Consider the following 129353-nt stretch of genomic DNA (forward strand, 5'->3'; position numbering starts at 1 on the left):
ACCAATTATAAAGTGCCTACAGCCAGCCCATTTTATTATGTTAGGCCTTCGAAGCCTGTCTGCGGTCCCTCCTTCCACTAGGCCTCCACTGACCAGACCACTGCTGCCCGTGTACCCCTGGAACCAATTATAAAGTGCCTACAGCCAGCCCATTTTATTATGTTAGGCCTTCGAAGCCTGTCTGCGGTCCCTCCTTCCACTAGGCCTCCACTGACCTGACCACTGCTGCCCGTGTACCCCTGGAACCAATTATAAAGTGCCTACAGCCAGCCCATTTTATAATGTTAGGCCTTTGAAGCCTGTCTGCGGTCCCTCCTTCCACTAGGCCTCCACTGACCTGACCACTGCTGCCCGTGTACCCCTGGAACCAATTATAAAGTGCCTACAGCCAGCCCATTTTATTATGTTAGGCCTTCGAAGCCTGTCTGCGGTCCCTCCTTCCACTAGGCCTCCACTGACCAGACCACTGCTGCCCGTGTACCCCTGGAACCTATTTTACAGTGCATAGAGCCTATTTCTTTATTTTATTTAATATTAATAAAGCCATGATGGACTACGCTGTACCACGCTATGAGCTACCCAGTTGACAATTCTTTTGCGAGAAAAGCCATCCCACCCCTCCACCAGCATGTTAAAGACCACATTGTCCTTTCATTCTGTCAATCTGTGAGTCCAAAGGTACACCTGACAACAGACACATGGAGCGGTAGGCATGGCCACGGAAGGTTACGTGTCCTTTTTGGCGCAATGGGTTAATGTATTGGATGCATGGTCCACACAGGGGACAGCCTGGTAAGTCTGTCTGCAGTCCCTAATTCAAGTTGTCCTCAAATGAATAAATCTGAGCTTCCACCTTCTGGCTCTCATTAACTGCTGTTTTTTAAAAAATTGGTGGTTCCGGCCTACTAACGGTGTCTGCCCCTGCCTGGTGTTGTCCTCAACTGAATAAAGCTGAGCTTCTACCTTCTGGCTCTGATTAACTGCTGTTTTTTAAAAAATTGGTGGTTCCGGCCTACTAACGGTGTCTGCCCCTGCCTGGTGTTGTCCTCAAATGAATAAATCTGAGCTTCCACCTTCTGGCTCTCATTAACTGCTGTTTTTTAAAAAATTGGTGGTTCCGGCCTACTAACGGTGTCTGCCCCTGCCTGGTGTTGTCCTCAACTGAATAAAGCTGAGCTTCTACCTTCTGGCTCTGATTAACTGCTGTTTTTTAAAAAATTGGTGGTTCCGGCCTACTAACGGTGTCTGCCCCTGCCTGGTGTTGTCCTCAACTGAATAAAGCTGAGCTTCTACCTTCTGGCTCTGATTAACTGTTGTTTTTTAAAAAATTGGTGGTTCCGGCCTACTAACGGTGTCTGCCCCTGCCTGGTGTTGTCCTCAACTGAATAAAGCTGAGCTTCTACCTTCTGGCTCTGATTAACTGTTGTTTTTTAAAAAATTGGTGGTTCCGGCCTACTAACGGTGTCTGCCCCTGCCTGGTGTTGTCCTCAACTGAATAAAGCTGAGCTTCTACCTTCTGGCTCTGATTAACTGCTGTTTTTTAAAAAATTGGTGGTTCCGGCCTACTAACGGTGTCTGCCCCTGCCTGGTGTTGTCCTCAACTGAATAAAGCTGAGCTTCTACCTTCTGGCTCTGATTAACTGCTGTTTTTTAAAAAATTGGTGGTTCCGGCCTACTAACGGTGTCTGCCCCTGCCTGGTGTTGTCCTCAACTGAATAAAGCTGAGCTTCTACCTTCTGGCTCTGATTAACTGCTGTTTTTTAAAAAATTGGTGGTTCCGGCCTACTAACGGTGTCTGCCCCTGCCTGGTGTTGTCCTCAACTGAATAAAGCTGAGCTTCTACCTTCTGGCTCTGATTAACTGTTGTTTTTTAAAAAATTGGTGGTTCCGGCCTACTAACGGTGTCTGCCCCTGCCTGGTGTTGTCCTCAACTGAATAAAGCTGAGCTTCTACCTTCTGGCTCTGATTAACTGTTGTTTTTAAAAAAATTGGTGGTTCCGGCCTACTAACGGTGTCTGCCCCTGCCTGGTGTTGTCCTCAACTGAATAAAGCTGAGCTTCTACCTTCTGGCTCTGATTAACTGTTGTTTTTTAAAAAATTGGTGGTTCCGGCCTACTAACGGTGTCTGCCCCTGCCTGGTGTTGTCTTCAACTGAATAAAGCTGAGCTTCTACCTTCTGGCTCTGATTAACTGCTGTTTTTTTAAAAAATTGGTGGTTCCGGCCTACTAACGGTGTCTGCCCCTCCCTGGTGTTGTCCTCAACTGAACAAAGCTGAGCTTCCACCTTCTGGCTTTCGGCCTATACTATCAGATATTAAACTGCATTTGGCCTACTAGTGTGGTTGGGCCCTTGAAACAGTGTCTGCTGCTCTTGGGTTTGCTACTCCACTGAACAAAGCAATGCCGCCTGTTTAGTCCTGTTACCAATTTTGAACTGCATTTAGCCTACTTTATTCTTTGGCCCTATATCTGTTTCCTCCTCATCCTGCCCATTGCCCAGCCACTGCTAGATGAGTCTGCTGGTACATTGACCTAGACCACTACATTCCCCTTGCACTCTACACAGCCAGAATCTGACCCTGCTGAAAGTAAGGTTCCCCTTCCCGCATGTTATACCACCTTACACAGGGACAAAGAGGAAGGTGCAGATGAAAGTGCAGGTTCCTTCATCAGGTGGGGGGGGGGGCATACTCGTTGGCGACGTCACTGGCACAGGGCCCCTCAGAGTACGCAAAAGTGTCGCTGCTGGTGGGAGGCGCCCCCGCCATGCAAACACACCGCCGTACTTTGAGGGGCCCTGTGCCAGTGCCAATGCGAACGAGTGGGCCCCCCCTGCTTGCTCAGGATCACAGCACTTGCAACGTTGAAATACTTACCTCTCCCTGCTCCACCGCCGTGACGTAGTCCGCGTTTCCTGGGCCCACGAAAAACTTGAGCCAGCCCTACTCCCCCCACAACTTTTGCCAAATGACCCCCAATTTCCTATGCCCAACTATTATTATAAAGTTAATTAAGATTGACAAGCTTCAGAAACAAGAATGGATGTTTTTGGCATTAAAATGGGCACTGTAGGTGTTTTCCTGGCCTCCACTCACTGCCGACTATGCTTCCCCATTGACTTGCATTGGGTTTCGTGTTTCGGTCGATCCCCGACTTTTAGCGACAATCGGCCGACTGCACTCGACTCGACTCTGGACAAAATCGGGTTTCCCAAAACCCGACTCGATCTTAAAAAAATGAAAGTCGCTCAACCCTACTCGCCACCTCTCGTGGCAGCCTGTTCCACTCATTGATCACCCTAACTGTCAGAAAGTTTTTTCTAATATCTAATGTGTCTCCTACCATTCAGTTTCATCCCATTGCTTCTAGTCTTTCCTTGTGCAAATGAGAATAAAGATGATCCTTCTACAATATGACAGCCCTTGAGATATTTGTAGACAGCTATTAAGTCTCCTCTCAGTCTTCTTTTTTGCAAGCTAAACAATCTCAAATCCTGTAAATGTTCCTCATAGGACATGGTTTGCAGACCAGTCACCATTCTGGTCGCTCTTCTCTGAACTTGCTCCAGTTTGTTGGTCTTTTTTAAAATGTGGTGCCCAAAACTGAACACAGTATTCCAGATGAGGTCTGACCAAAAGAGGAGTAGAGGGCAATAATGACTTTGCGTGATCTAGACTGTATGCTTCTGTTAATACATCCCAGAATTGAATTTGCCTTTTTTGCTGCTGCATCACACTGTTGACTCATGTTCAGTCTGTGATCAATTAGTATACCCAAGTCTTTTTCACATGTGCTGTTTCTTAGCCCTATTCCTCCCATTCTGTATATGCTTTTTTCATTTTTATTGCCCAGATGTAGTACTTTGCATTTTTCCTTGTTAAAAACTATTCTGTTAGTTGCTGCCCACTGCTCCAGTTTATTTATATCTTTTTGAATCCTCTCTCTTCTCTAGTATTAGCTATCCCTCCTAGATCTGTGTCATCAACAAATTTAATCAGTTATCCTCAATTCCTTCATCTAAATCATTGATAAAGATGTTGAACAATACAGGGCCCAGGACAGAGCCTTGTGGTACCCCACTTGAGATATTCTTCCAACTGGATGTGCAGCCATTTACGACCACTCTTTGGGTCCGATCACTAAGCCAGTTAGAAATCCACCTAACAGTTGCCTTGTCCATTTCATACTAAGTCATTTTTTCAATAAGGATTGTGTGAGATACTTTGTCAAATGCTTTGCTGAAGTCAAGATATACTATATCTACAGCATTTCCCTGATCCACCCAGTCAGTGATTCTGTCATAGAAGGAAATTAAGTTAGTCTGACATAACTTATTAGTTACAAACCCATGCTGACTCTGTTTAATCACTTCATTCTTATCCAGATACTTACATACATGTTGTTTAATAATTTGTTCAAAGTTCTTTCCTGGTATAGAAATCAGACTCACCGGCCTATAGTTCCCTGGGTCCACCTTCTTCCCCTTTTTGAAGGTAGGAACAACATTTGCTCTTCTCCAGTCTTCTGGGACTTCTCCTGTTCTCCAAGAATTTTCAAAGATTATGGAGAGTGGTTCAAAAATTTCTTCTACGATCTCCTTCAGTACTCTTGGGTGTAATTCATCTGGACCTGGAGACTTGAATTAATTTATGTTAGCTGTTTCCTCACTATCTTTCTGATAATATATATCCGGGATTCTTCTATTCCCTTAATAGGACCGTGAAAATCAGTTGACATTACATTTCCTTTCTGAGAGAAAACAGATGCAAAATAGGAATTTAAAAGTTTGGCCTTCTCAACATCCTTTCTTACCATTTTATCATTTCCATCCTGTAAACATCCTATAGCATCTTTGACTTTTCTTTTACTTTTGACATATCCCCAAAATCCTTTTTTATTGTTTTTGACGTCTTTTGCAAGCTTTAATTCATTGTCAGCTTTAGAAAATCTGATTCGTGCCCTGCAGGTTCTGCAAAGGTACAGATGATTGACCTCGTGGAGACCAAAACATCCAACACCGCGGAGACACTATCACGTGTTTCTCAACGCAGTGATCCAGAACACTGCCCCAATATGCAAATGCATGTAGAGTAGCTGCGGAGACACCATCACGTGTTTCTCAACGCAAGCAGTGAATAGGCAGGCCTTTCCCTGGGAAGGAACAACCCCAATCCGCGGTGTTGGATGTTTTGGTCTCCACGAGGTCAATCATCTGTACCTTTATAGCCTTTTTACTAGGCACTGCTCCTAATAGCCAGTTTCCTACTCCACACTGATGAGGGGCAAAAACCCCAAAACAGCTGTCTGTGGATGGATACCATGCTTGGCATAGGTGGTTTTCCTTTATTGGATGTTTTCCTTTATCGGATGCTGCCCTTCCCGTGGTTGTTCCTTCCCAGGGAAAGGCCTGGCTATTCACTGCTTGCTTTGAGAAACACGTGATGGTGTCTCCGCAGCTACTCTACATCCATTTGCATATTGGGGCAGTTTTCGGATCACTGCGTTGAGAAACACGTGATGGTGTCTCCGCGGTGTTGGATGTTTTGGTCTCCACAAGGTCAATCATCTGTACCTTTATAGCCTTTTTACTAGGCACTGCTCCTAATAGCCAGTTTCCTACTCCACACTGATGAGGGGCAAAACCCCCAAAACAGCTGTCTGTGGATGGATACTATGCTTGGCATAGGTGGTTTTCCTTTATTGGATGTTTTCCTTTATCGGATGCTGCCCTTCCCGTGGTTGTTCCTTCCCGGGGAAAGGCCTGGCTATTCACTGCTTGCGTTGAGAAACACGTGATGGTGTTTCCGCAGCTACTCTGCAGGTTCTGCAGACAGCATTATATTCTTCTTTAGATATGCCTCCCTCTTTCCTTTTGATAAACATTTCTTTCTTCCTTTTTAGCATGTGTTTAAGTTCTGTATTCATCCATCCTGGTTTCCTTAAATGCTTCCTATTCTTCCCTCTTTTCGGAATTGTTAACGATTGTGCTTTAAGAATCTCGTTTTTCAAGATTTCCCATCCTTCCTGGACATGTTTGCCCTTAAGGATATCCAGCCATTGGATCCCTCTGATTCTCTTTCAGAGTCCCTTAAAATCTGCCTTTCTGAAATCTAACTTTGATGTCTGAGTCTTCACCGGTCTTCTTCTTCTAGTTATCCAAAATTCTAAAATAACATGGTCGCTGCCTCCAAGGGTCCCAGCCACTCTTAGCTCCTCAACCATTTCCTCCCTGTTTATAAGGATTAGATCCAAGGTAGCAGATCCCCTTATTTTCTCTCCTACCTTTTGGAAGATAAAATTGTCAGCAAGAGAGGTTAAGAATTTGCTTGACTTGTTAGTTTTGCCTGAGAGAGATTCCCAACAAATGTCTGGATAGTTGAAATCTCCCATGACAACTATGTCATGTTTTTTGGAGAACTTGGCCATTTGATGCATAAAGAGTTCATCCATATCCTCAGCTTGCACAGGGGGCCTGTAGTAAATGCCTACAATCGTGTCCTTTCCATTGCTCTGTCCTAGTGTTCTTACCCAAACAGTTTCCACAAAATTCCCAGTCTCTGAAGCTTCAATCTCTGTGTAGATATACGCTTTTCTAACATACAATGCGACACCTCCTCCTCCTCGTTTATCAAGTCTGTTTCTTGCAAATAAGTTTTATTCTTCTAGCCTTGTATTCCAATCATGTGTATCGTCGCACCAAGTTTCAGTAATTCCAATGACGTCATATTTCTTTTCCTGCGTTAGTAGTTCCAATTCTCCTGGCTTGTTGCCCATGCTTTGTGCATTCGTATAGAAACATTTTAGTTTGTGATTGGTTTCTCTTCCTCCAATATTTTTATTATTTCGATTTTTTTTGTCTTTGTTCTTCCTTTCCACTTCTAGTAGCAGAGTTCTCAATAGTATTTGTCAGGTGTATGGCTTTTTCTGGCCTTTAGCTTCCCTTCCCACATTGTTCTAGCTTATAAAATATGATAGTCCCAATAATACAATAATGCACAACTTTGGTAATTTAGTTATTGTATAGCATTGTGAGCTGTCCAGTGTCATCAGGTCTTGATTCATTATAATATTTAGCCTCAATGTTCTATTTCTATATTAACTGTTACCTAATATCAGTGAAATGTTATAAATAGTGTTGAGCGATACCGTCCGATACTTGAAAGTATCGGTATCGGAAAGTATCGGCCGATACCGGCAAAGTATCGGATCTAATCCGATACCGATACCCGATACCAATACAAGTCAATGGGACTCAAGTATCGGACGGTATCCCTGATGGTTCCCAGGGTCTGAAGGAGAGGAAACTCTCCTTCAGGCCCTGGGATCCATATTAATGTGTAAAAGAAAGAATTAAAATAAAAAATATTGCTATACTCACCTCTCCGACGCAGCCTGGACCTCACCGAGGGAACCGGCAGCCTTCTTTGCTTAAAATGCGCGCGTTTACTTCCTTCCGTGACGTCACAGCTTGTGATTGGTCGCGTGCCGCCCATGTGGCCGCGACGCGACCAATCACAGCAAGCCGTGACGTAATTTTCAGGTCCTGAATGCCTAATTCTAGGCATTCAGGATTTTAAAATTACGTTCCGGCTTGTGATTGGTCGCGTCGCGGTCAAATGGGCGACGCGATCAATCACAAGCCGTGACATCACGGGAGGCAGGAAACGCGCGCATTTTAAAATTACGTCACGGCTTGTGATTGGTTGCGTGCCGCCCATGTGACCGCGACGCGACCAATCACAGCAAGCCGTGACGTAATTTTCAGGTCCTGAATGCAGAATTAGGCATTCAGGACCTGAAATTACGTCACGGCTTGCTGTGATTGGTCGCGTTGCGGTCACATGGGCGGCACGCAACCAATCAGAAGCCGTGACATCGGAAAACTGCATTTAATACGCCTGAAGGCCATTTTGAGTACTTGGTGATGCCTTTTGGACTTTCTAATGCTCCTTCAGTCTTTCAGTCCTTTATGCACGACATCTTCCGTAAATATCTGGATAAATTTATGATTGTGTATCTGGATGATATTCAGGTTTTTTCGGATGATTGGGAGTCTCATGTTAAGCAGGTCAGGATGGTCTTTCAGGTCCTGCGTGCCAATGCTTTATTTGTGAAGGGCTCAAAATGTCTTTTTGGAGTCCAGAAGATTTCTTTTTTGGGTTTCATTTTTTCTCCTTCTACTATTGAGATGGACCCAGTCAAGGTTCAGGCTATTCATGACTGGACGCAGCCTACATCTGTTAAGAGTCTTCAGAAGTTCTTGGGTTTTGCTAACTTTTACCGTCGCTTCATAGCTAATTTTTCTGGTGTTGTTAAGCCTTTGACGGATTTGATCAAGAAAGGTTCTGATATGACTAATTGGTCTTCTGTGGCTGTGGAGGCCTTTTGGGAGCTTAAGCATCGGTTTTCTTCGGCTCCGGTCTTATGTCAGCCAGATGTCTCACTTCCCTTCCAGGTTGAGGTTGATGCTTCCGAGATTGGAGCGGGGGCTGTTTTGTCGCAGAGAAGCTCCGATGGCTCTGTGATGAAGCCATGTGCTTTCTTTTCAAGAAAGTTTTCGCCTGCCGAGCGGAATTATGATGTCGGTAATCGGGAGCTGTTGGCTATGAAGTGGGCATTTGAGGAGTGGCGACATTGGCTCGAGGGAGCTAAGCATCGTGTGGTGGTCTTGACTGATCACAAGAATTTGATTTATCTCGAGTCGGCCAAGCGGCTGAATCCCAGACAGGCTCGTTGGTTGTTGTTTTTCTCTCGTTTTGATTTCGTGGTCTCGTACCTGCCTGGTTCGAAGAATGTGAAGGCTGATGCTCTTTCTAGGAGTTTTGTGCCTGACTCGCCTGGAGATTCAGAGCCGGCTGGTATCCTTAGAGAAGGGGTGATTTTGTCTGCCATCTCCCCAGATTTGCGACGAGTGCTGCAGGAGTTTCAGGCGGATAGACCTGACCGTTGTCCACCGGAGAGACTGTTTGTCCCAGATAGATGGACCAACAGAGTCATCTCCAAGGTTCATTCTTCGGTGTTGACAGGCCATCCTGGAATATTTGGTACCAGAGACTTGGTGGCCAGGTCTTTTTGGTGGCCTTCCTTGTCGCGGGATGTGCTTTCCTTTGTGCAGTCTTGTGGAATTTGTGCTCGGGCTAAGCCTTGCTGTTCTCGTGCCAGTGGTTTGCTGTTACCTTTGCCTGTCCCGAAGAGGCCTTGGACGCACATTTCCATGAATTTTATTTCAGATCTCCCTGTCTCTCAGAGAATGTCTGTCATCTGGGTGGTGTGTGATCGTTTTTCTAAGATGGTCCATTTAGCGCCCTTGCCTAAGTTGCCTTCCTCCTCCGAGTTGGTTCCACTGTTTTTTCAAAATGTGGTTCGTTTGCACGGGATTCCTGAGAACATTGTTTCTGACAGAGGATCCCAGTTTGTGTCTAGATTTTGGCAGACCTTTTGTGCTAAGATGGGCATTAATTTTTCTTTTTCGTCGGCCTTCCATCCTCAGACGAATGGCCAAACCGAGCGAACTAATCAGACCTTGGAGACTTATTTAAGATGTTTTGTTTCTGCTGATCAGTACGACTGGGTTACTTTTTTGCCGTTGGCCGAGTTTGCCCTTAATAATCGGGCTAGTTCTGCTACTTTGGTTTCTCCTTTTTTTTGTAATTCGGGGTTTCATCCTCGTTTTTCTTCAGGTCAGGTGGAGCCTTCTGACTGTCCTGGAGTGGATGTTGTGGTGGATAGGTTGCATCAGATTTGGAATCATGTGGTTGACAATTTGAAGCTGTCACAAGAGAAGGCTCAGCTCTTTGCCAACCGCCGTCGCTGTGTGGGTCCCCGACTTCGCGTTGGGGACTTGGTGTGGTTGTCTTCTCGCTTCGTTCCTATGAAGGTCTCCTCTCCTAAGTTCAAGCCTCGGTTTATCGGTCCTTATAAGATTCTGGAAGTCCTTGGCCCTGTGTCATTTCGTCTGGACCTCCCGGCATCATTTGCTATTCATAATGTGTTCCATCGGTCGTTGTTGCGGAGGTATGTGGTGCCTGTGGTTCCTCCGGTTGAGCCTCCTGCCCCGGTGCTGGTTGAGGGAGAATTGGAATACGTGGTGAAGATCTTGGATTCTCGTATTTCTAGACGGAGGCTCCAGTATTTGGTTAAGTGGAAGGGCTATGGTCAGGAGGATAATTCCTGGGTTGTCGCCTCTGATGTTCACGCGGCCGATTTGGTCGTGCCTTCCATGTGGCTCATCCTGATCGCCCTGGGGGTTTTCATGAGGGTTCGGTGACCCCTCCTCAAGCGGGGGGTACTGTTGTGAACTCTGTTTTCAGGCTCCCTCTTGTGGTCACAGGTGGTATGGTGTGACTTTTGCTTTGGGCTCCCCCTGGTGGCTTTATTTGTTATCCTGCTGGTCTCTGGCTTCAGCTGTCTCATTATCCTCTGGGAGGTTCCTATATAGCTCTGTTTCACTTCCACTTGTTGCCGGCTGTCGATGTAATCAGTGCTACTCAGATTCCTTCTGACTACCTTGCTCCCAGTCCCTCCAAGACAAGCTAAGTTTTGTTTGCTCATTTTTTGATCATCAGTGTTTATCATGTTTTCTTGTCCAGCTTGCTAAAATGTGATTCCCTCGCTTGCTGGTTGCTCTAGTGGACTGAGTTTCTCCCCACACACCGTTAGTTGGTGCGTGGGTTCTTGAAATCTCAGGATGGATATTTTGTAAGGGTTTTTTATTGATCGCATAGACCCCTGCTCTATTTTCTGCTTTCTAGTACTAGTGGGCCTCTTTTGCTGAATCTGATTTCATCCCTATGTATGTGCCTTCCTCTTACTTCACCGTTAATATTTGTTGGGGGCTTCTATATCTTTGGGGATTATTTCTCTGGAGGCAAGCGAGGTCTTTCTTTCTCTTTAGGGGTAGCTAGTTTCTCAGGCTGGCTCGAGATGTCTAGGAATTTTTTAGGCACGTTCACCGGCTACCTCTAGTTGTGTTGGATAGGTCCAGATTTGCGATCAGTCCAGTTACATCTCCCTAGAGCTTGTTCTAAGTTTTATCACTTGCTTGTCTATGTGTGATCCTCAGCCACTAAGGATCATAACAGGCAACACAGGCAGTGTGAGCTATTGTGGTCAAGAAGATAAGAAGATGTGCCTATGAAATAGATATATTTGATATTATATATATTCACTAAATATATATATATATATATATATATATATATATATATATACATACATACACAGTACAGACCGTGGAATTATATACTTAACAAAAAAGTGTGAAACAAATGAAAATATGTCTTATATTCTAATTTCTTCCAAGTAGCCACCTTTTGCTTTGATGACTGCTTTGCACACTCTTGGCATTCTCTTGATGAGCTTCAAGAGGTAGTCACCGGGAATTGTTTTCACTTCACAGGTGTGCCCTGTCAGGTTTAATAAGTGGGTTTTCTTGCCTTATAAATGGGGTTGGGACCATCAGTTGTGTGGAACAGAAGTCTGGTGGATACTCAGCTGATAGTCCTACTGAATAGACTGTTAGAATTTGTATTCTGGCAAGAAAAAAGCAGCTAAGTAAAGAAAAACGAGTGGCCACCATTACTTTAAGAAATGAAGGTCAGTCCGAAAAATTGGGAAAACTTTGAAAGTGTCTCCGAGTGCAGATGCAAAAACCATCAAGCGCTACAAAGAAACTGGCTCACATGAGGACCGCCCCAAGAAAGGAAGACCAATAGTCACCTCTGCTCTTAGGATAAGTTTATCCGAGTCACCAGCCTCAGAAATCGCAGGTTAACAGCAGCTCAGATTAGAGACCAGGTCAATGCCACACAGAGTTCTAGCAGCAGACACATCTCTACTGTTAAGAGGAGACTTTGAGCAGCAGGCCTTCATGGTAAAATAGCTGCTAGGAGACCACTGCTAAGGACAGGCAACAAGCAGAAGAGACTTGTTTGGGCTAAAGAACACAAGGAATGGACATTAGACCAGTTGAAATCTGTGCTTTGGTCTGAGGAGTCCAAATTTGAGATCTTTGGTTCCAACCACCGTGTCTTTGTGCGACGCAGAAAAGGTGAATGGATGGACTCTACATGCCTGGTTCCCACAGTGTAGCATGGAGGAGGAGGTGTGGGGGTGCTTTGCTGGTGACACTGTTGGGGATTTATTCAAAATTGAAGGCATACTGAACCAGCATGGCTACCACAGCATTTTGCCGCGGCATGCTATTCCATCCGGTTTGCGTTTAGTTGGACCATCATTTATTTTTCAACGGGACAATGACCCCAAACACATCTCCAGGCTGTGTAAGGACTATTTGACCAAGTAGAGTGATGGGGTGCTACGCCAGATGACCTGGCCTCCACAGTCACCAGACCTGAACCGAATTGAGATGGTTTGGGGTGAGCTGGACCACAGAATGAAGGCAAAAGGGCCAACAAGTGCTAAACATCTTTGGGAACTCCTTCAAGACTGTTGGAAGACCATTTCCGGTGACTACCTCTTGAAGCTCATCAAGAGAATGCCAAAAGTGTGCAAAGCAGTCATCAAAGCAAAAGGTGGCTACTTTGAAGAACCTAGAATATAAGACATAATTTCAGTTGTTTCACACTTTTTTTGTTAAGTATATAATTCCACGTGTTAATTCATAGTTTTGATGCCTTCAGTGTGAATGTACAATTTTCAGTCATGAAAATACAGAAAAATCTTTAAATGAGGTGTCCAAACTTTTGGTCTGTACTGTATGTATGCGTGTGTGTGAAGCCATGCCCACTCCACATAGCCACACTCTCTCCACACGCCAAGCCCCGTATAATAAATATATACACTGCTCAAAAAAATAAAGGGAATGCTACAATCACACATCCTAGATATCACTGAATGAAATATCTTTATTCTTTATATAGTGGAATTGTGAAGGGACAAATTAAAAGATTGTCCATTTTGTGCTTTTCGACTCCATTTTGCTGTTATAATATAAATTTTGTTACACAGGATTTTTCCTGTGTGGGATTTTTGATGTTTAAAAAGGTTGACAACTAGTTGGACAAGCCCTTCTCATTCCTCATGTTCGGTCCTGTTAAAATAAAAATCCTCATACAAACCTCCCATGGTGGCGCCGATTCACTGGTGCAGGCGCTTGGGGCTCTGCTGAGGTTTTTAATCATGTGATCCCTGTGTCCAATCAGCGCTGACGTCACTGTCCCCACCTTCGGACAAATCAAGCACCATGAGGCAGTCAGAGAGCAGGCGCGGCCCTGGCTTCCTGTTCATGTTCAATACGTCTGAAGGAAGGAGCAGTGAAGCTGCCGCTGATCGGGTGCAGGGCTCGTGTGATGTAACAACCTCACATAAGCCCCGGGACAGTGAGTCTCGACACCGCTGAAGTTGAGCCGACCGCCAGCGGAGTATCAGTTTTTATTTTAATGAGGCATGTCATGAAAAGGGGGTGACCTTTGGCCAGCACACGGCTATCACATGTGCAGGGGGGCTTATGTTATCCCACCACTGCTGTAATGTGATGAAAACACAAACAAGGTTATAGGTCATATCAATTTACCGCTTAGGGGCTTATTTTAGATATCCCACTGCTGCTACAATATGCCACAAACTGCAGGAATTTACGTATATCCCGCTTTCCAGTTCTGCTTCGGAACTTGCAGCTCTCCGGCGCCCCCTTACCCTCAGGTCAGTCAGGGAACTACACCTAGGATAATTAGTTGCCGGATGGGCCGCTTCACTGTGGACTGGCTAGCAGGCATGCTGCAGCGAGGGAATTATAACTGCTCAGGCCGCAGCCAGACAATAGCTTATAAAATACTGTTCCATCGCTGCAAGCTTTACCCACCTAGCCCAGAACACACTTCGCTGCCACCAGCTCAGATTCCTCAATAGAGGGGTTCGAAGCCAACCCAAATTAGTAACGTAATTAACTTCAGGCATGTGAAAATTAGCTATAGAACATGGAGAAGACAAAACTAATAGATTTTATATTTTACTCCGAAAAGGTAGGCAGTGTTTACAAAAGGTATATAAAGATTTTGCAATATGAGACAATGAAGGTATATACAAGCAATTACAAAAAAAACAGGGATTAAAGAAGATAAACACTCACATGTTACTTAGGACATTCCAGGCTAACCATGCTAGTGGGAGGAGCCAGACATCCCAATGCATCAGAGGGTCTTGGTGCAACAGCTTCTCAGGTAAGACTGAAGGCTGGGCTGACTGGCAGTAACTTATACTTGTAGGCTGTGACATCACTAAAGGGGGTTGAGTTACCGTCACCCTCCCCTTTCCTCAGAGTTAAGGTACCGTTACACTAAACGACTTACCAACGATCACGACCAGCGATACGACCTGGCCGTGATCATTGGTAAGTCGTTGTGTGGTCGCTGGGGAGCCGTCACACAGACAGCTCTCTCCAGCGCCCAACGATCAGGGGAACGACTTCGGCATCGTTGAAACTGTCTTCAACGATGCCGAAGTCCTCCTGCAGCACCCGGGTTACTAAGTGCAGGGCCGTGCTTAGTAACCCGATATTTACCCTGGTTACCATTGTAAAAGTAAAAAAACCCCAAAACACTACATACTCACATTCTGATGTCTGTCACGTCACCCGCTGGCGTCCACAGGGTTGAAACTGCTTTCGGCAAGAGCGCTGCTAATATGCACGCTCTGCTGCCGAGAGCTTCCCTGCACTGAATGTGTCAGCACCGGCAGTAACAGAGGTGATGTCACCGCTGTGCTTTGCTTTACGGCCGGCGCTGACACAGTCAGTGCAGGGAAGCTCTCGGCAGCAGCGCGTGCATATTAGCAGCACTCCTGCCGAAAGCAGTTTTAACCCTGTGGACGCCGGGGGACGTGACAGACATCAGAATGTGAGTATGTACTGTTTTTTTTTTTTAACTGTTACAATGGTAACCAGGGTAAATATCGGGTTACTAAGCGCGGCCCTGCGCTTAGTAACCCGATATTTACCCTGGTTACAAGTGAACACATCGCTGGATCGGCGTCACACACGCCGATCCAGCGATGACAGCGGGTGATCAGCGACCAAAAAAAGGTCCTGATCATTCCCATCGACCAACGATCTCCCAGCAGGGGCCTGATCGTTTGTCGCTGTCACACATAACGAGATCGTTAGCGGGATCGTTGCTACGTCACCAAAAGCGTGACGTTGCAACGATATCGTTAACGATATCGTTATGTGTGACTCAGCCTTTACAGATTTGCTAGCAAAAGTTATCATTATCATGACTTGCCTGGAGAACCTAGCAGAGTAGCGGCACATCAGTCATCTTATATGGAAATTAGCTTTCTAATGCTTCTGAACTCGGACTAGCTATTCCACTCTGTTCAGGAGAAATCCATTTCTCGGGTTCCTTGGGAGCTAGAATTCAGAAAGAGGCGCTGTAGCGAAGCTCTATCGAAGCATTTTCAAATATGTAACTGTCATATTTCTATCACACACTGGCGTGGCATTAAGGCTTCTGTAATATCTCCGCCACATACAGCAAGCCCATGTGTTTGGAGACAAAGACATTCCAAGAGGAAAGGGGGAAAGTAAGGAGTGAGGAGAGAGTGTTACAGGAGCCAGAGACAGATATCCCCTAGTGCAGGGGCTGCGAGGGGGGCCACATGCAGCGTGTGTGATAACAAGGGAAAATCATACGCCATTTTATACATTATCGTGACAAGGCCAACATGAGCAATGAGTTCACTGCGAAAAAAAAAATATATACCATATTTTTTGGCCTATAAGATGCACCTAGGTTTTAGAGGAGGAAGTTAGGCAAAAAAATAGGGGCAAAAAATGTGGTCAATTCTGTACTTAAGATCCCCTATCCTGGTATATATGGTCTCCTCATCCTGATGCACATGGCTCCCTCACCCTTATCCTGGTATACATGGATCCCTTATCCATATCCTGATACACATGGCCCCCTCGTCCCTACCTGGCAGGAATGATCACCCTTATCCCTATCCTAGTATGCATGGCCCCATCCCTATCCTGGTATGCAGGGCCCTTCCCTATTCTGGTATGATTGGCCCCCATACCGGTCCTGGTCTGCATGGCCCCAACAGAAAACATAAAAAAAAAAATTACACTTACCTACCCGGAGCTCCCTCATAGCGTCCTGCTCTGATGCCAGCAGCTGCTTTATGCTCGAAAGCAGCACATGACAGGGACGTCACAAGCAGAGCACAGCTGCCGGAGTACTCGCTGGGACTGTGCGCACAGAGAGCAGCGAGTATTCATTTCTCTTCAGTAGTGCGCAGTGTCAGCCACCAGCTTCCTGCTGCTGCCGGCAGTCACGTGTGCCGCTACTTGAGAGAAATGAATATTCATTGGATTTATTCATGAAGAGACTATTTAATACTGAACTATATTCAAGCGGGACTAGACGAAGAAAACCCTAAAATCAAGTATCATGTTATCCGAAATAGTCAGAAAACCAGCCACATATTGGCAGACCCCAGACCTCACACTATATACTTCGTAAGTTTATATACGACTCCAGTGTCAGGAATAGATAGTATGTGAAAATACAGTATATACCGCTCAGGGAACACTTAACTTTCAGAGATAATCTCCATATTCATACTAAATAATGGCACAGATCTTCCAGACATTATGGTTGCACACATCCCTAGTCTTTATTACGATATTGCACTCATTCCTTGACAGACCGCAGCATGGCCATTAGTTAGAAGCTGCTATTGATCTTTGGAGCAGGTAAGTTTTCCCTGAGTGGTACATATTGGGCCGTCTGAAAACTGGGTTTAGTCTAGGAAAATTTGTCTGCACTACTAATTAACAGCTGTTACAATACCAAACTAGGGCAGTCCCTATAGGAGGAAAACACAAGAATTATACTGTATTGTCACATACTATCTATTCCTGACACTGGAGTGGCTTATAAACTTACGAAGTATATAGTTTGTGGTCTGGGATCTGCCAATATGTGGCTGGTTTTCTGACTGTTTCGGATAACATGATATATGATATTAGTTTTTTATTGTCTAGTCTCGCTTGAATATAGGTCAATATTAAATTGTCTCCTGATGAGTCTCCTTTGGTGAGGATGATGAAACCCATAGAAATGAGAGGCTTGGAGAGTGAGTGTGTATATGTCACCTCACCCTATATACTCAACTGTGGGGTACATGTTTTTTCTATTAGTCACTGACTGAATAACCTTCAGGGGGTGAATTATGGGTATAGTTTTACATTTGGAAGAAATAAAGTTTCGTTTTATGCTTTGTCAGCAAACATAAGAAATGACAAGAGACAACCCATTTAAGAAGATTCAATTTTGGTTAAAACTATTCCAACATTGTGAACATAAAAAAGGCTTCTTCCCTATGTGATGTCTCTGATGTTTATTAACAATTGATTTCCAAGTAAAATATTTTCCACATTAAGAAAATGTAAAAGGCTTCTCCTCTGTGTGACTGCTCTGATGTCTAACAAGAAGCACTTTCCATTTAAAACATTTCCCACATTCTGAACATGAAAAAGGCTTCTCCCCTGTGTGAGTTCTTTGGTGTTTAACAAGACTCCATTTGTGGGCAAAACATTTCCCACATTCTGAACAAGAAAAAGGCTTCTCCCCTGTGTGAGTTCTTTGGTGTCTAACAAGATTCACTTTTCTTTTAAAACATTTCCCACATTCTGAACAGGAAAAAGGCTTCTCCCCTGTGTGAGTTCTTTGGTGTTTAACCAAATCTGATTTAAAAAATTTCCCACATTCTGAACAGGAAAAAGGCTTCTCCCCTGTGTGAGTTCTTTGGTGTTTAACCAAATCTGATTTTTGGTTAAAACATTTCCCACATTCTGAACAGGAAAAAGGCTTCTCTCCTGTGTGAGTTCTTTGGTGATTAACCAAATATGATTTTTGGTTAAAACATTTCCCACATTCTGAACAGGAAAAAGGCTTCTCCCCTGTGTGAGTTCTTTGGTGTTTAACAAGACTCTCTTTGTGGGCAAAACATTTCCCACATTCTGAACAAGAAAAAGGCTTCTCCCCTGTGTGAGTACTTTGGTGTTTAACAAGACTCCCTTTGTGGGCAAAACATTTCCCACATTCTGAACAGGAAAAAGGCTTCTCCCCTGTGTGAGTTATTTGGTGTGTAACAAGACTCCCTTTCTGGGTAAAACGTTTCCCACATTCTGAACATGAAAAAGGCTTCTCCCCTGTGTGAGATATTTGGTGTCTAACAAGATTCTCTTTGAGGGTAAAACATTTCCCACATTCTGAACAGGAAAAAGGCTTCTCCCCTGAGTGAGTTTTCTGGTGACTAACAAGATGCACTTTTCTTTTAAAACATTTCCCACATTCTGAACAGGAAAAAGGCTTCTCCCCTGTGTGAATTCTATGGTGATTAACCAAATCTGATTTCCATTTAAAACATTTCCCACATTCTGAACATGAAAATGACTTCTTTGCTTTAGGAGCAGTTTGTTTTTGAATGCCTCTTTTGTGACTTTGATTTTCCTTAGTAGTCAGTAATGAATCAGAAGATGGGACCTGTTTCATAGGATCAGATGACAGATCTTTGCTGTGAATGGATGATGATATATCTGGAGTAATGGCGTTCACTTCAGTTGTATCTTGTAGGATCTCAAGATCATCAGATTTAAAAATTGAAGAGGTCAGCTGTCCCTCTGATCTCCTGGTACAGTCATCTGCTAAGATAAAAAACAATTATTTTTAATAAAATATCCTTGAGTTTTATATTTTTGAACATTTCTACTTAAACTGTCCATTAAAATGGCAAGCTATGTAAAAAACTTTAATTATTTACCAAGACAATGACTGTTCACAGTCTAATAGAAAACCTTGTTGGATGAGCCAGTAGTGCGTGGTGTTCAGCTGTTTGTTTATTCTGCCTCCCAAATATTGAATAAAAAGAAACTAATCAATGTTTTGTAGGCGAAAATAATACCAATTCTCATCTCACAAAAAACAAGTCCCCACTTAGGTCCATCATTTGTCAATGGAAAAACAGAGGTTCCCACACTATTAGTGGCTCAAAGGCTGTTGAAAAGCAACAGAGTTTCTATAAACCAATCCAGCAAAATCTGCTCTCACTTCTGAGTATTGCAGTGTGCTCAAACAACATTTAGGATCCCTGTATTTACCAATATTATAGTGAGAAGAATACACTTAATTTACGGTGTGTGTCTCCTGGAGCACAATCTGGGCATTATGTGCTGGGCAGTGATGAGCGAGTATAGTCATTGCTCAGGTTTTCCAGAGCCCGCTCGGGTGGTCTCTGATTATTTGTTAGTGCTCGGAGATTTAGTTTCATCACCTGCAACTGAATGATTTACAGCTACTAGACAGCTTGATTACATGTGGGGATTCCCTAGCAACCAGGCAACCCCCACATGTACTCAGGCTGGATAGCAGCCATAAATCATTCTCCTGCGTCAACAAAAACAAAATCTCTGAACACTAACAAATACTGGGAGACCACCAGAGCGTGCTCTGGAAAACCCGTGCAACGAGTATAATCTCTCATCACTAGTGCTGGGTAATAAAATGGCAAATGTGTAATTTTCACTCTCCAACATCCACTTTGTGCTAATTTCCAGAAAGTGGCTGTGGAGTTAAAATATTCATTCCATCTACATACGTGGTCAAAATTGTTGGTACCCCTCATTTAATGACAGAAAAACCCACAATGGTCACAGAAATAACTTGAATCTGACAAAAGTAATAATAAATAAAAAATCTATGAAAATAAACAAATGAAAGTCAGACATTGCTTTGCAACCATGCCTCCACAGAATTTAAAAAAAATAAAACTCATGAAATAGGCCTGGACAGAAATGATGGTACCCTTAACTTAACCACTTTATGACTGCCAACAGTAGATAAACGTCAGTGCTAGCAGGGCTTTGTGCAGCGCCGACATTTGTCTATGGACGGCGGTTTTGTGCTCATCGGGACCCCCACGTACCTTATAACAAGGGTATTCCGGCGCAAAACACTTCCTGTGACCACTGACCTCATCGAGACCTGATTAGTTCAGGTCCTGATGATGTCAGCGTCACACCAGCCAACGAGACAAATCACTAGGAAAGTGTGCTGTAGCAACGAACTTTCCCGGGCGATCTGCCTCATAAAAACGTTGTTTCTCCTCAGATCTCTTGTCAGTGAGAGATTAGAGGAGAAACAGTGTTACAAGTGCTGCTGGCAAAAGCTGTGTCAGTCAGCGATCTTGGTATAAAAGTAAAAAGAAAAACAGATAAGGTTAGTTAGTGCTTTAGTTAGGGTTAGTGTTGAGGCTAAAGTTAGGGTTACTGTTAGGCTAAAGTTAGGGTTACTGTTAGGCTAAAGTTAGAGTTTATTCTAAAGTTAGGGTTAGGATAGAGAATTAGGCTTTTCTCAATTGTCTCCCCAATAATTTGGTCACCACATTCACGTCACGTTAGTCAGTCACGTCAGTGTTTTCTATTTCCTGAAAAAATAAAAACGAGTAAAATGGCCCATCAGTATTATAGTGCAGAGGAGGTTTATGCACTTTTATGTTCCGACAGTGAAGAATGTGCAGTGCCAGATGACGATGTGGATTTCGTGGGCTTTAGTAGCAGCGACAGTGATAGCTCAGAAATGAGCAGTGATTCTGGTCCATCCTCGCACACAAGGACCAGTACAACAAGAAGGACAAATAGCGCTTCTGGAGAAATGTCTCCATCTCAGGGAACAATGCCCAGTACTAGCGCTGTCCCTAGTGCTCGTGAGTTGGCACACACCAATGTCCAAGGGGCTTTGCCTCTTCATGTAGCATTTCCCAGATGGGAGGCTCCAGATTCGGCTACTCCATTCATCCCTAACTTTAATGCCATTCCTGGTATAAATGTGGAGGTGGAAAATTTTGGACCAGCTAATTTTTTTAAATTTGTTTCTGACAGATAGCTTGCTAGAACATATTATCCTACAAACAAATTTATATATGTCCCAATTCATCAGCCAGAATCCACGATCCTATTATGCTAGGTCAAATTTATGGACACCAACTATTGTCCTAGAAATGAAAAAAAGACTTACATTAGCTATGGGGCTTGTTAACAAAAATTCGGTCCTATTGGTCCAACCGCCCTGATCCAGCCACCCCAATGTTTTCTGACATTCTTCCTAGGACCCATTATGAAATGCACATGAGATTTTGGCATTTTAACGACAAAAGTCGATGCCTGCCCAGAGATGCCCCAGAACATGACAGAATATTCAAAATCAGACCCATCATCGAAGACTTAACAGAAAAGTTCTTAAAGCTCTACACCCCAACAGAAAACATTTCCATTGATGAATCCCTTGTAAAATTCAAAGGAAGACTGCACCTCAAGCAATTTATTCCTTCTAAGAAGGCAATGTTCAGAATAAAGCTCTATAAAATGTGCGAGAGTTCAACAGGATACACATCAGCTTTTCGCAATTATGGAGGGAAAGATAGCCAACTAAACCCACCAGGATGCCCTACTTATCTGGGGACATCTGGAAAAATTGTTTGGAAGCCGATAACTCCATTTTTACAAAAAGTCTACAATCTGTATGTTGACAACTACTACACCAGCAAACCCCTATTTAAAAGTCTGGTTGAACATAACATGGGGGCTTGTGGGACCATTCGCAAAAACCGTCAGGGGTTTCCACAAACATTGGTCAATGAAAAGTTCTGAAAGGGACAGTCAGGGGCTTTACGCAATGGAGAGATAATTGCCCTTAAGTACAAGGATAAAAAATATATTTTTATCCTGAGCTCGATCTACACAGATGCCACAAGGGCCACTGCAGACCGACAGGGATCCACTACTCCAAAACCTGTGTCTGTCATTGACTACTACAAATATATGGGGGGGGTGGACCTTGCAGATCAGGTTCTACAGCCATACCAGATATAAAGAAAATCATATACCTGGTATAAAAAGTTAGTCATTTATTTGGTGGCCAAATATAATTCTTTTGTGTTATACAAAAAAGCTGGAAATACAGATACTTTCCTTGATTATCAGGAAAAGGTCATTGAAAAAATTGTTTTTAAAAATTTTGTCCCCGCCAATCCTTTAGAATCTGAAGATGTCAGAAGACTCACTGAGCGACATTTTATTGCACTCATTCCAGCAACTGAAACAAGAAAGAACCTCCAGAGAAGATGTGTATGTTCCAAGAGAGGAATGAGGCATGATACCCCCTATGTAATTTCCAAAATGGGGTCACTTCAGGGGAGATTCTGTTGTTCTGGCACTTAGCAGCTCTCCAAAGTGCCATAACAGCAGAATCTTCCCTGAAGTGACCCCATTTTGGAAATTACACCCCTCTGGGAATTGGAAATGATTCCCCTCTGTGGGTTCATCTATGGGTGTAGTGACCATTTACCTATCTACCAATTTTCCAATGTAAAATCTGGGGTTAAAACAACATTTCAGTGGTAAAAATGTAATTATTTTGCTTCACTGTCCAATGGTATAATTTTCTGTGGAACAGCTGTGGTGTCAGTATGCTCACTGCACCACTAGAATAATTCATTCAAGTATTTTGTAAAATGCAATCACTTTTGGGGGCTTATACTGTTCTGCCACCTCAGGGGCTCTGACAATGTGACATGCCACCCACAAACAATTCCAGCAAAATCTGCTCTCCAATAGGGCGCTCCTTCCCTTCTTAGCTCTGCCATGCGCCCAAACAGTGGTTTACCCCCACATATGGGGTGTCAGCATACTCAGGACAAATTGAACAACAACTTTTGGGGTCCAATTTCTCCTGCTAGCTATTGGAAAAAAATTGGGGGAGAAAAGATCATTTCTTGTGGAAAAAACATGATTATTTCTTTTCACAGCTGTACGTAATTAACTTCTGTGAAGCATTTGAGGGTTCAAAGTGCCCACCACACATCTAGCTAAGTTCCTTGGGGGGGGGGGTTAGTTTCCAAAATGGGGTCACTTGTTGGGTTTCCACTGTTTAGACACGTCGGGGGCTCTGACAATGTGACGTCACCCACAAACAATTCCAACAAAATCTGCTCTCCAATATGGCGCGCCTTCCCTTCTGAGCTTTGCCATGCGCCCAAACAGTAGTATTTTCCCACATATGGCATATTGGCATGCGCAGGAGAAATTGCAAAACACAATATATATAGTCCATTCTCTCCTGTTACCCTTGTGAAAGTAAAAGAAAATTAGGTCTAAAGGAACATTTTTGTGAAAGAAAAGTAAATGTTTATTTTTTTCTTCCACATTTCATTCACTCCTGTGAAGCACCTGAAGGGTTAATACACTTCTTGAATGAGGCTTTGAGCACCTTGAGGGGTGGTGCAGTTTTTAGAATGGTGTCACTTTTAGGCATTTTCTGTGATATTGACCCCCCAAACTCACTTCAAATGAGATGTGGTCCCTAAACAAAATGGTTTTGCAAATTTTGTTGTAAAAATAAGAAATCGCTGGTCAAATATTTGTTTCCAAAATTGTGCTGATGTAAAGAAGACATGTGGGAAACGTTATTTATTAGCTATTTTGTGTGTTATGATTGATTTAAAGCATACAAATTAAAATTTTGAAAATTGCTAAATTTTCGCCAAATTTTCATTTTTTATCCACTTCATGACCTTGGGATTTTTTGTTTTTCCGTGTTCGTTTTTCACTCCCCTCCTTCCCAGAGCCATAACTTTTTTATTTTTCCGTCAATTTGGCCATGTGAGGGCTTATTTTTTGAGGGACGAGTTGTACTTTTGAACAACATCATTGGTTTTAGCATGTCGTGTACTAGAAAGCGGGAAAAAAAATTCCAAGTGCGGTGAAATTGCAAAAAAAGTGCAGTCCCACACTTGTTTTTTGTTTGGCTTTTTTGCTAGGTCTCAAGGACCTCTATGGTTACAATACTGAAGCATCACCGACCTCCGATCATGTGACGGGGGTCGGCGATGCCATAATTTCCGGCCACCCGGCCGGATGCGGTAGTTAAATGCCGCTGTCCGCGTTTGACAGCGTCATTTAACTAGTTAATAGGCGCGGGCAGATCGCGATTCTGCCCGCGCCTATTACAGGCACATGTCAGCTGTTCAAAACAGCTGACATGTCCCGGCTTTGATGCGGGCTCACCGCCAGAACCCGCATCAAAGCGGGGCTTCTGACCTCGGACGTCCTATCCCGTCCGAGGTCAGAAAGGGGTTAAAGAAATAAACGCAAGTTATATCAGAGAAACTTTACCACTATCATAAAGAAAAATATGTCAAAAGAAAACTGTCTCAGAATCACCAGGATTCGTTGAAGCGTTAGAGTTATGACCTCATAAAGTGACACTGGTCAGAATTGAAAAAAATTGGCTCGTCACGAAGGCAAAAACAGGCTCTGGCGCGAAAGGGTTAGTATTTTGCTGCACAACCTTTTGAGGCAATCACAGCAATCAAATGATTCCTGTAACTGTCAATGAGACTTCTGCACCTCTCGACAGGTATTTTGGCCCACTACTCAAGAGCAAACTGCTCCAGTTGTCTCGTGTTTGGAGGTTGCCTTTTCCAGGCGGCATGTTTCAGCTCTTTCCAAAGATGCTCAACAGGATTTATATCAGGGCTCAAAGATGGCCACTTCAGATTAGTCCAATGTTTTCGTCTTAGCCATTCTTGGGTGATTTTAGCTGTTTGCTTTGGGTCATTATCCTGTTGTAAGACCCATGACCTGTGACTGAGACCAAGCTTTCTGACACTAGGCAGCACATTTCTCTCTAGAATCCCTTGATAGTCTTGAGATTTCATTGTACCCTGCACAGATTCTAGACACCCTGTGCCAGATGCAGCAAAACAGCCCCAGAACAAAACAGAGCCTCCTCCATGTTTCACAGTAGGGAGAGTGTTATTTTCTTGATATGCTTCATTTTTCCATCTGTGAACATAGAGCTGATGTGCCTTGCCAAAAAGTTCCATTTTTGTCTCATCTGTCCATAGGACATTCTCCCAGAAGTTTTATGGCTTGTCAACATGTAGTTTGGCAAATTCCAGTCAGGCTTTTTTATGATTTTTTTTTTTTTAAACAAGGTTGTCCTCCTTGATTGCCTCTCCCATGAAGGCCACTTTAGCTCATACAACGACGGTTGGTGCAATCTGACAATGATGTTCCTTGAGCATGAAGTTCACCTTTAATCTGTTTAGATGTTTTTCTGGGCTCTTTTGTTACCATTTGTACTATCCATCTCTTTGATTTGTCATCAATTTACTCCTGTGGCCACGTCCAGGGAGGTTGGTTACAGTTCCATGGATCTTACATTTCTGAATAAATATGTGCAACTGTAGTCACAGGCCTTCTCAGAGACCAATGAGGAGTTCCTAGCTTCCATCGACCTCTGGGTCAGATATATAGACATCTTTATATTGTGGAGGGGCACAAAGAAAGCTTTTAGAAGATTTATCTCCTCATTGAACCATAATGTGGTTGGTTTAAAGTTCACCTCCGATATACAAGAGGTGGAACTACCTTTTCTAGATGTCCTGATTATGAGGTCTGAGGATGGAGGGAGCCTACAAACCACCATCTACAGAAAACCCACAGCAACCAACTCTTTGCTTAGGTGGGACAGCCAGCATCCGTATCCCCTGAGGAAGGGCATTCCGAAGGGGCAGTACCTGAGACTTAGAAGAAATTGCTCCAGTCTGGGGGACTTTAAAAGAAAGGCGGATGACCTCAGACAGAGATTTCGAAGTAAGGGGTATCCGAACTGGGTTCTAAGGAGAGCATTTCAATTTGCTAACAAACAGTGCCGCGTATCTCTTCTTACGCCATCCACCAGGGAGGAAGAGATGGATAAGAAGGTCAGATTGATTTGCACCTATAACAATGGCGCACACCTCTGTGAAGAAAATTCTCAGACGCCATTGGGGAATTCTAAAAATGGATGAGGATCTCAGGGATGAGGTGGGGGAGGAACCACTGATCACCTACCGTAGATGCAGAACCTTGGGTGACAGATTGATGCATAGCCATTTCAGCACTCCCAGAAAAGAGACTTGGCTCCCCAAAAAACCTGTGGGGTGTTTTAAATGTGGCACATGCACTGCATGTGCATTTATCCAAGAGGGGAAAGAATTTTTCAATGAGAACACACAGGAAATGTTCCCATTAAGGGAATTTTTTAACTGCAAAACGAGGGGCATCATCTACAGGGCCATATGTACATGTGGGGCTACCTATGTCGGGAAGACAATTAGGGAGTTTCGAAAACGTATATTAGAACATGTGGGTGACATACGGAACAAAAGGGACACCCCCATTTCCCGACATGTCAATGACATACATGGGGGGGACACGAAGGTGATAAGTTTTATGGGAATAGACAAAGTCAACACGCCTCCCAGGGGAGGGGACCTGGATAGACTACTCCTACAGAGAGGCAAAATGGATTTTTACCCTGGACTCGTGTCACCCCCGGGGCCTAAATGACCAGTTGAACTATGCATGTTTTTTGTGACCCTAATGAATTCCATGTCCCCCCTTTTCTCTTCCCCGCCATTTTCCACTGGACATGGACCTTTTCTCTCCCACCTCGCTAATCTATCCCTTGTGGGATACTCTCCCACACATAATGATTTGTCACGCATATTGGTATCAGCTTCTTCAGCGGGTTTGGACCGATCTAGCAAGAGACCGTCAAAGGAAACAAAGTATTTTAAATCGATTGTGACATTCAGGAGAGACTCACCTGTCTCTCTTCTGGTATACTGCCCCATTTTCTGACTCCATTAACCCATTTGGGTTTTCGAAATAATGAGAGCATAGGGACAATTACTTGTCAATAACTCAACTCAGCCTTGTTTTTAAGATGCCTCTTTCAATGCCTCTTCCACTGTGGGTCCCCATCTTCTAAAAGTACGTTTCCTAAAAGGACTGTTTATCGTATCTCTATTGGACTATTGGCCAGCTTCCACTGGCATATCCACTCCCCTGATGAGTGTCCTCTACTGGATATGAAACGCGTTGGAAGAATTCATTACTGTCCGTGATTTGGTGGAGTCCATAGTTAGAAATCAGTTGGGGCTTGTCTTTGTGAGGAGAGGAGCTTCAACAGGGTTTACAGGGAAGTCAGCAAGTACCCCACACCTACCCCCTTTTCCTACATGTGGACGACGGACCTCTGATTAAGGACACTGGGAGGTCTTTTATGGTGACCATACGTTTACCATTATAGGAGAGGCATTCCGCTCTACTACCATTGGTGAGATCCAACCGATTTTTATTGTTTGGGCACTGTTTCACATGAGCACTTTTTTGTTTTGCGTCGGCTGAGTTGTTTATTTTATGTGTTATTTATTAAAGGTTACGTTTTATACATAGGGTTTTCCTCCTAGCTAGTTTACATTTTGATCCTGAGGATTTATGAATAGTGGTGGTTACTTCACACTATAGCTTAGTATAGTCACAGGAACAACAAGGTGCTTGGAGATGGTCTTATAACTTTTACCTTTAACATGTTTGTCTACAATTTTCTTTCTTATCTGCTGAGACAACTCTTTCCATCGCTTCCTCTGGTCCATGTTGAGTGTGATACACACCATGTCTGTTGTGAATTTGGTTTTGGGCTCCCCCGGTGGTCACTGGTGGTACTGGACTTGTCTTCTCTTTCTCTGTTCACCTGTTTCCTCCAGGATATGGGAGTTTCCTATTTAGCCTTGCTGCTCAGTCATTGCCTTGCCGGTCATCAATGTAACCAGAGCTTTCTGTTGCATGTTCCTGCTCCTAGTCTTCTGATCAGCTAAGTTGGACTTTTGTCCTGAGTATTATTTTGCATTTTTGTTCCAGTTCACAGTTATGGTATATTTCTGTAGCTGGAAGCTCTTGTGAGCTGAAATTACCACTCCAGTCTCATGAGTTGAGACTTGAGTTTAAAGTAATTTCAGGATGGTTTTGTAAATAGGGTTTTCAGCTGACCGTGAAGTTCCCTTTCTTATTTTTCTACTATCTAGTAAGTGGACCTCGCTTTGCTGAACCTGCCTTCATACTACGTATGTCTTTTCCCTCTGAACTCACCGTCAATACATGTGGGGGGCTTCTGTCACCTTTTTGGGGAATTTCCACTAGAGGTAAGCCAGGCCTGTTTTTCCTCTGCCAGGGTTAGTTAGTCCTCCGGCTGGTGCTGGGCGTCTAGGCATATACGTAGGCACGCTACCCGGCCATTGTTAGTTGTGCGGTAGGTTTAGCTCACGGTCAGCTCTAGATTCCATCATCCAAGAGCTAGTCCTGATTTATGCTTTTCTGAAGTTCTCTTGCCATTGAGAACCATGACACATGTCACCAAACAGCACAGTGAGTATCTGTAGCCCTATATACTGGCCACTCATGGATTCCAAGATTGTAGACACCTGTGATGCTAGTTAGTGGACACACCGCGATTTAACATGTCCCTTTTGTCACATTGTTTCCAGGGGTACCATCATTTCTGTCCAGGTCTATTTCATGAGTTTTATTTTTTTTTAAATTCTGTGGAAGCATGGCTGAAAAGCAATGTCTGACTTTCATTTGTTCATTTTTATAGATCTTTTATTTCTTATTACTTTTGTCAGATTCAAGTTATTTCTGTCACAATTGTGGGTTTTTCTGTCATTAAACGAGGGGTACCAACAATTTTGATCACATATGTATAGATTATAACCCTCAGTGAATTAAATTATAAAATGGAATCACTTTATGGGGATTTCGCCTCTTCTGGTTTTCTGTCATTTAGTCGTATTAGGGCTTCTGCATATGGTGTGTCCAATCTCATCTGGGATCTGTTCCTGCTGTCCAGCTGGAGTTATCTGCTCCCTACTTCAGCCAATTGGAAAGTACCACACCCTACTAATGCTCAAAGCACATGGCCGGAATCTGCCAGAAACAGCGTTGTTCTCCTCTGGTTCAGTCCTCTGTGCTCAGCTTGCGGTTTGTGTATTTGTTTCCTGTTGTGACCGTGGCCCGTTTACTGACTACTCTTGTGTCTTCTGATTCTGTATTCCGTCCTTACGGTTCTGACCCAGCTACCTGACTATTCTTCTTACCATCTAACACCACAGAATAGCAAGTAACACCACGGTCCTAGCCTAGGGGTCCCAGTGTAAGTCCAGATCCATGTAATGGTTTTAAAGGGCGAAGAGCAAGGCAATCCTTGGGATATGGAGAGCAGAGAAGATAGTGCCAAGCATGTTCATGGTGGAGATCTTTTGAGCTGCCGGTTGACCACGAACAGTGCTCCCAATACATTGTGTCTGCAAACTATTCCAGCTATATCTGCATTCAAACAGCTAAATGGCGCTCCTTCCCTCCTGAACACTGCCATGTGCCCAGAGAGTAGTGTACAATCGTATGTAGGGTATTGTGAGAAGCTGGAAAATAATTTGTAAGATCCATTTGTTTTCTATTATCCTTTGTGAATAATTCCCAAATTCTCACCACATAAAGTGACACACGTCAGATTGTAAAAATGGGTCCTGATTAAGAACACAAAACTGGCTGCAGGAAGAGGATAAATCAGAGTATTGTGGACACTACTGTAATCAAAAACTGACTATAGACAATAACATCTACTGAAATGCTCAAACTGAACAGTCTCCATCAGTAATAAATGAGGAGCTAGTGGTGAAACCTCTCTGGGGTAATTAGAGCACGGGGCTCGGTGACTTCACAATCTAAACTATCGGAAGCTCCAAGATTTTCTGTCAGATGAGTTTCAAGAAGAAATATTACAGATTTAAAGAGAACTGTGTATAATAGTGCAGAGCGGAGATGTCTTAAAGGGAACCTGTCAGCAGGATTGTGCTCAGTGACTACAGACACTGTCAGGTCGGTGCCGTTATACTGATTACACTGATACGTGGTGATGAAATCCGTCTTGTGGTTGTTGTTTAATCTGTATTTGTAGATTTCAGTTAATGAGATTCTTGTGCTCTGGGGCGGGGCTTTGTGGTGCTCTGGGTGGGGCTTTATGTGGTGCTCTGGGGCGGGGCTGTGGGCGGGGCTTTATGTGCTGCTCTGATTACATATTCATCTGTATTCGCCTATGAGAGGTTGCTGATCCCTCACTGGCCTGCCCCCATTTTTACATAATGTATATAATAGTGTTGATATTATTGGTGATAATGCCTATAATATTTTGGTTATTGGGAGGCTTAGAAAAAAAATTACATCCAGCAAAATGTCACTGGTGATGGCGGCGCCTGCGCAGTAGCTTCTATAAGTAAGAGATAGATGATACTAGACAGGCGCCGCTGGTGTCATTTTGCTGGATGTAATTTTTTTTCTAAGCCTCCCAATAGCCACAATATTATAGGCATTATCACCAATAATATCAACACTATTATATGCATTATGTAACATGGGGGCAGGTCAGTGAGGGATCAGCGACCTGTCATAAGCCAATACAGATGAATATGTAATCAGAGCACCACATAAAGCCCCGCCCCAGAGCACCACATAAAGCCCCGCCCACAGCCCCGCCCCAGAGCACGAGAATCTCATTAGCTGAAAACTACAAATACAGATTACACAACAGTAAACCAGAGCTGCATTCATTTATGGTGGACCATTGGAGCTACTATGAATCCTGACCAGAAGATTACAGAAAATAATGTTGCTCCCCATTTCAGGAGAGATTGTGCAGTAATCTGAATTTCTTAGGATCAAAAACAATGTAATTTATGAGGTGGAGCCAACACATCTCCTGCAGGCGGGAATAAATGTATATTACAGCCATCAGCCACGCACAGCTCAGAGATATATCATGGCACCGGTGTGATGGTTTTATGTAGATTATCACAATCCTCCTGGAAGTTAGTCGGCTTTAATACAAAGTGAAAAGTCCGGATAAAGGGAAACTCTGTTATTGTCCAGAAATTCACACTTGGCCTCACTGCACATTTAATGTTGTCGATCATAAAAGTGAAGTTTGGCCAGAAAGACTGGACCTGGTCTTGTAGGGACCATATGATCACATTCAGCAGCACAGAAGGGAGAGAAGGGAGATTCATCCGATAAGATCTCAGGGTTCTAGGAAGCCAACAGCATCATTACCCTCCGCTTTCTCTTACAGGCCCATCAGGATATTTTTCTTCATGTGATTTTCTATCTTGTCAGCACATTCTACGTATACGCTGTCATTTGGCTTTATGGTTCACAGATCTGGGCAAATAACAGCGTCTCCTAAACCCAGGGGGTAGGTGGATCTACCAGGTTGTAAGTTCTATAGAAAAGGGCTTTCACTGCCCAAAGTCATTTGAACAGTTTTGGGTGGAGGAGAATGTTGTGGTCTGGAGGCAAAATGGTGATCATGGTAATACGGCCGGACTAAACCACCGATAAAGCAGCCACAGCCGGTGACTGAGAAGAATCTGTGACTTCTCTGCATTTAGTGGTTACTACTCACCTGGGTAGCCATATGTAGGAATCTCCTCTTTACACCGCTCATCACCCCTCACATATGCCTCTGTAGTATTAATATGGGTCAGATCTTCACCCTGAAACAAATATTATAACAGTCACGGACAGATGGAGAAGTCACATCTATGATCAGCTCTAATCCTGCCATCTCCACCGTTCTCATTACACAAGTATAAAACATATAATACTGGTGGATAAAACAAGACTGAGCACAAGACCTTCACCAGCGTCTACACATCATAGGGGAGATCTCCTGACACCTTCTCTCCATCTACCTGATCATCCTGAGGAGCATTGGGATCTTCTTGGTTACAGTCCTGTGGAAGAAGAGGACGGGGACATCTCTCTGGTGTTGTCCTCTTACTGCATAGATCTGGAGGAAACACATACAGGGAGTGAATTCATTCTTTACATACAGATAATTATAGGCCGTGTGTATTTAGTCCTGTCTATTACCTGGAGATGTGAGGGGCTGGGGAACCTCCATTATGACGTTCTTGTACAGATCTCTGTGTCCTTCTAAATACTCCCACTCCTCCATGGAGAAATAGACAGCGACATCCTGACACCTTATAGGAACCTGACACATACAATAATACCGTCATCCCCCGATCCCTTCATAGCGTTACTGTATAATGTCCCAGCATTCCCAGCAGTGTCACCTCTCCAGTCAGCAGCTCAATCATCTTGTAGGTGAGTTCTAGGATCTTCTGGTCATTAATGTCCTCATGGATCAGGGGGTGAGGTGGAGGCCCCGTGATTGGGCTCAGGGGTCTTCCCCATCCCTCAGACACAGGGTCCTGACAGCGATCACTAGAGGTCTTCTTCACCACTGTGTAATCCTGGTAATGGAGAGACACAATAATAAATCTCACTACAGACATTTCCAGAGTCCTCACCTCTCCAGTTCTGTCCATCTGTTATTCCCATAGATAAGAATGATGTAATGTGACGTCATCAGAATCTCTCACCTCTCCAGTAAGCCGGAAGAGGATCTCTAGGGTGAGGTGTAATATCCTCTCCGCCATCTTGTCTCTGTCCATATCCATCTTTGGGTAAATCAGGAAAATGTTCTTTTGTAGAAGATCTTCACTGAGAGGATCCGATATTGTAGAGACCTGAATGAGAAGATGAGCCGATGTAACACCATAAGAATCCTGTAATAATACAATTACTGGAGATAATAAGGGAAACATATGAGGAGATTTATTATTTTACGGTATTTCGTTTCCTTCTTTACATCTACTAATAAAACCTATATATTTAGGCCACAGACAACAAGCAGTTTCTCCCTCGGAGTCGGCAGCTGAATACGTTTCTCATAGACTCATCTTCCATAACGCTAATTCTCGTCTCATTTACCGACCCTGGAATCGGCATTAGCAATACTGAAGGAGATATTCATTACATGCGACATGAGAAATAACTACTTCATGATGAGGACGACATCTTCATCTTCTACTACGGCTCTAGAGACATATTTGGCCAGAGTCGGTCACTGACTCCATCCCCACCGGCCGTCTATATGAAGGTTTCCCGTCTTCCCCGCACTGTAATCTTCTATCACGTTAGATCTCAGCTCTGATTCACACACAGAAGTTTGAGGCTTTTAGAAAAGATTTTTTGTTTCCACAATCAACACGGACAGAAATGATCTGATCCCAAAGTCTCCATGTACAGTGATTTATGGGGTTTATTTCTGGCCTTAGGCTTTCCTATATTATAGGAAAAACACCAGAAAAAAAAACAGATATTGAAATGTTTCTAAAGAAAATTGTCTCCAACAATTCTTGTAAAAAGAAAAAAACATGGAAAAAGCAGAAGACACATTTTATAATTTTTAACATGTTAAACCTTTACTAAAAAAAATTAATCTTTTTGTGCCCCAGAACATAGATGTGCACCGCAGGGACGGCACAGATGAGGCTTCAACAAAACCCTGGCAGTTTAACCGCTTGCTGCTGTGAAAAGCAAACATGGCATCTAAAGGCCCCGTCTCACATAGCGAGATCGCTAGCGAGATCGCTGCTGAGTCACAAGTTTTGTGACGCAACAGCGACCTCAGTAGCGATCTCGCTATGTGTGACACGTACCAGCGACCCGGCCCCTGCTGTGAGATCGCTGGTCGTGTCGGAATGGCCTGGACCTTTTTTTGGTCGTTGAGGTCCCGCTGACATCGCTGAATCGGTGTGTGTGACACCGATCCAGCGATGTCTTCACTGGTAACCAGGGTAAACATCGGGTTTCTAAGCGCAGGGCCGCGCTTAGTAACCCGATGTTTACCCTGGTTACCAGCGTAAATGTAAAAACAAACAGTACATACTCACCATCTGATGTCCGTCAGGTCCCTTGCCGTCTGCTTCCTGCTCTGACTGAGTGCCGCCGTACAGTGAGAGCACAGCACAGCAGTGACGTCACCGCTGCGCTCTGCTCTCACTGTACGGCGGCACTCAGTCAGAGCAGGAAGCAGACGGCAAGGGACCTGACGGACACCGAAAGGCGAGTATGCACTGTTTGTTTTTTTTGGTAACCAGGGTAAACATTGGGTTACTAAGCGCGGCCCTGCGCTTAGTAACCCGATGTTTACCCTGGTTACCCGGGTCCTGCAGGGGGACTTCGGCATCGTTGAAGACAGTTTCAACGATGCCGAAGTCGTTCCCCTGATCGTTGGTCGCTGGAGAGAGCTGTCTGTGTGACAGCTCCCCAGCGACCACACAACGACTTACCAACGATCACGGCCAGGTCGTATCGCTGGTCGTGATCGTTGGTAAATCGCTATGTGAGACGGGGCCTTAAGAAGGTGACAGAGTTTGGCTGAATGCCCCCCGCCCCCAAGTACTGGATAGTATGGGGCGGCCTAGTTATTACGGTACTTACATGCCTAATAATGGTGTCTGGGCTGTAATGTATGAAGGTCTATTAGGCCGGGCCAGAGGCAGCGTCCAATAAGTTACCTTTTACCGCCCCCATACACATTAGACTAAAGTTCCATGAAATCACTGATTTCGGGGGTTTGGGCGACTATATAATGTATTTGGGGCCTCCCGACAGATGATGTCAGGGCAGAGAAGGATCTGACATCCTGAATTTCAGAGGATAATCCGTTTGTTCTTCCTGTAGATAATCCTCCGCTAGAGGAGTCTGGAGGCGACTCTCTCATACAGACCCCAGGAAAGCTGGAATATTTGTGTGTATGGGGGAGTCGGGAGAGATGGCCGTCTGCCAAATGACTGTTCAGCCAACTCTTATCTCATGTGTATGGGGCCGTTAGTATTACACTGACCGCAGTGATGATACACGGCACTACAGTAGTACAGGGCATCACCGGAGCCATCAGAGGCCTGTATGTTGTGTGATCGCACTGATCAGAGGGGGTTAACAAAGGGTTAAAGCGAAAAACATCAGTTATAGCAACAAGAAATATCCATCACTATATGGAAAGCAGAGTCACTGCACAATGTTAGTTACGTCTCGTCCATAACTACTTTATTATACTCTATTATCCTGTACACAGTGGAGGAGATAGAAATCACAGGTCCGACAGCAACAGCTGGAATTGGGCCCTCCAACGTAAAGAAAAAAAATCTATATATATAAAGCTGAGTGTATGTATGTATGTATGTATGTGTGTGTGTGTGTGTGTGTGTGTGTGTGTGTGTGTGTGTGTGTGTGTGTGTGTGTGTGTGTGTGTGTGTGTGTCTAACCACACCCATTCCACATAGCAACCAATCACTAAGCATCTTTCATTTCACCAGAGCTGTTTAAAAGAAGCTGAGCTGTGATTGGTTGCTATGAGCAGCAGTTTTCCCGCTCCACAACACCTCAGCAGACACTGACCGGGTGGGAGAAATCTCGCATCCCTGGGAACATAAGCTCCAGCCATTGTCTGCCCCCCAGAAAGGAGCAGAGAGCACATGACAGAAATTAATCCCCCTCCTCTATTACTGCCGCGCTCTATTGTTACCGCCGTAGAAAATCGCATCATCAGCGGCCGCACACAGAGCCGCACTGCCAGGTTACATAACAGCACATCTCCAGGAACTCCCTGCTCAGCGCCACCCAGCTCGGGACTATGGGATGGAGGATGTGTGATGGGTATATGGGCACTGGACTATGGGATGGAGGATGTGTGATGGGTATATGGGCACTGGACTATGTGATGGAGGATGTGTGATGGGTATATGGGCACTGGACTATGGGATGGAGGATGTGTGATGGGTATATGGGCACTGGACTATGGGATGGAGGGGGTGTGATGGGTATATGAGCACGGGACTATGGGATGGTGGATGTGTGATGGGTATATGGGCACGGGGCTATGGGATGGAGGATGTGTGATGGGTATATGGGCACGGGACTATGGGATGGAGGATGTATGATGGGTATATGGGCACTGGACTATGGGAAGGAGGATGTGTGATGGGTATATGGGCACGGGACTATGGGATGGAGGATATGTATGATGGGTATATGGGCACGGGACTATGGGATGCAGGATGTATGATGGGTATATGGGCACTGGGCTATGGGATGGAGAATGTGTGATGGGTATATGGGCACTGGACTATGGGATGGAGGATGTGTGATGGGTATATGAGCACGGGACTATGGGATGGAAAATATGTATGATGGGTATATGTGCACTGGACTATGGGATGGAGGATGTGTGATGTGTATATGGGCACGGGACTATGGGATGGAGGATGTGTGATGGGTATATGGGCATGGGACTATGGGATGGAGGATGTGTGATGGGTATATGGACACGGGACTATGGGATGGAGGATGTGTGATGGGTATATGGGCACTGGACTATGGGATGGAGGATGTGTGATGGGTATACGGGCACTGGACTATGGGATGGAGGATGTGTGATGGGTATACGGGCACTGGACTATGGGATGGAGGATGTGTGATGGGTATACGGGCACGGGACTATGGGATGGAGGATGTGTGATGGGTATATGGGCACGGGACTATGGGATGGAGGATGTGTGATGGGTATATGGGCACTGGACTATGAGATGGAAGATGTGTGATGGGTATATGGGCACAGGACTATGGGATGGAGGATGTGTGATGAGTATATGGGCACTGGACTATGGGATGGAGGATGTGTGATGGGTATATGGGCACTGGACTATGGGATGGAGGATGTGTGATGGGTATATGGGCTCGGGACTATGGGATGGAGGATGTGTGATGGGTATATGGGCACGGGTCTATGGGATAGAGGATGTGTGATGGGTATATGGGCACTGGACTATGGGATGGAGGATGTGTGAGGAGTATATGGGCACAGGACTATGGGATGGAGGATGTGTGATGAGTATATGGGCACGGGACTATGGGATGGAGGATGTGTGATGGGTATATGGGCACTGGACTATGCGATGGAGGATATGTATGATTGGTATATGGGCACGGGACTATGGGATGGAGGATGTGTGATGGGTATATGGGCACGGGACTATGGGATAGAGGATATGTGATGGGTATATGGGCACGAAACTATGGGATGGAGGATGTGTGATGGTATATGGGCACGGGACTATGGGATGGAGGATGTGTATGATGGGTATATGGGCACTGGACTATGGGATGGAGGATGTGTGATGGGTATATGGGCACGGGACTATGGGATGGAGGATGTGTGATGGGTATATGGGCACTGGACTATGGGACAGAGGATGTGTGATGGGTATATGGGCATGGGACTATGGGATGGAGGATGTTTATGATGGGTATATGGGCACTGGACTATGGGATGGAGGAAATGTATGATGGGTATATGGGCACTGGACTATGGAATGGAGGATGTGTGATAAGTATATGGGCACTGGACTATGGGATGCTGGATGTGTGATGGGTATATAGGCACTGGACTATGAGATGGAGGATGTATGATGGGTATATGGGCACGGCACTATGGGATGGAGGATGTGTGATGGGTATATGGGTACGGGACTATGGGATGGAGGATATGTGATGGGTATATGGGCACAAGACTATGGGATGGAGGATGTTTGATGGGTATATGGGCACTGGTCTATGGGATGCAGTATGTGTGATCTCCCCCTTCAACTAATTCAACAACCTTTTCTGTGGCCTCCCTGATAAAACCCTTGCACCTCTCCAGTCCATCCTTAACTCTGCTGCCCGACTAATTCATCTCTCTCCTCGCTACTCCTCTGCTTCTCCCCTCTGCAAATCTCTTCACTGGTCCCATTCCCTCTTGCCTTGTCCATGTGTGGTTTGGTCCAGTAGCCCATTTATCATCAGATTGTCCTGGTTCCTCGACATCTGACGCGGACCTTGTTAATCCAGGTGATGTCCGAGCCGGCATGACTCTCTTTGCTCGTGACACTCTCATGTTTATTGAGGTAGGCACCATAGTGTTATGGACCACTACTGGTATATTATGTCCAACAGGGCAGAGCCAAGCCAGGATTTGAACCCCAGTCTCCCACATTGGTGGCTGTGAGTTTACTATTGTGCACTGTGTACTATTGGCAGAGACGTCTGCCTGCAATCTCTCTGCTCTTCACGAGTCACTTCCGGTTCCGGCCCTCTGCATACCTCACGCGCGTATCTGACCATGCTTAAAGGTATTTAAACTGACATTGAGTGCTTTCTCTGCACCTTCCCCTGACGAAGCCGTCCATGTAACAGCGACACGCGTAGGGTTCGTCCCCACGCTGATCCCTGCCTGTTTTTTCTTCCCCCGGTGGTAGCCCTCAGTCTATCTGGGTTTTGACACATGGCTGCACCTAGGTCTTTATCGGTACCGTATTGAAGTCAGTTCACGCTTACAGACCATGGTGCAACGTTCTTTTGCACATGATTGGGCATATGGTCTTGGCTGACATTGCTGCGTCCATTGTCAATTTGTGGCATAACGTTGTTTTGCGCCATTGTTTTTGATTCTTATGCACATCAGAATTTCTCTGGCACAGGTCCAGATTACATATAACATTGTACTGTGTACTCAGTTACCCAGAGGGGTCTTCTGTTCATCTCTGGTGCATACATATGGCTTTATATCTTCAACCCCGGGGGCTTATCAGCTATTTGTGTCATAAGAGGACACGTGATATATGGTTATTGTATTTTATATCAGATTTTGTCATATTATAAAAAGCCTATAACAGATATGCATTTTCTGACCTCTGTCATGTTTGGCGGGATCATCTTGGGGATTGTGGGAATTTTTAGATGTTGTTAATTGTTTCATCAATAAAAGTTTGCCCTTTTATATTTATATTTAATAGTGCTGTGCGGTATTTTGGAGTGCTCTTTTTCTCTTTTTGCTTTGTCATGTTACATTACCACTCTTCTGCACCCCTTCATTTTGGATCTGTGCAATAGTAGTGCGCCAGTGTCTGCTTTATGGTGCTGTGATTTTACTAAATGCGGCACATGTATTGCCGGCTTCTATTATATCTTTTACCGAATGTTACCGACTTTTTCCGATCTTAAGAAAAATGCTCATCTTACCGATCATGAATCCGAAGGTACCATATTCCTGCCGAATTTATGTTTGGCGATCGTTTTCCAAATATCCTTAAGCGCGGCATCAGATCTTTTATAGTACTTTTTGTCCACAATACATCACAGCCTTGGCACCTGGCTGTTCTGATCCCAGCGGCTAAGGACACTATTTAGTTTGTGAGCGCTGGTGTTTTTCCCTTCATATAGCCCCGTTTTCCAAACATATTCGCTCATCTCTAATTATGACCACCACAATCTGCTACACAAAATAAACCCCCACTCAGTATGGAGGCATTTACAGTCCACCACAACCCCAGTATAATGGCCCCTACCAGCCACACATTCAGATGAGAGTCCCAACAGCTCTTCTCTTAATATGATGCCCCCACAATTCCTGATATAAAACCACACACAGTACTCACCCAACCCGGTTCCTGAGGAGCGCTGCTCTGGTCTGTGCGGTGTGAGTACTGAGGCTCCGTACTACAGGAGTGATGTAGTGACGTCATTGTGCCTGCAGTGCACGGAGTCTCAGACTCAGAAGTGAAGGCTGAATGGTGGATCAGGAGCTTTCCACTCCCTGATTCACTAATCTATTCAGCGGTATCACCGTCATGGGAATGTGGATATCACTGAAATTGTGATGATGGGAAGGAGAGGGTGACCAATACCGCACCCCACCGAGCCCTGTCACTTCATAGGCATCATAGCAACCGAGTGGGCTACCTTTATGGACGATACACTCCTGCCTATCCAACTATCGTATGGTAAATATCTCATAGATCCGGGGTTCATTAGTATCTGCACCAAGAATGAGGCTAAGCGAGTATTTATTAATTGTCGGTGGTCGGAGGTAGTCAGTGAGGTGGATGGTACCATATTGTGCATGTAGGGGGCAGTACTGTGGGAACATTAGAAAGTGGGGGGATGGCAGTACTGTGGGGACATTATACTGTGTGTGAGGGGGATGCCAGTCCTGTGGAAACATTATCCTGTGTCTGTGGGAAGCCACTATTGTGGGAACAAAATACTGTGTGTGGGGGTATGGCGGTACTATGAGAACATTATACTGTGTGGGGGTATGGCGGTACTATGAGAACATTATACTGTGTGGGGGTATGGCGGTACTATGAGAACATTAAGAACATTATACTGTGTGTGGGGGTATGGCGGTACTATGAGAAGATTATACTGTGTGTGGGGGTATGGCGGTACTATGAGAACATTAAGAACATTATACTGTGTGTGGCGGTATGGCGGTACTATGAGAAGATTATACTGTGTGTGGGGGTATGGCGGTACTATGAGAACATTAAGAACATTATACTGTGTGTGGCGGTATGGCGGTACTGTAGAAACATTATACTGTGTGTCTGGGTATGGGGGTACTATGAGAACATTATACTGTTTGTGGGGGTATGGCGGTACTATGAGAACATTAAGAACATTATACTGTGTGTGGGGGTATGGCGTGAGAACATTATACTGTGTGTGGGGGTATGACGGTACTATGAGAACATTAAGAACATTATACTGTGTGTGGCGGTATGGCGGTACTGTAGGAACATTATACTGTGTGTCTGGGTATGGCGGTACTATGAGAACATTATACTGTTTGTGGGGGTATGGAGGTACTGTCATGTCGGACAATATTCACACTAGGGTGTCCGACAGACAGCGGTAATTCCATTTACGGCCACTATATGCTTAGTGGTGTCGGCTAGACTTGTTTTAGGTTGTCCCGGGTTAATCTAGGTGGTACTCGGGTTGGAGGCTGGGTCACACCCACGGCCTTTTAGGGTATGTGCACACGTCAGGATTTTGTCAGGATTTTTCATCAGGATTTGTAGCCAAAACCAGGAGTGGAACAATTAGAGGAAAAGTATAATAGAAACATATGCACCACTTCTGCATTTATCACCCACTCCTGGTTTTGGCTACAAAACCTGATGAAAAATCCTGACAAAATCGTGACAAAATCCTTACGTGTGCACATACCCTAAATAGTCGTGCTGGACTTTGGGCGTCACCGATTATAGCTTGTGCCTAGTGATTCCGGTCTGGAGTGGTGATCTTGGAGAAGAAATATTATCTGGTGGTGTATAATCCTTTGTTTATATTTCTCCTTCTTATTTGTATTTTGGTTTTGCCCTGCGCACATTATTGTGTTTTCCTGTGCGTCTGCAGTGTGGTGCGTTTTAAGTTTTCACTGTCTGTTTTGTCTCTGAAGTTTGGTGTTAGGTCTTTTCATTGGGTGGCGGGTGGTGGTTCCAGCATAGGGCTGAAACAGGAGTCAGGGCCAGGCCTGGTGGCCCAGACAAGCACACCATTAGTGTAAATTCTGGGAGAGGGACAGACAGGGTTTGTCCCTAGTCTGAGGGATATTGCAGGGGCCCGGGAAATTTGTCTTAGCCTTCTAGGCTCCCCGTAACATTATAATCGGCCCAAATTTTGTTTTTCAATGGATCCCATGACTTCCATAACCCGCCAGTTTGAGGCACTGTCCTTACAGGTCACCGAGTTGAAGGGGGCGGTTCAGCAACAGGGCCTAGTTGTATCTAACTGAAACTGCAGGTAGAGTTGAGGAGCCAAAGATCCCTTTTAAGTTTGCTGGGGAACGCAGTAAATTTGTTATTTTTCGTGAAGCTTGTAAATTATATTTTCGTATGCGTCCTATCTCCTCAGGTAATGAGGCTCAGCGTGTGGGCCTGGTGTTGTCATTACTGAGCGGGGATCCCCAAGCATGGGCATTTTCATTACCATCTGATTCAGCTGCATTTAACTTAGTGGAGGTTTTTTTTTCTGCTCTTGGGCTCATTTATGATGATCCTGACAGAATGGCTCTAGCATAATCTAAAATACGCGCTCTCCGCCAGGGAGAGCGAATGGCAGAGGATTACTGTTCTGAATTTTGCCGCTGGGCAGTGGACACACAATGGAATGACCCCGCGTTGCGGAGTCCAGTTCGTTCATGGGGTTTCAGGAAGGGTTAATTAACCCCTCCTGATGTATGAGACTCCTACTTCTCTAGAGTCTGCTATGAGTCTTGTTGTCCGCATTGATCGCCGTTTGCGTCAGGGGACGCAAGAGACGCCGCTTTTTGGGGAGGGCGTAGGTGCACGTGAGGTTGCTGCAGGTGAGCCCACGGAGCCTATGCAAATCGCAGGGGTGTCACATTATCGAGCCCCCTCGCTCAGGAAGCAGGGAGCCTGTTTTTGCTGTGGTAAAGTTGGTCATTATGTTAACGTTTGTCCTCTGCTATCTAAGCGAAGCGTAACGGCGGAAAACTACTAAGCTCAGAGGGTCTGGAGGAGGCCAATCTGAGCTTATGCATATCCTCCATGGTGGTTTCTCAATGTATGCTTCCTGCCAAAGTAATGGTCGCTGGCAGAGAGCTGCCAATCACAGTTTTTGTGGTTAGTGGTTCCGCCACTAATCTCATTGATGAGGAGTTTGCGCGCACAGCCGTTTTCAGGATCGAAAAACTGCCTCATCCTATCCGGGTGGTCACCATCAATGCCGCTCCTCTCCCACAGGGGGAGATTACAGAGTTTGTAGCTGAGGTTAAACTTCACATTGGGGTTCTACATTTTGAACTGGTTACGTGTAGGGTGCTCAGTAACCTTCCTGCACAAAGGGTTCTGGGTTTTCCATGGTTGTCTATGCACAACCCGGTGATTGATTGGAAAACCCAGGACATAATTCAGTGGAGTAGATTCTGCCAGGAGAATTGCCTGGCCACTTGTGTGTCCGCTGTGACTCCTAGCATTCCGGAGTCACTGCTGGATTTCACGGATGTGTTCTCTGAGAAAGGTTGCTCAGAATTGCCACCACATCGACCTTATGACTGTTCTATTAGGTTGAAACCAGGGGCCAAATTGCCGAAAGCTAGGATGTTTAACATTTCTGGTACTGAAAGGCAAGCCCTAAAAGATTACATTGCTGAGAGTCTGAGCAAAGGGCACATCAGGCCTTCGTCCTCACCGGTGGCAGCGGGGTTTTTCTTCGTTAAGAAGAAAGATGGCGGATTACGCCCGTGTCTGGATTTCAGGGAGTTAAACCAGATTACCATTCGTGATCCATACCCGATGCCACTGATACCTGATTTGTTGAACCAGGTGGCTGGTGCTAATTGGTTCTCTAAGCTTGACCTCAGGGGGGCGTACAACCTCATAAGAGTCCGTCAAGGTGATGAGTGGAAGACGGCTTTTAATACTCCTGAGGGTCATTTTGAAAATCTGGTGATGTCTTTTGGTTTGACAAACGCGCCTGCTGTATTTCAACATTTCATAAATTATGTATTCTCGCATGTCCTAGGGAAATTCGTTATTGTATACCTAGATGACATTCTCATTTATTCATGCGACCGTGATTCTCATTTAGAGCATGTTAGGCAGGTGTTACAGCTACTCAGAGAGAATAAGCTGTATGCTAAACTTGAGAAATGTGTATTTATGGTTCAGGAGTTGCTTTTCTTGGGTTATATTGTGTCCGCTTCAGGGTTTAAAATGGATGCCGCTAAGGTGCAAGCAGTGCTGCGTTGGGAACGGCCTGATAACCTAAAAGAGCTCCAGCGGTTCCTTGGGTTTTCTAACTATTATAGAAAGTTTATCAAGAATTTCTCTATCATTGCTAAACCGCTCACTGACATGACAAAAAAAGGTACCAATTTCTCCGTCTGGCCTGAGGCTGCTGTGCGCGCATTCGAGTTCCTGAAGAACAGTTTTGCCTCGGGCCCCCATTCTGGTACAACCAGACGTTTTGAAACCATTTACTGTGGAAGTTGATGTGTCTGAGGTTGGAGTGGGGGCGGTGCTGTCACAAGGCTCATCCTTGGGCAAGTTGCGTCCGTGCGCCTTCTTCTCCAAGAAGCTGTCGCCCGCCGAACGTAATTACGATATTGGCAATAGGGAGTTGTTGGCTATCAAGTTGGCTTTTGAGGAATGGCGACACTTTTTGGAGGGGTCGGTACATCAGGTAACGGTTATCACCGACCATAAGAATCTGCTGTATTTGGAGTCAGCCAAGCGTCTGTCCCCTAGGCAGGCTCACTGGGCATTTTTTTTCACGCGATTCAACCTTTTTGTTACTTACTGACCTGGGTCTAAGAACACTAAGGCGGACGCTTTGTCTAGGTGTTTTCCGGGGGGAGAACCTCGGGAAGATCCGGTACCCATCCTCCAAAAGGGTGTAGTGGTCTCGGCTCTCACGACTGAGGTTGAGGCTGAGATTGCCGAGGCACAGGAGGAGGTACCATCTGAGCTTCCCATCAACAAATCGTTTGTACCGCTCCATCTTCGCCTAAAGGTGTTGGGTGAGCATCATGATGCTGTCCTGGCTGGTCACCCAGGGGTCAGGGGTACCTTGGATTTGGTGTTGCGTCGATTTTGGTGGCCCAAAATCCGACAGGACATGGTCTCGTACGTATCAGCATGCACCACGTGCGCCAGGGCTAAAACGTCCCGCTCTTGTCCTGCTGGCACACTACATCCTCTCGGAGTACCCATGGACGGAGATCTCCATGGATTTTATCACAGACTTGCCTTCCTCAGCTGGGAACACGGTCATTTTGGTGGTTGTCGATCGGTTCTCAAAGATGTCACATTTTGTATCCTTGCCTTCGTTGTCTAACGCGAACACTCTGGCTCAGGTATTTGTGCAGGAGGTGGTCAGACTTCACGGGGTTCCGTCTGACATCGTGTCTGATAGGGGTACTCAGTTTGTGGCTAAATTTTGAAAAGCTTTTTGCTCACGGATAGGGATTAAGTTGTCGCATTCATCGGCATTTCATCCTCAGTCTAATGGTCAGGCCGAGCGGATGAACCAGAATTTGGAGCAGTACTTACGCTGCTTTGTTTCTGACAACCAGGAGGAATGGTCGACGTTCCTTCCGTTGGCTGAGTTTGCTATAAATAATCACCGCCAGGAATCGTCTGGGGAGTCCCCGTTCTTTTGTGTTTACGGGCACCATCCTCAATTTTCTACTCTACATCAGGGGGGCTCTGCTGGAGTCCCGGAGGAGGACCAACTAGGAGCACAACTGTCATCCGTTTGGAGGAGAGTGAAACAGCGCTTGTTGAGCGTGGGTGCAAGGTACAAACGAGTGGCTGACAGTAGACGTGTGCCAGGTCCGGACCTGAGTGTGGGTGATTGGGTGTGGTTGTCCACTAAAAACATAAGACTCAAAATTCCATCCCTGAAATTGGGTCCAAGATTTATTGGTCCGTTTAGGATCGCTGCCATCATTAACCCAGTAGCCTTCCGATTGGAGCTTCCTACAGTATATAAGATACACAATGTGTTCCACAGATCTTTATTAAAAAAGGTGGTGAGTTCCGTGGATGTGGCGCTGAGGCCTTTTCCAGTCTTGGTGGATGGTAATTTGGAGTTTGAAGTCTTCAAGGTGGTTGACTCTCATGTAGTGCGCCGCACATTACAGTACCTGGTACACTGGCGTGGTTATGGGCCGGAAGAGAGGTCTTGAGTACCAGCCTTGGACATTCATGCGGACCGGCTGGTCAGTATGTTTCACCGCCGCCATCCGGACAAGCCGGGTCCTGGAAATCGTTAGGGTCCTGGGGTCCCTAGTAGAAAGCGGGGTACTGTCATGACGGACGATATTCACACCAGGGCGTCCGACAGAAAGCGGTAATTCCATTTACGGCCACTATATGCTCAGTGGCGTTGGCTAGACTTGTTTTAGGTTGTCCGGGGTTAATCTAGCTGGTACTCGGGTTGGAGGCTGAGTCACACCCACGGCCTATAAATAGTCATTCTGGACGTTGGGCGTCGCCGATTATAGCTTGTGCCTCGTGAATCCGGTCTGGAGTGGTGATCTTGGAGAAGAAATATTATCTGGTGGTGTATTATCCTTTGTTTAAATTTCTCCTTCTTATTTGTATTTTGGTTTTGCCCTGCGCACATTATTGTGTTTTACTGTGCGTCTGCAGTGTGGTGCGTTTTAAGTTTTCACTGTCTGTTTTGTCTCTGGAGTTTGGTGTTAGGTCTTTTCATTGGGTGGCGGGTGGTGGTTCCAGGATAGGGCTGAAACAGGAGTCCGGGTCAGGCCTGGTGGCCCAGACAAGCACACCATTAGTGTAAATTCTGGGAGAGGGACAGACAGGGTTTTTCCCTAGTCTGAGGGATATTGCAGGGGCCCGGGAAATTTGCCTTAGCTTACCTAGTCTCCCCGTAACAGGTACTATGAGAACATTATACTGTGTGTGGGGGTATGGCGGTACTATGAGAAGATTATACTGTGTGTGGTGGGATGGAGGTACTGTAGGAACATTATACTGTGTGGGGTGGTATGGCGGTACTATGAGAACATTATACTGTGTGGGGGTATGGCGGTACTATGAGAACATTATACTGTGTGGGGGTATGGCGGTACTATGAGAACATTATACTGTGTGGGGGTATGGCGGTACTATGAGAACATTATACTGTGTGGGGGTATGGCGGTACTATGAGAACATTATACTGTGTAGGGGGTATGGCGGTACTATGAGAACATTATACTGTGTAGGGGGTATGGCGGTACTATGAGAACATTATACTGTGTGGGGGTATGGCGGTACTGTGAGAACATTATACTGTGTAGGGGGTATGGCGGTACTATGAGAACATTATACTGTATAGGGGGTATGGCGGTACTATGAGAACATTATACTGTGTGGGGGTATGGCGGTACTATGAGAACATTATACTGTGTGTGGGGGATGGCGGTAGTGTGAAAATACCTTTTTTACGAGAGATGCCAGTACTGTGGAAACATTATACTGTGTGAGCGGCATCATATATATTACATAAGGGGTGTAAAAAGGAGAGTCATAAAAAGACTCCTCAGGGCTGTGCTGCATTTGTACAGACTGCTATCTGCCGTCCAGACGGGACCATGTGACACCAATGGGAAGAGGGAGGTTTCCGGAGGGAAGAGTCTAGAGGGTGCACCTGGTCAGGAGACCTTGATGGCGCAGTTACTGATATTATAAAGGCCGGAGCCCCAAAGGCAGAACAGATTTGGCGCCAACAAAGGAAAGGGGTGCGGGGAAGAATCTGAGGTACCAGCTCCTGGTAAAGTGCCCGAGGCAGCTGGGTGTGGGGCAGAACCTGCTTACAGGGCATAATGGGGGCATTACACTGTGTGGGGCCAAGAAAGGGGCCCTGTACTAGGAGAACACTCCGCTCCCTCACGTCCTGTCCTCCATAGTTGGCTCGTATGTATCTATTACAGGAAACAGAACAACAACGTTATGGTTCTTATAAAGGGGCAACAACAACCCCAAAAGAGTCTCCTCCGTGCAGAAGGGGTTAATGTCCCCGGCTGCGCTCAGTACTGGGGAATCTCCACATACCTCCACCTGCAGAGCCGCACTCCACAGATATGGCTGCTCTCACATGTAGCGTCTTCACTGCGGATCACGTGACCCCTGACTCCTCCCCTGTGACCTCATCACAGGTCCTGTGCGCACAGAGCAGCCATATCTGTGGAGTGCGGCTCTGCAGGTGGAGGTATGTGGAGATTCGGTTGAGCCTAGAGTGTATGGGCTCCTTCCTGGTATATAGTATTGTAGATACAGACTGTACGGGCTCCTGTCAGGTATATATTATTGTAGATATAGACTGTACGGACTCCTGTCAGGTATATATTATTGTAGATACAGACTGTACAGGCTCCTGTCAGGTATATATTATTGTAGATATAGACTGTACAGGCTCCTGTCAGGTATATATTATTGTAGATATAGACTGTACGGGCTCCTGTCAGGTATATATTATTGTAGATACAGACTGTACGGGCTCCTGTCAGGTATATATTATTGTAGATACAGACTGTACGGACTCCTGTCAGATATATATTATTGTAGATACAGACTGTACGGGCTCCTGTCAGGTATATATTATTGTAGATACAGACTGTACGGGCTCCTGTCAGGTATATATTATTGTAGATATAGACTGTACGGGCTCCTGTCAGGTATATATTATTGTAGATACAGACTGTACGGGCTCCTGTCAGGTATATATTATTGTAGATATAGACTGTACGGACTCCTGTCAGGTATATATTATTGTAGATATAGAATGTATGGGCCCCTGTCAGGTATATATTATTGTAGATACAGACTGTACGGACTCCTGTCAGGTATATATTATTGTAGATACAGACTGTACGGGCTCCTGTCAGGTATATATTATTGTAGATATAGACTGTATGGGCTCCTGTCAGGTATATATTATTGTAGATACAGACTGTACAGGCTCCTGTCAGGTATATATTATTGTAGATATAGACTGTACGGACTCCTGTCAGGTATATATTATTGTAGATACAGACTGTACGGGCTCCTGTCAGGTATATATTATTGTAGATATAGACTGTACAGGCTCCTGTCAGGTATATATTATTGTAGATATAGACTGTACGGGCTCCTGTCAGGTATATATTATTGTAGATATAGACTGTACGGGCTCCTGTCAGGTATATATTATTGTAGATACAGACTGTACGGGCTCCTGTCAGATATATATTATTGTAGATATAGACTGTACGGGCTCCTGTCAGGTATATATTATTGTAGATATAGACTGTACAGACTCCTGTCAGGTATATATTATTGTAGATACAGACTGTACGGGCCCCTGTCAGGTATATATTATTGTAGATATAGACTGTACGGGCTCCTGTCAGGTATATATTATTGTAGATATAGACTGTACGGACTCCTGTCAGGTATATATTATTGTAGATATAGACTGTACGGGCTACTGTCAGGTATATATTATTGTAGATACAGACTGTACGGGCTCCTGTCAGGTATATATTATTGTAGATATAGACTGTACGGACTCCTGTCAGGTATATATTATTGTAGATATAGACTGTACGGGCTACTGTCAGGTATATATTATTGTAGATACAGACTGTACAGGCTCCTGTCAGGTATATATTATTGTAGATACAGACTGTACGGGCTCCTGTCAGGTATATATTATTGTAGATATAGACTGTACGGGCTCCTGTCAGATATATATTATTGTAGATATAGACTGTACAGGCTCCTGTCAGGTATATATTATTGTAGATACAGACTGTACGGGCTCCTGTCAGGTATATATTATTGTAGATATAGACTGTACGGGCTCCTGTCAGGTATATATTATTGTAGATATAGACTGTACGGGCTCCTGTCAGGTATATATTATTGTAGATATAGACTGTACGGACTCCTGTCAGGTATATATTATTGTAGATATAGACTGTACGGGCTACTGTCAGGTATATATTATTGTAGATACAGACTGTACAGGCTCCTGTCAGGTATATATTATTGTAGATACAGACTGTACGGGCTCCTGTCAGGTATATATTATTGTAGATATAGACTGTACGGGCTCCTTCCTGGTTCCCTGACTGCAGCCCATACACTCTAGCCGGCTCACTACTGAAGATGCTAGAGTGTATGGGCTCCTTCCTGGTATATATTATTGTAGATATAGACTGTACGGGCTCCTGTCAGGTATATATTATTGTAGATATAGACTGTATGGGCTCCTTCCTGGTTCCCTGACTGCAGCCCATACACTCTAGCCGGCTCACTACTGAAGATGCTAGAGTGTATGGGCTCCTTCCTGGTATATATTATTGTAGATATAGACTGTACAGACTCCTTTCAGGCATATATTATTGTAGATATAGACTGTACGGGCTCCTGTCAGGTATATATTACTGTAGATATACTGTAGACTGTACGGGCTCCTGTCAGGTATATATTACTGTAGATATACTGTAGACTGTACGGGCTCCTGTCAGGTATATATTAGTGATGATATCAGAATGTGTGGGCTCCTGTCAGGTGTATATTAGTGATAATATCAGAATGTATGGGCCTCTGTGAGGTATATATTACAGTAGTGATGATATCAGAATGTGTGGGCTCCTGTCAGGTATATATTACTGATAATATCAGAATGTATGGGCCCTGTCAGGTATATATTAGTGATATCAGAATGTATGGGCCCCTGTCAGGTATATATTAGTGATGATATCAGAATGTATGGGCCCCTGTCAGGTATATATATTAGTGATGATATCAGAATGTATGGGCCCATGTCAGGTATATATTAGTGATGGTATCAGAATGTATGGGCCCTGTCAGGTATATATTAGTGATATCAGAATGTATGGGCCCTGTCAGGTATATATATTAGTGATGATATCAGAATGTATGGGCTCCTGTCAGGTATATATTAGTGATGATATCAGAATGTATGGGCCCCTGTCAGGTATATATTACTGATGATATCAGAATATATGGGCTCCTGTCAGGTATATATATTAGTGATGATATCAGAATGTACGGGCTCCTGTCAGGTATATATTAGTGATATCAGAATGTATGGGCCCCTGTCAGGTATATATTAGTGATGATATCAGAATGTATGGGCCCCTGTCAGGTATATATATTAGTGATGATATCAGAATGTATGGGCCCCTGTCAGGTATATATTAGTGATGGTATCAGAATGCATGGGCCCCTGTCAGGTATATATTACTGATAATATCAGAATGTATGGGCCCTGTCAGGTATATATTAGTGATATCAGAATGTATGGGCCCCGTCAGGTATATATATTAGTGATATCAGAATGTATGGGCCCTGTCAGGTATATATATTAGTGATATCAGAATGTATGGGCCCCGTCAGGTATATATATTAGTGATGATATCAGAATGTATGGGCCCCGTCAGGTATATATTAGTGATGATATCAGAATGTATGGGCTCCTGTCAGGCATATATTATTGTAGATACAGACTGTACGGGCTCCTGTCAGGTATATATTATTGTAGATATAGACTGTACGGGCTCCTGTCAGGTATATATTATTGTAGATATAGACTGTACGGGCTCCTGTCAGGTATATATTATTGTAGATATAGACTGTACGGGCTCCTGTCAGGTATATATTATTGTAGATATAGACTGTATGGGCTCCTGTCAGGTATATATTATTGTAGATATAGACTGTATGGGCTCCTGTCAGGTATATATTAGTGATGATATCAGAATGTATGGGCCCCTGTCAGGTATATATTAGTGATGATATCAGAATGTATGGGCCCCTGTCAGGTATATATTAGTGATGATATCAGAATGTATGGGCCCCTGTCAGGTATATATTAGTGATGATATCAGAATGTATGGGCCCCTGTCAGGTATATATTAGTGATGATATCAGAATGTATGGGCTCCTGTCAGGTATATATTATTGTAGATACAGACTGTACAGGCTCCTGTCAGGTATATATTATTGTAGATATAGACTGTATGGGCTCCTGTCAGGTATATATTATTGTAGATATAGACTGTACGGGCTCCTGTCAGGTATATATTATTGTAGATATAGACTGTACGGGCTCCTGTCAGGTATATATTAGTGATGATATCAGAATGTATGGGCTCCTGTCAGGTATATATTATTGTAGATATAGACTGTATGGGCTCCTGTCAGGTATATATTATTGTAGATATAGACTGTATGGGCTCCTGTCAGGTATATATTAGTGATGATATCAGAATGTATGGGCCCCTGTCAGGTATATATTAGTGATGATATCAGAATGTATGGGCCCCTGTCAGGTATATATTATTGTAGATATAGACTGTATGGGCCCCTGTCAGGTATATATATTAGTGATGATATCAGAATGTATGGGCCCCTGTCAGGTATATATTATTGTAGATATAGACTGTATGGGCCCCTGTCAGGTATATATGCTGCGATTGTTCTCGTATGCTGATTTGGCATGAAAAAATAATCACAGATGTGATCTGCCCCATAGATTAACACTGGTCCGAGTGCCATGCGATGCTTTCTCACATAGCGCTCGTCCGTATTCTACGCTAGTGTGACCCCGGCCTTAAACTTATGAAGCGACACAGACCACCTGCAGTTCAGCCACCATCAATATTTAAATTACAAGTTTTTCACCATCCAAAAAAATGCTAATTTTAACCTAGTTCCATAGGTTTCTTAAAGGGAACCTGTCACCAGGTTTTCCCCATATATAGTACCACCAGCACCTATATGGCCTTATACACACCCTTCTAGAGTGCTGTACCGTATATACTTGCGTATAAGCCGAAATTTTTTGGGGCAGAAAGAGACCCTCTCGGCTTATACTCGAGTCATTGTCGGCGGGGAAGCGGCGGCTGTCACATACTCACCTGCTCCTGCTGCGGTCCCTGCATGTCCGATGGTCTCCGGGCAGCTCTTCCTGTGTTCAGCGGTCACGTGGTTCTGCTCATTAATGAATATGGACGCATAATGGTTAAGGCTATGTGCGCACGTTGCAGATTTGCTTGAGGAAATGTCTGCATGGTTAGTGCGTCTCTTAGCAGAAAACGCAGTGGAAATTCTGTACTTTTTTATGCGGATTTGATGCGTTTCTGTAAATCGTGAGCGCTAAATAAAGATATATTAAAAAATAAATAAAGGAATTTGATGCATTTCCTTATTCAAACTCTTCACGAGATACCCTCATTAATATTAACTAAAGACACACACACACCCATGTAGGAGCATTAACATAATTAACCTACATATGCTGTAAAAAAAAACAACTAAGAAACCTGCGTGAAATGCAAAATGTTTATTTTTCAAAAAATAAAGCCTGCATGGGCTCCCGCATAATTTTCATAACCAGCAGTGGGAAAGCTGACAGCTGATGTTACTATTCTGGAAAGGAGCCAATAACCATAAAGGTTCCCAGGCTATTAATATCAGCTCACAGCTGTTTGCTTAGCCTTTACTGGCTATTTTACAGGGGGACACAAAATATTGACATAAAATCCAACCAGCAAATGCTAGGCAGACAGCTGTAGGCTGATATTTATAGCCTGTGAAGAGGCCATGGATATTGGCAGCCCCACAGGCTAAAAACCATCAGCTCTCAGCCGTCGCAGAAATGGCGCATCTTATAGATGTGCCAATTCTGGCACTTAGCCTCGCTCTTCCCACTTGCCCTGTAGCAGAGGGGTTCATAATTGTGCGGTTGATGTCACCTTTTTATTGTCAAGTAACATCAAGCCCACAGGTTAGTAATGGAGAGGCATCTATCAGACATCTCTCCATTACTAAGCTGGCCTAATGTCACCTTACAATACAAAGGTGAAATTAACCCCTTATTACCCCATATGCCACCGCTACAGGGCAGTGAGAAGACAGAGGCTGAGTGCCAGAATTGGCGCATCTTACAGATGCACCTTTTCTGGGGTGGCAATAACCATGGTCCCTCTCTAGGCTATAATATCTGTCCTCAGTCACTGGCTTTCCCTCTGTGGCACAGAAAAATGTGCGGGAGCCCACGCCAGTTTTTTCAGTGAAAACATTATTAAATACATACAGGCCCCAAATTTTACACACACACACACACACTACTAACCGTATTAGTCACTGACCTATATAAGTCTAACTGTTCTGCAATGGTTTACTGTATGTAAACCATGTCTCCTATCCTGTCAGCCTCTGCAATGATTTAACAGAAGCCGACAAATTAACTATCAGCTATTCCGCTGTCCGTGTGATATATTATATACAGGTCCTTCTCAAAAAATTAGCATATAGTGTTAAATTTCATTATTTACCATAATGTAATGATTACAATTAAACTTTCATATATTATAGATTCATTATCCACCAACTGAAATTTGTCAGGTCTTTTATTGTTTTAATACTGATGATTTTGGCATACAACTCCTGATAACCCAAAAAACCTGTCTCAATAAATTAGCATATTTCACCCGGCCAATCAAATAAGTGTTTTTTAATAACAAACAAAAAAAACATCAAATAATAATGTTCAGTTATGCACTCAATACTTGGTCGGGAATCCTTTGGCAGAAATGACTGCTTCAATGCGGCGTGGCATGGAGGCAATCAGCCTGTGACACTGCTGAGATGTTATGGAGGCCCAGGATGCTTCAATAGCGGCCTTAAGCTCATCCAGAGTGTTGGGTCTTGCGTCTCTCAACTTTCTCTTCACAATATCCCACAGATTCTCTATGGGGTTCAGGTCAGGAGAGTTGGCAGGCCAATTGAGCACAGTAATACCATGGTCAGTAAACCATTTACCAGTGGTTTTGGCACTGTGAGCAGGTGCCAGGTCGTGCTGAAAAATGAAATCTTCATCTCCATAAAGCATTTCAGCCGATGGAAGCATGAAGTGCTCCAAAATCTCCTGATAGCTAGCTGCATTGACCCTGCCCTTGATGAAACACAGTGGACCAACACCAGCAGCTGACATGGCACCCCACCCCACACCATCACTGACTGTGGGTACTTGACACTGGACTTCAGGCATTTTGGCATTTCCTTCTCCCCAGTCTTCCTCCACACTCTGGCACCTTGATTTCCGAATGACATGCAAAATTTGCTTTCATCAGAAAAAAGTACTTGGGACCACTTAGCAACAGTCCAGTGCTGCTGTTTATGGTTCAAAAGTGGCTTTACCTGGGGAATGCGGCACCTGTAGCCCATTTCCTGCACACGCCTGTGCACGGTGGCTCTGGATGTTTCCACACCAGACTCAGTCCACTGCTTCCTCAGGTTCCCCAAGGTCTGGAATCGGTCCTTCTCCACAATCTTCCTCAGGGTCTGGTCAACTCTTCTCGTTGTACAGCGTTTTCTGCCACATTGTTTCCTTCCAACAGACTTACCATTGAGGTGCCTTGATACAGCACTCTGGGAACAGCCTATTTGTTGAGAAATTTCTTTCTGGGTCTTACCCTCTTGCTTGAGGGTGTCAATGATGGCCTTCTTGACATCTGTCAGGTCGCTAGTCTTACCCATGATGGGGGTTTTGAGTAATGAACCAGGCAGGGAGTTTTTAAAAGCCTCAGGTATCTTTTGCATGTGTTTAGAGTTAATTAGTTGATTCATAAGATTAGGGTAATAGGTCGTTTAGAGAACCTTTTCTTGATATGCTAATTTATTGAGACAGGTTTTTTGGGTTATCAGGAGTTGTATGCCAAAATCATCAGTATTAAAACAATAAAAGACCTGACAAATTTCAGTTGGGGGATAATGAATCTATAATATATGAAAGTTTAATTGTAATCATTACATTATGGTAAATAATGAAATTTAACACTATATGCTAATTTTTTGAGAAGGACCTGTATATACACATATACATATACACACACACACATACATACACACACAGACAGTATAGACCAAATGTTTAGACACACCTCATTTAAAGATTTTTATGTATTTTCATGACTATGAAAACTGTACATTCACACTGAAGGCATCAAAACTATGTGGAATTATATACTTAATAAAAGTGTAAGGCAACTGAAAATGTCTTATATTCTAGGTTTTTCAAAGTAGCCACCTTTTGCTTTGATGACGGCTTTGCACACTCTTGGCAGTCTCTTGATGAGCTTCAAGAGGTAGTCACTGGGAATGGTCTTCCAACAATCTTGAAGGAGTTCCCAGAGATGCTTAGCACTTGTTGGCCCTTTTGCCTTCACTCTGTGGTCCAGATCACCCCAAACCATCTCGATTGGGTTCAGGTCTGGTGACTGTGGTGGCCAGGTCATCTGGCGTAGCACCCCATCACTCTCCTTCTTGGTCAAATAGCCCTTACACAGCCTGGAGGTGTGTTTGGGGTCATTGTCCTGTTGAAAAATAAATGATGGTCCAACTAAAAGCAAACCGGATGGTATAGCATGTCGCTGCAAGATGCTGTGGTAGCCATGCTGGTTCAGTATGCCTTCAATTTTGAATAAATCCCCAACAGTGTCACCAGCAAAGCCCCCCACACCATCACACCTCCTCCTCCATGCTTCACGGTGGAAACCAGGCATTTAGAGTCCATCCGTTCACCTTTTCTGTGTACAAAGACACGGTGGTTGGAACCAAAGATCTAAAATTCGGACTCATCTGACCAAAGCACAGGTTTCCACTGGTCTAATGTCCATTCCTTGCGTTATTTAGCCCAAACAAGTCTCTTCTGCTTGTTGCCTGTCCTTAGCAGTGGTTTCCTAGCAGCTATTTTACCATGAAGGCCTGCTGCACAAAGTCTCCTCTTAAGGGCTTGTTTCCATTTGCGAGAAACACGTCCGTATCTTGCATGTGGAAACCAAGCTGTAGCACCGGCACTCCAGAGCGGAGCATGCAGCCGCATAGGAACACATGGAGCTGCACGCTTTGCTCCAAAGTGCCGGCGCCACAGCTTGGTTTCCACATGCGAGATACGGATGTGTTTCTCGCAAATGGAAACAAGCCCTAACAGTTGTTGTAGAGATGTGTCTGCTGCTAGAACTCTGTGTGGCATTGACCTGGTCTCTAATCTGAGCTGCTGTTAACCTGCGATTTCTGAGGCTGGTGACTCGGATAAACTTATCCTCAGAAGCAGAGGTGACTCTTGGTATTCCTTTCCTGGGGCGGTCCTCATGTGAGCCAGTTTCTTAGTAGCGCTTGGTGGTTTTTGCCACTGCACTTGGGGACACTTTCAGTTTTCCCAATTTTTCGGACTGACTGATCTTCATTTCTTAAAGTAATGATGGCCACTCGTTTTTCTTTACTTAGAATTTGTATTATGGCAGGAAAAAAGCAGCTAACAGTCTATTCAGTAGGACTATCAGCTGTGTATCCACCAGACTTCTGCACAACACAACTGATGGTCCCAAACCCATTTATAAGGCAAGAAATCCCACTTATTAAACCTGACAGGGCACACCTGTGAAGTGAAAATCATTCCAAGTGACTACCTCTTGCAGCTCATAAAGAGAATGCCAAGAGTGTGCAAAGCAGTCATCAAAGAAAAAGGTGGCTACTTTGAAGAACCTAGAATATAAGACATAACAAAAAAGTGTGAAACTGAAATTAAGTATATAATTCCACATGTGTTAATTCATAGTTTTGATGCCTTCAGTGTGAATATACAATTTTCAGTCATGAAATACAGAAAAATCTTTAAATGAGGTGTGTCCAAACTTTTGGTCTGTAGTGTATCTCTTTAGATTTTATATACACCTATACTGTGTGTATATGTCTATTCTATTGTAACCTGTCAGTGTGATTTTACTGTACACTGCACCTGAATTGTCGGCCTTTCAAAGGACACCGTTGCGTATTTCTCGCAAGTCACACTGATGGCCCGTGTGGTGTGAGTTTTTCTTGCACAAATAGACTTTCATTGGCGAGTCTCGGCTGATATACGGTGCAAATCACAGCATACTGCAATTTCACTCGCACATATACGGCCGTGAAAAAAAAAGTGATGGGAGATTAACATTGGTTCGAGTGCTATGCGATTTTTTTCTCTCATAGCACTCGTCCGTATTCCTCTCTAGTGTGACTCCGGCCTTAAAGGGAAAATCATTAAAAATTTATATTTTTTAAAATTAGTAAAATTTCTGATTTTTTACAAAATAAATCAAAACATATCAACTCAAGTTTACCATTATCATAAAGTCTAATATAACATGAAAAAAAAAATTAATCTCAAAATCAATGGGATGTTGAAGCATTCCAGAGTTATTACTATATAAAGTGACACTGGTCAGATTTTAAAAAATTGGCCCCGCCACAAAGGGGCTAAGAGCTTGTACATGTGAACATTGTTTCAAAGGTGGCTTACCTGTCTCAGGCAGGTTTCACACCAGCGTTCGGCAGCCTTCTTCCTCCATTAAGCCCCGCCCACTGCTGCGCCTCTTCCTTCAGCTCCGCCTAAGTCTGCATGCGTCCCCTATCTAACATTGAGTACGCAGGCATGCCTCATTTTGAAGATGCGCTGAACTGCGTCGAACGCAACATGTTGCATTTTATTGCAGTCGGCGCAGCGTTAAAACAACGCATGCGGAGGCATCCGCTTGGCCTGCGTACCCAATATTAAAGATAGGGTATGCAGGACGCATGCAGACGTAGGCGGAACTGAATGAAGAGTTGTGGCAGTGAGCAGGGCTAAGGCTACTTTCACACTAGTCAGTCGGTACGGGCCGTCGCAAACCGTCGGCCCGACGGACAGTATGTTTTATGTAGAACAACGTGGGCAGCGGAGGCAGTTGTACAACGCATCCGGGGCCTATTGTGAGTTCCGGGGAGGAGGGGGCGGAGTTTCGGCCACGCATGCGCGGTCAAAAATGGCGGACTCGACGCACAAAAAAGTTACATGGAACTTTTTTTGTGCCGACGGTCCGCCAAAACACGACGCATCTGTCGCATGATGGATGCGACGTGTGGCAATCCGTCCCAATGTGTTGCTAATGAAAGTCTATGGAGAAAAAACGCATCATGCAGGCAACTTTGCAGGATGCGTTTTTTCTCCAAAATGACGCATTGAGACGTACAGCAAGCGACGTTAGTGTGAAAGTAGCCTTAACGGAGGAAGAAGGCTGCCATCCGCAGCCCTGCCGAACGCTGGTGTGAAACCAGCCTACGGCTGTTATTATAGCACCTTCCATGTGTTACACAGATACATCATGGGCTTGTCCTGCCCTGCGCATGAAATGAAAGGCGAAAATACAATGTGGAGACTTCATCAGAGTAATGTTTTATTTACATTCAGAACTGGTTTAAGAGGAACAAATTACCATTTCCCACAGAAATCTCAGACTTTTACTTATAGAAATACTGGATAAATATCATTTTACCATTAGATATAGAAACATTTCCAATTTTATAAAACTGCATTTTTTTGCATTGAATAACTTTATGCCTTTGCTTGTTTCATTTTATGCATTTCTAAAGTATTGTAAAACTGTAGTATGCTGTTGGTGCATGTGGGTTGGACTGTCGGTTTGGTATGTGGCTCTGTTCCCCCCAGGCCTGCCTCCGATGTCTGAGGTTTCGGTGTCCCAGACCAGAGATCGTAATACCGGCCTTGAATTGTGAAGGACACGGCAGCCGACCCTGAGAAACATCCAAGGTGGGAACGCCCCATCATGTCGAAGAGAGTCTGCTAGATCCAGGCCTAGCAGACCAGTGCTGGTGGGTTCATGGATGCCAGGAGGGGGTTGGCCTAAAGGAAGGTCTCATCTTTTCCTGGCGGGTCGGAGAGTTGTCCCGTCGTTTTTTTGGACAGAACATTTCCAAAACAACCAAAATTGAACAGCAGATCTCTTGGGAGGCAGACTTTAGTCCTCTGTTGCAGAAGCGAAGTACTCTTAAACTGATAGGTGCAGAGTAGGACACACTAGAAAGTTGGCGTGCATGATTGTTCAGGGCACTGGCGGTGTGGACCGGCCACCAGAGAAGGCCTAGACCGAAGCCTGGATATTTTAAGAGCAGGGTCACAGGAGCCTCTGGAAAACATGGAGGCTGCATGAATAGGAAGGTTTCCCCAGAAGATGTCCATATTGCTCAGGGGCAAACTAGGACATACTTGTCCTGTCCTTTCCATTTTTTTTTTTTTTTTTAAAGTAGCCCCCTCACTGCCTGGTAGGATATACCTGTCCTGAAGGTCACACATCATTCTTCACAGACCGATGATGAAGATGGGCATGGAATAACCTGGACGCAGACCTTTCGGCGGCTGGCACATAACGGATTAGTCTTCCCTCCCTACTCTATCTGGCTCTGGGGGGGGCCAGAGGGTAGGGGGATTCGTGGCATGGACCGTCCTCTGGGGAACCACAAACACTTTTGATGTGTTAGGGCCTTGCCTCGTAGACCACAGATGATATGGTAGTGACAATTCTAGGTGGGAGATTAGAGTGACAATTCCACTGTCGCCCTCAAAAGCCGTATCTGAAAAAAGAAAAAAAAAAAGAAAAAGGAAAATCGTTAATAAAAAAAAACCCCCAAAACCTAAGTCAGAACTGAGCTGGGTGGTCCAGACCCATGTCTGCCTCCTACTGACATTAAGCTAAAAAGGATTAGCTTCGTGCCAGTTGGTGGTGTGGCCTACTCTACAGGGAAATACCTTTTTTTTTTGCATAGCATAAGCAGCATACACTCATATTTTTTTTGTGTACCCCAATGAAGCATTAGCCCCCCCCCCCCCCCACATCAACCAGATGGCCACACAGCATAACCTCGCTCCCCCAGTCAGGAACATCCACCTCACATTAACCAGCGGACCCCACAGGATAAATCCAAAGCCCACCAGACATTCCCTCCCCTCAAGCGTAAATCCAAATATGGCGCCCCCTGCCCCAACCATAAATCCCATCAGACACCCCTCCAATCGAACGCCACCCCAGCTTAAACTCTCATCGGACGTCCAACCCCCACAAACCCCCATCGGACGTCCAACCCCCATCGGACGTCCAACCCCCATCGGACGTCCAACCCCCACAAACCACCATCGGACGTCCAACCCCCACCGGACGCGGAACCCCCCACCCAGCAAACCCCCAGATGCAGACCCCCCACCCCGCACAAACCCCCATCACACGTAGACCCCCCCTCCCGAGCACAAACCCCCATCGGACGTGGACCCCCCCACCCAGCACACACCCCCTTCGGATGTCCAACCCCCACAAACCCCCATCGGACATCCAACACCCATCGGACGTGGACCCCCCCACCCAGCACACACCCCCTTCGATGTCCACCCCCCACCCAGCTTAAACCCTCTTCAGCCCCCCCCCAAACCCAACCCATAAGCAGGTCGCCCCCAATAAAAGGGATCCCCCAGTAAGCAGCAGGTCACCCCCCAATAAAAGGGTTCCATCTATAAGCAGCAGGTCATCCCCAAATCCCACCAAGGGATCCCCCCAATAGCCAGCAGCAGGTCGCCTCCCCACATTCCACGACAAGCAGGTCGCCTCCCCACATTCAACGACAAGCAGGTCGCCTCCCCACATTCAACGACAAGCAGGTCGCCTCCCCACATTCAACGACAAGCAGGTCGCCTCCCCACATTCAACGACAAGCAGGTCGCCTCCCCACATTCAACGACAAGCAGGTCGCCTCCCCACATTCAACGACAAGCAGGTCGCCTCCCCACATTCAACGACAAGCAGGTCGCCTCCCCACATTCAACGACAAGCAGGTCGCCTCCCCACATTCAACGACAAGCAGGTCGCCTCCCCACATTCAACAACAAGCAGGTCGCCCTCAAATCTCACCACAGGGGTCCCCCAAATAGCCTGCAGCAGGTCACCCCTCACATGCAGGTCGCCTCCCCACATCCCACCACAAGCAGGTCACCCCCGCATCCTACCACAGGGGTCCCCCAATAGCTTGCAGCAGGTCTCCCCCCACATCCACCACAAGGGTCCCCCCCAATAGACAGCAGGTCACGCCCTCCCAAAACCCGACCACAAGCATGTCGCCCTCATACCCCATCACCAGGGTCTCCCCAATAGCCAGCAGCAGGTCGCCCCCACTAAAAGGGGTCCACCCCGTAAGCAGCACGTCACCTCCAAACCCCACCACAGGGGTCCCCAACAATAGCCAGCAGGTCACCCCCAAACCCCACCACAGGGGCCCATCAATAGCCATCAGCAGGTCACCCCTCCACAAGCAGGTCGCCCCCACTAAAAGGGGTCCCGCAACAAGCAGGTCGCCTCCCCAAACCCAACCATAAGCAGGTCACCCTCACTAAAAGGGGTCCCCCGCATGCAGGTCGCCCCCAAATCACACCACAGGGGTCACCCCAATAGCCAGCAGCAGGTCTCCCACCCCAAACAAGTCTCCCCATAAGCAGGTCACCCCTAAATCCCACCACAGGGGTCCCCCCAATTGCCAGCAGCAGGTCCCCCCCCACAAGCAGGTCACCCCCCCACTAAAATGGGTCACCCCCAATTGCATGCAGCAGGTCGCCCCCCCCACACAAGCAGGTCAGGGGTCCCCCAATAGCCTGCAGCCCCCCTCACAAAAGCAGGTTGCCTACCACAGAAGTCCACCACAACAGCCAGCAGCAGTCCCCCCCCACAAAATCCCACAATAGCAAGCAGCAGCAGGTCCCCCCAAAAGCCCACCACAGGGGTCCCCCACAATAGCCAGCAGCAGCGGAGCCCCCCAAAATCCCACCGCAGGAGTCCCCCACAATAGCCAGCAGCAGCAGAGCCCCCCAAAATCCCACCACAGGGGTCCCCCACAATAGCCAGCAGCAGCGGAGCCCACCAAAACCCCACCACAGGGGTCCCCCACAATAGCCAGCAGCAGCGGAGCCCACCAAAACCCCACCACAGGGGTCCCCCACAATAGCCAGCAGCAGCGGAGCCCACCAAAACCCCACCACAGGGGTCCCCCACAATAGCCAGCAGCAGCGGAGCCCACCAAAACCACACCACAGGGGTCCCCCACAATAGCCAGCAGCGGAACCCCCCAAAACCACACCACAGGGGTCCCCCACAATAGCCAGCAGCAGCGGAGCCCACCAAAATCCCACCGCAGGGGTCCCCCACAATAGCCAGCAGCAGCGGAGCCCACCAAAACCCCACCACAGGGGTCCCCCCACAAAGGCCAGCAGCAGCGGAGCCCCCCAAAACCACACCGCAGCGGTCCCCCACAATAGCCAGCAGCAGCAGAGCCCACCAAAATCCCACCGCAGGGGTCCCCCACAATAGCCAGCAGCAGCGGAGCCCACCAAAATCCCACCACAGGGGTCCCCCACAATAGCCAGCATCAGTGGAGCCCACCAAAACTGCAGCGGTCCCCCACAATAGCCAGCAGCAGCGGAGCCCCCCAAAACCACACCGCAGCGGTCCCCCACAATAGCCAGCAGCAGCAGAGCCCCCCAAAATCCCACCACAGGGGTCCCCCACAATAGCCAGCAGCAGCGGAGCCCACCAAAACCCCACCACAGGGGTCCCCCACAATAGCCAGCAGCAGCGGAGCCCACCAAAACCCCACCACAGGGGTCCCCCACAATAGCCAGCAGCAGCGGAGCCCACCAAAACCCCACCACAGGGGTCCCCCACAATAGCCAGCAGCAGCGGAGCCCACCAAAACCACACCACAGGGGTCCCCCACAATAGCCAGCAGCGGAACCCCCCAAAACCACACCACAGGGGTCCCCCACAATAGCCAGCAGCAGCGGAGCCCCCCAAAATCCCACCGCAGGAGTCCCCCACAATAGCCAGCAGCAGCAGAGCCCCCCAAAATCCCACCACAGGGGTCCCCCACAATAGCCAGCAGCAGCGGAGCCCACCAAAACCCCACCACAGGGGTCCCCCACAATAGCCAGCAGCAGCGGAGCCCACCAAAACCCCACCACAGGGGTCCCCCACAATAGCCAGCAGCAGCGGAGCCCACCAAAACCCCACCACAGGGGTCCCCCACAATAGCCAGCAGCAGCGGAGCCCACCAAAACCACACCACAGGGGTCCCCCACAATAGCCAGCAGCGGAACCCCCCAAAACCACACCACAGGGGTCCCCCACAATAGCCAGCAGCAGCGGAGCCCACCAAAATCCCACCGCAGGGGTCCCCCACAATAGCCAGCAGCAGCGGAGCCCACCAAAACCCCACCACAGGGGTCCCCCCACAAAGGCCAGCAGCAGCGGAGCCCCCCAAAACCACACCGCAGCGGTCCCCCACAATAGCCAGCAGCAGCAGAGCCCACCAAAATCCCACCGCAGGGGTCCCCCACAATAGCCAGCAGCAGCGGAGCCCACCAAAATCCCACCACAGGGGTCCCCCACAATAGCCAGCATCAGTGGAGCCCACCAAAACTGCAGCGGTCCCCCACAATAGCCAGCAGCAGCGGAGCCCCCCAAAACCACACCGCAGCGGTCCCCCACAATAGCCAGCAGCAGCGGAGCCCACCAAAACCCCACCACAGGGGTCCCCCACAATAGCCAGCAGCAGCGGAGCCCACCAAAACCCCACCACAGGGGTCCCTCACAATAGCCAGCAGCAGCGGAGCCCCCAAAATGCCACCGCAGGGGTCCCCCACAATAGCCAGCAGCAGCGGAGCCCCCCAAAATCCCACAGCAGGGATCCCCCACAATAGCCAGTAGCAGCGGAGCCCACCAAAATCCCACCACAGGGGTCCCCCACAATAGCCAGCAGCAGCGGAGCCCACCAAAACCCCACCACAGGGGTCCCCACAATAGCCAGCAGCAGCGGAGCCCACCAAAACCACACCACAGGGGTCCCCCACAATAGCCAGCAGCGGAGCCCACCAAAACCGCAGCGGTCCCCCACAATAGCCAGCAGCAGCGGAGCCCACCAAAACCCCACCACAGGGGTCCCCCACAATAGCCAGCAGCAGCGGAGCCCACCAAAACCCCACCACAGGGGTCCCCCACAATAGCCAGCAGCGGAACCCCCCCAAAACCACACCGCAGGGGTCCCCCACAATAGCCAGCAGCAGCGGAGCCCCCCAAAATCCCACAGCAGGGATCCCCCACAATAGCCAGCAGCAGCGGAGCCCCCCAAAACCCCACCACAGGGGTCCCCCCACAATAGCCAGCAGCAGCGGAGCCCCCCAAAACCACACCGCAGCAGTCCCCCACAATAGCCAACAGCAGCAGAGCCCACCAAAATCCCACCGCAGGGGTCCCCCACAATAGCCAGCAGCAGCGGAGCCCACCAAAATCCCACCACAGGGGTCCCCCACAATAGCCAGCATCAGCGGAGCCCACCAAAACTGCAGCTGTCCCCCACAATAGCCAGCAGCAGCGGAGCCCCCCAAAACCACACCGCAGCGGTCCCCCACAATAGCCAGCAGCAGCGGAGCCCCCCAAAACCACACCGCAGCGGTCCCCCACAATAGCCAGCAGCAGCGGAGCCCCCAAAATGCCACCGCAGGGATCCCCCACAATAGCCAGCAGCAGCAGAGCCCCCCAAAATCCCACCACAGGGGTCCCCCACAATAGCCAGCAGCAGCGGAGCCCACCAAAACCCCACCACAGGGGTCCCCCCACAATAGCCAGCATCAGTGGAGCCCACCAAAACTGCAGCGGTCCCCCACAATAGCCAGCAGCGGAGCCCCCCAAAACCACAAAGCAGCGGTCCCCCACAATAGCCAGCAGCAGCGGAGCCCACCAAAACTGCAGCGGTCCCCCACAATAGCCAGCAGCAGCGGAGCCCCCCAAAACCACACCGCAGCGGTCCCCCACAATAGCCAGCAGCAGCGGAGCCCACCAAAATCCCACCACAGGGGTCCCCCACAATAGCCAGCAGCAGCGGAGCCCACCAAAACTGCAGCGGTCCCCCACAATAGCCAGCAGCAGCGGAGCCCCCCAAAACCACACCGCAGCGGTCCCCCACAATAGCAGCAGCAGCGGAGCCCCCCAAAATCCCACCGCAGGGATTCCCCACAATAGCCAGCAGCAGAGCCCCCCAAAATCCCACCACAGGGGTCCCCCACAATAGCCAGCAGCAGCGGAGCCCCCCAAAATCCCACCGCAGGGATCCCCCACAATAGGTAGCAGCAGCGGAGGCCCCCCACAATAGCCAGCAGCAGCGGAGCCCCCAAAATCCCACCGCAGGGAACCCCCACAATAGCCAGCAGCGGAGCCCCCCAAAATCCTACCACAGCGGTCCCCCACAATAGCCAGCAACACCCCCCAAAATCCCACCACGGGTCACTCCCCACACAGACAAGTAGGTCGACCACCACAGGGCCTCCCCCAATAGCGAATAGCGGTCGGCAAGTAGCATTTTTCACCCTGAAACCACTGACCTCCATGGCGTCCACAAGCTGTCATGCTGCTTTCCTTTGCCGCCTTGGAGAACACGCCCCCTCCCGGTAGGACACGCCCCCGGAAATGACGTCACACCTGGAAGGAGCCCATACACTCTAGCATCTACCGTGGAGATTCCCCAGTACTGAGCGCAGCCGGGGACATTAACCCCTTCTGCACGGAGGAGACTCTTTTGGGGTTGTTGTTGCCCCTTTATAAGAACCATAACGTTGTTGTTCTGTTTCCTGTAATAGATACATACGAGCCAACTATGGAGGACAGGAAGTGAGGAGCGGAGTGTTCTCCTAGTACAGGGCCCCTTTCTTGGCCCCACACAGTGTAATGCCCCCATTATGCCCTGTAAGCAGGTTCTGCCCCACACCCAGCTGCCTCGGGCACTTTACCAGGAGCTGGTACCTCAGATTCTTCCCCGCACCCCTTTCCTTTGTTGGCGCCAAATCTGTTCTGCCTTTGGGGCTCCGGCCTTTATAATATCAGTAACTGCGCCATCAAGGTCTCCTGACCAGGTGCACCCTCTAGACTCTTCCCTCCGGAAACCCTCCCTCTTCCCATTGGTGTCACATGGTCCCGTCTGGACGGCAGATAGCAGTCTGTACAAATGCAGCACAGCCCTGAGGAGTCTTTTTTATGACTCTCCTTTTTACACCCCTTATGTAATATATATGATGGCGCTCACACAGTATAATGTTTCCACAGTACTGGCATCTCTCGTAAAAAAGGGATTTTCACACTACCGCCATACCCCCCACACACAGTATAATGTTCTCATAGTACTGCCATACCCCCACACACAGTATAATGTTCTCATAGTACCGCCATACCCCCACACAGTATAATGTTCTCATAGTACCACCATACCCCACACACAGTATAATGTTCTCATAGTACCACCATACCCCCACACACAGTATAAAGTTCTCATAGTACCGCCATACCCCCACACACAGTATAATGTTCTCATAGTACCGCCATACCCCCACACACAGTATAATGTTCTCATAGTACCACCATACCCCACACACAGTATAATGTTCTCATAGTACCACCATACCCCACACACAGTATAATGTTCTCATAGTACCGCCATACCCCCACACACAGTATAATGTTCTCATAGTACCGCCATACCCCCACACACAGTATAATGTTCTCATAGTACCACCATACCCCACACACAGTATAATGTTCTCATAGTACCGCCATACCCCCACACACAGTATAATGTTCTCATAGTACCGCCATACCCCCACACACAGTATAATGTTCTCATAGTACCGCCATACCCCCACACACAGTATAATGTTCTCATAGTACCGCCATACCCCCACACACAGTATAATGTTCTCATAGTACCGCCATACCCCCACACACAGTATAATGTTCTCATAGTACCACCATACCGCCACACAGTATAATGTTCTCATAGTACCGCCATACCCCCACACAGTATAAGCTTCTCATACTACCACCATACTCCCATATGATGCCTATGAATTGACAGGGCTCGGTGGGGTGCGGTATTGGTCACCCTCTCCTTCCCATCATCACAATTTCAGCGATATCCACACTCCCATGACGGTGATACCGCTGAATAGATTAGTGAATCAGGGAGTGGAAAGCTCCTGATCCACCATTCAGCCTTCACTTCTGAGTCTGAGACTCCGTGCACTGCAGGCACAATGACGTCACTACATCACACCTGTATTACGGAGCCTCATTACTCACCGCACAGACCAGAGCAGCGCACCTCAGGAACCGGGTTGGCTGAGTAGTGTGTGGTTTTTTTCAAATATCAGGAATTGTGGGGGCATCATATTAAGAGAAGAGCTGTTGGGACTCTCATACTGAATGTGTGGCTGGTAGGGGCCATTATACTGGGGTTGTGGTGGACTGTAAATGCCTCCATACTGAGTGGGGTTTTATTTTGTGTAGCAGGTTGTGGTGGCCATAATTAGAGATGAGCGAATATGTTCAGAAAACGATCGCCAAACATAAATTCAGCACGAATACGGTACATTCGGATTCATGATCGGTAACACGAGCATTTTTCTTAAGATCGGAGAAAGTCAGTAACATTCGGTAATAGACATAATAGAAGCCGGCAATACATGTGACACGTTTAGTAAAATCACAGCCAACACTGGGCGTTTTTGCTGCTTTTTTATGTATGAATTTTCAGCTGCTTTTTCCATTACCAGCAAAGTCTATGAGATTTCAGAAATCTCATACACACATTGTTTTTTTTTGTGCCATCAGGATTTTGTGCTTTGCTGCGTTTTTTTGACATAGAGCATGTCACTGCTTTCGGAGGGTTTGCATCATTTTTCACCCATTGACTTGGATGGATGATAAAAAAAATGCTGCAGATACGCAGGTTGACCTTTTTTTGCAGCTTATTTGCTGCAGAAAAGTCAAGAACGGACGGATGTGACCTCACACTCGGCTCTGCTACCTCTAGATGGCAGGCTGCATGATGCGTCCATACAGCCTGTCATTGAGCAGAGTGGATCCAAACCCCATTCACTTGAATGGGGGGGCCCAACAATACAGTGTTGGACACGCTGTCATATGCATGTCAGCACGGCAAACACCGCTTCTGAACGGCAGTGAAACCATCCCTGACTGTCAGAGAGCCGCAGTTCCCCCACTGTCAAAAGACAACGGGAGCTCTCAGCTGTGTATACTGGTTACCTCCGGTCACTGGTATCAGCTGATGGGACAACTGCTCCCATCATCCGACACCTGCTAATAACAGTGAGAGCAGGAGCGGATGATATGAGTATTCATCAGCTGCTGTGCGGTAAATACATAATTAAAAGGGAACCCACGCAGGTTTGCCTTACTTTTCATAACAAGCCAGGCAAAACTCACAGCTGGGGGCTGCAACCCTCAACTGTCATCTTCAGCAAGGCTAGTTATCAATAATAGAGGGATCCTCACACTGTATTTTTTAATAATTCTAACGGTAAACTCACCTCTGTACCGTGCGACTTTCTTACGGTGCTAGCGTGTTTCTCACTGAGGTCACCGCAGTTCAGCCTGGCTGGGAACGGAGCATCAGTGATGTCACCGCTAGATACTGAGGCTGCGCTCGCAGCAGCTCATTCACCAGTGGTTCTCAGCCTCTACGGTCACATCTTGGCTCCGTCCAGGTTGGAAACTATTTCTCCCCCAGATATGGATCACGGCGTGGGGCAGAACGATGCAGAGGTTAGGAATATTGTCGGTTTATTACAGGAGATTTCGGGCTTCGGTGAAATTAGGCGAGGTCGTAAGTATGGTTTAATTGAGATTAGTAAAGGAGTCTGTCATTCTTTCAATTAAAGGACTTTTTTCTGGGTGCCTTATGTTTTCTTACAATGTGACTATGGGGTTAGCAATGGGGGCATCTTATTGACGCCTCTTCATTACTAACCTCGGGGCTTGATGTCACCCGACAATACAAAGGTGACACCAATCCCCCCAACTTTAACCCCACTTGCCACCGCTAAAGGGCAAGTGGGAAGAGAGAGGCTAAGTGCCAGAATTGGTGCATCTTAGAGATGTGCCTTTTCTGGGGTGGATGAGAGCTGATGTTTTTAGCCTGGGGGGCCAGTATTCATGGCCCCTTCCTAGGCTATTAATAGCGACCCGCAGCTGTCTCCATAGCCTTTGCTGGTTATTAAATATAGGGGGACCCGAACCACCGCAAGAGCAGGTCGCATGGTGGAAGAGCTCCATGAAACGAGCGGAGTTTATAGACTTTTCCAGGCACCCACCTTTTACCCAGTGCTCCTACTGCACCAAGGGGGATCCGGGAAGGAGGAGACTAACGATGGGACTCCCGAGACCGGAGGAACAGGTGCCGACAGTCCGGCACGCGGCTACAACAGAGACCGCGGCCTCGACGGCCTGCAAACAAGAGACCGCGGAAGCACAGGCGGGCCGACTGTGAGTGCCACAGGTGACACAACAGGAGGGAGGACGAGTCGCGCCGCCTGCAGCACCGTAAAGGAGACTTCAGCCAAGGATACTCACTCATATCGCACAGAGCGTGGAGCGGAGGTAAGGGGGGTTCCCGCCCGCTCCTGAACACTGACCGCGTGACGCGGTCCACGACCTCGGCGCTCTGTGGTCCATTTGCTGGGGGTTGCACGGGCGACCTTACCCCTGAAGCCGGCCGCAGTCCTGGGCCTGGTGGAGATTTCTGGGAGGAACCAGAGGGAGTGCGGCTGGTTCCCGAGATCGCTCCCGCCCTGGCGGGCGCCATAGCCTGGAGACTCTTTCCCACCAAAACTAAGCACCTCCATTTTGAGAGACTGACTATTGCAGGGGCAAAACCACTGAACCCATAACTACTCTCACGGCACAAAAAACTGTATATAATATAAACCACAAAAAAGAAAAACAGTATATAGTACCAATATATCAAAATTTTATTAAATCTATTAAAATCGCACAAACCTATACAAGGTAGCTACTTTAGAAAGCAGAGACAGCCACTGCCGGTGTATTATACCGGTTATTCAATCATGGTAATGCCTGCATAATATAGTAAATCACACTTGCAATTTACATGCACATCAACTATCCAGTGTAGGGGCATACCGCCCAATCAAAATCACTGATGGCAATGCAAAAAAACATAAACAATAATAAGCAGCACTTACATGAAAAAGATGTCTCTATAATGTGGCGTCCCCGCCGCCCCAACGCACGTTTCGCTTCTTCGTCAGGAGGCGTGTGTTGGGGAGGGGTGAGGCTGTATTTAAAGTATGGCTGGCCAATCAGTTGTGTATAGTACGGAGGCGCGTCACAGCGCATCAGGTGGCACAAGGCAACTAGTGAATTAGTTCCGGAATCATATTGCGAAGGCGCGGCCGACATCACTCTTCATTGAAACGCATAGACCCGCGGCCGTGAAGCGCAAGCTTACATGGGCCGTCATGGAGACGGCGCATGCGCAAGTCTTCTAATGGCCACTCGTGTAAGCGTCAAAGAGCGAGGCAGCCGGGCCCGCGCTGATTGTTCCGTTCCTTTCTCTTTCATAGTTACCGCAATGTGTCAAACCTGGAAAATGTGTAAAATGTGTAAATTACTTATATAGGCTAACATATACTATGTGAGCAGAGTACCAATAGATATATAACTATAAAGTGAAAGTGCTAAGTGCCTAGATACAAGAGCATATGAATATATCAACATAAAACCTGAAAAAGTTTATGGCCCAAATTTATCACCTATAAATACATATACAAACAACATATTATATAGAGAGATTATAAATATTAGACTAAAAAGTGCAAAGTGCGAATAAATAACAACATAAGGCAGTATAACCATCTGGGTCACAAAAGATAATAATAAGTGATACCGGAAATACGATAACATATTATATATATATGTTGTGAAATTGGATTTTGGGCTCCCCCGGTGGCCACTGGTGGAATTGAACTGGTGTGCATCATCCCCTCTGTTCACCTGTTCCCATCAGGATGTGGGAGTCGCTATTTAGCCTTGCTCCTCTGTCACTTCCATGCCGGTCAACATTGTAATCAGAAGCCTTCTGTGCATGTTCCTGCTGCTAGACAACTTCCAGCTAAGTTGGACTTTAGTCCTCGTTTGTTTTTGCATTTTGTTCCAGTTCACAGCTGTTGTTTCGTTTCTGTGTCTGGAAAGCTCTTGTGATCTGAAATTGCCACTCTGATGTTATGAGTTAATACTAGAGTCTTAAAGTAATTTCAGGATGGTATTTTGATAGTGTTTTCAGCTGACCAGGAAAGTGCCCTTTCTGTCTTCCTGCTATCTAGTAAGCGGACCTCAATTTTGCTAAACCTATTTTCATACTACGTTTGTCATTTCATCTATAATCACCGCCAATATATGTGGGGGCCTCTGTCTGCTTTTCGGGGAAATTTCTCTAGAGGTGAGCCAGGACTATATTTTCCTCTGCCAGGATTAGTTAGTCCTCCGGCCGGCGCTGGGCGTCTAGGGATAAAAAACGTAGGCAACGCTACCCGGCTACTGTTAGTTGTGCGGCAGGTTTAGTTCATGGTCAGTTTAGTTTCCATCCTTCCAAGAGCTAGTACTTATGTTTTCTGGGCTATGTTCTCTTGCCATTGAGAACCATAACAGTTTGACCGGCCAAAAAGGGTTAATTAATTGGCAGAGAAAGGAGAGAAAAGAGAAGTCTGCTGAAGATTTTTTTTTTTTTTTTTTTTTTTTTCCTTCAGTTCTGAGTGTGCTTATAATTGAATCTCTTGCAAGTCTGCCTATATTGCAGCCTTTCTCTCTCTCTCTCCTTCTAATCCTGGAATGGCTCTGTGTCCACCTGTTTAAAATGGATATTCAGAGTTTAGCTGCAGGTTTGAATAATCTCACCACGAAAGTTCAAAATTTGCAAGATTTTGTTGTTCATGTTCCTATATCTGAACCTAGAATTCCTTTGCCTGAATTTTTCTCCGGGGATAGATCTTGCTTTCAAAATTTCAAAAATAATTGCAAGTTGTTTTTGTCCCTGAAATCTCGCTCTGCTGGAGATCCTGCTCAGCAGGTCAGGATTGTGATTTCCTTGCTCCGGGGCGACCCTCAGGATTGGGCTTTTGCATTGGCTCCAGGGGATCCTGCGTTGCTCAATGTGGATGCGTTTTTTCTGGCCTTGGGGTTGCTTTATGAGGAACCTCAGTTAGAGCTTCAGGCGGAAAAGGCCTTGATGTCCCTATCTCAGGGGCAAGACGAAGCTGAAATATACTGCCAGAAATTCCGTAAATGGGCTGTGCTTACTCAGTGGAATGAGTGCGCCCTGGCGGCGAATTTCAGAGAGGGTCTCTCTGATGCCATTAAGGATGTTATGGTGGGGTTCCCTGTGCCTGCGGGTCTGAATGAGTCCATGACAATGGCTATCCAGATCGATAGGCGTTTGCGGGAGCGCAAACATGTGCACCATTTGGCGGTGTCTACTGAGAAGACGCCAGAGAATATGCAATGTGATAGAATTCTGTCCAGAGGTGAACGGCAGAATTTTAGACGAAAAAATGGGTTGTGCTTCTATTGCGGTGATTCTACTCATGTTATTTCAGCATGCTCTAAGCGTACTAGGAGGCTTGATAAGTCTGTTTCAATTGGCACTTTACAGTCTAAGTTTATTCTATCTGTGACCCTGATTTGTTCTTTATCATCTATTACCGCGGACGCCTATGTCGACTCTGGCGCCGCTTTGAGTCTTATGGATTGGTCCTTTGCCAAACGCTGTGGGTATGATTTAGAGCCTCTTGAAACTCCTATACCCCTGAAGGGGATTGACTCCACCCCATTGGCTAGTAATAAACCACAATACTGGACACAAGTAACTATGCGGATTAATCCGGATCACCAGGAGATTATTCGCTTTCTTGTGCTGTATAACCTACATGATGTGTTGGTGCTTGGATTGCCATGGCTGCAATCTCATAACCCAGTCCTCGACTGGAAACCTATGTCTGTGTTAAGTTGGGGATGTAAGGGGACGCATGGGGACGTACCTTTGGTTTCCATTTCATCATCTATTCCCTCTGAAATTCCTGAATTCTTGTCTGAATATCGTGACGTTTTTGAAGAACCTAAACTTGGTTCATTACCTCCGCACCGGGAGTGCGATTGTGCCATAGATTTGATTCCGGGTAGTAAATACCCTAAGGGTCGTTTATTTAATCTGTCTGTGCCTGAACATGCTGCCATGCGAGAATATATAAAGGAGTCCTTGGAAAAGGGACATATTCGTCCTTCGTCATCTCCCTTAGGAGCCGGTTTTTTCTTTGTGGCTAAGAAAGATGGCTCTTTGAGGCCGTGTATTGATTATCGGTTTTTGAATAAAATCACGGTTAAATATCAATATCCGTTGCCACTGCTGACTGATTTGTTTGCTCGCATAAAGGGGGCCAAGTGGTTCTCTAAGATAGATCTCCGTGGGGCGTATAATTTGGTGCGAATTAAGCAGGGGGATGAGTGGAAAACCGCATTTAATACGCCCGAGGGCCACTTTGAGTATTTGGTGATGCCTTTTGGTCTTTCAAATGCCCCTTCAGTCTTTCAGTCCTTTATGCATGACATTTTCCGTGATTATTTGGATAAATTTATGATTGTGTATCTGGACGATATTTTGATTTTTTTCGGATGACTGGGACTCTCATGTCCAGCAGGTCAGGAGGGTTTTTCAGGTTTTGCGGTCTAATTCCTTGTGTGTGAAGGGTTCTAAGTGTGTTTTTGGGGTTCAAAAGATTTCCTTCTTGGGATATATTTTTTCTCCCTCTTCCATCGAGATGGATCCTGTCAAGGTTCAGGCTATTTGTGATTGGACGCAACCCTCTTCTCTTAAGAGTCTTCAGAAATTTTTGGGCTTTGCTAACTTTTATCGTCGATTTATTGCTGGTTTTTCTGATGTTGTTAAACCATTGACTGATTTGACTAAGAAGGGTGCTGATGTTGCTGATTGGTCCCCTGCTGCTGTGGAGGCCTTTCGGGAGCTTAAGCGCCGCTTTTCTTCCGCCCCTGTGTTGCGTCAGCCTGATGTTGCTCTTCCTTTTCAGGTTGAGGTCGACGCTTCTGAAATCGGAGCTGGGGCGGTTTTGTCGCAGAGAAGTTCCGATTGCTCCGTGATGAGGCCTTGTGCCTTTTTTCGCGTAAATTTTCGCCCGCCGAGCGGAATTATGATATTGGGAATCGGGAGCTTTTGGCCATGAAGTGGGCTTTTGAGGAGTGGCGTCATTGGCTTGAGGGGGCTAGACATCAGGTGGTGGTATTGACTGACCACAAAAATCTAATTTATCTTAAGTCCGCCAGACGCCTGAATCCTAGACAGGCGCGCTGGTCGTTGTTTTTCTCTCGGTTTAATTTTGTGGTGTCCTACCTGCCGGGTTCTAAGAATGTTAAGGCGGATGCCCTCTCTAGGAGTTTTGAGCCTGACTCCCCTGGTAATTCTGAGCCTACAGGTATCCTTAAGGATGGAGTGATATTGTCTGCCGTTTCTCCAGACCTGCGGCGGGCCTTGCAGGAGTTTCAGGCGGATAGACCTGATCGTTGCCCACCTGGTAGACTGTTTGTTCCTGATGATTGGACCAGTAAAGTCATTTCTGAGGTTCATTCTTCTGCATTGGCAGGTCATCCTGGAATCTTTGGTACCAGGGATTTGGTGGCAAGGTCCTTCTGGTGGCCTTCCCTGTCACGAGATGTGCGAGGCTTTGTGCAGTCTTGTGACGTTTGTGCTCGGGCCAAGCCTTGTTGTTCTCGGGCTAGTGGATTGTTGTTGCCCTTGCCTATTCCGAAGAGGCCTTGGACGCACATCTCGATGGATTTTATTTCAGATCTTCCTGTTTCTCAGAAGATGTCTGTCATCTGGGTGGTGTGTGACCGTTTCTCTAAGATGGTCCATTTGGTTCCCCTGCCTAAGTTGCCTTCTTCTTCCGAGTTGGTTCCTCTGTTTTTTCAAAATGTGGTCCGTTTGCATGGTATCCCGGAGAATATCGTTTCTGACAGAGGAACCCAATTCGTGTCTAGATTTTGGCGAGCATTCTGTGCTAGGATGGGCATAGATTTGTCTTTCTCGTCTGCTTTCCATCCTCACACTAATGGCCAGACCGAGCGGACGAATCAGACCTTGGAGACATATTTGAGGTGTTTTGTGTCTGCAGATCAGGATGATTGGGTTGCTTTTTTGCCTTTAGCGGAGTTTGCCCTCAATAATCGGGCCAGCTCTGCCACCTTGGTGTCTCCTTTTTTCTGTAATTCGGGGTTTCATCCTCGATTTTCTTCTGGTCAGGTGGAATCTTCGGATTGTCCTGGAGTGGATGCTGTGGTGGAGAGGTTGCATCAGATTTGGGGGCAGGTAGTGGACAATTTGAAGTTGTCCCAGGAGAAGACTCAGCTTTTTGCCAACCGCCGGCGTCGGGTTGGTCCTCGGCTTTGTGTTGGGGACTTGGTGTGGTTGTCTTCTCGTTTTGTCCCTATGAGGGTTTCTTCTCCTAAATTTAATCATCGGTTCATCGGCCCGTAAAAGATATTGGAGATCCTTAACCCTGTGTCCTTCCGTTTGGACCTCCCTGCATCTTTTTCTATTCATAATGTTTTTCATCGGTCATTATTGCGCAGGTATGAGGTACCGGTTGTGCCGTCCGTTGAGCCTCCTGCTCCGGTGTTGGTTGAGGGCGAGTTGGAGTACGTTGTGGAAAAAATCTTGGACTCCCGTGTTTCCAGACGGAAACTCCAGTATCTGGTCAAATGGAAGGGATACGGTCAGGAGGATAATTCTTGGGTGACTGCCTCTGATGTTCATGCCTCCGATCTGGTCCGTGCCTTTCATAGGGCTCATCCTGATCGCCCTGGTGGTTCTGGTGAGGGTTCGGTGCCCCCTCCTTGAGGGGGGGTACTGTTGTGAAATTGGATTTTGGGCTCCCCCGGTGGCCACTGGTGGAATTGAACTGGTGTGCATCATCCCCTCTGTTCACCTGTTCCCATCAGGATGTGGGAGTCGCTATTTAGCCTTGCTCCTCTGTCACTTCCATGCCGGTCAACATTGTAATCAGAAGCCTTCTGTGCATGTTCCTGCTGCTAGACAACTTCCAGCTAAGTTGGACTTTAGTCCTCGTTTGTTTTTGCATTTTGTTCCAGTTCACAGCTGTTGTTTCGTTTCTGTGTCTGGAAAGCTCTTGTGATCTGAAATTGCCACTCTGATGTTATGAGTTAATACTAGAGTCTTAAAGTAATTTCAGGATGGTATTTTGATAGTGTTTTCAGCTGACCAGGAAAGTGCCCTTTCTGTCTTCCTGCTATCTAGTAAGCGGACCTCAATTTTGCTAAACCTATTTTCATACTACGTTTGTCATTTCATCTATAATCACCGCCAATATATGTGGGGGCCTCTGTCTGCTTTTCGGGGAAATTTCTCTAGAGGTGAGCCAGGACTATATTTATTCGGACTCCCATGACAGCACCACGAGAGAGGGGATCCGCCCCTTTAGGAACAGGAAACCCACAGATACAAAAGGGCGGCACCTCTCCCATGCATCAGTTGGTTTCCTGTTCCTAACGGGACGGGATCCTGCAGATTTCAAAAGGATCCCAGGCCGGCCGGCCGACTCAGGTAGCGAGGGGGTCTCCTACCTCGGCCGGTGCGGGGTTCCTGGTAGATGTCGCAATGGTCCTGGCAGGGCTGCATGTGGCGACATTCCAGCAGGGAGCAGCCACCGGTGGTGTCCTGTCTCCGGGCCAGCGCCGGGTGAGTATGTCCCCTGGGTCTCCTCCTTCTGTGGTGGCTGGGGTCTCAGGTATGCGGCGGTGCTCGGGGGCGCCATCCGGGAGTGATGCGGCTCTGTCCGGCGTCCTCGCCGCTCTGTGCGCCGATACTGAAGCGCTGGGAGCCCGGGTGACGCCGGGGGAGGAGTCGGCGGTCACTTCCGGGTTTCCGGGGTCCTGCGCATGCGCAGTGAATCCAAGATGGCGGCGCCCACCGGTAATAGCGTCGCCGGCGTTCTGAGCCCCAGGGCTTGCCGTGCACCAGGGGGAGGCCGAAAGAAGTAATCAGGGGAGCGCTAGGCACAGCTGCTGACCGGAGGAGGGGTTATAAAAGGAACTCCGGATCGTGATCCCTTGCTTCTGGCCTCATATGGTGAAGATGGAGGACGAGCACGTGCAGTTGCTGCAAGAGGTGTCCCAGAAGCCCAAAGGGAAGGATCGCGACAGGAGGAGTAGTGAGTCTGGCCACAAAAGCACCTCCAGACAGGGGTCTGGAGCATCAGCCAGTGGAAATCCCCCTCGTATTCCGGTACTTTTTTTTTGGGCAGCGCTGGTAAGTGATCTTCGTGAAAGTTCACCCAGTGACACGATTCCCCTCATATGTTCCATTATAGGGGAAGAAATGTGCCGGGAAGGCGAAACACAGGGAATGTGGCATCTGCGGGGTTCCCCTACCTGATTCATGCCCTAAAAAATTATGTGGGCCCTGTATCCAGCAGACGGTGAGGTCTCAGGAAAGGGGTGAGGGGGAGAGCATTATATCTACAGGGATTAGATTGCTTTACTTACCCCCCTCAGGTAGCGGAGGAATCCCTTACTATGACCACCAGCTTGAAGGAAATGATCAGGATGGAGGTCAGACAATCCTTAAAGGATCTTTCTCAAGGAGGAAGCTCTAAGTCCAAAGCTCCGTTACTCTCCGATTCTTCAGTGGAAGAGGATAAGGAGGAAGTTTTTTCCGGTTCAGCTGCGTCATCCTCTTCCTCGGATGAGGACACCGCCCGCTTCTGTCTACCCCTTGAACGAGTGGATAAGCTGGTTAAGGCGGTCAGAGGAACGATGGGCATAACGGAACCGAGACTCCAACTTTCCAAGGAGGAAATTATGTTCAGTGGGTTGGAGCAGAAAAAACGGAGAGTCTTCCCGCTCAATGAGAAAATCCAGGATCTCATCAATAAAGAATGGAAAAAACCCGAAATAAAGGGTTCCTTACCTCCAGCGCAGAAGCGCAGATATCCATTCGATGATCCTGCAGTCACCAACTGGGAAAAAGCCCCTAAGTTGGACGCGGCAATAGCCAAAGTGGCAAAACGGGCCTCTCTCCCTTTTGAGGACATGGGGACCCTTAAGGACCCCCTTGATAGAAAAGCGGACACCTTTCTAAAAAGTACCTGGGAGATGGCGGCCGGTTCTTTAAGGCCTGCGGTGGCTTCAACCTGTACAGCCAGATCAATGATGGTCTGGTTGGAACAGTTAGAGACTCAGTTAAAAGAAGGTGCATCAAGGGATTCTATTTTGACTGCCTTACCACTGATCCAAGAAGCGGCTGCTTTCTTATCAGATGCATCTATTGACTCTGTCAAAATGGCTGCTAGAGCAGCAGGTCTCTCGAATGCGGCCAGGAGGGCTCTTTGGCTGAAATGTTGGCCAGGCGATATACAATCAAGGTCAAAACTCTGCATCATTCCTTGTAAAGGGGAGTACCTATTCGGGCCCACCTTAGACGAACTCCTAGAGAAGGCGGGAGATGACAAAAAGAAGTTCCCCAATCTGCTGGGGTCCTACCGTCGTCCCTTTAATAAAAGAAGGTTCGGTCGCGGAGGGAAGCGTACCTTTTCACCTTCAAGGGATCGGTCTAGGTGGGATGACAGACGTAGACGAGGTACGGGATATATGTTCCATCGTTCCTCAAAAGAAAGGAAGAAGGAGGACAAATGACTAGGAGCCCCGGTGGGGGGTAGACTTTTACATTTTGGTTCAGAATGGTCAGAGATCACGAATAGTATCTGGGTGCAAGATACTATTTCTCGGGGTCTTACTCTTGAGTTCTGCCATACCCCACGGGATAAGTTTATGTTGACTCCATTGCGTTCTAATCCCCTAGAGCAATCTGCTCTGGAAGAAGAGGTGTGGTCTCTCTGTTCAAAAAATGTCCTTACACAGGTTCCAGAGGCTGATAGAGGGAAAGGTTTCTATTCTCCCTTGTTTCTTATTCAGAAGCCCGACAACACGTATAGGACCATCATAAATCTCAGACATCTTAACAGTTATTTGGTTAAGCATACCTTTAAAATGGAGTCCATCACCTCGACAATAAAGATACTGTTCAAAAACTGCTTTATGGTGGTAGTCGATTTAAAGGATGCCTATTACCACGTACCTATTCATGTGGATTTCCAGCAGTTTTTGAGGGTAGCAGTGTTAATGGGAGGAGTTGTTTATCATTTTCAGTACAGGGCTCTTCCTTTCGGTATAACATCAGCCCCTAGAGTATTCACAAAAATAGTGGCGGAAGTGATGGCTCACTTGCGAGAATCTAATGTCCTTATTGTCCCATACCTTGATGATTTCCTCATAGTAGGTAACTCTGTAGAACACTGTTTGTCCCAACTGGAGCTAACTAGAGTTAAGTTGGAACGCCTGGGCTGGATAATTAATTTTGAAAAATCTCGGTTACAGCCTCAAAAAATTCAGAAGTTTCTGGGCCTATTACTAGATTCAACTACACAACAGTGTTATCTTCCAGAAAATAAATTAACTCAGATTCAGCATCAGGTTCTAAAAGCAGTTAATACACCCTCTATGACCCTGCGGCAAGCTATGTCCCTGTTGGGGTCCCTCACATCGTGCATTCCAGCGGTAAGGTGGGCACACTTTCACACTAGATCCCTCCAAAAAGAGATTTTGGTTAAGGATAGGATCTTGAGGGGTGTATTAGAGGAAAAAATAACGCTTGAACCAGCGACTCTCAAATCCCTAAATTGGTGGCTGGATAGGGATAACTTGTCAGCAGGCGTTCCCTGGATGATAGATGTGTCCCGGGTTGTGACTACGGATGCCAGCTCCTCAGGTTGGGGGGCTCACATGAATGACATTGTAGTGCAAGGCCAATGGGAACCATACTCAACGTCCTCTTCCAATCAGAGAGAATTATTAGCAATCGAGTTGTCGGTTAAAAACCTCCTCATGTATCTACAGGGCCACCACGTCAGGATCCTCTCAGACAACCGGGTGGCAGTCTCCTATATAAATCATCAAGGAGGGACACGCTCCGAGGCTCTGATGCAGATCACAGATCGTCTCCTCCGGGTGGCAGAAGAGAATTTACAATCTTTGACTGCTCTGCACATCACAGGAAAAGACAACATAAAAGCGGACTTTCTCAGCCGCAATGTCCTAAAGCAAGGAGAATGGTCTCTAAATGGAGACATCTTCAGACAGATTGTCCGTTTGTGGGGTCGACCGGTGGTGGACCTATTCGCCACAAGGGAGAACAAAAAAGTAAAAAACTTTTGTTCCTTAAATCCCAGGGAAAATCCACTGGCAGTGGACGCATTCCTCATAAAATGGGATTTTTCTCTGGCCTACGCCTTCCCGCCACTGAACCTGCTACCTCTAGTGGTGAGGAAAGTCAGAGAAGATCGGGCGAGACTCATTCTGATTGCTCCCTTTTGGCCCAGGAGAACCTGGTTTTCATGGCTCAGGATGATGTCAGTGGGCGATCCCTGGGTACTCCCAGACATCCCAAATTTGCTTTCCCAGGGGCCGATACTCCATCCACAAGTAAAGGGACTTCATTTGACGGCTTGGAGTTTGAGCGGTCATTGTTAGAAAATAAAGGCTTCTCTCCTAAATTAGTCGATACCCTTTTAAGAAGTAGAAAGCCGATAACAACAAGAATCTACTCCAGAACCTGGAGAAAGTTCTTAACTTCCTCAAAATTTAATATTAATGATGGTGTACCAATACGTCAAATATTGGAATTTTTGCAAAGAGGGTTAGAGTTAAAACTCTCCACAAGCACATTAAGGGTACAAGTTTCAGCGCTTGGAGCCCTGTTCTCATGTAACATTGCGGGTAACTACTGGGTGTCGAGGTTCATTAAGGCGGTCGGTAGAATTAGACCACTGTATAGAAACAAAATGGTACCATGGGATTTAAATCTGGTCCTTTCTTCTTTGACAAAGCCCCCTTTTGAGCCGTTGAATGAAGCCTCAGTCAGGATGTTGTCTCTTAAAACAGCTTTCCTAATAGCTATAACATCAGCTCGCAGAATAGGAGACATCCAGGCGCTCTCTAGAAATCCCCCGTATACAGAATTTCTTCAGGATAGAGTTATCCTTAGACCGGACCCAGCCTACTTACCAAAAGTAGTATCCCAGTTTCACAGATCGCAGGAGATAGTTTTACCTTCGTTTATCCCTAATCCTTCTAACCCTAAAGAAAGTGAGCTCCATACCTTAGATGTCAGGAGATGCCTTCTTCAATATATCTCGGTCACTAATGATTGGAAGAAGGATAATGCACTATTCCTGTCCTACCAAGGTCCAAGGAAAGGGGCTAGAGCATCTAAATACATATTAGCGAAATGGATTAGGGAGGCTATCTCTCTCGCTTACACGACAGGTGGGGGTCCAGCTCCGCAGAATCTGAGGGCACATTCCACCCGAGCCATGGCGTCATCCTGGGCAGAGAGGTCTGGAGTGTCGGTCGACCAGATATGTAAGGCGGCCACATGGTCATCCCCTTCTACCTTCTTTAAGCACTATAGGTTAGACTTGGGGTTCTCCTCAGATCTCACCTTCGGGTTAAGGGTGCTACAGGCTGTGGTCCCTCCCTAAAAATGGCTTACATCTCTGTAAATCTCTCGTGGTGCTGTCATGGGAGTCCGAATAAAGCATTAAGCTACTTACGGGTAGCGGCATTTTTCGGAGGCCCATGACAGCACCCTTAGTTCCCTCCCTTTTCACGTGGGGTTGCACATCCTGGGTTTATAATCAACCAAATAATTTAAAGAAGGAATGTTATCTTCTCACGTGTATTACTTTATTAAAAGTCATTGTGTTTAATTGTATGCAATTTTGTGTTTGCTTGTCATTAACTGCGGTTAGTCCTCTCAGGCTCTGTAATCCAACTGATGCATGGGAGAGGTGCCGCCCTTTTGTATCTGTGGGTTTCCTGTTCCTAAAGGGGCGGAACCCCTCTCTCGTGGTGCTGTCATGGGCCTCCGAAAAATGCCGCTACCCGTAAGTAGCTTAATGCTTTTCCTCTGCCAGGATTAGTTAGTCCTCCGGCTGGTGCTGGGCGTCTAGGGATAAAAAACGTAGGCAACGCTACCCGGCTACTGTTAGTTGTGCGGCAGGTTTAGTTCATGGTCAGTTTAGTTTCCATCCTTCCAAGAGCTAGTACTTATGTTTTCTGGGCTATGTTCTCTTGCCATTGAGAACCATAATATATATATATATATATATATATATATTACAAAATTGCTGTGCAAAAATTATTATAAATATTAGCCAATAAAGTGCAATATGCAAAATGAGCAATATACTTCGTCTAAATTACAAATAAGTGATATAAAAACATATAAAGAATATATAAAACACACATTTCACAGAATTACATGACACCAATGTAATTTTGACACATCGCACAAAGGCAGCAATACTGCACACTGAGTTCCTTTCTTCTTGCAGTACGATGCCCCTTGTACTGGTATGGCCTCCGGAATTATGTCCATAGCATCGATATCACTCAGTAATAGAAGAAAAAGAGATGATCTGGTGGTAGTCCATTGCTAGAACCCCAAAAGGTTTTCAAGTCAGGCCAGACCCATATACCAAAAAACAGTAAGAACATAGTATATGTCTAAAAAAAGACAATACAAAATTAGTACCAGACAACAAGAAAACAGCAAAATAAAATTGAAAATAAAAAACTGATATTATCCTATAATAAATAAATACCCACCCTCCCCATAACCCAAGTAAAAATTTGCTAATTCAGAGAAAAGAACTAAACCCAAAGTTCTCATTGAGGCCCAGGGGGGGTCACTGTTTGTAGTCGGTAAATCCACCAACTTTCTACTTGCGCGAGTCTCTTAAACAAGTTCCCACCCCTCTGACCCATTGAGACCTGATCAATTGCCCTCAGGATGAGCTTACTAGAGTCTGAGTTATGAAATTCCCTAAAGTGTTTTGGTAGGGTCTTTAGGGGTTCATCAGAATTCTTATTCTTAGATTTTTCGATGTCCCTTATATGCTCCCTTACCCTTACTTTAAATTCTCTAGTAGTCATGCCGATATAAATTTTCTCACATGGGCATTGAGCATAATATATCACCCCAGAAGATGAACAGGTAAGTGTTGTGTATCCGCTTTTTGGGCTCCTCTGGTGGTTGCTGGTGGTACTGGTGACTTGTTTGCCTTTGCTTCTTCTGTTCACCTGCTTCCATCAGTGTTTGGGAGTTTCCTATTTAGCCTTGCTCTCTAGTCATTTCCTTGCCGGTCATCATTGTAACCAGAGCCTTCGGTTGCATGTTCCTGCTACTAGTCTGCTGATCAGCTAAGTGGACTTTGTCCTTTTGTTTTGTATCTTTTGTCCAGTTTGCAGTTTTTGTAATTCTCTGTAGCTGGAAGCTCTTGCGGGCTGAAATTGCCACTCCTGTGTCATGAGTTGACACAGGAGTCTTAAAGTAATTTCAGGATGGTTTTTGAAAGGGTTTTCAGTTGACCGTGAAGTCCTCTTTTGTATCCTTCTGCTATCTAGTAAGTGGACCTCTCTTTGCTAAATCTACTTTCATACTGTGTGTTTTTTCCTCTTAATTCACCGTTATTACATGTGGGGGGCTGCTATCATCTTTTGGGGTATTTCCCTAGAGGTAAGCCAGGTCTGTTTTTTCCTCTACCAGGCGTAGTTAGTCCTCCGGCTGGCGCGTGGCATTTAGGAAGCCGTAGGTATGCTCCCTGGCTACTATTAGTTGTGTGGTAGATTTAGCTCACGGTCAACTCGAGTTTCCATCACCCGAGAGCTCGTTCGTTATTTATATGTTTCTTACGTTCCCTTGCCATTGGGAACCATGACAGGTAAGTCTGTGCAAGATCTTGAAAACATGTGTCCCTCCTGAATTACTAAACTCCTTGCATTTAACTAAATTTTTGCAGGCCTTGCACAAACCACAAGGAAAAAAGCCTTGTGAAAAGACAGGAACCATAGAGTTGTCTTTATTGATTTTAGGGGCATAGTGGCTATCAACTAAGAGGTCTCGTAGATTTTTACTTTTTGCTGTTACTGCAGGTTTTGCTGAGATGAATTTTCGTAAAATTGGATCAGTTTCCAGCACTTTCCAGTGTTTATTAAGAATCTCAGTAAGTTGGTTCCACTGGTTATTATATGTTATTAATCTGACCTGTTGGCCTTCCCTATTCGGCTGTCTTGATGGTTTATACAGTAGTGCATTCCTGGAAGCCCCCTCTGCTCTATGATAACCACGGCGAATTGACCTGTGGCTATAGCCCCTTTCTCGGAACCTAGAATAGAGTTCTCTTGCCTGTTTATGAAATTGTTCTTCCGTGGAGCATATTCGTTTAATTCTCAGATGTTGACCGATAGGGATCCCTTGGATTGTTGATCGTGGGTGAGACGATTGAGCATGGAGTAGCGTATTAGTAGCAGTCGGTTTTCGGTATACATCTGTGCTCAAAATACCCTCTGGAGTCACCTGAATATCAACATCCAGAAAGCTAAGATGACGACCATATGTATATGTCAATCTAATATTTAGATCATTTGTATTTAGATCATCCATCAGACATTTCAACTCGTCTATGGAACCCTCCCAGATAAACCATATGTCGTCAATATAACGAATCCAATGATGTATTTTATCGGTATATCTGAGAGGGTTACTCAAAAAGATGTCACGCTCCCAAGCCCCAAGGAACAAGTTGGCATATGAGGTGGCACAAGTGGCCCCCATGGTGGTTCCTTGGAGCTGGAGGTATACTTGGTTGTTAAATGTGAAGCAATTGTGCTTCAGTATGAATTCCAATAGACTGAGAATGAAATTAATCAAAGACCTGTCAAGACTGCTTGTTTGGAGAAACCAAGATGTTGCCCTCAGTCCATCATCATGTCTGATTGATGTATACAGACTTTCTACATTGGCTGTTACCATGATCATGTTCTCCTGTAATACTAGTCCATCAAAATGGCCAAGAGCCGATGTAGTGTCTCTAATATATGACGGTAAAGAAGAGACAAGCGGTTTAAGGTAAAAGTCTATGACCTGACAGGCTACTTCACATGGGCCCCCAATCCCTGACACTATGGGTCTCCCAGGGGGGTCCATATTGTTCTTGTGAACTTTAGGGATCAGATAAAATGTGGGCATACGCGGTTTGACTGTTATAATTGCCTCCATCATTTTTTGGGGGATAACACTATCCTCAAATGCCTTAATCACAATTGTCGATAGCTCTTCATGAAATCTTTCAATAGGATTATAAAATAGTTTTTTGTAGCAATTTTTGTCTGATAATAGCCTATGTGCCTGCTTTTCATAAAGTATATTGGGCCAGATTACAAGGTTGCCACCCTTATCGGCAGGTTTAAAGGAAACATCCGTCCATGTTTGCATGTCTTTAATTGCCGCCATAATTTGTTTATTAGAGTGGTCCCTGCTCATTTGACCAAGGTTCTCTATCTCAGTTGTTACCAATTTAACAAAAATTTCTACTGCCGGACACGAGTTAAGGCTAGGAAAATTTTTTGATTTGGCATAAAGGTGTGTAGGAAAATTACTCACCGAGTTCAGTTGCTCACCCTCAGCAAGAAATTCTAATATGTCCAGAACTTCTTGATCATCAATTTGAGCAGAGGGGGTTTGTGTATCATTTTTTTCATAAAACCGTTTCAGTATTAATTTTCTCGCAAAGAGGTGTACATCCTTTACTGCTGTGAAAACCTCCAAAGGAGTACCAGGAGAAAAAGTTAGTCCTTTTTCAAGAATACTTACTTGTAAATTTGTCAACACATGAGTAGAAAGATTCAATACCTTAGATTGATCATTTTTCTTGCGATAGGGATGAAAAAAGTTTCTGTTACTTCCATTTCCTCCAGATCTTGTTTTTATTGTTCTATAGTTGGAAACTTCTGAACCAGAGGACATATTGCTAGCCACTGATGATAGTGATGAGTTGGAGGGGTTCCTGGAAAGAGGTTTATCGTGTTGTGCTATCCTTCGCTGCCAGCGATAGATTTTTTTAGTCTCATAATCATTGACATCCCTCTGATATTTTTTCAACTTAGTTGCACTTATCTCCTGTTCCCACTTCCCCAGCTCACCATCCAATTCTTTAAGAAAAATTTCCAGCATATCCGTTTTAAAATTTTGACTCATATGCATCTGAGATTGACTAATTTGTACATCAATATCCTCCAGCATTTTACCATTCTTCTCGTTAATAATCTGCATAAAAGATAAAGAACATATCGTGGCCGCCTCCTCCCATTTCTGTATCAAATGTTCATCTTCTAGAGGGAATGTAGGGTATAGTTGAATCCGAAGGCCTCTAGGTATAATTTTCTGTTTGAGATAATTGTCGATAGATGTTTTAGTCCACCATAATTTAGTTTTCTTGTGAACCAAATTCTTGTACTTTTTCGTAGTTTCTTTAAAATCTGAATTAGCATCATTAAAATTCAAAGCAGCACCTTGTTTAAATAAATCGAAGGCTTTATTTTGCCAAGAAAGTTCTCTAGCCTTCAAATCCATAATAATTTTAAAGGGGTTAAATCTGTTAATAAACAGAACAAAAGTCATAGCTAAACCACTGAACCCATAACTACTCTCACGGCACAAAAAACTGTATATAATATAAACCACAAAAAAGAAAAACAGTATATAGTACCAATATATCAAAATTTTATTAAATCTATTAAAATCGCACAAACATATACAAGGTAGCTACTTTAGAAAGCAGAGACAGCCACTGCCGGTGTATTATACCGGTTATTCAATCATGGTAATGCCTGCATAATATAGTAAATCACACTTGCAATTTACATGCACATCAACTATCCAGTGTAGGGGCATACCGCCCAATCAAAATCACTGATGGCAATGCAAAAAAACATAAACAATAATAAGCAGCACTTACATGAAAAAGATGTCTCTATAATGTGGCGTCCATGCCGCCCCAACGCACGTTTCGCTTCTTCGTCGGGAGGCGTGTGTTGGGGAGGGGTGAGGCTGTATTTAAAGTATGGCTGCCCCTACACTGGATAGTTGATGTGCATGTAAATTGCAAGTGTGATTTACTATATTATGCAGGCATTACCATGATTGAATAACCGGTATAATACACCGGCAGTGGCTGTCTCTGCTTTCTAAAGTAGCTACCTTGTATAGGTTTGTGCGATTTTAATAGATTTAATAAAATTTTGATATATTGGTACTATATACTGTTGTTCTTTTTTGTGGTTTATATTGCAGGGGCAAGTCAGCCTTGTGCCCTGGGTTTGGATGTGGGGCTTCCTGTGCTGGATTTCTGGGGCTCAGATCGGACGCCTCATTGACATTATTGGCTGAACTCAAAAAGAAAGACATCCCGTACAGGTGGGGGTTCCCCTTCCAATTGAGAGCTTTCACGGGAGGCAAAGTGGCTTCTTTTAGATGGATGGGCGACTTGCCTAATTTTCTGGGTACTTTCCAACTCCCTCTGATGGACCTCCCCGAGTGGCCCTTGAGTCCGATGCTTCCAGAAGCCCCACCGAAATGGCTTACAGTTCAGCAGACCAAAAAACGTGACACCAAGCGAGCTTCATCTGATCCGACATGAGGGCTCTTCCCTTCCGATTGCATCCTCTGTTGCATGATCCTTGATCATAGATAGATCCAGTTTCACATAAAGGCTTCACACAGCCTGGGTATTTTCTTCTTCTGTTTGCGTTATGCATGACATAGATGTTCTGCAATTGTTATATAGCTTTATTCTGTTCGCACTTCATTTCCATGTTTTTTCTCTTAGGTTTTTGATTACCAAGTACGCATGGCACAGGTCATAGGGGTCATAGATCCGCAGTGGGGCATCTTCCTCTCTTTCTCCCCCCCCCCCCTCCTTTTTTTTTTTTCTCCTCCCTTCCCCCCCTTCTCTACTCCCTTCCCTTCCCCCCTTCCCTACTCCCTTCCCTTCCCCCCTTCCCTACTCCCTTCCCTTACCCTCCTCTTCCCCCCCCCTCTCTTTCCTGAAGGAGATGTACTAATCTGGATAAGATTAAAATGATCCGCTTGATTAGGTTATAAATTCTTTTTATACATAGACGATTATACCGCCATGTCCATTAACATGAAAATAGTCTTGGCCTTGTATTGTAGTATGTGCACATATAGTTAATCACCTAATACTTCTTCGTAATAACTTAAATAAGCAGTATTGACAAACCTCTATTTACAATTTCTCACGATTATATGGGATGGGGAAGGGGGGCTTCTGGCTTCCTTTAGACTTCCCTTCTCTTGATAGGGTTCCTGGGTAGCATGCTACCAAAAATTTTCCCCGACGATGTGAAAGTTATTGAGCATCGGTTCTATTGTAACTATTGTTACGTTCTTCCTCTCTATTGCTTCTCTTCTTCTCCACTCTACATCCTTCTTTGTCTCTCAAAATATTATCCCAAATGGTACCATAGTTCCAACCCATACGCTAAGTCTAAGGGGGTGTCGATAGCATTTCACAAGAATTTTGTGCCTGAGGTGTTGAGTTCCTTACTAGATCCAGATGGCAGATACGTTTTCTTATAAATTTCCTGCGCTGCACGCCAGTTGGTCATAGCTAATGTATATTTTCCGAATCAAGGACAGCAGAACTTTGGGGCAGAGTGCATGAGACGCCTTGGGGAGTTCGCTGGCTCTTCTCCTGTGATACTGGGAGACGACTTCAACAACCCCATGAATCCTGCAGTGGACGTCTCCACGGGTAAGACTTCATATCCCTCCTCTTCTATTAGTCGAATAAGGAAACAGATGTATGGCATGAGATTGGTGGACATATGGAGGGTTCTTCATCCTGACACTAGGGATTATAGATTCTTCTCACAAGTACATAATACATATAGCAGAATAGACTATTTCTTTATCTCACATAGCTTACTAGATTTACCAGTGGAGGCTGAGGTGGGCTCGATTCTGTGGTCAGACCATGCCCCAATATATTTTTCAATTTTGTTACATCCACGCACAAGGTCGGGCTTCTCGTGGCATCTAAATGAGAACTTACTCCAAGACGTGATATGTAAATCTGATGTTGAAAAAACGATCTCTAACTTTATAACAGATCACGACAGGGACTCCACATCTCCCCCTATGAAATGGGAAGCTTTAAAAAGCGTAATAAGGGGTGTACTTATTTCACACGGTGCACGCTGAAAAAGAGAGAGAGTTGCCGAAATAATTAAACTGTCCGATCAAATCCATAAATTAGAAACACAAATGTGACCTTAACACGACTACATTCGCACACCTATCTATAGCAAGGCAAAAGTTGCTCACCATACTGGACCAAAAATCTCGATGCTTTAGAGAAAAGCTCCGCAATCTCTTTTACCAATATGGAAATAAAAGTGGCAAACTTCTGGCCGGAAGCATTAACCCACGTGGTCCAAATACATTCATCCCCTTCATTAAGGATAAGGGAGGAAGGAGGGTACACAACACTAGGGACATCCTTCTGGGCTTTAGCGATTATTACAAAGATTTATACAATATACCCGGACATTACAAAGATATGTCAACATCCTTACTTCGTGACAAAATCAATAGATATCTACAACAGAACAATATACCCCTCCTATCGGAGGACATGGTGTTAGACCTGGAAAGGGAATTTACGCTGGAGGAGGTGTCGGAAACTATTAAAGGCTTGAAGCAAGGGAAAAGCCCTGGCTCAGATGGGTATTCAGCCGGTTTTTTACAAGCTTTTCTCCACATCTTAAGCCCAATTTTTCTTACAGTTTGTAACTCTATCTCTTCAGGTAGCTCTTTTCCTCCTTAGGCCTTGTCTGCTCACATTACAGTGCTACCAAAGCCTGATAAGGATCTCTCCCTGTGTAGTAATTATCGCCCAATATTCCTGATAAACCTTGATGTTAAGCTTTATGCAAAGATGATTGCAAACAGATTAGGCCCCCTTCTCCCGAGCTTAATAAACCAAGACCAGGTAGGTTTAGTTCCGGGTAGGGAGGCGCAAGATAACAACACCATACGGACCATCTCATTGATAGATCCAGTGGGGGGGAGGGATCCCATGTGCATCCTGTCAATTGATGCTGAGAAAGCTTTTGACAGGGTGCACTGGGAATTTGAATTCCAGGCCCTGAAAGGGATCGGCTTAGGAGAGAATATGCTCCACAGAATTATGGCCTTTTATGCCTTCCCTAGCGCTTAGATAAAAGTTAATGGCGCCCTTTCTGATGTGTTTGCTATCAGGAATGGCATGAGGCAGGGTGCCCACTTTCCTCTCTCTTGTACATCTTAACGATGGAGTATTTGGCTACTGCAATATGTAATAACCCCTCCATTAAGGGAGTTGAGGTGCGATCGGAGGAGCATAAGTTGGCACTTTTTCCCAACGACATCCTTTTATATGTTACATCCCCGTTAACCAGCTTACCAAATATTATCTTAGAGTTGCAGAAGTTTGGTCTCTTAAGCAAATTCAAAATGAATACCCATAAATCTGAGATCCTCAACATTTCACTACAATTATCTGAGGTAAATCAGCTGCGCGCCTCCTTCCCCTTTAGATGGCGTTTCGACTCGCTCACATACTTAGGAGTAAAAATAACAGCGAAAATCCCTAAACTGTATGACGCAAACTTTAAACCTGCTTTACATAAAGTGGAATTAGATTTAGAGCGGTGGCACAGACTTCAGCTGTCCTGGTTCGGCAGAGTTAGTGTAATTAAGATGGACCTATTGCCACGCCTCCTATATTACTTCCAAACAATTCCATTATATCTACCAGCCTCTTTTTTTATCACGTCTTAAGAAGGCTATCACCTGATTTGTTTGGTCACATACTAGATCACAAACATCATACTTTGTACTAAGCAGATCTAAACAAATGGGGGGAATTGGACTACCAGATTTTATGGTTTACGGTCGTGCATCAATAGGAACCTGTATTTTAGATTTATATCACAGCAGGAACAGTAAGAAGTGGGTTAATTTGGAAGGTGACCTCATTGGAGGTGACCCTCAAATAATATTATGGAACGCGAGGGGAGGGGGGCTTTGCCTGCCCTTTTTGACTAGAAATATGATCCTAGTCATCCGACAGAGCGGCGTGCGCCTACAAACCTCAACTTCCCTTGGACCACTCACCCCAATATATGATAACCCTAACTTTCCTGCAGGACTCCACAGGGAGACTTACCTGAACAAATGTAGAGCCTCAAGGCCTAAAATATGTGACTACTTAAATCAAACTGGTGTTAAGCCTCTACACAAAATACACTAAGGGGAGGAGCCTCCTACAGGTATCTGTTTTTTCTATGAACAATTGAAAAGTTTCATATACACAACATCAAAACAACAACATTGTAAGAGCATTGACACCTTTTGAGAAGCTTTGTATTGCTGAGGAGCCTCCGGTCCACACGGTCTCATTGCAGTATAATCTTTTCCAGAGGGGTCAAACCCCAACGCACAATTTTCCAATATTTTTCTCAAAATGGGAGAGTGACTTGGGGATATCATTATCTCAAGAGGAGAGGGACAAGATCCTATTATTTACTTTTAGGACCTCGCTGCCCTCTGTGTCACTGGAGAGGAGCTATAAGATCCTGTCAAGGTGGTATAGATGCCCTACCTTGGTTCATGCCATGTTCCCGGAGATCCCAGATATATGCTGGCGATGCGCAGAGGAAAAGGGAACATATGTCCATATCTGGTGGGACTGTCCGCCCATACAGAAATTGTGGATGTCAATCTTTGATCTCTATAATAAACTATCTATTCGTAAGGTTAGGCCCACAGCAGAATTAGCCCTCCTGACTTTGTGACTTGTCAATATTTGGATTTAAGAAGAATCTTCTCAGACATTTCCTCACGGCCACTAGGAACTTGATCCCCCGGTACTGGAAACAAGAAAAATCCCCCTCATGCTCTGAATTTGTTGCAGAACTTAACGATATATATAGAATGGAGCAATTGATAAATCAGGCTACTGGGGATCCTACCAAATTTTACAATACTTGGGCTCCATGGATTGTATTCAGAGAAACTCCGGATTTAGATGTATGGCTATCTAGACCCTGATCTATATTTGGATTAGCTTTAGCTGTTCTTACTTCCTGAACATTACTTATCTAACTTAACCTGCTTCCATGATCTGAAATCAAATTCAGTGGGTCTCCATCTTGTCCACCGTTGGAAGGAGGATGGGGTCCACCCGAGGGAGGGAGCTCGGCTCCCCCGTACCCAATTACTTACAATATATCTTCTTGTTCTTATCTTTATTCTTTTCTTCTTCTCTTTCTTTCCTCTCTTTCTACCTCTCCTTTTCTCAAACTTTCCTCATCTTGTATGAGATACCTACTATCAATATATGTAACTTAGCAATTGGTGCTACGAATAATCTTTTCCAATGATTACCTATTACAACAATGATAATTAAAGTTATTAAACTGGATAAGAGACAATATTGGCTGTGGCCAATAAAACTTTAAAATTGTTGGGACACTAACTTTATGACGGAAAAGTAGATTGTGTTCGATTTATTTGATTGTGTTCCCATTCTCTCTTATTGATGTATTGTTTATTTGCTTCAATAAACACGATTTAAACAAATATAGGGGGACCCTACATCACTTTTTTCGGGGTTCCCACATTTTAAAAGCCAGTATACCGTTGAAAGCTTATATTAATAGCCTGGGATGCTCCATGGGTATTACCCCCTTCCTAGGCTATAAACAAACTTCTGTGTGTGAATCAGACCTGAGATCTAACGTGATAGAAGATTACAGTGTGGGGAAGACGGGAAACCTTCATATAGACGGCCGGTGGTGATGGAGTCAGTGACCGACTCTGGCCAAATATGTCTCTAGAGCCGTAGTAGAAGATGAAGATGTCGTCCTCATCATGAAGTAGTTATTTCTCATGTCGCGTGTAATGAATATCTCCTGCACTATTGCTAATGCCGATTCCAGGGTCGGCAAATGAGACGAGAATTAGCATTATGGAAGATGAGTCTATGAGAAACGTATTCAGCTGCCGACTCCGAGGAAGAAACTGCTTGTTGTCTGTGGCCTAAATATATAGGATTTATTAGTAGATGTAAAGAAGGAAACTAAATACTGTAAAATAATAAATCTCCTCATATGTTTCCCTTATTATCTCCAGTAATTGTATTACACAGGATTCTTATGATGTTACATCGGCTCATCTTCTCATTCAGGTCCCTACAATATCGGATCCTCTCAGTGAAGATCTTCTACAAAAGAAAATTTTCCTGATTTACCCATCAAAGATGGATATGGACAGAGACAAGATGGTGGAGAGGATATTACACCTCACCCTAGAGATCCTCTTCCGGCTTACTGGAGAGGTGAGAGATTCTGATGACGTCACATTACATCATTCTTATCTATGGGAATAACAGATGGACAGAACTGGAGAGGTGAGGACTCTGGAGATGTCTGTAGTGAGATTTATTAATGTGTCTCTCCATTACCAGGATTACACAGTGGTGAAGAAGACCTCTAGTGATCGCTGTCAGGACCCTGTGTCTGAGGGATGGGGAAGACCCCTGAGCCCAATCACGGGGCCTCCACCTCACCCCCTGATCCATGAGGACATCAATGACCAGAAGATCCTAGAACTCCTCTACAAGATGATTGAGCTGCTGACTGGAGAGGTGACACTGCTGGGAATGCTGGGACATTATACAAGAACACTATGAAGGGATCGGGGGGATGACGGTATCATTGTATGTGTCAGGTTCCTATAAGGTGTCAGGATGTCGCCGTCTATTTCTCCATGGAGGAGTGGGAGTATTTAGAAGAACACAGAGATCTGTACAAGGACGTCATAATGGAGGTTCCCCAGCCCCTCACATCACCAGGTAATAGACCGGACTAAATACACACGGCCTATAATTATCTGTATGTAAAGAATGAATTCACTCCCTGTATGTGTTGTCCTCTTACTGGATAGATCTGGAGGAAACACCAGAGAGATGTCCCCGTCCTCTTCTTCCACAGGACTGTAATCAAGAAGATCCCAATGCTCCTCAGGATCATCAGGTAGATGGAGAGACATACCTCCCAACTTGTGAAGAAGGGAAAGAGGGACAAAGCTTGCCGCTTGCGCAGTGGCAATTTTTAGGCCACGCCTCTGACCACACCCATTTCACAACTAGTCACACCCTTATTCACACCCCAACCACACCCATTTAGCACTGCTGATCACACTCATAAACAATAATTATAAAAAAAAATATGGCCACACAGTGCTCCATGCTGTATAATGGCCACACAGTGCTCCATACTGTATAATGGCTACACAGTGCTGAATACTGTATAATGGCCACACATAGTGCTCCATACTGTATAATGACCACACATAGTGCTCCATACCGTATAATGGCCTCACATAGTGCTCCATACTGTATAATGGCCACACATGATGCTCCATATTGTGTACTGGCCTTCAGATAGTGCTCCATACTGTATAATGGCTACACAGTGCTCCATACTGTATAATGGCTACACAGTGCTCCATACTGTATAATGGCTACACAGTGCGCCATACTGTAAAATGGCTACACAGTGCTCCATACTCTATAATGGCTACACAGTGCTCCATATTGCATAATGGCCACACATAGTGCTCCATACTGTATAATGGCCACACAGTGCTACATGATGTATAATGGTCACACAGTGCTCCATACTGTATAATGGCCACACATGATGCTCCATACTGTATAATGGCCACACATAGTGCTCTATACTGTATAATGGCCATACATGATGCTCCATACTGTATAATGGCCACACATGATGCTCAATACTGTATAATGTCCACACAGTGCTCCATACTGTATAATGGCCCCACATGATGCTCAATACTGTATAATGGCCACACAGTGCTTCATACTGTATAATGGCCCCACATGATGCTGCGTACAGTATAATGGCCCCAGATGATGCTGCGTACAGTATACTGTCCCCACGTGAATGCTCCATACAGTATAATGGGCTCACATGATGCATACTGTATAATGGCCTCATATGATTCTTTGTACAGTATAATGGCCCCACATGATGCTGCGTACTGTATAATGGTCCCACATGATGCTGCGTACAGTATAATGGCCTCACATGATGCTGCGTTCAGTATAATGGTGTCACATGAAGCTGGGTACAGTATAATTGCCCCACATGTTGCTAGGTACAGTATAATGGCCTCACATGATGCTCCATTCAGTATAATGGCCCCTGTTATGACCCCAATGGCGAGGGTCTCAGAGGAACGTGGAAGTCTGCAGAATACAAAAATCCAGCTCATAGGGCAGTGGTAACTGGGTTGACCATATATCTACTCCTAACGCCAACACTAGAAGTAGCCGGGGATCATTCCTACGTTGATTCTAGATGACACGCGCCAGCCGGAGAATCTAGCTACCCCTAGTAGAGGAAAACAAAGACCTTTCTTGCCTCCAGAGAAGGGGACCCCAAAGCTGGATAGAAGCCCCCCACAAATAATGACGGTGAGGTAAGAGGAAATGACAAACACAGAAATGAACCAGGTTTAGCACAGAGAGGCCCGCTTACTGATAGCAGAATAAAGAAAGGTAACTTATATGGTCAACAAAAACCCTATCAAAATCCACACTGGAAATTCAAGAACCCCCGAACCGTCTAACGGTCCGGGGGGAGAACACCAGCCCCCCTAGAGCTTCCAGCAAAGGTCAGGATATAGATTTGGAACAAGCTGGACAAAAATACAAAACCAAAACAAATAGCAAAAAGCAAAAGGCAGACTTAGCTGATATAACTGGAACCAGGATCAGTAGACAAGAGCACAGCAGACTAGCTCTGATAACTACGTTGCCAGGCATTGAACTGAAGGTCCAGGGAGCTTATATAGCGACACCCCTAACTAACGACCCAGGTGCGGATAAAAGGAATGACAGAAAAACCAGAGTCAAAAAACTAGTAACCACTAGAGGGAGCAAAAAGCAAATTCACAACAGGCCCCGCATGATCCTCCATACAGTATAATGGCCCCACATGATACTGGGTACAGTATAATGGCCTCACATGATGCTCCATACAGTATAATGGCCCCGCATGATGCTCCATACAGTATAATGGCCCCACATGATGCTGGGTACAGTATAATGGCCCCACATGATGCTCCATACTGTATAATGGCCCCACATGATACTGCGTACAGTGTAATGGCCACAAATGGTTACCCCACCCTCATCATTGCCTTCACACCCCCATCATTGCCTTCTCCATCACTACACACACCTACACACACACACACACACACACACACACACATACACACCTTTCAATGCTCTCCCTAGCAGCTTCCACTCCGCGGCACTGAATGATGTCATCCAAAATCAAAAAGGAGCAAGTGTATGCAAACAAATTGGGATCACCACAAAATAAGAATTTATACAAAATCCAGCTTTATTCAAGAAACTCCACACAAAGACATAAAAACATATTAAAACAACCCCCTAAAAGTATGACCTGGGGTAATGGGTCCATATAGATCATTGATAGAAATTGTAACATAGCAAATAGCCACTATACAGCCGATATATACATGGAACACAGAACCAAAAATATGCAACACACGGGCATTAAATGGTGCGATGTAATAACACACCATTGAGAGGAACTTACTGTCTCGTGGTCTCTCATTTTCTCCAATGAGTACCCTTGACAAATTCGAGCTAACAAAGGACTTATACCTCTTTTGTAGACAATTGACTTTTAGACTATTATATCAGAATCCCACAATATTGGATGATATGACGGAGACAGACAGACATTTGTTACGAGACCTAACGGAGCTATTGGAAGAAAGTGAGAATTACCAAGGTAAGCGTAGATTCAACGGCAGATTGCCATCACAGGCTACCCCGTCGTTTACCCTTTTTCCGGCAATACAAACTTTTTATGAGAAAATGAGCAGAGATATCCAGGGTCTAAAACCGGACAGAATTGGCCTCGGTAATTTAACCTGGCAGGAGAGGCAGGCCCTTAAGGAGTTGAAAGCCAATGAGTCCTTTGAGATCAAGGAGGCGGACAAGGGGGGCAACATAGTGCTGTGGCCCAAAGATATGTATTGTGATGAAGCTAAAAAACAATTGGGCAACCCGCAGCACTATGTTGCCCTACCATCAGACCCTACTCTGATTTTCAAATCGAGCCTGGACAAACTCCTGAGTAATGCCTATGCTCGTAATATCATCAACAAGAGGGAATTGGATTTTTTGACGGTCAAGTACCCGGTGGTTCCCACATTTTACATGTTACCTAAGGTACATAAATCTGTGACGGAGCCACCGGGTAGGCCTATAGTCTCAGGGATTGGTGGGCTCTACGAAAAGTCTTGTATTTACCTTGATTTCTATTTACAGCCTATCGTGCTTAAGTTGGACTCGTATATACGTGACTCTTCGTTCCTGATACAACAATTGGACCCTCTTGTACTACCCGATGACACCATTCTGGCCACAATGGACGTCGAAGCGTTGTATACCAATATCCAACACGACATAGGTATTTCAGCTATAGGCTACTTTTTGGACAAGTTTACAACAGGGAATAGGGGGCATGATTCTTTTGTCCTGGACCTTCTGAAAATGGTTTTGGAGAAGAGCTACTTCACCTTTGATAGGGTTTTTTACAAACAAGTTTCTGGGACCGCTATGGGGGCTAGGTGCGCGCCCCCATATGCAAACCTCTTTATGGGATGGTGGGAGGAAACTCAGGTATCCAAGAATCGGTACTTTCAACAAAATGTTTTGAAATGGTACCGATTCATCGATGATATTGTTGTTTTGTGGACAGGTACGGCAGAGGCGTTTGAAGAATTTGTTAACGAACTTAATACGAACCAATGTAACATACGATTGACATCCAATTATTCTAGGAGTTCGGTGGATTTCCTGGATTTGAAAATTACAGCCAAGGACAACCGGATCAATACCACCCTGTTCCGGAAAAAAACCGCCACAAATAGCGTCCTACATTACTCCAGTTTCCACCCAAACCATCTACGCAATAGCATCCCAAAGGGACAGTTTCTCCGAGTCAGAAGAAACTGTAGCACCACAACAGATTTCCAGGATGAATCGAGACAGCTTACGAATCGCTTCCTAGAACGTGGATATCCACGGAGGGCCATCTCCAGGGCCTTTGAAAACGCACGACAAAAACCAAGGGAAGAGGTTCTTAAAGTACAACCAAGAGCCAACAAGGACCAATTGAGTCTTGTAACAAGGTATAACAACCAGTGGGACGACGTACGTCGCTTGATGAATGATAATTGGGGGATATTATTGAGTGACTCGAGGTTGAGGACACTTGTCCCCAATGGACCAAAGATGGTGGCCAGGAGAGCAAGAAACCTGAAAGACCATCTATCCAGGAGCCACTTCAGGAGGTGTACATCTAGAACACACTCAGGTAATGTTATCTTTGGTTCATATCCATGTGGGGGGTGCTCGGTGTGCCCACTGATGTTGGCCGATATGGGTATCTCTGTTCCCTCCTTGCCCTTTCGGGTAAAATCAAGATCTTACTTCAATTGTCGTACACGCAACTTAGTTTATGCCCTAATCTGTGGATGTAACAAACTTTATGTTGGTCAAACAACACAAGAATTGCGCCGCAGGGTGCAGCAACATATTTCGAGTATATCCACAGCTAAAAGCGATAGGGATAAAGGCAAGCAGTTGACCACTGTAGCCACCCACTTTCTAGAACATCATAGTGGCAGCCCGAGGACCCTTCGTGTAATGGGATTAGAGGGGGTTACCCCAAATATTAGGGGTGGCGGAGTATCAGATGAGTTACTGAGGAGGGAATCCCGATGGATTTACGAGCTCAAGAGTTTGATACCAGGCGGCCTGAATGGTGAACTCTTATATACAGGTTTTTACAAAAGATTATAGGATTTTTACCTATATGTTCTATTGTATACTGTAATGGGTAAAAACTCGGCTGGATTGGGTATCAACTCTATCTATACTTTTCATTTTTGTTTATGATTTTGTTCCAGTGTTTATTGTTCATTTTATTTACTGTTTTATTATATATATTTTTTGTTATAGGCCTAACAGGAGGGAACTACTGATCTCTTTCTTCCACAGCACTTGGTCCGGTGGACTTCTGTACGTGCTGTGTTCTCAGCAAATGTAATGGACATCGGTTACCCACAGATGGTCGGATGTCTATAGGACGGATTTATACATCTCACAGTGTGGACTGTCTACATTATACAGTGTGGACTGTCTACGTATACAATTATTATACTACTAGTACAAATCTATTATATCCAAATTATATGGCAATAATCATGTTATATTATGTGTATGTGTATGTATATATATATATATATATATATATATATATGTGTATGTATATATATATATATATATATGTGTGTGTATGTTCTATTTTTATTTTTATAATTTTTTTTATTAATTTTTTTTTTTTTTTTTTTTTTTTTGGACCCCTCGTGGGTTGCAATAACTATCTGTCTACCAATTATCCAATATCTACAATTCTTGCTTGAATACCTCACTCATAGCTATGCTATCTCATTATGTCTGCCAGCAATATATTAGGGAAACATTCTTTACTGGGTTGTTCTTGGGCCTCTAGCCCCCTTTCCATCTGGTTGGAGTAAATTTACTCCACCCAACAAAAAATTACAAATGTATGCGCATACATGTTCTGTTTTGCCTTATATATTCACTGTATATATACGGTAATCTCTATGGGATGTTAATATATAGTGGCATTTGCCCAAAATATATTGACACATATACTTACTGATATAGTGGCATTTGCCCAAAATGTATTGGCACTTTACTGGTTCTCTCCCTCCTTTTGTATATAGTTTACTGCTGGTAGGATCGAACTCGTGGCCACTTTGGTCCGTGTGCAGTTAATGCTGGTGTTGTACACAGGTGCTCCAGTGTCCGGCACCACCACTTGGACTACTGAATATAGGGATGGAGACTTTGATGTGAGTGTACTTCTGTATGTCAAAGTCATGGTTAAAGATACCATATATTTTGTACCTTGTGCTTTATGCCTCCGACAGCCGAAGATATTTTTCTCCTGTTCTGGGGCTATCATACCCCTGCACGACCGGGACATTGTGTTAGGTTGTGCACATTCACATATTTTTTCTGGTGATAAACGATACATGCATGCAGTATCCCTAACCTAAATGTGCAGGGTAATTGTGCGATGCCGCTCTGTGTGGCTGTATTCACATTGCCACTCTTACAGCTATTAGCACTGTTGCTTGGAGCTGGGGCTTTGTTCCCATGGAGATGGGTGACTCACCATCTTGCAATGCACATGCACCAGCTACGTTCACTGTGCAATCACAGGGAACGTCTAGCATCTGCGCAGTAGGTCTTGGGGGACGCCAGGAATGAAGTGATACTGCCTGTACTGCTGCTCACACCTGGTAGGTGTAAAAAGAAATCATGTAGCTATTTAAGTTAAGAAATGTACTGCACTTGTTATATCGACCTTGAGGAAGACGCTACGGGCGTCGATACGCGTGGGTCACAGCTACGCTACAGCCTGCCAGATATCCACTGAACCAATGCTGCTAGGAGCCCTATTACCGCCTAGGTGTTAGGTAGGGTGAGTTAATATGGGACCTGAATACTAGGGTCTAGGCAGCCACACGGTGCTCACTATGCCCCTAAGTGTATTTTAGGTTTTTCTATCTGTAGATTTTTTGTTGTGGGACATAGAATAGTAAAGGGTGTATTACTTAAAAAACACTCACTAAGTGCTTTTCTGAATGATGTCATCCAGTCGCGACGCTGACTGCTTACGTTGCTGCAACTCCGGCACGCCACTGGTAATGACCTCTGCGTGTCTCCTGTGCCAGTCAGTGTCAGAGCGAGGATCAATATCCGCTCCGTACACCTCGTACACACACAGCTCCGCTCCGTACACCTTATACACTCGCGGCTGCACTCCGTACACCTCGTACACATGCGGCTGCTGTTGTGAATTCTGTTCTTGGGCTCCCTCCGGTGGTTGTAAGTGGTAGCGCTGCTGCCTTTGGAGCACAGCATTTGTCAGGTGTGTTCACTCTCTGTAATCTTGACTAGGCTATTTAATCTTGCTTGACCCTTTGGTCAGTGCCAGTTGTCCATTGTTCATGGAGGATTCACATTCCTGCCTGGTCTCTCCTGCTTGCTGTGCATGTCAACCAATATAAGTTCTGGCTTGTTTTTGCAGTCCACATGCTGTGGACTTAATTGTTCAGTGCTTTTTATGTTTTGGTTTTTTCCAGCTCTGACTATGTAAGGATTTAGATAAAGACAAAACACACGGCACTCAAGGATCCTGTGTGGTGCCCAAGTCAGGTTTCCAGCCCGTCAATCCAATAGTAATAAATCACTTGGCACTCAAATGGTTTCTTTCAGATGAAAAAAGTGAACATCCCATTTATTTGTGCATCCAGTTCAAAGATTATTTAAACGTTTTCGGTCAAATCACAAGACCTTCATCAGAAAGCAGGCAGCCCCCGGGATTATTCCACACAGCGTGACGGACCGGACGTCTATGAGTGCCATATGCAGCGGCGGATACACGCCCTCCTTCTCCCTTCAAGGATCTGAGACGCTCCAGGTGTGCTTTCCATCCCAGGTTGCCTAGGCTCGTATACCTCATTGTCCTATGCTTCCAGTTTTGTTAAAGATATTTCTGATGAAGGTCTTGTGATTTGACCGAAAACGTTTAAATAATCTTTGAACTGGATGCACAAATAAATGGGATGTTCACTTTTTTCATCTGAAAGAAACCATTTGAGTGCCAAGTGATTTATTACTATGTAAGGATTTATTCAGTCTTGCTGGTTTCTCTGGAGATACAGATATACCCTCCATGACTCTAGTGAGTTATGGAGATTTTTGTATTTTCTGTGGTGGAGATTTTCTAGTATTTTAATACTGATCGCATAGTACTCTGTCCTATCTTTTCTATTTTAGTGAGAGTGGCCTCCTTTGCTAAATTCTATTTTCAGTCTGCGTTTGTTATTTTCCTCTCCTCTCACAGTCAATATTTGTGGGGGGCTTTTCTATCCTTTGGGGATTTTCTCTGAGGCAAGATAGAAACGGAAACCTATCTTTAGGAGTATTTAGTTCTCCGGCTGTGACGAGATGTCTAGGCAGAGTTAGGTACATTCCACGGCTACTTCTAGTTGCGGTGCTAAGTTCAGGGTCTGCGGTCAGTACAGGTACCACCTTCTCCAGAGTACGTCTCATGTTGCTCCTAGGCCACCAGATCATAACAGTACAACTGGCCAACAATGAGTTAAATGCATCTCAAAAGAAGGAAAGAAAAGTTCTGAGCCATTTTTTTTTCTGCAGTCTGTTGTGTCTTTCCTTTCCTCCTAATCTTTGGGTGGCTCAGGAGCCAGGTGTTAGAATGGATGTTCAGGAATTGGCTTCTCGTGTGGATCAACTTGCTGCTAAAGTACAGGATATTTCCGATTATATTGTTCAGACTCCAGTTTTAGAGCCTAGAATTCCAACTCCTGATTGTTTTTTTGGGGACAGGTCTAAATTTTTGAGCTTTAAAAATAACTGTAAACTGTTTTTTGCTCTGAAGCCTCGTTCCTCTGGTGATTCCATTCAGCAAGTTAAAATTGTCATCTCCTTGCTGCGTGGCGACCCTCAGGACTGGGCATTTTCCCTGGAATCTGGGAATCCGGCCTTGCTTAACCCCTTCATGACCCAGCCTATTTTGGCCTTAATGACCTTGCCATTTTTTGCAATTCTGACCAGTGTCCCTTTTATGAGGTAATAACTCAGGAACGCTTCAACGGATCCTTGCGGTTCTGAGATGGTTTTTTCGTGACATATTGGGCTTCATGTTAGTGGTAAATTTAGGTCGATAATTTCTGAGTTTATTTGTGAAAAAAACGGAAATTTGGCGAAAATTTTGAAAATTTCGCAATTTTCACATTTTGAATTTTTATTCTGTTAAACCAGAGTTATGTGACACAAAATAGTTAATAAATAACATTTCCCACATGTCTACTTTACATCAGCACAATTTTGGAAAGAAATTTTTTTTTTGCTAGGAAGTTATAAGGGTTAAAATTTGACCAGTGATTTCTCATTTTTACAACAAAATTTACAAAACCATTTTTTTAGGGACCACCTCACATTTGAAGTCATTTTGAGGGTTCTATATGGCTGAAAATACCCAAAAGTGACACCATTCTAAAAACTGCACCCCTCAAGGTGCTCAAAACCACATTCAAGAAGTTTATTAACCCTTCAGGTGTTTCACAACAGCAGAAGCAACATGGAAGGAAAAAGTGAACATTTAACTTTTTAGTCACAAAAATGATCTTTTAGCAACAATTTTTTTATTTTCCCAAGGGTAAAAGGAGAAACTGGACCACAAAAGTTGTTGTCCAATTTGTCCTGAGTACGTTGATACCTCATATGTGGGGGTAAACCACTGTTTGTGGGCACGGCAGGGCTCGGAAGCGAAGGAGCGCCATTTGACTTTTTCAATGAAAAATTGGCTCCAATCTTTAGCGGACACCATGTCGCGTTTGGAGAGCCCCCGTGTGCCTAAACATTGGAGCTCCCCCACAAGTGACCCCATTTTGGAAACTAGACCCCCCAAGGAACTTATCTAGATGCATAGTGAGCACTTTAAACTCTCAGGTGCTTCACAAATTGATCCGTAAAAAATGAAAAAGTACTTTTTTTTCACAAAAAAATTTTTTTAGCCTCAATTTTTTCATTTTCACATGGGCAACAGGATAAAATGGATCCTAAAATTTGTTGGGCAATTTCTCTTGAGTACGCCGATACCTCATATGTGGGGGTAAACCACTGTTTGGGTGCACGGCAAGGCTTGGAAGGGAAGGCGCGCCATTTGACTTTTTCAATGGAAAATTAGCTCCAATCGTTAGTGGACACCATGTTGCGTTCGGAGAGCCCCTGTGTGCCTAAACATTAGAGCTCCCCTACAAGTGACCCCATTTTGGAAACTAGACCCCCCAAGGAACTAATCTAGATGTATAGTGAGCACTTAAAACCCCCAGGTGCTTCACAGAAGTTTATAACGCAGAGCCATGAAAATAAAAAAATATTTTTCTTTCCTCAAAAATGATTTTTAGCCCGGAGTTTTTTATTTTCCCAAGGATAATAGGAGAAATTGGTCCCCAAATGTTGTTGTCCAGTTTGTCCTGAGTACGATGATACCCCATATGTGGGGATAAACCACTGTTTGGGCGCACGGCAGGGCTCGGAAGGGAAGGCACGCCATTTGGCTTTTTGAATGGAAAATTAGCTCCAATCATTAGCGGACACCATGTCGCGTTTGGAGAGCCCCTGTGTGCCTAAACATTGGAGCTCCCACACAAGTGACCCCATTTTGGAAACTAGACCTCCCAAGGAACTAATCTAGATGTGTGGTGAGCACTTTGAACCCTCAAGTGCTTCACAGAAGTTTATAACGCAGAGCCATGAAAATCTAAAATTATTTTTCTTTCCTCAAAAATGATTTTTTAACCCACAATTTTTTATTTTCCCAAGGGTAACAGGAGAAATTGGACCCCACAAGTTGTTGTGCAGTTTCTCCTGAGTACGCTGATACCCCATATGTGGGGGTAAACCACTGTTTTGGCACACGTCGGGGAGCGGAAGGGAAGTAGTGACGTTTTGAAATGCAGACTTTAATGGAATGCTCTGCGGGCGTCACGTTGCGTTTGCAGAGCCCCTGATGTGCCTAAACAGTAGGAACTCCCCACAATTGACCCCACTTTGGAAACTAGACCCCCAAGGGAACTAATCTAGATGTGTGGTGAGCACTTTGAACCCCCAAGTGCTTCACAGAAGTTTATAACGCAGAGACGTGAAAATAAAAAATGTGTTTCCTTTCCTCAAAAATATTTTTTTAGCCCAGAATTTTTTAATTTTCCCAAGGGTAACAGGAAAAATTTGACCCCAAAAGTTGTTGTCCAGTTTCTCCTGAGTACGCTGATACCCCATATGTGGGGGTAAACCACTGTTTGGGCACATGGCGGGGCTCGGAAGGGAAGTAGTGACGATTTGGAATGCAGACTTTGATGGAATGGTCTGCGGGAATCATGTTATGTTTGCAGAGCCCCTGATGTGCCTAAACAGTAGAAACCCCCCACAAGTGACCCCATTTTGGAAACTAGACCCCCCCAAGGAACTTATCTAGATGTGTGGTGAGCACGTTCAACCCCCAAGTGCTTCACAGAAGTTTACAACGCAGAGCCGTGAAAATAAAAAATCATTTTTCTTTCCTCAAAAAAGATGTTTTAGCAAGCAATTGTTTATTTTCACAAGGGTAACAGGAGAAATTGGACCCCAATATTTGTTGCCCAGTTTGTTGTGAGTACGCTGGTACCCCATATGTGGGGGTAAACCACTGTTTGGGCGCACGTCAGGGCTCGGAAGGGAAGTAGTGACATTTGAAATGCAGACTTTGATGGAATGGTCTGCGGGCGTCACGTTGCATTTGCAGAGCCCCTGATGTGCCTAAACAGTAGAAACACCCCACAAGTGACCCCATTTTGGAAACTAGACCCCAAAAGGATCTTATCTAGATGTGTGGTGAGCACTTTCAACCCCCAAGTGTTTCACATAAGTTTATAACGTAGAGCCGTGAAAATAAAAAATAATTGTTCTTTCCTCAAAATTATGTTTTAGCAAGTAATTTTTTATTTTTGCAAGGGTAACAGGAGAAATTGGACCCCAATAGTTGTTGCCCAGTTTGTCCTGAGTACGCTGGTATCCCATATGTGGGGGTAAACCACTGTTTGGGCGCACGTCGGGGCTTGGAAGGGAGGGCGCACCATTTGACTTTTTGAACGCAAGATTGGCTGGAATCATTGGTGGCGCCATGTTGCGTTTGGAGACCCCTGATGTGCCTAAACAGTGGAAACCCCTCAATTCTAACTTCAACACTAACCCCAACACACCCCTAACCCTAATCCCAACTGTAGCCATAACCCTAATCACAACCCTAACCCCAACACACCCCTAACCACAACCCTAACCCCAACACACCCGTAACCCTAAATCCAACCCTAATCCTAACCCTAATCCCAACCCTACCCACAACTGTAACCCCAACACAACCCTAACCCTATCCTTAACCCTAACCACAAGCCTAATCTTAACCCTATTTCCAACCCTAGCCCTAATTCCAACCCTAAGGGTACCGTCTCACATAACGATTTACCAACGATCACGACCAGCGATACGACCTGGCCGTGATCGTTGGAAAGTCATTGTGTGGTCGCTGGGGAGCTGTCACACAGACCGCTCTCCAGCGACCAACGATGCCAAGGTCCCGGGTAACCAGGGTAAACATCGGGTTACTAAGCGCAGGGCCGCGCTTAGTAACCCGATGTTTACCGTGGTTACCAGCGTAAAAGTAAAAAAAAAAAAACGTACATACTCACATTTTGGTGTCCTTCAGGTCCCTTGCCGTCTGCTTCCCGCTCTGACTGAGTGCCGCCGTACAGTGAGAGCAGAGCGCAGCGGTGACGCCACTGCTGTGCTGTGCTCTCACTTTCCGGCCGGCAGACAGTCAGAGCGGGAAGCAGACGGCAAGGGACCTGAAGGACACCGAAATGTGAGTATGTACGTTTTTTTTTTTTTTTTACTTTTACGCTGGTAACCACGGTAAACATCGAGTTACTAAGCGCGGCCCTGCGCTTAGTAACCCGATGTTTACCCTGGTTACAAGTGAACGCATCGCTGGATAGCTGTCACACACAACGATCCAGCGATGACAGCGGGAGATCCAGCGACGAAAGAAAGTTCCAAACGATCTGCTACGACGTACGATTCTCAGCAGGGTCCCTGATCGCTGCTGCGTGTCAGACACAGCGATATCGTATGGATATCCCTGGAACGTCACAGATCGTACCGTCGTAGCGATCAAAGTGCCACTGTGAGACGGTACCCTAACTCTAATTCCAACCCTAACCCTAAGGCTATGTGCCCACTTTGCGGATTCGTGTGAGATTTTTCCGCACCATTTTTGAAAAATCCGCAGGTAAAAGGCACTGCGTTTTACCTACGGATTTACAGCGGATTTCCAGTGTTTTTTTGTGCGGATTTCACCTGCGGATTCCTATTGAGGAACAGGTGTAAAACGCTGCGGAATCCGCACAAAATTGACATGCTGCGGAAAATACACAGCGTTTCCGCACGGTATTTTCCGCACCATGGGCACAGCGGATTTGGTTTTCCATAGGTGTATATGGTACTGTAAACCTGATGGAAAACTGCTACGAATTCGCAGCGGCCAATCCGCTGCGGATCCGCGGCCGATCCGCGGCGGATCCGCTGCGGATCCGCGGCCGATCCGCTGCGGATCCGCGGCAATCCGCTGCGGATTCGCAGCCAAATCCGCACTGTGTGCACATGCCCTAACCCTACCCCTAACCCTAACCCTAATTCTAACCCTAGTTCTAACCCTAACCCTAGCAGAAAAAAAAAAATATATTTTATTTTTATTATTGTCCCTATGGGGGTGATAAAGGGGGGTCATTTACTTTTTTTTCATTTTGATCACTGCGATAGGCTATATCGCAGTGATCAAAATACTTCTGAAATGAATCTGCCAGCCGGCAGACTCTGCGGGCGCAGTGCGCATGCGCCCGCCATATTAGAAGATGGCGGCGCCCATGGAGAAGCCGGACGGACACTGGGAGGCCCGGTAAGTATGTAGGGGGGGTGATCGGATCACGGGGGGGGGACCGGAGCACAGGGAGGGGGCACCGGAGCACGGGGGGAGCGGACAGGAGGACGGAGGAGCGGACAGAACGAATTAGGGGGGCGGACCGCGCACCGGAGCACTGGGGGGGCGATCGGTGGGGTGGGGTCAGATTAGGTTTTCCAGCCATGGCCGATGATATTGCAGCATCGGCCATGGCTGGATTGTAATATTTCACCGTTTTTTGGGGTGAAATATTACAAATCGCTCTGATTGGCAGTTTCACTTTCAACAGCCAATCAGAGCGATCGTAGCCACGGGGGGGTGAAGCCACCCCCCCCCTGGGCTGAAGCACCACTCCCCCTGTCTCTGCAGATCGGGTGAAATCGGAGTTAACCCCTTCACCCGATCTGCAGGGACGCGATCATTCTGTGACACAGCATATGCGTCACAGGTCGGGAAGGCACCGACTTTCATGACGCATACGCTGTGTCACAGGTCGGGAAGGGGTTAATATAGACACCTTTTTTCAGGCTCTAGGGTTATTGTATGATGAACCTAATTCAGTGGATCATGCTGAGAAGACCTTGTTGGCCCTGTGTCAGGGTCAAGAAGCGGCAGAATCGTATTGCCAGAAATTTAGAAAATGGTCTGTGCTGACTAAATGGAATGAGGATGCCTTGGCGGCTATGTTCAGAAAGGGTCTTTCTGAATCCGTTAAAGATGTTATGGTGGGGTTTCCCACACCTGCTGGTCTGAGTGATTCTATGTCTCTGGCCATTCAGATCGATCGACGTTTGCGCGAGCGCAGAGCTGTGCGCACTGTGGTTTTGTCCTCCGAGCGGAGTCCTGAGCCTATGCAGTGTGATAGGATAATGTCTAGAGCTGAACGACAAGGATTCAGACGTCAGAATGGGTTGTGTTTTTACTGCGGCGATTCTGCTCATGCTATTTCTGATTGCCCTAAGCGCACAAAGAAAATCGCTAGTTCTGTTACCATCAGTACTGTACAACCTAAATTTCTGTTATCTGTGACCCTGATCTGCTCATTATTGTCATTTTCTGTCATGGCATTTGTGGATTCAGGCGCCGCTTTGAATTTAATGGACTTGGAATTTGCCAGACGTTGTGTTTTCCCCTTGCAGCCTTTGAAGGACCCTATTCCTTTGAGGGGCATCGATGCTACACCGTTGGCAAAAAAATAAACCTCAGTTTTGGACACAGCTGACCATGCGTATGGCGCCAGCACATCAGGAGGATATTCGCTTTCTGGTGTTGCATAATTTGCATGATGCTATTGTGCTGGGGTTTCCATGGTTACAGGCACATAATCCGGTGTTGGATTGGAAATCTATGTCAGTGACTAGTTGGGGTTGTCAGGGGGGTTCATGGGAACGTTCCTGTGATGTCAATTTCCTCTTCCCCCTCTTCTGAAATTCCTGAGTTTTTCTCTGATTTCCAGGATGTATTTGAGCCCAAGTCCAGTTCCCTTCCGCCGCATAGGGACTGTGATTGTGCTATTGACTTGATTCCAGGCTGTAAGTTCCCTAAGGGCCGACTTTTCAATCTGTCTGTGCCAGAACATGCCGCCATGCGGAGTTATGTTAAGGAGTCGTTGGAGAAGGGGCATATTCGGCCATCTTCGTCACCATTGGGAGCAGGTTTTTTTTTTTGTTGCCAAGAAGGATGGCTCCTTGAGACCCTGTATTGATTATCGCCTCTTGAACAAGATCACGGTCAAATTCCAATACCCTTTGCCTTTGCTGTCTGATTTGTTTGCTAGGATTAAGGGGGCTAGTTGGTTTACTAAGATTTGACCTTCGAGGGGCATATAATCTTGTTCGTATCAAGCAGGGTGACGAATGGAAAACTGCTTTTAATACGCCCGAAGGCCATTTTGAGTACCTTGTGATGCCGTTCGGGCTCTCTAATGCTCCATCCGTGTTTCAGTCCTTCATGCATGATATTTTTCGGAATTATCTTGATAAATTCATGATTGTATACTTGGATGATGTTTTGTTTTTTTCCGATGATTGGGAGTCTCATGTGAAACAGGTCAGGATGGTATTTCAGATCCTTCGTGATAATGCTTTGTTTGTGAAGGGGTCTAAGTGCCTCTTTGGAGTGCAGAAGGTTTCTTTTTTGGGCTTTATTTTTTCTCCCTCATCTATAGAAATGGATCCGGTTAAGGTTCAGGCTATTCATGACTGGATTCAGCCCACATCCGTGAAGAGCCTTCAGAAATTTTTGGGCTTTGCTAATTTTTATCGCCGTTTCATTGCCAACTTCTCCAGTGTAGTTAAACCCCTGACCGATTTAACGAAGAAAGGCGCTGATGTGGAGAATTGGTCCTCTGCGGCTATTTCCACCTTTCAGGAGCTTAAACGCCGATTTACTTCTGCCCCTGTGTTGCGTCAGCCAGATGTTTCTCTTCCTTTTCAGGTTGAGGTTGACGCTTCTGAGATTGGGGCAGGGGCCGTTTTATCTCAGGAATTCTGATGGTTCCTTGATGAACCCGTGTGCCTTCTTTTCTCGAAAGTTTTCGCCTGCGGAACGCAATTATGATGTCGGCAATCGGGAGTTGTTGGCTATGAAGTGGGCATTTGAGGAGTGGCGACATTGGCTTGAGGGGGCCAAGCACCGTATTGTGGTCTTGACCGATCATAAGAATCTGATTTATCTCGAGTCTGCCAAGCGGCTGAATCCTAGACAGGCTCGATGGTCCCTGTTTTTCTCCCATTTTGATTTTGTGTTCTCGTATCTTCCGGGTTCTAAGAATGTTAAGGCTGATGCCCTCTCTAGAAGCTTTTTGCCTGATTCTCCTGGGGTCCCTGAGCCGGTCGGCATTCTGAAGGAAGGGGTGATTCTTTCTGCCATCTCCCCTGATTTGCGACGAGTTCTTCAGGAATTTCAGGCTGATAAACCTGACCGCTGTCCTGTGGGAAAACTGTTTGTTCCTGATAGATGGACTAAGAAGGTGATCTCTGAGGTTCATTGTTCTGTGTTGGCTGGCCATCCTGGGATTTTTGGTACCAGAGATTTGGTTGGTAGGTCCTTTTGGTGGCCTTCTTTGTCGCGGGATGTGCGTTCTTTTGTGCAGTTTTGTGGGACTTGTGCGCGGGCCAAGCCTTGTTGTTCCCGCGCTAGTGGGTTGCTTTTGCCCTTGCCGGTCCCTGAGAGGCCTTGGACGCATATTTCCATGGATTTTATTTCGGATCTTCCTGTTTCCCAGAGGATGTCTGTTATCTGGGTGGTTTGTGACCGGTTTTCTAAGATGGTTCATTTGGTACCTTTGCCTAAATTGCTTTCCTCTTCTGATTTGGTTCTGTTGTTTTTTCAGCATGTGGTTTGTTTGCATGGCATTCCGGAGAATATTGTGTCCGATAGAGGTTCCCAGTTTGTTTCTAGGTTTTGGCGGGCCTTTTGTGCTAAGCTGATTTGTCTTTTTCTTCCGCATTTCATCCTCAGACAAATGGCCAAACCGAGCGAACTAATCAGACCTTGGAAACCTATTTGAGATGCTTTGTGTCTGCGGATCAGGATGATTTGGGTGGCTTTTTTGCCATTGGCCGAGTTTGCCTTTAATAATCGGGCTAGTTTTGCTACTTTGGTTTAGCTTTTCTTTTGTAATTTCGGTTTTCATCCTCGTTTTTCTTCAGGGCAGGTTGAGCCTTCTGACTGTCCTGGTGTGGATTCTGTGGTGGACAGGTTGCAGCAGATTTGGACTCATGTGGTAGACAATTTGGTGTTGTCTCAGGAGAAGGCTCAACGTTTTGTTAACCGTCCTCGGGGTGTTGGTTCCCGGCTTCAGGTTGAGGATCTGGTCTGGTTGTCTTCCCGTCATGTTCCTATGAGGGTTTCTTCTCCTAAGTTTAAGCCTCGGTTTATTGGTCCTGTACTGTTGTGAATTCTGTTCTTGGGCTCCCTCCGGTGGTTGTAAGTGGTAGCGCTGCTGCCTTTGGAGCACAGCATTTGTCAGGTGTTCACTCTCTGTAATCTTGACTAGGCTATTTAATCTTGCTTGACCTGTTATGAACTGGTGGCATAGGAGCAGCATGGACGAGCTCTGGAGTAGGTGGCCTCTATACTGACCGCAGACCCTGAACCTAACACCGCAACTAACAGTAGCCGTGGGAAGTTCCTGTCACTCCCTAGACACCTCGTCACAGCCGGAGGACTAATTACCCCTAAAGATAGAAACAGGAAAACTACCTTGCCTCAGAGAAAATCCACAAAGGAAAGATAGCCCCCCCACAAATATTGACTGTGAGAGGAGAGGGAAATGACATACGCAGACTGAAAACAGAATTTAGCAAAGGAGGCCACACTAAGCTAGAAAGAAAAGTCAGGATAGAATACTGTGCGGTCAGTATTAAAATACTACAAAAATCCACCACAGAGAATACAAAAATCTCCACACCTGACTAAAGGCATGGAGGGTAACTCTGCAACTTCAGAGCTTCCAGCTTGGCTGAATAAATCCTTACTCAGACCGAGCTGGACAAAAACAACATAGCAATTTACTGAGCAATAAAGTCCACCACATGTGGACAGCAAAAAACAAGGCCAGGACTTATCTTTGATGATTTGGACAATCCAGCAGGAGAAACCAAGCAGAGATGTGAATCCTCCAGAAAACAATGGACAACTGGCACTGACTAAAGGATCTAGCCAGAATAAGTAGTCCAGTCAGAATTGGTAGCAAGTGAGAGCACCTGATCACTGCTGAGATCCACAGCAGTACCACTTAACACCACCGGAGGGAGCCCAAGAGCAGAACTCACAACATTGACCCTTTGGTCAGTGCCAGTTGTCCATTGTTCATGTCGGATTCACATTCCTGCCTGGTCTCTCCTGCTTGCTGTGCATGTCAACCAAGATAAGTTCTGGCTTGTTTTTGCAGTCCACATGCTGTGGACTTAATTGTTCAGTGCTTTTTATGTTTTGTTTTTTTCCAGCTCTGACTATGTAAGGATTTATTCAGTCTTGCTGGTTTCTCTGGAGATGCAGATATACCCTCCATGACTCTAGTGAGTTATGGAGATTTTTGTATTTTCTGTGGTGGAGATTTTCTAGTATTTTAATACTGATCGCATAGTACTCTGTCCTATCTTTTCTATTTTAGTGAGAGTGGCCTCCTTTGCTAAATTCTATTTTCAGTCTGCGTTTGTTATTTTCCTCTCCTCTCACAGTCAATATTTGTGGGGGGCTTTTCTATCCTTTGGGGATTTTCTCTGAGGTTAGATAGGTTTCCGTTTCTATCTTTAGGAGTATTTAGTTCTCCGGCTGTGACGAGATGTCTAGGCAGAGTTAGGTACATTCCACGGCTACTTCTAGTTGCGGTGCTAAGTTCAGGGTCTGCGGTCAGTACAGGTACCACCTTCTCCAGAGTACGTCTCATGTTGCTCCTAGGCCACCAGATCATAACAGGCTGCGCTCCGTACACCTCGTACACATGTGGCTGTTCTCCGTACACCTCATACACATGCGGCTGCGCTCCGTACACCTCGTACACGTGGCTGCACTCCGTACACCTCGTTGTTATGGTTCTCAATGGCAAGAGAACATAGCCCAGCAAACATAAGAACTAGCTCTTGGAAGGATGGAAACTAAACTGACCATGAACTAAACCTGCCGCACAACTAACAGTAGCCGGGTAGCGTTGCCTACGTTTTATCCCTAGACGCCCAGCGCCAGCCGGAGGACTAACTAATCCTGGCAGAGGAAAACACAGTCCTGGCTCACCTCTAGAGAAATTTCCCCGAAAGGCAGACAGAGGCCCCCACATATATTGGCGGTGATTTTAGATGAAAATGACAAACGTAGTATGAAAATAGGTTTAGCAAAATTGAGGTCCGCTTACTAGATAGCAGGAAGACAGAAAGGGCACTTTCATGGTCAGCTGAAAACCCTATCAAAACACCATCCTGAAATTACTTTAAGACTCTAGTATTAACTCATAACATCAGAGTGGCAATTTCAGATCACAAGAGCTTTCCAGACACAGAAACGAAACTACAGCTGTGAACTGGAACAAAATGCAAAAACAAACGAGGACTAAAGTCCAACTTAGCTGGGAGTTGTCTAGCAGCAGGAACATGCACAGAAAGGCTTCTGATTAAAATGTTGACTGGCATGGAAGTGACAGAGGAGCAAGGCTAAATAGCGACTCCCACATCCTGATGGAAACAGGTGAACAGAGGGGATGATGCACACCAGTTCAATTCCACCAGTGGCCACCGGGGGAGCCCAAAATCCAATTTCACAACACCTCGTACACGTGGCTGCACTCCGTACACCTCGTACACACGCAGCTGCGCTCCGAACACCTCGTACACACGCGGCTGCACTCCGTACACCTTGTACACACATACGACTCCGCTCCCTACACCTTGTACACACACGGCTCTGCTACATCCACACTGTAAACCCCTCCTGACCCCACACATAAACTTACCCTCATCCAGCACGATGACAACCAGCAGAGTCCTGCATGCATACAAGGAGGCCCCGATCATGTGACCCCCTAACTCCTCCCCTCCTGTGACCTCATCACAGGTCCTGTGCGCACAGGGCAGCCATATATGTGGTGTGCTGCTCTGCGGGTGGAGGTATGTGACTCTGCGGTGCGGGAAAACTAAGGTCCCGCCCGTGACCGCAGGGTAGACTGTCAAAATCGGGACTGCCCGGCTGGACCTGGGATGGTTGGGAGGTATGGGAGAGGAGGCATCATAGGATCTCCCCCACGATGTGTAGACACCAGTGAAGATCTTGTTCTCAGTCTTGTTTTATCCATCAGTATTATATGTTTCATACTTGTGTAATGAGAACGGTGGAGATGGCAGGATTAGAGCTGATCATAGATGTGACTTCTCCATCTGTCGGTGACTTTTATAATGTTTGTTTCAGGGTGAAGATCTGACCCATATTAATACTAAAGAGACATATGTGAGGGGGGATGAGCGGTATAAAGAGAAGATTCCTACATATGGCTACCCAGGTGAGTAGTAACCACTAAAAGCAGAAAAGTCACAGATTCTTCTCAGTTACCGGCTGTGGCTGCTTTATCGGTGGTGTAGTCCGGCCGTATTACCGCGATCACCATTTTGCCTCTAGACCACAACATTCTCCTCCACCCAAAACTGTTCAAATGACTTTGGGCATTGATGAGGGAGAGAGGTACCGCCTTTTTTATCTGTAGGTTTCCTGTCCCTGTGGGGCGGATCCCCTCTCTCCGTGGTGCCGTCATGGGCTCAGAGAAATACCGTTATCAGTAAATAACTATGTTTTTATCTTAGCAGATGACTGTACCAGGAAATCAGAGGGACAGCTGACATCTTCAAGTTTTAAATCTGATGATCTTGAGATCTTACAAGATACAACTGAAGTGATTGCTGTTACTCCAGATATACCATCATCCATTCACAGCAAAGATCTGTCATCTAATCCTATGAAACGGCTCCCATATTCTGATTCATTACCGACTACTAAGGAAAATCAAAGTCACAAAAGAGGCATTAAAAAACAAACTGCTCCTAAAGCAAAGAAGTCATTTTCATGTTCAGAATGTGGGAAATGTTTTATCAAGAAATCAGCTTTTGTTAAGCACCAGAGAATCCACACAGGGGAGAAGCCTTTTTCATGTTCAGAATGTGGGAAATGTTTTAACCAGAAGGGGAGTCTTGTTACACACCAAATAACTCACACAGGAGAGAAGCCTTTTTCCTGTTCAAAATGTGGGAAATGTTTTAACATTAAATCAGCTTGTGTTAGGCACCAGAGAATCCACACAGGAGAGAAGCCTTTTTCCTGTTCAGAATGTGGGAAATGTTTTAACATTAAATCAGCTTGTGTTAGGCATCAGAGAATCCACACAGGAGAGAAGCCTTTTTCCTGTTCAGAATGTGGGAAATGTTTTTACCGGAAATCACATCTTGTTAGTCACCAGAAAACTCACACAGGGGAGAAGCCTTTTTCCTGTTCAGAATGTGGGAAATGTTTTTACCAGAAATCACAGCTTGTTAACCACCAGAGAGCTCACACAGGGGAGAAGCCTTTTTCCTGTTCAGAATGTGGGAAATGTTTTTACCAGAAATCACATCTTGTTAACCACCAGAGAGCTCACACAGGGGAGAAGCCTTTTTCCTGTTCAGAATGTGGGAAATGTTTTTACCAGAAATCACAGCTTGTTAACCACCAGAGAGCTCACACAGGGGAGAAGCCTTTTTCCTGTTCAGAATGTGGGAAATGTTTTTACCAGAAATCACATCTTGTTAACCACCAGAGAGCTCACACAGGGGAGAAGCCTTTTTCCTGTTCAGAATGTGGGAAATGTTTTGCACATAAATCAGATTTTGTTAACCACCAGAGAGCTCACACAGGGGAGAAGCGTTTTTCCTGTTCAGAATGTAGGAAATGTTTTAACCAGAAATGGCATCTTGTTAACCACCAGAGAGTTCACACAGGGGAGAAGCCTTTTTTCTGTTCAGAATGTGGCAAATGTTTTTACCAGAAATCATATCTTGATAGTCACCAGAGAACTCACACAGGTGAGAAGCCTTATTCCTGTTCAAAATGCGGGAAATGTTTTACTTGGAAATCAAATGTTAATAAACATCAGAGACGTCACATAGGGGAGAAGCCTTTGTTATGTTCATAATGTTGGAATAGTTTTAATCAAAATTGGATCTTCTTAAATTGGTTGTCTCTTGTTATTTTTTATGTTTTGTTATAAAAGGATAAAACTAAACTTTATTAATTCCAAATGTAAAACTATACCCATAATTCACCCTCTGAAGGTTAGTCAGTAGGTGGCTAATAGAAAAAACAAATACACCACATTTCAGTATTTAAGGTGAGGTGACGTATACACACTCACTCTCCAAGCCTCTCAATTCTACGGGTTTCATCGTCCTCACCAAAGGCGACTCATCAGTAGACTTTATTCCCTTAACCCCCAAGGGTGGTTTGCATGTTAATGACGGGCCAATTTTTACAATTCTGACCACTGTCCCTTTATGAGGTAATAACTCTGGAACACTTCCATGGATCCTGGTAATTCTGACATTGTTTTCTCGTGACATATTGTACTTCATGATAGTGGTAAAATTTCTTCGATATATCTTGTGTTTATTTATGAAAAAACGGGAATATGGCAAAAATTTTCCAATTTTCAAATTATGTATTTTTATGCCCTTAAATCAGAGATATGTCACACAAAATACTTAATAAGTAACATTTCCCACATCTCTACTTTACATCAGCACAATTTTGGAACCAATTTTTTTTCTTTGTTAGGGAGTTATAAGGGTTAAAAGTTAACCAGTGATTTCTCATTTTTACAACACCATAATTTTTTTAGGGACCACATCACATTTGAAGTTACTTTAAGGGCTCTATATTTTAGAAAATACCCAAGTGTGACCCCATTCTAAAAACTGCACCCCTCAAGGTACTTAAAACCACACTCAATAAGTTTATTAACCCTTCAGGCGCTTCACAGGAATTTTTGGACTGTTAAAATGTTAAATGTTCATTTTTTTTTTTTTTCACAAAAATTTTACTTCAGATCCAATCTTTTTAATTTTGCCAAGGGTAACAGGAGAAATTGGACCCCAAAAGTTGTTGTTGTGCAATTTCTTCTGAGTACGGTGATACCCATATATTGGGGTAAACCACTATTTGGGCACACGGCAATGCTCGGAAGGAGAAGGAGCGCCGTTTGACTTTTCAATGCAAAATTGGCTGGAATTGAGATCGGACGCCATGTTGCATTTGGAGAGCCTCTGATGTGCCTAAACAGTGGAAACCCCCAATTGTAACTGAAACCCTAATCCAAACACACCCCTAACCCTAATCCCAACCATAACCCTAACACACCCCTAATCCCAACTCTATCCCTAATCCCAACCGTAAACCCAACCCTAATGGGAAAATGGAAATAAATCCTTTTTTTATTTTATTATTTTTCCCTAACTAAGGCGGTGATAAGGGGGGTTTGAATTAATTTTATAGTGGGTTTTTATGTTTGGCAGCTTTCACACGCTAAAAGACGCTTTTTATTGCAAAAACAGTTTTTGCATCACCACATTTTGAGAGCTATAATTTTTCAACATTTTGGCCCACAGAGTTATGTGAGGTTTTATTTTTTTGCGGGACGAGTTGACGTTTTTATTGGTACTCTTGTTGGGCACATGACTTTTTTTTATCTTTTTATTCCAATTTTTGGGAGGCAGAATGAACAAACACCAGCAATTCAGGAATCGCTTTTTTTTTTCTATATAATTTTTTTTTATACCGTTCCTCATGTGGTAAAATTGATAAAGCAGTTTTATTCTTCGGGTCAGTAAAATTACAGCGATGCCTCATTTATATTTTTTTTTTCATGTTTTGGCTTTTTTACACAAAACTATTTTTATAAAAAAAATAATTATTTTTTTCATCCCTTTATTCTGAGAGCTATAACTTTATTTTTCTGCTGCTGGAGCTGTATATTGGCTTGTTTTTTTGCGGGACAAGATGACGTTTTCAGCGGTACCATGTTTATTTACATCCGTCTTTTTGATCATGTTTTATTGCACTTTTTGTTCGGTGTTATGATAAAGCATTGTTTTTTGCATCGCTTTTTATTTATATTTTTTATGGTGATCACTGAAGGGGATAACTAGTGGGACAGTTTTATAGGTCGGGTCCTTGCGGACGTGGCAATGTTTTGGTTTTTTTTAATTAAATGGATTTATTGGAAAATATTTTTTTTTCTTTATTTGGGGATTTAAAAAAATATATATATTTTTACACATTCTAATTTTTCTTATTTTTAGCTTTATAATATTGTCCCATAGCATAGCACAGTGTCAGATCAGCCATCTGACAGGCAGTGAAGGAGGCCTGCCAGCGCCTGCAGGACCCGGAAGGACCCCGCTGGCGTGCGATGGTACGGCGGCTGGCAGAAATGCAGTTCCCGCAGCGCAGTACATGTCGGGAAGGGGTTAAGCAAACTTAAGGATTGTGAAGTTTTTGTTATGTTTCATGATTCTTTAATTGTATGTCTACTTTAATTTGACTGTAAAACAATAAAAGTCTGATTTATGAAAACATACACAGCTGCAATAGCGTATTCCGTGTCTGATTCATGCTGCCCATGGAATCTCTCCCTTTAAAAATTGAGTAGAAGAATGGGAACCTGTAGGTGGCATATGTTGGGCAACATTCGCAGAGCATCTCTGACAGAAAGCTTGATTGAAATCTGAGTATTCTGGAGCATTGTATAGTATTTGGGAAGCACTGTCATACACATAGATGGTTGGCGGGCGCAGCTAAAATCCAAAATGGACGGTCATCTAATATATGACAATGCATGGGGCTAACATTCATCTAGTGGGTATTTATTGGGGTCCAAGCACCTGAGATATGTGGAGTATCTTTTTAGGACACACCATGTTTGTAGATGTTAAAAAGTTTACGAGAAAATTATTCTGATCAGAGTTTAATCACAGTTTGATCAAAGTGTGGCATGAGTGTAATGCGATTTTCTTGTACATGGAGATATTTTATTAAAGAGGTTCTTCACCTTCTCCGTTCTGACAGTCCATGAAAATCGGACTGCACTCGGATGTCATCCGAGAGCAGTCCAATTTTATTCACGAACCTATTGACTTGCATTGCTGATTTTGATCCAATGCTTGGATCAAAATCTGCATGTTTCCGATATTTTGCTTGGACCACTCGGTCGGAGTAAAAAATCGGACATGTGAATGGCCTCATAGACATAGGTAGGAGTGCTATTCGTGGAAGACGGATAGCACTCAGGAAACGGAGGGTAGGACAGTAGTAGTCATGGCTAATGGTGGCAGTTTCAGCGCACCCCGGCCCTCCGTCCCATTAACACACTGCAGTCCACTCACTAGTAACTCAGGGTCCATTCCACATTGCCAGGGTTCCTTTTCTTTTAACATCACACAATGACCGTCAGAGCCCAGGTTCATCTTCAACAAAATAATTTTACTCAGCTCGTCCAATTTAGCCACAGAAACAGCACAAGATTCTTTGCAGAATATCATATGAAATAAACTAATACCTCTAAAAATAGTTTTTATTAATAATTTTTTATTTTTTTTTTTAAAAAGGGCAAAAATACCCCCAAACTCCACAATCTGAAAAAACCAAGCAAAAAAATGTATATAAAATGTTGCTGCTCTGTTTAAGGTGTACCAGCATAGGTAAAGGCTATCCCTGTATAGCCCTAGTTCACCCTATCTGGACCCTTCCTGACAGTGGGGGTTGGCACCCTCTTGAACACAAATGGCGCCCCACTCGATGCCATTAAGATCAATATTAGGGGTGGTGATCTGTCCAGGCGTTTGGGGAGACTGGAGACTAGATGGATTTGGCAGCTGAATACGGTCCATCCTTGTGGACTCAATGAATGTATTTCTTTTGCCCCTTTCCTCCAATCTTCCGGCTGCTGAATGTGTCTTATGTGCCACTTTCCGCATGGTTTCTTTTGATATTGCTTTTAACTGTGTTTTTTTTACTGTTTGTGATCGTCTTTTTCTGCCATGATGCTTATATTTTGACTACAGTGGAATTTTGAAATCTGAGGATACATCGTGAACCCTCTTCTCGTCTGAATATGTTCACATCTTTTGATACATTACTATAATATTAGATCTATGTAATCTGTATGAGGAATCATTGGATTCATGGTGTTTGTGTATCGTATTTTGTTATTCCACTTTTCTGCTGGTTTTTGTTATTCATTGTTTATGTTTATATTTTTTGCGTGTCACATTTTTACTTTCACATATGTGCACTCCTGTTGCCATATGTGTGTAGGGGTATATAGATATATTATGTGTATTTTTCAGAGTGCCGTGTTCTTTGTATTATTCATGGGGATAGGTGGCGCCATTGCTATTTGTGCGCATGTATTATTTTGTACCCTATTCCCTTGTATGTACTACTCTGTTTTAGTGGCGTCTCTGGTTTGCCCTTCAACAAAATGGCCGCCATCATATTTCCGGTCATGCGCTGTCTGCTCCTTACCACTTCCGGTCCACGGTTCAGCGCTAGCGTACATGGGCCCATGTACAGCTGGCGGTGACGTGTGGCTCGTTAGAGACGGCGTGGGCGCGCATTGGCTGGACCCAGCTTACGGATGCTATATATGACTTCTGTGTGAGTACATGACACGCCCCCTGAGGAAGGACTATACCGAAACGCGCATCGGGGTGAGCTGGAGTTTGGTGTTATCCCCTTTGCATTAGTGGTATGTTCATTTATTTACGTTGTGCATTGGCATACCTTGATATTTTGTATTCCATATCTGTATCATGGTATCTTTTATATAATACTGTTACTCTATACATTGTTTTTGATGCAGTATGTCCTTATGATTTTTCTCTAAGGCTAGTTTCACACTAGCGTCGGGAACAACCCGTCGCTGTGCGTCGGGCCGACGTTCCCGACGCTAGGGTGGTCTCCGCCGCACAACGGGGGCAGCGGATGCATTTTTCCCACGCATCCGCTGCCCCATTGTGAGGTGCGGGGAGGTGGGGGCGGAGTTCCGGCCGCGCATGCGCGGTCGGAGAAAGTGGACCGTCGGGAGCAAAAAACGTTTTTTTCTCCCGACGGTCCGCTACCACACGCCCAAGCGTCGCAAAACGGACGCGACGTTTGGCAATGCGTCGCAAATGCGTCGCAAATGCGTCGCTAATGTTAGTCTATGACGAAAAACGTATCCAGCAAGAACTTTTGCTGGATGCGTATTTTCGGCAAAACGACGCATTTGCGACGTATTGCAGTTAACGCTAGTGTGAAACTAGCCTAACATGGGCATGCCTTTGTTGATATGAACCCACTATGCATGTGACTTGATGTGCCATAACATGGCACAAGTTATGATCTGCACTTGGGGAATGACTCCTCTCTCCTAGTTACCATGTGGTTTGTTGTCACACATCCCCTATTCTGCTGATTGCATATTTTTTATATAATTTCTAATAAACTTTTTCTATATATATAATTAGTGGACTATGGCACTAAATTTTTTAAGTGGTTTAGCTGGATAGCAATAGTGTGTCCCACACTTTTCCATGTATTAGCTGATTACATATGATTATCGCATGTGTTATATATATATAATTAGTGGAATATGGCACTAAATTTTTATGTGGTTTAGCTGTATAGCAATTATCGCATGTGTTATTATGACTACAATCTTATAACAGCCTGCGGTGCCTGACTTACTGTTTGTCGACGGCGGCTGGCCCTAAAATCCCTAGAAATCCCTAAAATAGTTCACCCACAGGCTTTCACACATTCACAACAAAATCCAATATCTCCAATTAATTGTGAAATGCTGAGGTAGACAAAGCAATCCCATAATACAATAGCGGGGGGTTCAAAAGGGATTACCAACACAATATCACCGTTATACAATGAAGCAAAAATACCAAACCATAGCTTCAAGGAAACTCAATATAAATGGTATAGATTAGTAGCTGATACTTTTTTGGAGAGGGAACAAGGGTAAGCAGGGTCAAAAAATAGCCTCCACAGTCCCTGTTTACCAAATCCCTTCCTGGCTGCGGAGATTGGCATCCTATCACAATACGCAAATGGCGCCCCTGCTCAACGATGGCTTACCCTCAGTTTCCCTAAAATTCACTCCTACCTTATTATAAAGACAGAGGAAAGGGAAGAAAAAGCCAGGGATATCAATGAGCACCAAATGGCCTTCAATGGGTTATCATCGTCAGTATCCTGTGCCAAAAGTTAGCAACCATTGTTTGTGGTACAGCTCCCTTTACTAGTGACAAAAAAACAAAACACAATTGTCACTGCTGCACTGCGCTCCATCGATGGACTCGGGCCCTTCTTCCCGCGCCTCTGTCAGGGGCAAAGCAGGGCGGTGATGTGCTGCCGGGGTCCCCGCTGAGCTCCCCGGTGTCCTCCTCCAGTGTGCGTGTGGAGTTCATGCGCGCCGGATGTGACGTCATTGCACTTCCGGTCCGCGGCCTGGGGGCTCAACGCTGGAACGCACACCGTCTCCTGTGTTCCATGAGGTCGGTGGCCACTGGGGGGATAGGATAGGGTCGTTTCAAGCCTCCCTATGGCCCAAAGGGGGAGGAGCAAGTGATTATCGCTGGGGACCTCGATACCTTCATATCCTGGTATGGGCCTCCAGGTTAGACGCTGTCTCCCTGTCTCTGTGTGACTGTGTACAGCTTGACCATGGACGGCAACAAAACCTCTGCTCCATCTGCAGATCCCAGCATTCACCCTCCTGCTGTGAGTAGCTGGGCTGGTCCCTTTACTGTTCAGCCATGTTTAAATGGGTCACTTAGTATACCTCTCTTCTAGGGAGAAAGGGTCTCTGCCCCAAAGAATAAACCTAGCCGCAAGAGTGGTGTTTGTGGCTCCCGGCTACCCTCTGCCTATAAGAAGACCCTGTGTCAACCCTGTACGGATGACATAATACGTGCTGAACAGCCCTCCCTCCTAGACCGCATTAAAAGCTTGATTAAACAGGAGGTACAATCCTCCATGGCGGCCTTCTCCCAACCTCAGGTGTCACATCCTCCTCCCAAAAAAGAGGAAAATGGCCCCAGTTGATGCTGATTCTGACTCGGGTGAGGTCCATTCCTCTGAGTCAGACGATAGTTGGGAGAATGAGAGCTCCACATCCACCCCTAAAGCTGATGGAAAGAAATATTACTTTTCCTCTGAGGATATGGATGAGCTGTTCTCCATAGTAAGAAGCACCATGGGGGTTGAGGAAGTGGAGGAAAAACATTCTGTGCAGGATGTAATGTTTGGGGGCCTGAAACCCAAGGCTAGAAAAGGGTTTCCTATACACGAGAATGTTCAAAATCTCATTTTCCAAGAGTGGGCTTCCCCAGAGAAGGGCTTTAGTGTTCCTTCAGACTTTAAAAAACGGTTTCCCTTAGAAGGTGATAATTCTATTTGGGAGGTTCCCAGAGTGGACGTTCAGGTCTCTAAAGTCACCAAAAAGATGTCACTCCCATTTGAGGACTCTTCTCAATTGAAAGATCCAATGGATCGAAAAATAGGGAGCCACCTAAAGAAGTCCTGGGAGTCCTCTACAAATCTTAAAGCAAATATTGCTTCTACTTGCGTCACCAGGGCCCTGGTCCTCTGGCTTCACAAATTAGAGGAACATCTCTCCCAGGGTACGTCAAGAGAGGATATCCTGGACTCCCTTCCCCTTCTTCAAAAGGCTTCGGGAATCTTAGCCAATGCTTCAGGAGAGTCCGTTCGTGTGGCCGCTCGATCCCTGGTTCTCTCTAACTCAGCTAGGAGAGCTCTTTGGCTGAAATCTTGGGAAGGCGACATTACCTCTAAAACCAAACTCTGCGCCATCCCCTTTCAGGGTCACCATGTGTTAGAGCCAGTACTGGATGATATCCTGGATAAGGCCTCTGATAGGAAGAAATCGCTCCCTGAACAAAAGGTTGCTAGGAAGCATTTTTTTTGTCCCCCTCGTGACCAGTCCTCCCAGAAGGACTTTAGGGGAAAAGGTAAAACGGGTCGCTGGAGCTACCCGAAGGGGAGCAGAGGCAGGAACATCCTTGTGCCTCAACAGCAACAGACTCAGGACAAACAATGACTCTCCGGTTGGGGGCCGGCTCTCACGGTTTCTCACCCAATGGCAGTCCATATCCACGAACCAGTGGATCCTCCACACTTTACAATACGGGCTGAAATTGCAATTCGCCCCCCCCATTGCCTGAGAATTACCCCGGAACAACCCCCAGACCTCCGTGACTCCTTTCTCCTTCAAATCCAGGAACTCTTGCAAGAAAAAGTGATCTCCCATGTACCTCAGCAGGACTTAGGCAGAGGTCATTACTCTCGCCTATTCCTCATAAGGAAACCCTCCGGGAAATGCAGACTGATCATAAATTTAAAACCTTTGAACGAGGTAATCAAGTACCGGAAGTTCAAGATGTAGTCAGTCAAGACCGCAATCCCTCTTATTGGGCAAGACTGGGTAATGGCGATGATAGACCTAAGGGACGCCTATTATCACGTTCCAATCCATCCAGATCACAGGAGGTTCCTCAGGTTCGCAATCTCCCACAACCGCAGGATCACTCACTACCAGTTCAATGTCCTTCCCTTTGGAGTATCCTCAGCCCCGAGGGTATTTTCGAAGATCATGAGAAAACCAGTTGTCTTCCTCCATCTTCAGGGAATCTGCCTTGTCCCTTACCTAGATGATCTTCTTCTCATGGCTCCTTCAACATCTCAACTGAACCGAGATGTATCGAAAACTCTAGATATTCTCGAGTCCCTGGGCTGGATTCTGAATCTCCAAAGTGGGACCTTCAGCCATCCACAAGGAAGAAATTCCTGGGGATTCTCTTAGACTCAGAAGAAAGGATGTCCTTCCTTCCCGAAGAGCGTCAGCGCGACCTTTGCCAAAGAATCTCCAGATTCAAACAACAAAGATCCCCAACCCTGAAGGAGTCCATGTCCATTCTAAGATCCCTAATTTCGTGCATTCAGGCGGTATCCTGGGCCCAGGCACACACACGGACCCTCCAGACTCATGTTTTCCTTTATTCTCGAAAGTATCGGAACACTCTGTCCAGGAGAATTCCTCTTCCCGGACATGTGAAGTCAGCCCTCTCATGGTGGCTAAAAGGCCGGAACCTTCGGCGAGGGGTAAGCTGGGACCAGCTCCCTCTGAAAGTGCTTCACACAGATGCCAGCCGAAGAGGTTGGGGTGCTGTGGTGGAACAAACATATTTTCAGGGTCTATGGCCCTCAGACATAAGTTCCAGATCCTCCAACCTGAGGGAATTAAAGGCAGTGGAGGAAGTGCTGGCAGCTGCCTCATCGCTAGTCCAAGGCCATCATATTTGTGTCTACTCCGACAACATGACGACTGTGGCTTATCTTCGTCATCAAGGGGGCACGAAGTATACCAGTCTGAAGCTAGTGGCAGCACGGATATTTCTCTGGGCGGAGAAACACCTCTTTTCAATCTCTGCAGTACATCTGAAGGGTTCAGACAACGCCATGGCAGACTTCCTCAACAGGAAGGATGTACATCCTGGAGAATGGTGCCTGAACCAGGAGGTTTTCCTATCCTTAACCTTTAGATGGGGAACCCCGGAAGTCGACTTGTTTGCGAATGCCCAAAACGCAATGTCAAAAACATATTTCTCCCTCAGCCCCGTGCAGGGAGCTCTGGGAATAGATGCTCTCATTCATCCATGGACCTTCAACTTGGCTTACGCCTTCCCACCAATTCCGATGTTGTCACAGACGCTGCAGAAAATCCGGCCAGACTGTGAGGCCATGTGCACACGTTAAGTATTTTTCGCGTTTTTTTCGCGTTTTTTCGCTATAAAAATGTGATAAAAACGCGAAAAAAACGCTTACATATGCCTCCTATTATTTTAAGTGTATTCCGCATTTTTTGTGCAAATGTAGCCTTTTTTTCCGCGAAAAAATCGCATCGCGGAAAAAAAAGCAACATGTTCATTAAAATGCGGAATTGCAGGGGATTCCGCACACCTAGGGGTCCATTGATCTGCTTACTTCCCGCACAGGGCTGTGCCCACGATGCGGGAAGTAAGCAGATTATGTGCGGTTGGTACCCAGGGTGGAGGAGAGGAGACTCTCCTCCACGCACTGGGCACCATATAAGTGGTCAAAAAATAAGAATTAAAATAAAAAATAGTCCTATACTCACCCTCGATGTCTTCCCGCCTCCACTGCATGCTGTCGCTTCGGTTCCTGTAGCTGATGTACGCTGAAGGACCTTGCCGATGACGTCACTGTCCTGTGATTGGTCGTGAGCGATCATGTGACCGCTCACGTGACCGTGACGTCACGGAAGGTCCTGTGCGCACAGACCAGCTATAGAAAGAGGAACGGACGCCGGTGAGGAGATGTCTGGGTGAGTATAAGCATTTTTTTATTTTTTTTATTATTTTTAAACATTCTATCTTTTACTATAGATGCGGCATAAGCTGCATCTATAGTAAAAAGTTGGTCACACTTGTCAAACAGTATGTTTGACAAGTGTGACCAACTTGTCAGTCAGTTTTCCAAGCGATGCTACAGATCGCTTGGAAAACTTTAGCATTCTGCAAGCTAATTACGCTTGCAGAATGCTAAAAAAACGCGAAAAAAACGGAAAAAAAACGCAAAAAAAATGCGGATTTCTTGCAGAAAATTTCCGGTTTTCTTCAGGAAATTTCTGCAAGAAATCCGCAACGTGTGCACATACCCTAATTCGGTCCCAGGAGAAAAATCTGATATGTGCACAGCCCGATAGCATTGGTCCAAGTGTGACCCGATGTTCTGTCATGGAAATATTTGGGTTGGATAAATCTTATCCCTGTGTGTGCTGCGGCCGCTCCCAATTAGACTGAGTATTTTGAGCGCTCATCAAGAATGGACTGTACACAACTGTGACAGAACAACATTCCATCAATACTGAAACTTTATTGTACATACATAGTTTTATATTTTCACATAGAAAGGAGTGGTTAGGGGTTGTCAGGGGTGGTTAGTTAATTACCATATTGTCTAGCTCCTCTGTCATTGGTTATCTAAACATATATGGAATATGGTGATTAATGCTCATATGACAGAGGATTAAGCAACTAAACTTGAGTTCTGTATGTAGGACAGAGTTGAGACATCTGACACTGTTGGTCTGCCGTTTCAGCAAGATTCAGCTATATTCTAGGCATTATTTCAGACATCTGACCCGAGTTCCTGTTTTTAAGATGGAAAAACCCCATACAATCTGTCTGGCTTATATCAGTTTGTCAGCCATTTTAAACCATTGATTATAATGTATATATTAGCTGTGAGTATATGAGTATTTATGATTATAGAGGAGTATACATGCAAGTGAGATCTACATGATATATATATTTCTATCACAAGCCCCCCTTAGATATCACTTGCCCTAATCCTAGCCTCCTGTCCCAAAGCGCTGCAACTCTTTTGTGCTGTAGGCGAACTGACACAAGCCTAACGCCTGTGCCCCACTCCGTACAGACTTTTCGCAAATGGGCGGTCAGGAGATCTGTCCCTAACGGGGGTTCGTTGCAATCAGTCTCTTAGTCAATAGCATGTGTAGTAAACGATGTGTAGTCTTTATCAGGTAGGTCATCTTTTCGGTCAGGCCGCAACATCATTCTGGCTTGGATGTCATCTTCTGGTAGGGGAGCTTTCTTGCAATGCAATGAGTGGATCCAAGCGAGTCTTCCCTCCAGTTTCACAGAGTTTGGTGTCATCAGCACCACTTGAACAGGACCATCAAATCTGGGATCAAGTGGTGTTCTCCTTACAAGCTTTTTCACCAACACCCAGTCTCCTGGCTTCGAGGAGTGCATATCGGACACTGAATCTGGATCTGGCAATGAAGAAAAAAAAAAACTCGAGAATGGATGTTAGCAAGTTTCTTGGTGATTTCAATTACATAAGCAGACAAAGTATCATATTGCATAATCAGCTGCTGAGGGAAGGATACCCCTAACCTGGGACTAGACACAAACAAAATTTCATATGGTAACAGCTTTTCTGGGCCTCTGGGAGTGTGCCTAACACTGAGTAGTGTGATTGGGAGTGTGTAGGCCTAAGTCCGACCCTACTGCTGACTAGATCTCTCGTGTGAGATTTGCTGTGAATGCGGGTCCCTTGCCACTCTCTATCACTTCTGGGACCCCATAGCTGCATATCTCGTCTCTGAGAGTAGCTTCTTTGCAGTAGTCTTTGCTGACTGGTTCCTCACTGGGAAAGCTTCTGGCTGCCATCCTGAGAACATGTCCACGACCACAAGGGCATATTCAAATCCCTCACTTGGCGGAATTTGGATGTGGTCTATCTGGATCCTCTGGAAGGGGGTACAGTGGTCTGGCAAGACGATGTGTGGGAACTTTCTTCATTCTTCCAGGGTTGCATTTGCCACAGGTCAGACAGCTGTTTATGAACTTGGCTGTTAGGGTGGAGATTTCTGGAGCGAACCAGTAAGCACCAATCGGAACATTCATCTGTGTCTTTAATCTGTGTGTGGGCCCACTGGACCACCATAGGGTACATGCTTCGGGTAAACCGGGTTTGTAGTCCATTTAGTATACCCTTCCTTCTTCATGTGCTGCTCTTTTCTGCATTCAGCATTCCTTCTTGTCCTTTGGGGCTTGCTCTTGCAGCTTTTTTGAGCAGATCCCAGGATGTCATCTTGTCAGATTTCCTGTCTTCAGCCGTCCTGTAGTAGCCGTCCGGCTCTACGACCTCTTCCACTTTTCCATATTGTCTTCCCTTGACTGCTTCTTTGGCTGCCATATCCGCCATGTTGTTGCCTCGTGCCTCTACTGTGCTTAATTTTCCACGCGCTTTGACTTTTAGTACTGTCACCACTTTTGGAAGTTGAAGTGCATTCAGCAGGTCCTTAATGGCTCCATGATGCTTCACGGTTGTTCCACTTGCTGTGATGAAGTCCCTTGCAGCCCAGATGGGTCTGAAGTCGTGTGCTATGCCATGCGAGTACCTCGAATCGGTATACATTTTCTCAGTCTTGTCTTCTGCCATCTGGTAGGTCTTCAT

At 45.4% G+C, this 129353-nt stretch overlaps 2 protein-coding genes and 1 long non-coding RNA gene across 6 annotated transcripts; 2 read left to right on the top strand and 1 right to left on the bottom strand.

Moving 5' to 3' along the window:
- Nucleotides 1–45487: 45487 nt before the first annotated feature.
- On the top strand, nt 45488–118854 carry LOC143766871 (uncharacterized). Of its 3 annotated transcripts, none has more exons than XM_077254867.1 (8): nt 45488–45727; nt 88598–88717; nt 93197–93346; nt 93476–93655; nt 93739–93862; nt 93955–94043; nt 114666–114756; nt 115055–118854. In XM_077254867.1, exons 3-8 carry the CDS (start codon nt 93269–93271, stop codon nt 116413–116415), a joined length of 1923 nt encoding a protein of 640 aa, XP_077110982.1. In that variant the 5' UTR covers nt 45488–45727; nt 88598–88717; nt 93197–93268; the 3' UTR covers nt 116416–118854. The 3 variants fall into 3 exon arrangements, with proteins under 3 accessions (XP_077110982.1, XP_077110983.1, XP_077110984.1); XM_077254868.1 differs by having other exon boundaries at nt 45489–45727; nt 115058–118854; XM_077254869.1 differs by lacking the exon at nt 45488–45727 and adding an exon at nt 47311–47383 and having other exon boundaries at nt 115058–118854.
- Nucleotides 58421–65576, bottom strand: LOC143766811 (uncharacterized). The gene is made up of 2 exons (XR_013213643.1): nt 65474–65576; nt 58421–59637 (listed from the first exon to the last, which is right to left on the bottom strand). It is a non-coding gene; the product is annotated as an uncharacterized LOC143766811 (long non-coding RNA).
- LOC143769374 (uncharacterized) lies at nt 96670–99258 on the top strand. 2 transcript variants are annotated; one of them, XM_077257850.1, is made up of 4 exons: nt 96670–96866; nt 97409–97550; nt 97842–98459; nt 99107–99258. In XM_077257850.1, the coding sequence occupies exons 2-4, from the start codon at nt 97508–97510 to the stop codon at nt 99127–99129; spliced, it is 684 nt and encodes a 227-aa protein (XP_077113965.1). In that variant the 5' UTR covers nt 96670–96866; nt 97409–97507; the 3' UTR covers nt 99130–99258. The 2 variants fall into 2 exon arrangements, with proteins under 2 accessions (XP_077113965.1, XP_077113967.1); XM_077257852.1 differs by lacking the exon at nt 96670–96866 and having other exon boundaries at nt 97403–97550.
- Nucleotides 118855–129353: the final 10499 nt, after the last annotated feature.

Source organism: Ranitomeya variabilis, chromosome 4 (assembly GCF_051348905.1).
Source record: "Ranitomeya variabilis isolate aRanVar5 chromosome 4, aRanVar5.hap1, whole genome shotgun sequence".
Lineage (NCBI taxonomy): Eukaryota > Metazoa > Chordata > Amphibia > Anura > Dendrobatidae > Ranitomeya > Ranitomeya variabilis.

Coding starts and splice junctions, on each gene's coding strand:
- LOC143766871 (XM_077254867.1), top strand. CDS start 93,269: ATGGATATGGACAGAGACAAGATGGTGGAGAGGATATTACACCTCACC. Junction 93,656..93,738: donor TTGAGCTGCTGACTGGAGAG/GTGACACTGCTG, acceptor TGTATGTGTCAG/GTTCCTATAAGGTGTCAGGA. Junction 94,044..114,665: donor ATGCTCCTCAGGATCATCAG/GTAGATGGAGAG, acceptor TGTTTGTTTCAG/GGTGAAGATCTGACCCATAT.
- LOC143769374 (XM_077257850.1), top strand. CDS start 97,508: ATGGACGTCGAAGCGTTGTATACCAATATCCAACACGACATAG. Junction 97,551..97,841: donor CAATATCCAACACGACATAG/GTATTTCAGCTA, acceptor TTTTGTGGACAG/GTACGGCAGAGGCGTTTGAA. Junction 98,460..99,106: donor TACATCTAGAACACACTCAG/GTAATGTTATCT, acceptor TTTTTGTTATAG/GCCTAACAGGAGGGAACTAC.